Source organism: Zootoca vivipara, chromosome 1 (genome assembly GCF_965207765.1).
Source record: "Zootoca vivipara chromosome 1, rZooViv2.hap1.1, whole genome shotgun sequence".
In the NCBI taxonomy this organism is placed as follows: domain Eukaryota; kingdom Metazoa; phylum Chordata; class Lepidosauria; order Squamata; family Lacertidae; genus Zootoca; species Zootoca vivipara.
In genome coordinates this window covers 33234480-33378658 of record NC_142582.1, presented here as the reverse complement: position 1 = coordinate 33378658, position 144179 = coordinate 33234480, and the positions used below count along the sequence as shown (strand labels likewise).

General features: G+C 41.0%; 2 protein-coding genes across 3 annotated transcripts; both read left to right on the top strand.

Annotated features, from left to right (window-relative positions):
* Positions 1-6604: 6604 nt before the first annotated feature.
* On the top strand, positions 6605-57676 carry EPC2 (enhancer of polycomb 2). 2 transcript variants are annotated; one of them, XM_035131277.3, is made up of 14 exons: positions 6605-7091; positions 35323-35482; positions 37194-37339; positions 41914-42120; positions 43345-43493; positions 43789-43921; positions 45539-45730; positions 46213-46302; positions 47339-47484; positions 47590-47933; positions 53378-53514; positions 54671-54827; positions 55297-55630; positions 56421-57676. In XM_035131277.3, the coding sequence occupies exons 1-14, from the start codon at positions 6939-6941 to the stop codon at positions 56491-56493; spliced, it is 2421 nt and encodes an 806-aa protein (XP_034987168.1). In that variant the 5' UTR covers positions 6605-6938; the 3' UTR covers positions 56494-57676. The 2 variants fall into 2 exon arrangements, with proteins under 2 accessions (XP_034987168.1, XP_088517769.1); XM_088661643.1 differs by having other exon boundaries at positions 6610-7091; positions 53384-53514.
* Positions 57677-63885: 6209 nt separating this feature from the next.
* Positions 63886-138248, top strand: KIF5C (kinesin family member 5C). The gene is made up of 26 exons (XM_035131291.3): positions 63886-64661; positions 82456-82546; positions 88569-88642; positions 95964-96068; positions 97475-97523; positions 99518-99573; positions 101035-101122; positions 103002-103126; positions 103623-103727; positions 104103-104251; positions 105521-105669; positions 110453-110628; positions 111832-111900; positions 114564-114770; positions 116424-116570; positions 117927-118115; positions 118241-118358; positions 120192-120268; positions 121741-121850; positions 124613-124714; positions 125805-125865; positions 129246-129317; positions 131396-131500; positions 133125-133341; positions 133821-133922; positions 137106-138248. Exons 1-25 carry the CDS (start codon positions 64536-64538, stop codon positions 133913-133915), a joined length of 2862 nt encoding a protein of 953 aa, XP_034987182.3. The 5' UTR covers positions 63886-64535; the 3' UTR covers positions 133916-133922; positions 137106-138248.
* Positions 138249-144179: the final 5931 nt, after the last annotated feature.

Sequence of the window (144179 nt, the reverse complement as noted above, 5' to 3'; positions counted from 1 at the left end):
TCCATGTTATTTCCTGTGATGTTACTGCCACGATGTCTGACTGAATAAATTCAAAGAAATAATAATTACTGTCCATTTTTCTCTATCTTTCCAATCTAAAGCTATTGTTGCATTTCCCGCTAGTATCATTGCTTTGAAGGTGTTCTGGTCACCTTTCTCTATGGCCATGTTTCCTAGTATACCCATTGTCATGAGATTGAAGTCTATGGGTAACTTCACTTTAAAAACTTCATTAATAACCTTAAAGATTTTATTCCAAAATCCCCTTATCTCTGGGCATCCCCAATACATATGGGAGAACCATCCCTTGGCTTGTTCACAGTGCCAGCAGTTAGGGTTCAATCCTGGTATCATATTAGCTAGCTGGGGCGGAGTTCTATACCATTTTAGAAAGAATTTTAGTTCGAGCTCCCTAAATTTGCTTACTTTAATCTCGTCTATTCCTTTCAATATCTTTTTGACCTTTGATTCACTAACCTCAGTACCTTATCGTCTATACCCTTTTATTTAAACCTCTTGCTTGCTTTTTCCTTCCTTCTCTTTTCAAATGTTACTGTTCTTCAATCTATTGCCTACTTTGCACCTACTTTAGTCATTTCTGTGCATTACCTCTGAATCCTCGGAGTGTTAAGTGTTCACCACAAAAGTATTTCTGTTTTTAGGATCTATGAGGTTTCAATATTTGCTTACAAAACCTGAACTATGAATATTGTGTTGCTTTCAGCTTTGTTTCCTGAGCAGCCGAGATGTTCTTAAGCATTCCATGCCACCACTCCACCCAGCCTCCAAAGCTTCATCACCACAAACAGAATTCAATATAGTTTTGATGTGCATGCAAACAAATGCTTAGAATGGGACCCACCTCTACAAGCACTGGTGCTTTGAAGGCAAGAGGGGATGGTATTAAAAGAATTAAACTTATGGTGTAGATGGCATTTCATAGCACAGATTTACAACAAATAGCTGAGCAGAATTATTAGCCAGTGAATAAATGGCTTCTCCTTAGCTAAATATAGTGTGTTTAAATCTTACACAGTGAATTGAAGGGAGTCTGCACTTTACTCACCTAAATACTTTCCAACTCTCTAAATGCATGACAGAGAGATATGTATTTATATTTACATACTCAAAGACCTAATTTAAATTGGAAAATTCAAGCCACTATTAATTTGAAGCATGGCTGGTGCAGGAGCTCCATCTGCTTAAGGAAACAAATAATAATAATCTAAAGTTAATCTATGAGAAAAGATTTCCATCAATGCATAGCCTTTTTAATGGATGAAGCTAAGATCTAGGTGTGTGATACTTGTGGTGCATTCTTGCCATTAGCATGGATGGTAAAAAGGGTAAAAAGGTAAAGGTTAAAGGACCCCTGACCATTAGGTCCAGTCGCGGACGACTCTGGGGTTGCGGCACTAATACAAACTACATGTGATATTAAATGTCTAAAGCAGCACCAGTGGAGTTCTGCTGATGCAGCAGCACTTCTGTTTCCTCTCTTTCCCTCCTGAGCTGCCACAATCTTCTCTGGAGGGTCCCCCAAACCGCCAGAACTGAGACATCTGAAGGCAGCCCTGTTTAGGGAAGCTTTTAATGTTTGACGGACTACTGTATTTTAATATTTTGTTGGAAGCCGCCCAGAGTGGCTGGGGAAACCCAGCCAGGTGAGCGGAGTATAATAATAATAATAATAATAATAATAATAATAATAATAATAATAATAATAATTACTTTGAGGACATGGGGGAGGGGCCCCAGAGGAGAGGAGTGGGAAATTCCATCATAAGTCTCTTGTTCTAGTACAGGCATGTCCAACAGGTAGATCGTGATCTACCGGTAGATCACTGGACATCTGTGGTAGATCATTGGCTGCTCCCAAAGAAGCTGAACAACTGTGGCTCCCCTTAAAAAAGCTCAACATTTTACCTCCTCCCTGAAAAAACTCAACAACTTTGACCCAAACCCCAAAAAGGGGGTAGATCACTGCCACTTTTTAAACTCTGTGAGTTGATTGCAGTCTCTTGGGAGTTGGCCACCCCTGTTCTAGTAGAATGGAAGCACTGGATATTGCCCCCCCTAAACAGCTGACATGAGAGTGGGGGGGCTGTCCTTGATTAGCATTTCTGAGAGGACAGTCTGACAGCAGTGCCACAAAACAGCTGACTGCTGGAAATACCTGGCAGAGCCATTAGCTAAAGACAATTCTTCCATTTATCTAAAGCCTTCTGGCCCTGGTGTGGTAGTTCAGTGGCAATTATCTTGCCCTTTTGTCCACCCCCATCTGAATATGTTAATCACACACCCCATTCCATCAGTAATACCCAACACGTTTGAGATGTTTTTCATGTGCAGATGCCCACTATAAGCATATGAATGGGCAAATGTTCTAAAAGTAATGGTATATGAGGGCAGGTTTTAAGCACGTTTTAAAAATACTGTTGCTAAAAACAGATAATACATGTGTACAACCTGGAGAAAAGATTAGGGAATATATTGGATGAGGGGATAGCATAGCATGGAAAGTGTCTGTGCCCTAAATCCACTGCAATATGCTAAAGGCTCTCCTTGGAAAACCACCCAAAGGTTTCAGATGCCCTGCAGAATACAGCTGTCTTCTTTCTTCATATAATGTCCGCACTCAGATCTTTAGGCTTTATCCATTTATGCTTCTGGGGGCAACTGGAGATGCTACTGATTATCTCCCAAAGCATTTAATGGCATTTCTGCTCAGTGCCTTGTTGTTTTAATTTAGTTTTGTTGTGAGCAATCCTTCAGGGTGGGATTTATTAGTGCTGCTTTTAGTTGCTAATTCAGGTTGTTTTCAGTGGTGCTACTTGTGGCACTTAAGTCTTGGTGACAGCGGGCTGTGTGGCATTATGAGGGCTTAACGATTAGTAATGCATTGGCATGAAGTGGGGCAGGGGACTAGATCTTATTTTCATGACTCTTCCAGGGTGAGTTTAGTTCTATAAATTGCTTTTAGCAAAGCTCCATGTCCACATGGCACTGGCAACAGCACTAATACATCTGCTAGCTAGCAATGTCTAATGTTTGAATGTTGCTGTGAAACACAGAGTTAGAGAGAGCAAGCTGTAACTTGGTTAAGCATAAGAACATAATAAGAGCCCTGCTGGATCCAGTCAAAGGCCCATCATAGTCCAGCATCCTGTTCTCACAGTGGCCAACCAGATGCCTATGGGAAGACCTGAATGCAGCAGGCAGTACATGCCAATCAACATTTTATCCATGAGATCATACATTCCGTTTAGGACTGTAGTCTTATTGTGTTGCCCAAGATAAAAAAAACATCAACCACATGTTAAGCATCTAGATTAGCATTTTGTCCACTGACTGGACTTTTGGGCTTCACAAGCAGCAACCATAACAAAAGTTAGGCAAGTGGTATGAACTGACTGTAAAGTTTTGTGCTAAACGTTGTCCAGGTATTGCGAGTGTGTCTATGCAGTTATAGACACACTTTTGTAGACAAGCAACTTTTCTTCCTGGTGCAATGTGGATGCCACCACTGCTGCTCAAGTAATAAATGGATAATGTTTGCATAAGTATAGGCTATTAATATTTAATATCTTTATTCATACATGTGCATATACATATAATAATGCAGTAGGTATAATGTAGGGATCTGTGTGAAGGGAAGATGATTTTGTGTGACACAGACAAGTGCTTCTAACTGGTAGTGGTTGGAGTAAAAATAAAGTCAGTTTGTATATGCACATTAATATTACCGTATGTAATTTAACAAAATCGCTATGGGCAGCAATACCAGGCCCCTAGATTAATAGCCCAGGATGACCATGAGAAGATAATTCAAGTCACACATTATTTCAATACTTCCTTCTCTGGATGCTGGACAACAATTTCACGTTCTCTTCCTAGGCTGTTGGTTTTTTAGACTGCTTGAGGTCTAGGTAGTCTGCTCCTTTACTGTGATCTGTAATGTAATGTAATGTAATGTAATGTAATGTAATGTAATGTAATGTAATGTAATGTATGTCAACAGCCAATTCTATTCACAGTATGATCACACTGGACAATGTTTAATACAGTTCTGCTTTTAGACATACCAGTATGTTCACATTCACTAGAGCAGAGGAAACTGTTTCTATCGTTCAGCTCCATTCATAACTGTGGCAAAGAAAGTAGAATGCAGACACAATATTGGGTACAAAGAATGTCTTTTGGTGCAAAAAAGAACATCCCACAAAAAATATTCAGTGCCATTCTCGCTTCTATTTCGAATGACATTAAACTGAACCGATCTTCACTTTGAAGCCCATGTGCAAAATAATGATAAAAACAGACAGGTTATCAGGTTTGCACAGGCACAGCAGTAAATATGAATTTTTTCTGTTCATGTCTATTTTACATAGGGAAATGCATGAGCTGAGTTTCATCTGGGGATCACTCTCAGTGTGAGTGTAAAATGTGTGAGGTAAAATGTGTATTTGCCTGTACATATGCACATCAACATACCAGTACTAGTATTAAATTACTGCCAGAATTTGTATACATCATAGCTTTGTGTGGTGTCTTTAAATTAAATACCAATTATGTTTGAAAGTCTTATTGCACATGTGCAGGGATAGTGTTCCTCAACTACGCATGCACAATAAATTCACTTTAACATTCATGGTGTTTGTGCAAATGTCTGCTTGTTAATAAAGAACAAAAGCTGGTGTGTGTGTGTGTGTGTGGTTGCATTCTTTGATCAATGTAGGCTTTTATTTTGCATTACATATGGACTTACAGTGATTCTCATTTCAGTCTTGTGTACACAGCTTTCTTTTCTTAATACCAAGTACTGTAAGTTTAATGGATGCAGTGAGGACCTCTTGAGAGTAGGTAAGTTTTTGAGCTATGAGCTGCACGTCCCAAATCCAAGCTCTCTTCAAACTCTTAGTCATACCGTGGGTTGAGTGCGCTGTGGGTTGCGTACTTTCGGGATAAGAACCGCGGAAGTGTTTACTTTTGGGTTCCGCAGCACATGCATGCGCAGAAACATTCTGTGTGCTTTGTGCGCGTGCAGAAATGCTCTATCGGCGCTTCGCGCATGCGCGGAAGCGCCACTCGGGCTGTGTACTTTATGGGGTGCGAACGGCACCCTGAAACAGATTGAGTACGCAACCCGAGGTACCACTGTACTACTGTTTTGCCAGCAAAGAGCTATTGAAAATGGAGAAATCAAGCTAGTTTACAGAGCTTTAACTGAAAAGGAAACTCTTGAAATGCGTTATACAATGCAGTATATATAAATCTTTTTACCGTCATATCTCTTCAGTAAGCACTTCTCGAACATGAGCTGTTGCTGTTATTTTATTATGTACACTATATATTTCATTATAATTTTTTTTAAAGAACATTCCATGACCATCTTTCAATGCTCAAAGTACCGTATTTTTCCATGTATAAGACTAGGCTTTTTAAACCAAAAAATTAGTTTAGAAATTGGGGCTCGTCTTATACACAGGTAGTGCTGAGGGGTGGTTTCTTAATTTGGAGTCTTATCCAAACCTTAACATGGGGGCGTCTTATACATTGAAAAATATGGCACTTCATATGCATGATCTTCTGAGTCCCCACAACCCAGTGAGGTAGGCAAATAACCTGCATTAAGATTGGTGTGGGTGGGTGCTGACAGACAGCACCCTACTTAAGATTACTTCGTGAATAAAAGACCATAGAGACCATAGATAATTCTCATTATCTAGTCCAGGCACCCCCAAACTGCGGCCCTCCAGATGTTTTGGCCTACAACTCCCATGATCCCTAGCTAACAGGACTAGTGTTCGGGGAAGATGGGAATTGTAGTCCAAAACATCTGGAGGGCCGAAGTTTGGGGATGCCTGATCTAGTCTCTCATCCGTGATGCTACACTAAGTCTCGGGTTCTTTGGAAGGTGACTAGAATCGAAAGCGGGGTACTCCTACCTTTCTCTGAGATCTTGGCAGAGGGGCAAAAAGTCACCTCAGCTGAAATGCCGTTTTTTGCTACTACCATTGATACAGAAAACAAAAGGGGGGGAAAGCATGGGAGCTCTGTTCTTCACCTCTTCTTCCAGTCACCCGGCCAGCTTCACACATTACGCAGAAGAAATCCAGACCCAGGTTTGCCCCGGGTTCAGCGTTCAACAGGGACCTTGCGAGCGCCCATTGCTCCCCGCCGCCCTCCCCCTCGTACAGGTGCCGGTCCCCGTTCGTATTCTGCTCTCGAATCCGTGTGAAAGAGGAATGTGTGAAGCCGCCAATTCCTTTATAAATAGAGGGTTTAACTGGAGAAGGCATATGTGTTTTATACATTGGGGGGGGTGAAAGTTTGCTGGTGGAAAGGAAAGCTCCCGACGGCGCTCTTGGCGCTCTCCCCTCAGCAGCGCCTCGCTGCTTTATAGCCTTCGGCAACGGCATGCGCTGAGGCGAAGGAACGGCGAGCGGGTGGGGGCGGGAAGCAGAGCGAAGCGGCCGCAGCAGCAGCAGGGTCTCCTCTATCTCTCAGCACGCTCTGCGGGTTACCCGGCTGGGGCTGCGCGCGCAGCCTCCCCCCTCTCGCTCCCCCCGCTTCTCTTTCTCTTCCCCCCTCCCACCCCTCCTCACTCCGCTCGCGCGCTCGCACTTCTCCTCTCTCCCCACCCCTCCCTCTCCCCGCGCTCTCGCGTTGACTGCCGGGATCGCTGGCCGCTTTGGTTAATGTCCGCCATGTTTGCCATGGCGCAGGGAGCGGATCGAGCGAGCCCGGCGCGGACCTAGGGCTGCGGGCGGCTCTTCGGCGGAGCTGTTCCGGGGCGGCGGGGCTCTCCATGGTGTGTCGGGCCGGGTCCGGGAGCGGCTGGGAGGCGGCGGCGGCGAGGCCGTAGTGAGGGGGTCCCCCCTCACACACACTCCCCCCCCAGCCCGGCCCCGGGGTGTTATTGTGAGGGGGAGACAATGAGCAAACTCTCCTTCCGAGCCCGGGCGCTAGACGCCGCCAAACCGCTGCCCATCTACCGCGGCAAGGATATGCCCGACCTCAATGACTGCGTCTCCATCAACCGCGCCGTGCCGCAGATGCCGACTGGCATGGAGAAGGAGGAGGAATCGGTAAGGGAGTCGCGCAAGTGGGGGGGCACCATTGTTTATCAGACATCTCCACCCCCCCTCCCCTCACGGGAAATAGGCCATTGGCATTCACCAAGCGCCGCTACGCACGCTCGCCGCCGCAGCGGCGCACGCTCCTTATGGGGTCTTGCGTAAACAGCGCAGCGTAAACTCTCCTCCGGCGCCGTAAGCGGGGCCTTGCTCCGCCATCTTCTTTGCGTCCCCAGGACTCGCGAAGTGTTTTGATTAAGGAGGGGCGGGGAGAGTGAGAGGGGAAGGCTCTTACGCTGGCGGAAGAGAAGGGAAGCGCAAAAAGCGTCCTTGAATGGGAGAGTGTGCGCGGCGGCCGTTTTTGTCGGAGCTTGTCTTCTGCTGCTGTTTGGTTTTCAGTTCTGTGCATTAGGCGGGCTTGGGCTTAAAACGGCAGCCGCTCCTAGAGTTTTCCATATGCCTCTTTGCTTTTGACGGAGTGTCTTTATTCCAGGGCATCAGACCTTCCTTATGGCAGATATTGTTTCGTACACATTCGCAGCTGGCTGCTCTCGTAGCAGCACAGCGAGTGATGGCAGCGCTGTATCTGGCTGGATAAATAGCAAAGATGTACGTTGGGGGAAAGGAAGCAGGGTCCTGCTTCCGTTTGAGTTTAATGAAATAGTGATGTGCTTAGCTCGCAGGGATTGGACTATATCCCAAGACTCGGAAGCTGTTATATTATTTTGACAGCCCGCACTTCTGCATCCAAGTGGGGCTTAACGCTGCCAGTTTGCTTTGGCTAACCTGTGAGCCATGCAGAACAAAAATACGGGATTTTTATGGTTTACGTTAATCTGTGTGATCCAGCACTATTCCGTTATATTTTGATTTGTTTCTGTTGCCAAAACAACACTGACAGCACAATCCCATACATGCATGTACTCAGAAGCAGGTACCACTGAGTTCACTGGGGCTTACTGCTAAATAAATGTGTATAGAATTGTAACTGAGACTTAATGATTCACAACAGAAGTGTCTGCAGGTGACCACTAATGTTGTTGGAAATGATGACACTTGTTTGTGGTGGTTGAATGTATGTAATGGGCTGTAGGTGTGAAATACCAGCTTTCTCTTAGTTCACATCTCTATTAGGCTGTGATAGTTGGAATTTAATTCATTGCTTTTGTAGTATATGTATAATTCTTTGCTGTATGTTATAGATAAGACACCTGCTGTCTGTATTATTTGTGCTTCTTGAGCAAACCTGCTGAATTAGTTTTCTTAAAAGCTGGAGTTGCATATTGTTCTGTGTACAAGCTGCCCCTCTAAAGTGCCTGTACTTGCATGCAGAGCTGATAGTAAATGTATCCTCAGAAATTTCTTCAATGAAACGATTTCTCCGCCTCATTGCCAGCCCACTGTGTGTTGGATTGGTTGTGACTGTCAGAAGAAGGTCGCACACTTTGTGATTGGCTTCCTTGTTTGAGTGTTAAAACAGAGAGGCATCTTTGTAATCATTCATTGGTAACTCATGATTATGACCTCATTGTATTTTTTTGCATTATAATTTATAATATATTGAGTATTGTTAATACTTCAACTGTATTTTAACCCTTTTAGGAAGTGAATTAATGCAAATGTGTATTTTTAAAGCAAACTATAATGTAGTTTATATTTACTAATTTAACTGCTTTTTTCCAGTAGCTGTCTAGTTTAAAAGATTTTTATCGTTTCAGGCAACTACTTTGTAGAAAGTGGAATTAATATTCTTTTAAAAATCTGGATATTAAATTTTGCAAATTTTGTGTATAATTTTAATATAAACATTTTAAATTATGCCAACATATACAACTTTTATTATTGGTTGTTTTGAAAAGCAGTCATAATTTACAGTCAGTTATGAAATATGTCTCTTGAAAACAAAATTCGCTAGTCTCTTTGAGACATTCTCACAGATAGGTTAGGTTGAAGCCTTGCTGTACAGTCATGTGCATGTTTAGCCAGAATTACTGTACGTCCCACCATGTCCAGTGAGTCTTACTTCCTAGTACGGCTCTATGACCCAGAGTGTCTTTTGTGCAGACATCTGGCCCACTTAGACTGCCATATATATATATATATATATATATATATATATATATATATAATCTCCTTTCAGCCACATTTGTGCGGAAGGCAACTAATAAATATGAATAATAATAATGTTCTAAAGCAATCCTATGCACACTTACTTGGATTTAACATTAAAAGCAATGGGCCTTATTTGAGTAGACATAGGATTACACAGTTAGTAAGCTTCAAGCCCAATGCTAGCCATGCTTACTAAGAAATCACATTGATATCAGTGGAATTAACTTTGAAACAAATATTTTATTTTATATATACATTTGTATATTATTCTGATGAACTCCACAAAGAGGTTTACATACATCAGGAATTCCCAAACTGTCCTGCGGACCACTCAGTCACTTGTGAGCTTCATTCATGTGGTCCACAGCTTGTCTGGATTTGTAGCTAAAGACAAGAGATGACATATTCATTGCATTAAATAGTCATGCTATGACATATTCATTGCATTAAATAGTCATTGCATTAAATAGTCATGAGTTTGACCAAACTGCGGGGGGCAGTGCAAGACAGGAGTGCCTGGCGTGCTATGGTCCATGGGGTCACGAAGAGTCGGACACGACTAAACGACTAAACAACAACAACAAATAGTCATGCTAATTTTTAATTGTCTTTTGTTTAGCATTGTAGTTACTATTATAAAATATATAAGAAGGAATAAATATACAAATAAAAATCAAAAAGCATATTGGACAGTGCATCATATAAAATCATTAAATAGTCCACTAAGACCCAGTTTTCAAATGATCCATGAGGAAAAAAGTTTGGAAACCACTGACATAATTAAACCCCCAGTCTATCTTGATACCTACTCTTTCGTAAGGGTTCCTCTATACATGGCTGCCATTTCTGATCTGGTATCCTATGCCGTTCTCAATATTTCCCCATGAAATTGTTGTCAGGAAAACCTGGCACTGGTTGACTGTTTTTCAGTGGGGCCTCTCACATTGAGCTGTGCTCGGCTGCAGATGCAAGTCTGGTGCTGGGTTCTGTCTCCATAGAGGGGAAGTGGCTCAGACAAAAGAAAGGGCTGCTAGGACAAGATGGGAACCAACCATTCTTAGCCTAGACCAGGCATAGGCAAACTCGGTCCTCCAGATGTTTTAGGACTACAACTCCCATCATCCCTGACCACTGGTCCTGTTAGCTATGGATGATGGGAGTTGTATTCCCAAAACATCTGGAGGGCCAAGTTTGCCTATGCCTGGCCCAGACCAATCTTAGTTATTAAAGGTGCACCAGATCCAGTGTACATACTCCCTCCTATGGAGTGGCCACCCAAAAAGCCTGACACTGGACTTCTCTTTCTTTGGATCGCACATATTTTTGGCTCAAGGTTCTGTCTCTTCCTCTTTTTGCAGTAGTTCCAGTTGACAAAAGGGGTTTGAGGACACAGTACCCATCCTTAAGATGGTATCCTTGCATTTCTATAGCCCAGGCACGTCCAACAGGTAGATCGTGATCTACCGATAGATCACTGGACGTCTGTGGTAGATCACTGGTAGATCACTGGTTCCCCCCATAGAAGCTTAACAACTTTGGCTCAACTAAAAGAAGCTCAACATTTTCTCCCTACACCCCCCAAAAATGGGGTTTCCCCTCCCTAAAAGACAGCTCAACAATTCTTTCATCTGAAACCCCAAAAACGGCCTTTGTTCCTAATAAAAGCTCAACAATTTTGACCTGAAACCACCCCCCACAAAAGGGGGAAGATCACTGCCAGTTTGTAACTCTGTGAGTAGATTGCAGTCACTTGGGAGTTGGCCACCCCTGCTATAGCCCTCTTGAACATGCAAGAGGTAAAAGTGGGGAGGGACTGGAGTGCACACGCAAGTCCTGCCGCAGGTCACACATTCAGCATAAACAGGATCTGGAGACTCAGGAATGCTGTTCTAACTTTAATATAATAATACTAATACTAATACTAATACTAATACCGGTACTAATAATAATAATATTTATAACCCCCGCCCACCTGGCTGGGTTTCCCCAGCCACTCTGGGCGGTTTCCAACAGAATATTAAAATACAATAATCTATTAAACATTAAAAGCTTCCCTAAACAGGACTGCCTTCAGATGCCTTCTAAAAGTCTGGTACAGTGGTACCTCTACTTACGAATTTAATGCGTTCTGAACGCACATTTGTAAGTAGAAAAAATCCTATCTAAACCGCATCCAAGATGGCGGACGGAGCTCCATTCGTAAGTAGAAACATTCGTAAGTAGAGTTCTTCGTAAGTAGAGGTACCACTGTAGTTGTTTTTCTCTTTGACATCTGGTGGGAGGGCGTTCCACAGGGTGGGTGCCACTATCGAGAAGGCCCTCTGCCTGGTTCCCTGTAACTTGGCTTCTCGCAGTGAGGGAACCGCCAGAAGGCCCTCAGCACTGGATCTCAGTGTCCGGGCTGAACGATGGGGGTGGAGACGCTCCTTTAAATAAATTGAATTTCACTGCATTCACATACTCTTGGTTGGTCTCTATTTCTGTTTCTATGGCAGATTACAAATGGGTCTCTCTGATGTAATAGGGTGGATATATACATGCGGTGAGGCATTATAAAGTAATCTCAGTTTTATTTCCTTTATGCAGTTGTACATGGAAAACATTTCAGTCATGTTTCAGTCAGTTTTGCTTGTAATTGCCATTGATGATGATGAGTATAGTGCTTCTATAAATGGGCCAGAGGTCTTAAAATAGTGTGGGAGTGGGTTGACAGAGTTTATGACTAGACTGGGTATACTCTTGTTGTTCTTTAAAGTGGGGGATGACTTCTGCAGCAAGGTAACCCAAATTACATGGTTTGAACCAATTCTACAACTGGCTTGGCAAGATCAGGGTACTGATTAATCTTATTAAATGGTGGACCCCTAATAAAGAGGTGCTGTATCTCTCTTCTCCGCCTGCCTGGTGTAAATAACTATTTTATTTTTTAATTAGTAATGCATAGTTTATTTAGGGATCAGTTCTGTTGGTACAAGAATCACAGAAACATGAAGTGGAATAATGTAACTTTGTAGTGTTGCTTGTGATTGTAAGGTATAAGTGGAACATGACAATAGTGCCACTTGAGTAGCTACAATAATTAGATGCAGTTCCACTCAAATAAAATTAGTACATCATCTTCTCTGCTCTAGGTGGTCACTGGTGGAGCGCTGGACTGTGAGGCCCTAGAATTTAGCCCTATGGTCCAGCCTTTAGCTGCACTAGTTTACCACTGTGGTTATAAAGGCAGCATTAATTTTGATGATGATAAATGCATACATGTTTTAACATCTAATTTATGCATAAAGCACAAGAGACTCTTGTGCATTAAAGAGTAGATTAAAAAAGATTTTACTAAGCTTTGTTTTTCTTTTTTTGGGGGAAACTACTAGCACACTTCACGTACACACATGATCATCACCATTCTTAACAGTTCTGCAGCTACCGTGTTTCTCATATTATAAGTCATGTCTTATATTAATTTTTTCTTCAAAAAAACACGACATGGCTTATTTTTGAGGGATGTCTTATTTTTTAATAAAGTGCACGCGGGCGCTGTTTGCCGGGCTTGTCAAGCCCAGCAAGGAGCGCCCGCCGATCTTCGGTGACAGGCGGGGATGGGGGGAGAGCGGAGAACGATCTCCGCTTCTCCCCCACCCCCGCCTGTCACACAGCACAGGGCCGAAGATCGGCGGGCGCTGTTTGCCGGGCTTGTCAAGCCCAGCAAACAGCGCCCGCCGATCTTTGGTGACAGGCGGGGGTGGGGGGAGAGCGGAGCACGATCTCCGCTTCCCCCCCACCCCCCCTGTCACACAGGACAGGTCCGAAGATCGGCGGGCGCTGTTTGCCGGGCTTGTCAAGCCCAGCAAGGAGCGCCCGCCGATCTTTGGTGACAGGTGGGGGTGGGGGGAGAGCGGAGAACGATCTCCGCTTCCCCCCCCACCCCCGCCTGTCACACAGGACAGGTCCGAAGATCGGCGGGCGCTGTTTGCCGGGCTTGTCAAGCCCAGCAAGGAGCGCCCGCCGATCTTTGGTGACAGGTGGGGGTGGGGGGAGAGCGGAGAACGATCTCCGCTTCCCCCCCCACCCCCGCCTGTCACACAGGACAGGTCCGAAGGTCGGCGGGCGCTGTTTGCCGGGCTTGTCAAGCCCAGCAAGGAGCGCCCGCCGATCTTTGGTGACAGGCGGGGGTGGGGGGAGAGCGGAGAACGATCTCCGCTTCCCCCCCACCCCCGCCTGTCACACAGGACAGGTCCGAAGATCGGCAGGCGCTGTTTGCCGGGCTTGTCAAGCCCAGCAAACAGCGCCCGCCGATCTTCGGTGACAGGCGGGGGTGGGCGGAGAGCGGAGAACGATCTCCGCTTCCCCCCCACCCCCGCCTGTCACACAGCACAGGTCGGCGGGCGCTGTTTGCCGGGCTTGTCAAGCCCAGCTAGGAGCGCCCGCCGATCTTTGGTGACAGGCGGGGGTGGGGGGAGAGCGGAGAACGATCTCCGCTTCCCCCCCACCCCCGCCTGTCACACAGGACAGGTCCGAAGATCGGCGGGCGCTGTTTGCCGGGCTTGTCAAGCCCAGCAAGGAGCGCCCGCCGATCTTTGGTGACAGGCGGGGGTGGGGGGAGAGCGGAGCACGATCTCCGCTTCCCCCCCACCCCCGCCTGTCACACAGGACAGGTCCGAAGATCGGCGGGCGCTGTTTGCCGGGCTTGTCAAGCCCAGCAAGGAGCGCCCGCCGATCTTTGGTGACAGGCGGGGGTGGGGGGAGAGCGGAGAACGATCTCCGCTTCTCGCCCACCCCCGCCTGTCACACAGCACAGGGCCGAAGATCGGCGGGCGCTGTTTGCCGGGCTTGTCAAGCCCAGCTAGGAGCGCCCGCCGATCTTCGGTGACAGGCGGGGGTGGGCGGAGAGCAGAGAACGATCTCCGCTTCCCCCCCACCCCCGCCTGTCACACAGGACAGGTCCGAAGATCGGCGGGCGCTGTTTGCCGGGCTTGTCAAGCCCAGCTAGGAGCGCCCGCCGATCTTCGGTGACAGGCGGGGGTGGGCGGAGAGCAGAGAACGATCTCCGCTTCCCCCCCCACCCCCACCTGTCACACAGGACAGGTCCGAAGATCGGCGGGCGCTGTTTGCCGGGCTTGTCAAGCCCAGCAAACAGTGCCCGCCGATCTTTGGTGACAGGCGGGGGTGGGGGGAGAGCGGAGAACGATCTCCGCTTCTCCCCCACCCCCGCCTGTCACACAGCACAGGTCGGCGGGTGCTGTTTGCCGGGCTTGTCAAGCCCAGCAAGGAGCGCCCGCCGATCTTTGGTGACAGGCGGGGGTGGGGGGAGAGCGGAGAACGATCTCCGCTTCTCGCCCACCCCCGCCTGTCACACAGCACAGGGCCGAAGATCGGCGGGCGCTGTTTGCCGGGCTTGTCAAGCCCAGCTAGGAGCGCCCGCCGATCTTCGGTGACAGGCGGGGGTGGGCGGAGAGCAGAGAACGATCTCCGCTTCCCCCCCACCCCCGCCTGTCACACAGGACAGGTCCGAAGATCGGCGGGCGCTGTTTGCCGGGCTTGTCAAGCCCAGCAAACAGCGCCCGCCGATCTTTGGTGACAGGCGGGGGTGGGGGGAGAGCGGAGAACGATCTCCGCTTCCCCCCCCCACCCCCGCCTGTCACACAGGACAGGTCCGAAGATCGGCGGGCGCTGTTTGCCGGGCTTGTCAAGCCCAGCAAGGAGCGCCCGCCGATCTTTGGTGACAGGCGGGGGTGGGGGGAGAGCGGAGAACGATCTCCGCTTCCCCCCACCCCTGCCTGTCACACAGCACAGGTCCGAAGATCGGCGGGCGCTGTTTGCCGGGCTTGTCAAGCCCAGCAAGGAGCGCCCTCCGATCTTCGGCTCTGTCCCCCGATGCGCGACGGCTCGGGGAAGCAGGCAGGGAGCTCCTGCTGGGTCCCGCGCCTTCGCCTCTCGCTCGGTCGGGGCTACACGACATGGCTTATTTTCGGGGTATGTCTTATTTTTCACCAACCCTTAGAAATCCTGTCATGGCTTATTTTTTGGGGATGCCTTAAAATATGAGAAACACGGTATCAGAATGAAAAACTTCTTTAAAAATATTAGGAAGTGGCATTCTGTACAGTCATACTTCATGTTATGTGCGCTGCGGGTTACGTCCTTTCGGGTTGCGCTCCGCTCCGAACCCGGAAGGACTGGGGGCCGGTCCACTGTCCCTCAGACATTGTGGGGGACCAGGCTATATTTTGAATTTTTTAAAATAAATGAACGAATTCCTCTGCCCCACAAATAACCCAGAGATGCATTTTAAATAAAACGACACATTCTACTCAGTAAAAACACACTGATTCCCAGATCGTCCGCGGGCTGGATTTAGAAGGCGATTGGGCCAGATCCGGCCCCCGGGCCTTAGTTTGCCTACCCATGGCATAAACCTATATTCTGTTGTCTTTGCTAATGCAAACTGAAGATAGCTATGTAAGTTTCTTAAGCTAATAATAACGGAGTTTACACACTTTTACATCAAGTTTTAGTTCAGTTTGAGCTATACAAAATGCTGTGTTCAGATATTCTGAAAAGGTTTTTGGAGTGTGAACACAGCCCAAAGACACCTGTCATAAATGCACTGCTTTCCAGTAGAGAGCCACATGAATGTTTCCATCCATTTGTTTGCCTCCCTTGTTGGGACAATTGTTGATGGGAAATAGTGCCTCTTAGTGTGGCCATATTCAGATGTTGTTTCCTCCCCAGGGTTTGCATTCCACATGGAGGGTTTTAGAGTGTGTGAAACAGCCCAAGTGACTTCAGCTTTCTATAACTTAGTCTTTTGGTTTAGCCTAATGGGAATGCAACAACAGTGACTGTTGTTCAGTTCAGTGGATTAGGTAAATCAGTTCAGTGGATTAGGTAAAATATTTTCATCTTTAGTTTGAGCAAAGGAAAGAGACAACACTTGACACATATGCACTTAAAGCAAAGGTAAGTGCATCTTGGAGTATCATAGAATTGTAGAGTTGAAACTTGGAGGGGATCCCCAAGGGTAATCTAGTACAACCCCCTGCAATGCAGGAATCTGAACACTCAGTCCCCACACAGTTGGCCTTGAAACTGTTGATAGTTTCAGCCCAGTCCTGTGCGTGTTTCCCCATAATTAAGTCCCAGTGTGTTTAATGGGATATATTGTCCAATAGATTTGCAGATGATTGCAGCAGTGACCATGGAGCTATCAAGAAGAAAGATGACTTTTGATTTACTAACAATGCAATTCTAGATATGTTTGCTCAGAAGTAATCCCCACTGAGTTCAGTGGAAGGTGAGTGAGCATAGGATTGCATTGTTAATGTTGATGAGGATCTGCTGTGAGGTCTAAGCATTGCCAAACCATTTGGATACTGTGGCCATAGTAGTATGAAATTTAACTTCAGTGCAAATTGAGAATTTTCCAGAAGACCTAATGCAGTCAGTCCTTTTAATCTTAAAGGGGAAATTTTCTTAAAATAAAGGTGGGGGTGGGAAGCACAAACTCGGGCATATGAAGGGTAATTGATGGTAAAGTGAACCATTATTGAGCAAGTTGATTCTGTAAAGAGAAATATATACATATAAGCTGGCTTGCACACATGTGGAAATGCACCTGGATGTACATTATCATCCAAGCTCTGTTTAACTGCCTAGATATGAAGTGTGTTGTGAATGAGGATGCAAAGTTATTACATGTTACTAGTTGCTTATGACTGCAGCCAAACTCTTTGAAGCTAGTATTCTTACTGTTCTCTTACGGTGTGAACCAAATATTGATATTAATATGAAATACAGTGGTGCATCGCAAGACGAAATTAATTCGTTCCGCGAGTCATTTTGTATTGCGAAAATTTCATCTTGCGGTTTTCCAATGTAAACAAAGCAAAGCAAAAAAAAAAAAAGCAAAAAAATTCGTCTTGAGAAGCACGGCCATAGAAAAATTCGTCTTGTGAGTCAACAAAAAGATTGTGAAACACTTTCGTCTTGCGAGTTTTTCGTTGCGCGAGGCATTCGTCTTGCGAGCTACCACTGTAAATAAAATTTTTTTTAATAGTCTGAAACAGGAAATCAGTCACACAGCCAATGGGACTATTAGATACTCCTTTTCCCCTATTTTAAGATGTAGTCATAAAATAAGCATAGCAGGATTTTTAAGCATTCAAGGAATATAAGCCATACCCCGAAATTAAGACATAGTGATAGGCGCAGCAGCAATGCCAGCTGCGGCAGGAAGAGGAGGAAAAAAATAAGACATCCCCTGAAAAAAATAAGACATCCCCTGAAAAAAGCCATATTGTGTTATTTTGAGGAAAAACACGGTAGCTATGGGGGGAAAGGAGTATTAAAAGATGACAGGGAGACTCTATAGAAGCTAAATGAATTATTTACACCAATTTTCATTGTAGAAGAGTTGATGGTTTTGAGGAATTGATTTTGAAGACTCAAGTGGAGCGACACAAGATTTTGAGACTAAAACAGTTGGGAACCTTTGGCCCTACATGAGCCACAATTCCTATCATGCTTGCCCGTGTAAACTGATAGTACTGCAAAGGACAGAAATGTTTTGTTCTGTTCTATTAGATGACACAGAATTATTCTTTTTTTCTGCAACAGAAAATATTGCTTCACTAGGTTTTGGATTATTTTTAGATAGTATTAGTAGACGTGAAATTAGAATGATCTGGTAGATAAAGTCCAATAAAAATTTGGACTTAAATATATTTTGAAAAATCACAGAGTTTCTAAGCAATTTTTATCAGTAACTGCTTAAAAAGGGAGTTGAATAAATCAACAGGTGGTTTGCATTAGAAGGAAGTTAACAGTGGAGTTCCCCAAGAATCTAAATTTGGAATAATTTTAGTTATTAATCAATGATCTGGAGTCAGGTGAAATAAATATAATTTATTGATTGCACAGAATTATTCAGGATGTGCAGGCTGTGGAGAACTCCCAAACGACCTTTTCAAATTGGTTGACTAGGAACCAACTAGTATATTAGATTCAATGTAACCTTGAGCACATTAAACAAATAAATACAGTGGTACCTCAGTTTATGAACACAATTGGTTCCGGAAGTCTGTTCATAAACTGAGGTGTTCATAAACTGAAGCGAACTTTCCCATTGAAAGTAATGGAAAGTGGATTAATCCGTTCCAGACGGTCCGCTGAGTAACCGTTCATAAACTGAAGCGAACTTTCCCATTGAAAGTAATGGAAAGTGGATTAATCCGTTCCAGACGGGTCCGCGGAGTACTTAAACTGAAGCGTTCATAAACTGAAGCATGGGTGTAATTGGTTCCGGAAGTCTGTTCATAAACTGAAGCGTTCATAAACTGAAGCGAACTTTCCCATTAAAAGTAATGGAAAGTGGATTAATCCGTTCCAGATGGGTCCGTGGCGTTCATAAACCGAAAATTCATAAACCGAGGTGTTCATAAACCGAGGTTCCACTGTAAACCAAAATAATGTCTCATATACTGAGGATGTCAAAAGTGGCTGTAATTGTTGAGGAAAGAGATCCTGGGGTCACAGTAGAAAGCTTACTGAAAATGCCGAATCTTTGCCAGTGGTAGTACAATGGACTGATGAGCATCCTTCTGTAGACTGCAATTTCCAGATTTCTCTTATTCCAGATGGGCCTCTTATATTGAATTATTTGCCCACAGTGTCATTTCTGCTTTGGGGCTGGTTGTACTGTTGGTAATAACTAGATCTTTGTTCCTAGAACAACTTTCTGAGCTAGGAAGTGTTTCCAAGTATATAGGCATTTCTGACCTATATCCTCCCTCCCTTTACACCCCCTCCCCTGTGTCCTGCCCTTTCCCTTCTCTACACCTTTGCTTTTTTTATTACATAAAAAGAAAAAGGAACAAAGGTGTTAATAAAGAAGTTTCCAAGCTTTGGCAGTGAAAAGGGGTGTGTGTGTGTGTGTGTGTGTGTGTGTGTGTGTGTGTGTGTGTGTGTGTGGAATCGGTACTAATAGGTTATGAGGGAAGGGACAGAAAATAAAACACCAATAGCATTGTGACATTCTGTAAATCTAATGGTGTTGGATCCAGGCTTGCACTCAGTAGAGTTCTGCCTGTGCTGAAAGAAGAGGGTGGAGTAACCATTTTTACTCATTCCCCCACTCCATGTTCCCTAAAAAGCTGCTCTGGAGGATTGGGGCGCACTCTAACAATATGGAAGGTGGTTTTGGTGTGAACAGTGCAGTCTGTTTCTGTTTCTCTTTCTCTACTGGGGTGCCTGCTGGAACTTTGTTCCTCCTCTAGAGAAAATCTAGATGTAGTCCACAGTGTGGTCACACTTTTAATATTTTGTACATTTATCCTTGATGTCTCCCCCACTTCCCCTCCCAGAAAAACAAACAAACTGCTGTATAACTGGAAAAGGCATAACAAGGGGAAGCTAAGATAAACAGGGGTTTGGTGCACCTCACCTGAAAGCTTTTGGTGTTTTTTATTTATAGTAAAATGACAGCCAATAAAAGGCATGACAAATATTTATAAGATTATTAACAGCCTGAAGAGAGTGCGTAGATTAATTGTATTTATTTCTCTCAATACAAGTTATTGTGATCTTCTAGTGATATTGGCAGTTGGTTCAAAAGAGTAAACAGCAGGTACTTCACACAAGACACACTAAACTTTGAGAATAAAATGTAGTATCTTAGGTTTTAATTGTATTGGACAAAAATCACAAAAATAGTTCTATCCGTGGTTAATAGTCATAAAAGCAGAAATGGAGCTTCAGTATTCAGGAACAGTATACTGTACATCTGAAAATCAACAATAAGGAGTAGTCTGCTTGTGAATATTTTGAGTAGAAACTGAATGCTGAATGAGATGGGCCATACTTTCAACCACCATGGCAGTTTTTGTTGGGGTCATTTTTGGTAGACTGTATATGGTAAAGAGCGTTTTAAGGCAGAAAAGATAAACCCTTGACTCTGAGAGAACATTTTGCATAATGCAGTGGAAGGGTGTAGAGATAGACAGGTTGTATGCAATGTAGCATTAAACAGCCTATGCAGCATTAAGAATCTTACGCCTTATCAGTGGGACTTTGCTCCCCTCTCTCCCTCCTGTACACCTCCTAAATTTGTAATTGCTTGCAAAGTGGGAGGGAGACCAAGAGTCCTCCATATGGGTAACATACTGTTTGTTCTTCTATGGAGTGTTTCTTTTTGTTGCTGGTGAGTGGGCAAATGGCAAATTAAAGGCTATATTCTATCCACTTTTTTCACACAGTATATCTGGTATAGAGGAAGATCTAGTTTGGAAAATATTGTTGGAAACTTTTCTCTCTCTTTAAATAAGTATGGAATAAGCAAATTGTAATTTTTGCAACAGGAGACAGTCAGTTTATGCCCAGTATATTATTTCTGAGTGAGGAAGTTGTATTGTTAAATAATTCAATCTGCCTTTCCCCTACTTTGCTGTTTCTAACCCCCCCCCTCCCCCAGAACACCAGTTGTATTGCTAAAGGTTTGCTTTGTTTTTAGTGTCACAATTCCAGGACTAGACTCTTGCTTGTATTGATCTGGCTAGCTCCTCTCATTTCTTAAGTTTTGACAGACCAAATGACAATGGTCATGATCCAAAGAACTAGTTTAGGTCAGGGTAGATTAATTAAATCACGATTTAAATCACTAGTCAGTAAGACTTGATTTAATTCACTAGTCAGTAAGACTTGATTTAAATCATATTTTTTTTACAGAAAGACTCATTCTTGCTGGTATAATCTTAATATTTACAACCAGATGAAGGTTTCATTTTTGGAATAATAAATTTTCAGAGTAGTTTTTACAGTTATACATAGCTGCCAAATCTCCCGCTGAAAAATGCGGGATCAGCCGTGGCGTGGCACCGGAAGTCGCTTCTACGCATGTCCGGACATAGTTTTCTATCTTAATTTAGGAAGGTTTGCTTTGACAGTTTAAGAGTCCCCATCCTAGTGAATTCCATCAGAAATTTTCTTTCATTATTTGAATACTACCTGCTACCTGGAAACTCAACATACATTGAAGGATGGTTGGGTGAAACATGGAGTTACCAAGCTGATAGTTCTTTTGTAACACATTTAAATTATGGGGGGATACCAACTACTCCTGTGGATTTAATTTGAGGAATGTTTGTGAGAAAAAACATTTTTATTGCAACCAACTTTACAATGGTGCTTGTAACAAGGCACTATTTTTTACCTTACTCAATCACCTACAAGAAGTTGCCATGTACATTGTTTGATTTTTTTTTGTTATTATTTTTACTATTATTTTGTCTTGGAAATTGAAAAAGCAGGTTGCAGTTTGCCACAGGGGAGGGATTCAGGGGTGGAGAGTGTCAAATGGAATGCAGCAGTTACAGCCTCTGTCATGTAGGAAGACACCATTCCCATGGAGAGAATGGTGCCTCCTGCCCCAGAGTTTCTGTATCCTATTCTACCGCCTCTGCCACTGCTTGCTTTCTGGAGTGAACCTCTAACTCCTATTGAAAAGGACCAGAAGCTCCTTGCTGCGCACAACTAGCAACTGTGTCCTTTATCCTATTTATTAAAACAAAATAAAAAAATTCCGTGTGCATGCACACGAAAGCTCATACCAATGACAAACTTAGTTGGTCTCTAAGGTACGGCTGGAAGGAATTTTTTTTTATTTTGTTTCGACTACGTCAGACCAACACGGCTTCCTACCTGTAACTAGACCTATTTATTAAAATATTTTATCCTACACATTCAGGCAGGATTAATAATATGAAATTAAAGTAGTTGTATGTACTGTACATTCTAATTCCCTGGCTATTCTTAACATTGACAAAGCTTTCCTATTAGGTTGTTCGTACCTGAGAGATGAGGACCCCCACTGCTTTGTGTGCAGACACAGTTTCCACTACTTAGCTAGGGCCTAAGAACCAATTCTGTACCTTCTACTTGAATTGTCTTTCTGGCCCTGGTTTGGTTGCAAACCCATCACTGTGGCTTGGAGGGCTCCATATAAAATTATTAGGTCTTGGATGTTTTGCTGCTGCTGTACTGAGAGTTAGAAGTGGCTTGCTTCCTTCAGCCTGTGCCTTCAGAATTTTCTGGGTAAGGTAACTGCTCACTGTTTGACCTGATTAGCGGGTGCTTAAGGTGGGGTTTGGCTACATGTTCTGTATGGTTTGCTAATAAGAAGTGCTGAAGAAGGAGGGAGTTGGTGGAAGAGCACTTTAATGCCCCCTGCAAATAGGGCTGGGCGACATCTAGTTTTTCAACATCATGATATATCACCAGGTAAATATCATGATATCTTGATATATCACAATATATATCTGTGGTGGCGGAGGGCCTTGCTGGGCCTCCCCAAAGGGCAGAGGGTCCTGGCATACCTCCCTGCAGTGACAGAGGGTGCGCCGCGCTTCCCTGCAGTAGCAGAGGGCCTTTCCATGCCTCGTTGCAGTGGCAGAGGGCCCCACCATACCACCCCACAGCGGTGGAGGGTGCGCTGTGCTTCTCCATAGCAGTAGAGGGCCTTGACAAGGCTCCCTGTGGCGGTGGAGGGCCTTAAAATGTAAGGAAGAGGAAGATTTAATAAAAATATTAAGGAAACTTCCATATATTATATTTAATATATTTTCAACTAATTTATGAGTAGTTTAAGTGATTTACTAGTCAAGTTGCATCTGCTAAGTGAAATCTGTGCATGCATAAGCCCCACTGAGTTCAACTAAGCTTACTTCTACTTTCCTGGGAATGAATCCCAAACCGGGCACAGTCAAGTTCTTCTTATATAAACCCCCTTCTGTGAGCACATATTGGGATCCAAGCATCTTAGGTTTTGTTGATGTTTTTCAGTTTAAAGGCTAAGCCTTGTTAGAGGTATCCTAAGGACCACAGAGGCTCAGGATCCCGTGCCTTGTACACAATTCTGCATGTGTTTTGCATGTGTGTGTGTGTGCTTCAGCACAGGTTTTGCAGTGGAAATGAACTAGGAATTAATGTTGTATGTACATACAGAATTTGACAATTTGTCTTTTTTCAGCAAGATAATAAACACCTGCCTTTTTGACAACAAGGTAAACTGCAAAAACCCTTACTGCAATTAGCTATACATTGGTACCTCGATTGTCAAACATTATCCATTCTGGAAGACTGTTTGACTTCTGAAATATTTGACGACCAAGGCGGAGATTGCAAAGTCAGTCGAGAAAATTGGGGGGAAAACAAAAACAAAAACCCAACACAGTGGAAAACTGAGATACCACTGTACTGTCGACTCAACTTACATAGGGGGCATGTTCTGGGGATAGCGCATAAAGCCAAAATCACGTATAGTCAAAACGTTCCTAATGCTCCCCCTTTTAATTTTTATTTTATTTTTTGGCCAAGTGCATAAAGCAGAATTCATATGCAAGTGAATATGCATAATATGCGAGTTGGCTGTACAGTATCTGATTTGTTTCTGGCTTTTGCTCACTAAAGGAGGTGCTAGATGTTTGTGGTCAGGGGTCCCTTTACCTTTACCTTTAGATGTTTGTGGAAAGAAATATACCATAGATTGCATGACTGTTGATGAAATGATGGGGAGTAGAAAGCAATTTTTTTAAAATTTAAAAATAGGATTTCAGTTCAGTATATTGTCATACGTATTACCTCACTCTCTGCTGCTTTGCTTCCCTTTTTGCTTCAATATTTATGTTATAAAATACAAACACATCATCAGCAAATAAAGCAGCGTGGTAAAAATGGAGTAATAAAACAGGTTGTTAATAAAATACATTGATGTTAAAAACCCAGGAGAATAAAATTGTTTTTGCATTGTGCTAAAAATATATTAAAGAAGGTAACAGGCAAGCCTCTTTGGGAAATGAATTCCATAAAAATGGGATGCCACAACCACAAGGGAGCTTTTCCCAGTCATCTCCCTGTCACCTCAGGCAGGAAGAAGAAGGTTCTCTTAACATCTTGTGCAGGCATGTTTCTTAGGAGAAGTTCTGTTCCCAGTCAAATTTTGTATCTGAACTGAACTGAACTCTTCATCAGTTTAATTCCAAGCCAAAAGTGGGGTGTCTTAGAGGAATTTGGAGCCTTTCAGAGGTGAAGCAAGTTAAGTACTGATGGCATGAGTTGAAGCAGGGACCCTGAATGTTAGAAGGGAGAGTAAGCACCATATCTGACTTATAGAAGACATCTGAAGGCAGCCCTGTTCAGTTTTTACTGTTTGATGTTGTATTGTGTTTTACGGTAATTTCTTGGAAGCTGCCCAGAGTGGCTGGGGCAACCTAATCAGTTGAGAGATAGACATATAGATAGATAATATCATAATAATTATCATTATTATATTCCTTTATTGAAATTAGGGGGCACACCTGCTTTAGGGTTATGTGCCTCTTTTTCTTATGAACTTGTTTTTCTAGTGGTCACTAGAACACCCCGAAGTGGGGTTTCTCCAGCCTGCCCTCTAGGTCATGCTCCTCACTAGCCCTGCTTCACACCCTTTTTGATTGCTTTTGCTTGGCTAGAATGTGTCCTTGAACATGGATAATACTTATTACCTGCCTGGATGGAGGATAGAGAGGGGTGTGTGAGTGTGTGGCCTACTATACAAAAGTAGAAAGTGCATTTGTTGCTCCACTCATTTTTGCCTTTGGCCCTGCTCACCACTGGTATGTGTCCCTTGGCAGATTGTCCAGAAGGCAATGTTGCCCCTGGGTTTTGGGTTTGCTACTGGTCATTCAAATTAATCTTTTTCTTCCTCTTTCTTAGGTCACACAGATAATTAGATTATGTCTTATTGTAGTATGTCTACTGCAAATTTTGAGCTCTGAATGCTTACTTGATACCTTACAGTCATACCTCAACATCCGAACGCTTCGACATCTGAAGGTTTCGACTTCTGAAGTCGACAACCCCGGAAGTCTTTTCGCCACGCGCGCCCGGCATGCGCATTCTGCACCTGCACAGAAGCGTGAAATTGCGCTTTGCGCATCCGCCAAAGCGGCACTTCGACATCTGAAAACCTCGACTTACGAAGACAGCCGCGGAACGGATCGTCTTCGTAAATCGAGGTTCCACTGTATAACAATTGAGTAGAGAGTGCTTCATTCATTTATTTCTTTGCCTCTCATTTATATATGCTTAGAAAATCTCTCTCTCTCTCTCTCTCTCTCTCTCTCTCTCTCTCTCTCTCTCTCACACACACACACACACACAGAGTTGTGGATTCCAAGGTTATGCACTTTAAAAATAAATAAGCTCTGCAGTTACTTTAACAAAAATGGGGGTGCTATGCATACTTTATTGAAGAACTGAATAGTGATTTAAATTGCTATCTTAAACCTGAGAGTATATCCAATGGGCTTTTTCCCCTGAGTAGACATATATTGAATGGAACTGTTAAGAATCTTTCAGTCTGTTTTGCGGCATATCTAAATATTTGAAATCTTTCGAGGATGAATACTTAATCGAGGGCTTTGAGAGAGCATGTGGTATAAGTATGTGTATGCATGTGGAGCTATTTTTGTTGAGAGAGACTGCAAAAATGTTCTTGCCTAGTTTCCTATAGTGTCATGCTGCACTAGCAATTGGGAGATCTAAGTTCAGATTCTAATTATATGCTCTCTCTCTCTTTTTTTAATAATAATTTTTATTAGTTTTTATAGAAACAAGACAGACAAAACATACAAAATAAACTCTGTCCCTTCATTTTCCCTCCACCCCCAAGACCACTTCTGCCACCAGTGGTACCCATGGGCATTGAGAAACAAAGGGGTCCATTTTAAGCTGGGTTTGACCTCCCCCCTCCCTCCTCCACCCCCATCCCCCCCCCTGCCACTGAGAGGACAGAGGCGGAGGTTCTCTGAGGTTTGGTTTTTTCTAATTATATGCTCTCTCTTTGCACAGTGGTTGAGTACACAATCCGTTCCAGAGTGCTGTTTGCACCCCGAAAAGTATTCAACCTGAGCAGCGCTTTAGCGCATGTGCGAAGCGCCGATAGAGCATTTCTGTGCACATGCGCAGAACGCTTCTGCGCATGTGCACATGCTGAAACCCAGAAGTAAACACTTCTGGGTTCGCCGAGTACTTAACTCGAAAGTACGCAACCCGCAGCGAACGCAACCCGAGGTATGACACTATTCTAATCTAGCCCTGATGGAGTTGCCTTTTTATTGTTTACATTTTAAAAGTAGTTGTTTTTAAACTAGCTAAGTAAGGGGTCAGCAAACTTTTTCAGCAGGGGGCCGGTGAACTGTTCCTCAGACCTTGTGGGGGGCCGGACTATATTTGGGGGGAGGGGAAATGAACGAATTCCTATGCCCCACAAATAACCTAGAGATGCATTTTAAATAAAAGGACACATTCTACTCATGTAAAAACACCAGGCAGGCCCCACAAATAACCCAGATATGCATTTTAAATAAAAGGACACATTCTACTCATGTAAAAACATGCTGATTCCCGGACCGTCCGTGGGCCGGATTTAGAAGGCGATTGGGCTGCATCCGGCCCCTTGGCCTTAGTTTGGGGACCCCTGAGCTAAGTACTTCCCTACTCATAGTTACATACTCCTCTTCATTCTACACTTGCTTTATTTCTTATTTGTTCCCTTTGTACATCCTGCTTCAGGCAGGCCTGTGTTACTTCTTGGAATTGATGCACATGCCTAGAACCCAAGGCTTGTACTCAGGGCTGACCCACCCATGAAGTAAGATGAGGCCACCACCTTAGATGGCAGGATCCACAGGAGCAGCAGATCCAGCCTCCAAGGAATGCATCACCCACTGCTGCTGCCATGGTGGTGGTGACAGCTTTGGCATGCTCCCTTGAGGCCGGATCTGCTGCTTCCTTAGCAGCCCCCAACCCCCATGTTCCCTCTACAGCAGCCTATTGATGAACAGTTGCTGCTTGTCTCCTCCCCAACCTTGTTCCCACTATAGATATTACTCCTTCCCTTGCGGTTTGCCTCAGGTAGTGGTGTGGGGTGAGAATATTATCCAGAGCAGGCACCCCCAAACTGCGACCCTCCAGATGTTTTAGCCTATAACTCCCATGATCCCTAGCTAACAGGACCCAGTGGTTGGGGAAGATGGGAATTGTAGTCCAAAACATCTGGAGGGCTGAAGTTTGGGGATGCCTGCTCCAGAGAATATTCTCTGCTAGAAAATTCTCTGGAGAATGTTGTTGTTTAGTCATGTCTGACTCTTCTTGACCCCATGGACCATAGCACGCCAGGCACTCCTGTCTTCCACTGCCCCCCGCAGTTTGGTCAAACTCATGTTCGTAGCTTCGAGAACACTGTCCAACCATCTCATCCTCTGTCGTCCCCTTCTCCTTGTGCCCTCCATCTTTCCCAACATCAGGGTCTTTTCCAGGGAGTCTTCTCTTCTCATGAGGTGGCCAAAGTATTGGAGCCTCAGCTTCACAATCTGTCCTTCCAGTGTGCACTCAGGGCTGATTTCCTTCAGAATGGATAGGTTTGATCTTCTTGCAGTCCATGGGACTCTCAAGAGTCTCCTCCAGCACCACAATTCAAAAGCATCAATTCTTCGGTGATCAGCCTTCTTTATGGTCCAGCTCTCACTTCCATATATCACTACTAGGAAAACCATAGCTTTAACTATACGGACCTTTGTCGGCAAGGTGATGTCTCTGCTTTTTAAGATGCTGTCTAGGTTTGTCATTGCTTTTCTCCCAAGAAGCAGGCGTCTTTTCATTTTGTGACTGCTGTCACCATCTGCAGTGATCAAGGAGCCCAAGAAAGTAAAATCTCTCACTGCCTCCATTTCTTCCCCTTCTATTTGCCAGGAGGTGATGGGACCAGTGGCCATGATCTTGGTTTTTTTGATGTTGAGCTTCAGACCATATTTTGTGCTCTCCTCTTTCACCCTCATTAAAAGGCTCTTTAATTCCTCGTCACTTTCTGCCATCAAGGTTGTGTCATCTGCATATCTGAGGTTGTTGATATTTCTTCCGGCAATCTTAATTCCGGTTTGGTATTCATCTAGTCCAGCCTTTCAGATTATGGCCCTTATGGTTTCTTGCATTAACAAGTTAATGGTTCACAATGAATGTGCTGATCTAGGCTGTCTGCCCTCCCCACCTGGTGTGTGAAGGAAACAAATCATACTCCCTTGCTTTTTGCATTAATATAGGGGTTGTGATTATTTTCACTTCTAGAAAAACACAATGGCAGCTAAAGTTTTGTATTGGCTTACTGAGTATGGTATGACTGAAAAAAAGCCTGTGATGTCCAATTCAGAAGTAGCACTAAGCCAGGGATCACTAGCAAGGAGGCTATATAATTGCATTCTGAAGTATGCTTTGCTGTCAGAAGAATGTTTTAGAGTGATGTGCAAACTGGGCCACCGTGGTGAGGTGACAGATTGAATTTGGGGGAATCTTCCAGACACCCCATTCCAGTGGTGGATGGAGCAAGGGATGTGGCTCTTACTTTTGTACAGTTGGTTAATGTAATGGTGTTGTTGCGGCTACTCTCGGGTAAAGACACCTAAGTCCGTGCCTGTCTTTAATGGTTTTATTGTGCATAGTATTTATAGTGCAGAGATAGCAGAATACATGACCTCCTAGTCACTTGCAGAATCCGGGAGTGGACGTTTCCTGTTGCGTTACCAGCATAAGAGCTTAGGCACCCCAAAACGCCTCCTCCCGACCTTACGTTTAGTGGCGCGCCTTAATTCAGGCGCCGGAAGGGGCTGCCTGTTGCCCTCCACCTGTTGGTCAAGGCAGTGCAAGGGCTCTCCAACATCGCTGAGCCTTGCCTCCTCCATCCCGCTAACTTCCTCATTCCCCCCCCACCTGACCCGCTGCTGCTGCTCTCACTGGGCGAAGTGCTGGTCAGCAGGATGGGGAGAGGTTCCCTGTAGGAAGGTCCCCGACAGTTACATTCCAAAATTTCTTCATACAAAAGTCAGGTATTTTTACACATTCACAGCTCTAAACACTCAAGAACTATTATCACATTTCATTCCAACTAGGCAAAAATACTACTCAAGAAGGGCATCACATCGGGCTCATTCATTCATTCATTAAAAATATACACACTTAAAGCTGTTTACAAAAGATACAATAGTGCACCCCCACTTTAAAATATGCAAAAGTTAAAATATTAAAACAGATTTAAATTATCTCAATTTTCTAAGCATGTGTAACGGGTGTTCTTCATGCTGCTGGAAGGTTTTTTTTTTGATCTACCAGAGGCTCTTGTCACCAGAACAGGGTGGAGAGCTACTTTCACCGATTTCCTGTTTCCATACTGTTCCAAAGGGTCTCTCTCCCATTCTTGACCATATTTAGAGGGCTGGGGAAGTAGAATCTCATCTGTCAGTGAAATGGGAAGGGACACCATTTGATTCAGCCACCTATCTCCATCCAAGTTACATGAACACTGCTGTTAAGAATGTTTGCTCTTAATTACTATGTTATATCTTAACCCAGGGGTCAGCAAACTTTTTCAGCAGGGGGCCGGTCCACTGTCACTCAGACCTTGTGGTGGGCTGGACTATATTTTGGGGAAAAAATTGAACCAATTCTACTAGAACATATTCTACTCATGTAAAAACACTTATTCCCGGACCGTCCGTGGGCCGGATTTAGAAAGCGATTGGGCCGAATCCGGCTCCTGGGCCTTAGCTTGTCTACCCATGTAACCAGTATGTTAACCAATATGTTGAAAATGTTTGCTCTTAACCTTCCTGAGCCAGGGGATATTGTCTGGACCCCACAGTTATAGCAAATCTGAATTCCTTTCTGATCCATGTATTCCACTGGATGGTGCCAGTTCTGCTGCATATGTTCTTGGATGAAATGATTTTATTGACCCATTGCAGTATGACTTAAACCCTTGCTTTGGTGGACAAAATTTGGTTTGGTCACTCTGATGACCTTCAAGAGAAGAACAGGAAGAAAGTGACTGTTGATTCTCCTGGAACTCTCAGCAGCTTTTGATAGCTTAACCACAATATCCTCCTGGACTGCTTCTGTAGGTGGGGGGGGGGGGGAGAGAGACTGTTTCACTCCTTATGGGTTTGGATGACTGCACCTCAGCCCCCTGGCAGTTGTGCTGTGGGGTGCCACAGCACACCATCTTGTCCCCAGTTGTATTTAATTTCTGTATGAGGTCATAGGGAGTGGTTGTTAGAAGAGATAAGGCAACATGCTGCTGGTATGCTGGTGATACTCTACTCTGTTTATCTGAATCTGGAGAAGGGGTGCATACCCTAAAGCAGTACCTGGCAGTGTTGGAAACTGTGATATGAAAGCTAGGAGCTAAATGACAGCTTAAATCTAGGTTATGGGTGCTGCAACGGAATGTCTAGGCATGCTTTTTTTATTACAAGAATACAATGCCGAAAATGAATTACAGTGGTACCTCTACTTATGAATTTAATGCGTTCTGAACACACATCTGTAAGTCGAAAAAATTCGAATCTCATAGGAATGCATTGGGAGAAAAATCCGTAAGTAGAAGCAACCCTATCTAAAAATTCGTAAGTAGAAAAAATCCTATCTAAACCGCATCCAAGATGGTGGACGGAGCTCCATTCGTAAGTAGAAATATTCGTAAGTAGAGTTATTCGTAAGTAGAGGTACCACTGTAACTGCAGCTAGAATCTTATATTCATTTTTTGTATAGTCTAGTCATTATCTGAAGACTGCAAAAAACAAAACAAAAAAAATGCCATTCTTCCCCTGTCTTCCCCTCAGAGAGTGGCTGGAAGTGGGGAGGCAGAAAAAGGTCCTCCTTTTGTTCCAGCAGTGGCAATTTTAATCTGAAATCTTAGCACAGTACTGCTCCCAGAGCTCAGAAACTGTTCTCATTAATGAAATTCCCTGTTGCAGAATGGGCCCAGAACAATGAGAGTTTTGAACGCTGGTACCTGGATGCACTCATGGACTGTGTGAGTGCTAATAACTTTTGACCATATCCTGACAAGATGGAGGCCCTATGGCTGGGTGGTTCAGACAATTGGGTTGTGTACTAACTTTCTATAGGGTTATATTTCCTCTGAAGAAGCAGGTGTATGTATTAAAGGTGCTGCTAGGTACACTGCTGTGTTTGGAGCACTTGGCACACCAACTGCAGTTGGTGCCAACTATGGCTGTCCCTAGACAGGACTAGTGTTGGTAACCTGATGAGGCTACCCTTACAGTTGGTTCAGAAATTGCAACTAGTGTAAAATACAGTTGCTGGGTTGCTTAGTGTGACACCCAGCTTTACACATATTACAGTAGTTTTGAAAAAGTTGTGCAGGCTGCCTATTAGGTACTGAGCCAGGTTTTGTTGTTGGCATTTAAAGTCCTAAACCAATTTGCTACCGATTTGGCTCAACTTGTATTAATTCTCGAAGCCCTAAACTGCCTTAAGGGCCATTTGACCCCATGTGTTCCACCTCAGTCACTGACATCCTGTAATGGGGCACTTCTTGTGATTCCCCACACACCTGACTTAGAATCTGGTTGGCCTTTACTAGGGATAGAGCCTTTAGTGCAGCAGGAGTGCCAGTAGAGGTTTAGCAGGAATCTAGTATTTGAAACATGCCTTTTCTTTTAACAAAGTGATAGTTATGGATGTTTTGTATGATATATATGACTTTCATTTTTTATTAAACTATAGCTTATAAATATTTTTTAAAAACCTACTTGGGACCAAGATACCTTGCAGACAGTCTCCTGCAATACACACCAAGTCAGTGTTGAAAATCTTTTGGGGAAACCTTGCTGGTCATTCCACGACCAGTGAGTTGTCACTTGAAAGCAGTGTAAAAGTGGGCCTTCCCAGCAAAAGCTTCACCCTTTGGAATGCCTCCCCTTGGGTAACTCAGTGGAGAGAAGTGGAGAGAATAATGATTTTAAAACAGATTTAAGTACACTCAAGCTCTCCTAGATTCTGACTCTTATATGTTTTTTTTGTCTTGTTTTGTACTCTGCTCAGTTTTATTTGTAACACTGTATACAGTTGTGCTTTTATCTTATTTTTAATAAATCTACTGAAAGATATTTGCATTTTTATTGTTACTGTATTTTATTGTAAATTACTTAGAGATATTTGTTATTTTAAGTGGTATAAATGTGTACACACAAACTCTTTTAATGGTCAAGGGTCAAGTCTTAACTTGAACGGGAAAGGCAAATTAGGCTCCTTTCCCCATGGCAGGGGAAATAATTTAGCATTTTGCTTATATATATAACAAAGTCCATGTTTGTGCTTTAACGCTTAAATAGAGTAGACCTTTTCTGTTTTCTGTTTTTTTAATTCCCTCCTCTACATTCCCAGTGGTCCCAGCTGGGAGATAGAGTTCTAGCCTGAAGGGGAGGCGTGTTCTAGGCATTTGTGGCAAGGTCCTGTACCACCACTTCCACATTAAGGTTCAGTAAGTAAAGTAAAGTAAAGAAGAGGACAGGTTTCATTAAGGAAAAGTGAGACATAGCAGAGGATAGGTCATGATTATTAGCAAAGTCAGGCAAGCTGCAGTCAGGGCCAAAAGGTGAAGAAACAAAATGGGTAGCACCCTGGATAGCTCCAAGGCTGGAAGGCAAACTTGAATGTTATTCAGACAACCGGCAAACCCTGGCTGAGCCTTAGTAATATTGTACATCTAGGCCAACCCCTGATTAGTAGAGCCTTTTGCCTTAAAGGTGTCAAACCTGCTTTAGGAGCCACTGACTGGTGGTTTGAGGGAGGCACAGGCTCAGGTTCTATGATTGCCCCTGAGGTGGAATCTAAGAAGGGCAGTATATGCTCCTCAATTTCTAACCTTATTACACTATAAATTAGTCTCTTAATAGGCATAAGGTAAGTTGCATGTAAATTTGTGCCGTTGTAAATGGTGTGTAATTTCTTATTCATGTGCATCTTTCTTCCTTTCTTATTTATTTATAGTATTTTATCCCACCCTTCAGCCAAAAAGCCCCCTAGAGTGGCTTATGTAAAATCAGTTAAAACAAGATAGTCCCTGCCTGCAAGCCTGCAGTTGCAAGACATGACACACAAGAAAAAAGATCCAGGGTAGGAAGAGGAAAGTAAACTTAGCCACCCTCTTTCCCATTGAATTGTCTATTGAGTTTCTCATGACAAATTACAAATTTGACTGATAAGAGAGTTAACAGTGTGCAGTATATAGAATGGAGTACCCGTAGGGGGGCACAGCTGACCACAGAAGTGAAGAGGAGCACTCCACTCTGAAACATTTTGTTGAAAGTTCTGCTTGTTCTATTATGCAGTTAGCCTCTGAGTATCCATGTTTTGCAAATGTTGCTTTTGTATGATGAGATATCATTCATAAGAGTTTTATTCAGAGCATAATACAACAAACAGATTTGAAATGGAATGTTATTTTCAGGACTAGATGGGGCATGTGATTAATGTGTGAGCTTCACATATCACCACCCTGGGGGTCTGGTGCTGAAGGGCAGCCTCTAAATCTACTATGTAGATACAATAAATAAATGCACATTAATTGGGGAGTAATGGTTTTCAGAACTGGAAAGCATTTCTTTCTTACACTTTTGTATAGTCGCTATATTTCATTCTGTAATTTTAAGCTCACAATGCAAACATTAAACTTTCAGTTTCAGAAATTTGCCCCTTGAAACTAAACATAGTACTGTATTAATAATTCCTTGTTTTAACAGTTTGAAAAGTGAAGGTTGACTAAAAGCAAAAGTTTTTGAATTCCTCCTTAGCTGAGTGGGAGGTGAGCATGTGTATTCAGACAGAGGTTATGATTCTTCACATCACACTTACCACAGTCTGAACATGGTCAGTAGATGGATGACACAAGCTTTTTCTTCCTTGAATTTATTTAATAATCTCATTTTATAGAATGGCTTTAATTATTGATCCCCTTCCTCTGAAAGCAATGTGAGTTACATTTTTCCTCCAACCAGTAGTCTGATTTGGTATAAGGTAAATTATGTTTCACACTAACCTAAGAGTCCACTTAAACATTTCTATAAGAAATCTTGGAAATTTATTATCTGAAGCACAAGCACAGTGTGTGATGCATGTGGTTAATGAAGATTTAAAAGAAATTATGGCAAATTCAGGATTATCTTTTTGCAAAGGTGTTTATTATTTGAAGTATAAGAGTTTAAGTGATGAAGCAGGGAACACTTATTCTGTTTGGGGATTCATAATTAATGTATTTAGTACATTTTTGCTTTAAAATATTCATGTACTGAAAAAAGAGAAAGATCTGATCCTCATTGTGGATTTTAAAAACTTAATCTATAATTATTAAAGGTTTCTTGAATTACAAAGGTGTGTTCAGTGCCTCTCATATTTTAACATGTATCATTTTTGCAATTCAGTTTCATTTATTAAGACACCAAGAAGAAAGAGGGAAAACGAGATAGATAGGGGGTGGGAGATGAGGGTGGGAGTAGGTGACGATATATGTAGGGCGTATTCATCTGGGGTAGTGGCTCTACCCCTCTTGTGGGGTAGAGCCACTACCCCAGGGCCCCTCTCTAACAAATGGGTAGGTTTAGGATCCAGCAGTTCCTTCACTGACCCTATTTCTGAGGCATTGCATGGTACAAGTTTTTTTAATTTAATCAACTTGCAATCTATGTCTGCCTTCATGGTTTTCAGTTGTGGAAAGTGAGCAGGGGCTTTTGCCCTTTACATCTTTCACACATTTGGAAAGTACTTCATAAAATCTCTTCCCTTTTCCTTTGCCAAATATCTTCTCATTACAGCTGCCTTGTTAAAAAAAACTCTCAAAAGTAATTAACCCACTAATATGCTTACTAGTCCTCATACTCACACATATTTATAGTATTTATGTGTGGTTTAACAGAAGAAGAAAAAATAGTTTCTATGAAGATTACCTGTCTACTTGCCTGCAGGGTATTCTTACTTGGCAACGCAAGGAGAGCAATCTTTCTCTAAAGTTTTGGTTTTGTTTTTAACTGTAACCTGTGGGTTCATTGAAGAAGGATGAATGAGACTTTCCCTTGAATATATATAATAGTTTAGTAAAAATATTTTTCTCAAAGAGAAGCGACCTATTGAAATATTCTGAAATTAAGCTTTTCCCGAATTTTATTATTTTCTGCATGATAAGGCAGGATAGTGTGCTAGTTGTTTTTCTATAGTGCAGTAGTGACATCTCAACTATTACCTTCTTTTTAGGAACACCATTTGCAACGAGCTATCTCAGCACAGCAAGTCTTCAGAGAAAAGAAAGAGAACATGGTTATTCCAGTTCCTGAAGCAGAAAGTAATGTCAACTATTACAATCGTCTATACAAAGGAGAGTTTAAACAGCCAAAACAGTTCATTCATATCCAACGTAAGTTCATTGTTACTTTTTTTTCTTTTGCATTAAATGTCAAATCCACTGAGTGGCTGCTGACAAAAAATGTGCAGTAGTACTTTTAGGTTAAAGAAGTAATGTAATTTCCTCATTCTATGAGAAGTAGGAAGGCCTTTTGGGAACTAACCATTCTTCTATATTTGTTTTGTGGATGAGATTCTAGATTATCTTGCATATAATTCACATTGACAGAAACAATTTTGCTTCTTACTACTGATGAAGACAGAAATAGTAAAATACACCGGAAGGTGTAAAACCATTTTCTGTGGTTCAGAATTATGGTTTTATCCAAACAAATACACAATAGCATATGTCCAAGTCATTCATAGAGATCCTGCTTTGGGGTCTTCAGTGATGTGAGGCAGGTGTGGACCAAGAATAGGGCATTTTTAACAGTGGCACCTTGGCTCTGACATTTGTCCAGATCTTTTCAGTTCAGCTTGCTGGCCACCCATTTTGGACCCTTGAATGCAGAATTTCACCCTTAGTGGGAACGAAGGGTTATATGGATCCAGTCATTTGCCAGGTATTGTGTTTGGTATTAGAACAATCCATTCAGTATAGGCTTTACCATGGCATCTCTTACTGACAGATGCATGAGTGAACAGAATGACAGTTTTCATTATGCCCTTTCTGTGAATTTCTCAGGGGAGTGGTGCTGTTTCTTGTTTTGTATACTTGCTACTTCCAAGATTGTGGATGAGCTTCTTGTTTGTTGCATGCTCTTGAACACTTATGGACAAGTTAAGTTTATGCCTAGTGTGGGAGGTTAGCATAATGTGAACTGTATTGGAGATAAAAACAGTTACTACTAGAGAAAGAAAAATAAATAAATATGAACCTTAACTTCATAGAATTGGAATAATCTTGATTATTACCTTAACCAGTCTTCTGCAAGTAGAAGGATTAAGTCATCTCTGATAGGTGATAATCTAACCTCCTTTAAAAAATAATCATGGAATAAGAAAGTGAGATTTATTTATATCATCCAGCTGTTGTTGAGATTATGAAAACCTTCCAAACAAGTAAATGTCAATGTTTGAATGATAAGAGTGGCTGATTGTGAAAGCCCCTTCATTACTGCTTTAGAAGGTTTGGGGGGGTCCTAATTTGATTAAAATTGAATGCATCCAAGGATACGGCTTGTAGATGTCATAAGGGCTCCCTCCTTTTTTTGTCATTGTAATTTGAGAACTGGTATTTGGAAAAAGTGTCCAGCTATCCTTTAAGGCATTAAAGGGTATTAATGCCATTAAGATAGGGTGTCTTAACATATATTCATATTATGTGGTAGGATAAGATAGCTATCATCTTACATTAGGGGAAAGTTTTTCCAAATTGTGCTCTGTTCTTTGTTATTCTTTAAGTCTTGTTAGTCTAGTAGCCCCCAAATTATTTTGCCTTTCTTTGTATTGTGCACAGTAGGTCACTTTTTTGAGTCAGCATGAGCCATTTTTTTGTGGGTATCTTTCAGAAGCACAGATGCTCTGTTCTTATGGTGTACTGATCCTGATCTTCTGTATCGTCTTTGGTGGAAGAGGAAGTTTTCCAATAAACAAGTCCTGCCTTTTGAGAGCAGCTGTTTGAACTAGTTGACATTTTATTCATTTCCAGCTGATTGTTGTTAGTATGCATGTCCATTTCACATGGTATTTTAAAGTATGTTTCTGTCCCCTTTTTATTTCAGCTTTTAATCTGGACAATGAGCAACCTGATTATGATATGGACTCAGAAGATGAGACATTATTAAATAGGCTCAATCGGAAGATGGAAATCAAACCACTGCAGTTTGAAATTATGATAGACAGGCTTGAGAAAGCTAGTTCTAATCAGGTATTACGGTTTCCAAAGCACTATTCATCTAAGATTTCACTAATAAAGTTGAATTTTGATAAGAGTTCCTTAATGTGAATGTCTTTATTTATTTTTACTATTTACTTTGTTGGGAGCTGCCCAGAGTGGCTGGGGCAACCCAGTCAGATGGGTTGCATGTAAATAAATAAAAAATATTTATTTATTTATATCTCATTAATAAAGCCTTAAGCTTTACTAGTCTATGGAGCTTTCCTTTATCTGTTACCAGTTCCTCTTGCTTGTTGGGAGGTTGTATTGAATGCCTATCTCAGCTGTGGGGGGATAAGGCCCTCTGTGCCTCTCATTTAATGTTGCATGTAGGGTCCTTATAGACAGTAGTTACATGGTTTGTGTGATGCTTGAGTCATGCCTAGGTGCAAAATCCAGGAGGTGAGCAGAAAATTACTTTAGCTAGGATTTACTAATGCTGCTGTAGAAAGGACCACAGCATGCCTTTTGTCAAGCTAAAAGCTTTTCTCCAATTTAAAGAAAAACATGACACGTCAATTTACACAATAGACTATAAATCCTTGGTTTCATTATATTGTCAAAAAAGTATTCATTTTAAGCTTTCCAATTTTTTCTTACTGATATTTCTTTATTTAGAAATTTCACTTCCACCTTGTGATTTACAAAAATCTAAATCACACTATCATAAACAATCATTCAGTTAAACTATTTTAAAAATACAATAGAGGCAGGTATTGTGCAAGGTTAAAATATAAACAAAACATCAAGTACAAAGCAAGGCAAAGGCCTGCTGAAATGAAAAGGTTTTTACCAACTGATGAAAGAAAAGAGAGGGGACTATTATTCTTCACAGGGCAATGTGTTCTACAGTGGATGCAAAATTTTGCTCAGTGCTCTGTTCCAACGAATTCAAGAAGCACAAGTTCTAATATAGGCGGCATGAGGGTCACCTGAATCTCACGAAACCATATTCAAAGTTGAATTAAAGTTTTATCTGTACCTTGAGGAATCATTCTATATTTGTGTATTCTTCTGTGGTTCCAACAATAGTTTTAGAAATGCCTAGTGAACGAGCGTAATAAAAAGATTTCACATCTTCTTGAAGCACTAACTGCTATTCTGTTATATGAGCCCTAACAATTTAGACAAATGGTGTGGTTAGAGCCATCAAAAACCAAAGATTTTTGGAGCCATTCTATTCATAACCTGGAGCTGGGAAAGTTTCTTTGTTGTGTCAAGTGATATGGAACCTTGGTTCTTGAACACCTTGGTACTCGAACATTTCGCCTCCCAAATGCTGAAAACCCGGAAGTACGTATTCTGGTTTTCAAACGTTTTTTGGAAGCCGAACGTCCGATGCAGCTGTTGGCTATTGTTTCCAGGGTGCCTGTGCCAAACGGAAGCCAAACCTTGGTTTGCGAACGTTTTGGAAGTCGAACAGACTTCTGGAACGGATTGTGTTCAAGAACCAAAGTACCACTGTACTTCAATTGGCTGGTTAAATAGTAGTTTATAGTGCCTCTCATTATAAAGCAGACTGTCATAATTGATGCTAGGATCACATTTCTTCTGCAAGGGGGGACTTGACCATATAAATCATACAGTGTCATCTTCTAAAGTGTAAATAAGATAGCAACTAGTGTAAATTTCAGATACTGTCCAAATAATGATAGTTAATTAATCATTGTTTTCTTGTGAAGAAAATGAGGCCGTGAAAGAGCATGGAACAACTTAGAGATTTGTGCTGAATATTGGTTCATTTTGACTGTGTGTATTCGTCCAAACTGCCAAAAGTTCAGTCTTCCATTCTCAGGCACTGGATGGCATTAAACCTAATTCAGCAGAGCATGTGCAGGATCCCAGAATAAGCATTTGAACATGTGGAACTGGAAAGTTGCCCATGAAATACGTTTCGTATAGGAAAAGTAGCTGATGGTAATAGTTTCTGTGTAGGTGCTATTAAATCATTATTGGCTGAAAAGCAAGGTCTTCCAAGGAAGTAGTTAACTTCATTAAGTGATCAGTTTTCATTTCAAAGAAATAATTGTTTGTGCAAACAAAGAACAATAGAGCTCAAGTGTCTTGAGCTCAGATATATAGAACAAATGTGTAACTTGTGTCAAAAGCAGCTTTACATTTTCAGGCATATAATCATAATGGAGAGGTTCTGTTTAGTTGATGTCTGGGTATCCAGTTACTATTCTCAAAATCTCAAAAAGTGAAATAAAAGATTTTTATAAAATCCTTGATATTGTTATAATTAGCATTGTTATCAGATGTGCCTGAAGCCAATGAACCTTGACAGAATTTAAGAACCAGTTCATCCTGCCACCCCATAAAAAGTTACTTGTTGCAGCTTTAAGAGTGCATTCTGTGCCTGTGTATGCAACAGCTTTACAAACAAACTTACAGTAAACTCAAGCAATTTTAATCTAAGGTAACTGCAAACTATTAGATTTAATTCCTGGTTCATATGACACAACAAGCCAACATTCATTGAAAACGAAACTAATCTCCACAGAAGTCCTCATCCCACTAAACAGGAGGAATAGAGGGAAGGGTGGAGTGGGCAAGCCATGGTTCAGCATTATTTGTGAACACAGCCAATATCTTAAAAAGCAGTGGTTCCCAATTAGCTAAGTACTATGGACCCCATAGGGACGCGGGTGGCGCTGTGGTCTAAACCACTGAGCCTAGAGCTTGCCGATCAAAAGGTCGACGGTCAGAATCCCCGCGAAGGGGTGAGCTCCCGTTGTTCGGTCCCAGCTCCTGCCCACCTAGCAGTTCAAAAGCACATCAAGCACATCGTGCGCTGCTGTGGTTTGCCAGAAGCGGCTTAGTCATGCTGGCCACATGACCCAGAAGCTGTACACCAGCTCCCTTGGCCAGTAAAGCAAGATGAGTGCCACAACCCCAGAGTCGACTGCGACTAGACCTAATGGTCAGGGGTCCCTTTACCTTTATGGACCCCATGTTTTTCAAAAGCCAAGCCATGGACCCTCTACTTTTTTTGGGGGGGATACTTGGTTATTTTTGTTATGTGAATGGTGCTAAGGACCCCCTGGGTGAATTACGCGAACCCCCAATGGTCCGTGGACCCCCAATTGGGAATCACTGTGTTAGAGTGTTTTCAGAGAAGGAAACTTAACAAGAGCAGTCCCAGAATGTCAAACTCTCTTACTTTACCAAACATACGGATTTCTGGAAACACCTGGGATTACAATATGCAGCTCTTAGGAGCACTTAGGAATGTCTATAGTACATCACAGTGCATCAGAAATCAGTATTTTGGGACCTATAGGGTAGCTTTTGTAAAGACTCAGAATTGCAGGGTAATGTGGTCTGAAGCATCATCATGTTTCTCTAAAGTACTTGTCTCAACCCAGCAAAAGTTAGTTGCACTCAAGTCCCATTAAAGTCTGTGAGGCACGTGTGCTCATCTACTTGCCATAAAGTCTGTGAGGCAAAGTAGTTACAGCTAACTTAAGCCCCATTAATTTTAATGGGATATAAGTGTGACTACTTTTAGTTAGAATAGGGCCGCTGGGTGTTGATATCCTCATTTTGACTACGAGAGAAGGCTTTCTGAAAACTCTTGTTTCCTGCGGCTGTGAGCTGTTCTCATTCTTTATTATAAAATATCCCTTTTACCCTAGTTCTTTAGTTTTATACCTCAATCCCACCAAAATCATTGTGTGGGAAGGAAAAAAGCTTAGCAGCCTAGATTCCACAGCACTAAAGTTCAATAATTTTATCTATGTAAAGATGAACTGACATTTTCCAGTTTGCTTTTCCTCCTTTAGTTGAATAAAACTTACTTTCATTGGGTGTGCTCCTAAGGACTGAGTGAAGAAAATATGTAAATCATTTTAAATACCTAATAGACTTACTAGCTTATTTGTTTTGCTGCTTGGAATGGAGAGACCATTCACTCAAGGAGTGTAGACAGAACTCAGGCAATTCCAGTGTAGCTCAGGGGTGGTCCGGATCTGTATTCCCTGGAACAACTCTGTTCTTCAGAGAAATTGGTAGGTTAGGCAGGGTCTAGATTATGGAACTGGTGAGAATAGAAATTATAGATTTATTTTGACACAAGTGTAGGCATCATTTTAGCCTTTAATCGCTTAGCAAGATAAGCTTGTTGAGGTATGAAATATTTTGACCAACCCAAATCACCTGAAGGTACCTCCTAGTTTCTATTGCTATATTGACAGTATGGAAATATGTGCACCTGCAGCCAAAATAACTGTCTGCTGCTACAGAGGAACTAAATGATACAGACACTGCATTTCAGACACCGATGAATAATTTGTAGTATTAAAGAAGTATTTCGTCATAAAATGTCTGATGTCTAATTTTTGTGCAAAAGGTCTTTTTTTTGAAGCTGTAAAGTCATGCCACATTGCTCTCTTCACACCTTGCAGTACTAATTGTATAAAGAAACCAAAGTTCTAATAGCTAATACATTGTAGAGGATTGTGTGTTACATGTCCTTATCAAAATTTTCATCCTGGATTATTGTTAAGAACAACTTTTAAAATAATACTTTGTGTTACACAACAATGTTTTTATATCTTTTCCAGCTTGTAACACTTCAGGAAGCTAAGTTGCTGCTAAATGAGGATGATTACCTTATTAAGGCTGTCTATGACTACTGGGTAAGAAAACGTAAGAACTGCAGAGGGCCTTCCCTCATCCCCCAAATCAAGCAAGAAAAAAGAGACGGCTCCACCAACAATGATCCATACGTGGCATTTCGGAGGAGAACAGAGAAAATGCAGACAAGAAAGGTAACTCAGTTCTGCAGTTTTCCAAACTGCTATTTTCCAAAGGTTAAATGTCACAAATTCTTTGTCTTATTAAGGACAAAAGGTGAAAATGTTGCATTGTCTGCTAAAATCTGTTTACCTAACTCCTAATCAAGATTACAGTAAGGAAGTTTTTAAGTAATATTAGCTAGAATATTAATAAAATAAAGATCATGGGTCTAATCACATTCTCATTCTAATTTTTGGAGTACTATAGTACATGAATGCAGTGTGCCTTCAAAGTGGATCCTAATTTACAGTTTTTGTTCAAGACTTTAGCTTCCCTTCTCTTGTCACTTTCTGCAGTCCATTCTTTGAAACAATTCAGTCACATTTCCTTGGATTTCGAATGCCCAGATCTCTGTATCAATATTCCGTGGCCCTGATGATTATGTTAAAAGATATAACTTTTGTTTATTTTGATTTCTGTTGTTTGTTTTTGCATTTTGGAAATAAATAAATATTCTATAGGCCAGTTGTAAATGTTTCCTTTTTAAGGAAGTAGCTTGAGCAAATAGTGGGTTTTCAGTTTTAGATGACACTATTTAAGAGTCATCTCAATTTGGCTTTAGGCCAGTTCCAGCTTGGAACTGAAACTGCCTTGATCACCCTATGGGATGACATTTGCTGGAAGAAGGATGGAGAAGTGTGACCATGCTAAATTTCTTGGACTTTCAGGGACATGGACTAGTGTCTTTTGAGATTCACTGGCCAAGCTTGATATTGAAAACCACTTGCTCTGGTGTTTCTGATCCTACTTGGCAGATTCCTTCCAGAAAGTGATGCTGGGGGACTGCTCTGTGCCATGGCAATTATATTATAGACTGTCACTCTCTGTATCATTCTCAATTTAACTTCTATATGACATTGCTGGGGAAAACCATTTGTAAATTTGGGCTGAGGGCATTGCTGACATTTGGCTTACCTCCTTTTCATCTAACTTGGATAAGGCAGTAGAAGTCTTGAACCAAGTGCCTATAGTCATGGACTCGATTCCGGCAAGGCATAGGCTCTGTGGATGTTTCTGACTGGGGAGGTGAAGTTTACCTTGTTCTGGATTACTGTTGTGGAAGCAGAATGCTACCCGAACATAGTTTGGACCCAACCTTAAATGTCAGTGGTTCAATATAAAGTGCAATTATTTAAACTCCGTACGACTACATCTTCCATATATGCTTTTTACTATTAATATTTTTTCTCCAACAGAACCGAAAAAATGATGAAGCCTCTTATGAGAAAATGCTGAAATTAAGAAGGGAGTTTAGTAGAGCCATAACAATTTTAGAGATGATTAAGAGACGAGAGAAAACAAAACGAGAGTTGTTACATTTGACATTGGAAGTTGTGGAGAAAAGGTAATTTTTTCTTCCATTCTTGTTAAAGAGGTTCCACTTGAATTCCATAAAATAATATGTTTTAGTTGAAGTGCAGTGATGAGCGAATATAGTATATTTGGTGGAATGTTGCACTTGGCACATGGGGTGTTCTATCCTATATCAAACATATCCATTCTCAGTTTGTAAATAGGAAGCAATGATGACATGCCTTGCTGGGTTCCTGTAACAATAAAGACAAAATATTTTAAAGCACTTCACATATTTAAAGTATTTCATTAATGATTAGCAATAATTACTTTTCTTTTTTGTTAAGATACCATTTGGGTGATTATGGAGGTGAAATACTTAACGAAGTCAAACTTAATACAACTGAAAAAGAGATGAACACCACTCCAGCAGCTCTTCATAATGGAAATCATCACAAGGTTCAAGAATGTAAAGCTAAGGTAAATGACTTCATGACCATTACCGTATTTTTCACTCCATAAAATGCACCTGACCCTAAGACGCACTTAGTTTTCTGAGGAGGAAAGGGGGAAAGCCCCGTTTGGGGGATCAGCTCACAGTTGTGCAGCTTCTTTTGCAAAGAGGAAAAGCCCCATTTTTAAAGGATCAGCTCAAAGTTGTTTGCAAAGGGAAAAAATCCTGTTCAACTCACAGTTCTGCAGCTTCTGATAATCTAATCAGCCAGATACTCCAATCAGCCAGTCACATGTTGCTGGGGAAACAAACAGCCTCCCTCTCCAGAACATTCAACAATGGAGGCCGGGGGGGGGGCGGAAGGGAGCTAGCATCCCTTATCTCCCTCCCCAATCTCTTGCAATCAGCTGCTGAGCGGCTTCCTCTTTCCCTCTTGTTAGCCTTTAGATATATATATATATTATATATAAAAGCACAATCTGCTTTTCACCCCCTGGGCAATTCGGCTTCAGGGACCACACATTCGCTCCATAAGACGCACAGACACTGCACCTTACTTTTTTAGGAGGAAAAAAAGTGTGTCTTATGGAGCGAAAATACGGTAATTACCCTGGCTACTTTGTCCTTTTTTGTAATGTGGAAAGTGTGATGTATATGCAGTAATAATTATTTTCTATAATGTCAGAAGAAAGCAGAAATAAAAATCTATTTTAAGTTGTATGTACATCAGATAGCAATACCTGATGTTTGTAGTCAGCTGTATATCTTTTTTCATTTTAGCAGTTCAAAAATCAATAGCACAGGAGCTGAGAAGGTGTGCTGTGCTTCTTGGTTTATGCAACTAATTAGAAAGGGCTATATTTCTAGTTGTATATGAAGCCATTTGCTGGAGGCATTGCTGCATTTTAGAATGCTTTCAGGTTATAGAGGTAAAGAACATAAAAATTGTTTCTTCCTTTAGACCTCTTACAAGAGATAACTGCAGATTAAAGCTTTTTTGGCAGTTAATTTTAGCTAATTTATCCAGACACTTTTAAAAATTTGCTTCATATTAGTAGAGAAATAATCTTCCAGCACGGTCTTCAAATCACTGTAATGGTAACAGTTGCAATTACTTCATAGAGACTCATGCTTGCCGAGCTTTTAGAATTGGCTTACTTTTAGATGGTTCTTTTTAGAAAAGAACTAAACATTTTCAAATATTTTAAATCAAAATCCTTAAAACGTTTCTCTCTTGTGTTTAACTTTGATGACATCTAGTGGTTATTACATTGTAGGCACCTATCACTGTTCCATTTGGTTCGTACTTGCCTTGTTCTCTGCTGCCACAAAGTATCAAACTTTGAGCGGGGGGAAAGTGTTCAAGACACCAGCTTTTTAGAAATTTGCTGAGTACTTTTAAAAGTTAGTGCAGAACACAGTAAAGGATACTGAATATTATATGTGCGAGTTGTTTAATATTAAATTTTGTAAAAGAAATACTTGTTCAGAGTTATATAAACTTTATTCTTTAGGCAACCTGTTCATGAACAAAGCTGAACCATAGTGAAATTGGAAGGGTGGTGGAGGATATAGACTGTTTAATGAAATAAGAATAATTATTAACAAACGGGGGGTTGTCCAAAATTTATTGTATACAACAGCATGCTCACCACTCATCTCTAAAAGAGGAAGTGTCTGATGTTGTCCGTCAAAAGAAGAAGTATCCAAAGAAGCCTAAAACTGAGAGTGTAATAAATCCTCAGCAACCCACTACTGAGCCTTTGCCTGTGATCAGTAAAAGTGATATCAAACAGTATGACTTCCACAGTTCAGATGAAGATGAATTTCCACAGGTAATACGTGTCAACTAAGTTATATTGACAGAGAGAAAAGGAAAAAGTTGTGTAAAATAGAAATATTTGTCACTTTAAAAAAGTTTTTAAAAATACGTTGCCTTTTCACCATAGGTTTCTGTTGGAATGTCATGCCACAGTCACTGGGATCCAAAGGGCTGAGGCTTCTACAAAGGGCTTAGATGAGCCTGGTGCCCTTTTTGTGTTTGGGCAGCTGGCACCTCCTAGGCTCTCAAGAACGGTTCTTAAACATAGTCTCTGCGGGATATGGGAGGGGGGCTAATGGAGAAAAACAATTCTACAGACCCCCAAGTTCACAAAACTTGCTTCACCGTTCCTTAGATGCTGGCTGGTGGGAATTTATTTTATTTTATTAAGCGTCCAATAAATGAACTGCTAAAACTGAGCAAATGGAGTACTCGTCAGTTATAATAAGGTGGCATAATAGCGTGTTTTTAAATCAAACTGCTTTGGCCCCCTAGGTACCCTCACCGGTGTCTGAGCCAGAAGAAGAAAATGATCCTGATGGAGCAAGTGCATTCAGAAGGAGGGCAGGATGCCAGTATTATGCTGTAAGGATTCTTGCTACTGTTAAGACCTATCTAATTGATTAATGCAGAAGACAGACGTTTGGTCAAAAGGAACATACTTCAGCCTTCCTCCTCATTTTCCTCTCTCGTCCACCTTGGGTGTTTAAAAACAGACTTGATCTTCCTAAAATACTATCAGATTATGCCAGCCACAGTGTATCCACTCAAGGCTGTCAAATGTACAGGAAGGGCTATACCTTGAGGAAATTGGGGCACACACGGAACTGCTAGCTTCACTTTAACTATTTCAGTATGCTTGAAAGGGTACGCCTGCCAAAAGAGGTGTGGCTGATGGCTACTAGAGGGCCATTTCAGTGGTGACACTCCAGTTGTGGAATGCCTTTCCCAACGAGGCTCACTCAATGCCTTTGTTACAATCTTTGGTGCTTGGTGGAGGCCTTTTTATTTCCCCAGGCTTTACGGACTAAATCGTAATACTTTTTTGATTTTTTGGAATACTGTTATTATGTTGTTGGTTTTACTTTTTTATGCTTTTCCTGTTTTGATTTTTCAATTTTGGAATTTCATGTCCTATTTCAATTTTTCTGTGTGTGTGTGTGTGTGTGTGTGTGTGTGTGTGTGTGTGTGTGTGTGTTTTGAAGGGATTAAAAAAACCCTACTAATAGTGTCAGTAAGGCACTAGTTTAGGTATATGGGACTACATTCCATCGAAATATTTTACACAATAGCTTGAACCCTGCAAATCTAATCCTGTTGATTGTACACCTAATGTTTGTGTCCTCTTAGCAGTTGTCTCCACATTTACTTACATTGTATGATATTTGTTTATTCTATTCATATTTGTAAAAGTGTTTATATATCCTCCCCTCATCAGGGTAGTCTATAGCATTAAAAGCAATAGAGAGCAATAATTAAAATGAGAAATTTGTTTTATGAAAGTGTTCTGCTTTTTGCAGCCAAAATAATGTCAGGACCTTTACGTAAATAGTTCTATTCAAGTTTCATTTTCCCTTTCCCAAGAATGAAAGCAAAATTATTCTTGTCTTGTCTTCTGCAGGCTCATTTGGACCAAACTAATTATTCTCATGAGAATTCAGAACTGGCAGAATTGGATAAGCTAAGGTATAGGCATTGCCTTACAACACTTACTGTTCCAAGAAGATGTATAGGATTTGCAAGAAGACGAGTTGGCAGGGGTGGAAGGTAAGAGAATTGCTAATTTAAATTAACATACTATTTACTTCCCTTTTCATGGAAGCAAAACTCAAATGTATATTAATATTTTCTTTTCTTCTTCTTTTAAAACAGGGTGTTGATGGACCGGATATCCACAGAACATGATCCTGTCCTGAAACAGATTGACCCAGATATGCTAAACAGTTGCTCAAGCTCTTCCCAAAATGTAGACTTTTCTTCTAATTTTTCACGGACCAATGCTTCCAATAAACATTGTGAAAATAGACTTTCTCTTTCTGAAATACTAAGCAATATCAGATCGTGTCGACTGCAGTGTTTCCAACCACGGCTACTAAACATACAGGACAGTGATAGCGAAGAATGTACCTCAAGGAAACCAGGGCAGGCTGTGAATAATAAAAGAGTCTCTGCGCCATCTGTAGCTTTATTGAACACCAGCAAGAATGGCATATCAGGTAGGCAGAGATTTGCAATGTTGAACTTTAAATGCATATTTATCACCTTGCACCTGGGACTTGGCTGAGGATTCTAGAAGAGAAAATAGTATGTGTATTGGGGGTGGGGGGTGGGAAGAGAGAGATGTCATTGCAATAAAATGGAATCACAGTGTGTGTGCTTTACATACCTTTGTACAGATATTTTATTCCTTCATACAGTGGATGTGTAAAGAGCGATGCAGGGCAATGAATGATGTTCTGGACATCTTTTCCCTAAGATTACACTCCCCACCCACATAGATAATTTACTAATATTTGGTGTAACGGATTTAAACAGGGAACTCACATATGACTTGATTATACTGCTAGCACTAAGGCTGCACACTTAGTGGTGGGTCAGCTTTGGTGACATACATAAATAAGGTCAGGCTACACAACAAGAAATTGCAAGAAAGTCCACTATTTTTATTTTTGCATTGTGAAAACTGATTCAGCAGTTACAGCACAGGTAGCACCTTGAGCCTTAATGCAACACGAAAGCCACCCTGTAACACACATTGCATTGACCATGGACCAGACTTCGCATTGCTGGATTTTAAAGAAGCGTTTGACATAATTCTTTATTCTTCGTGTGGGACTTAGGAGATGCCCTTGCTTATTAGTATTGATAACAGTATGTGCACAATGCTGTACAATTTATGCACACCTCCTTTGAGCAACATTAGCTTTTTAATGGTGGTCGGGGCCATTATTCAATCACTCTGTGTGGCCATAATTACTGACCATAGCTGCCAAGTTCTCCCTTTTTTAAAGGGAAATTGCCTTATGCTAAATAGGCTTCCTCGTGAGAAAAGGGGAAACTTGGCAGCTATGTTACTGACTAGAAAGCTGTTAGTGTGCAGTGGCTTACCACATGGATTGTGTGATTTTACCATGGCATTGCAAATGTTCATACAGAAAATCAAAATAGAAAAGAAAGAAAGAAAGAAAAGTATTTTAAGTTGTATTGGGCAGTCTCTTCAGAAACTGATATAATGAACTTCCTGATGGCCTGCTTCTCATAGGTCTTAAGTAGCTTCAGTTAAAGTGGAGAAGGGGGAAAGTCCTAATTTTTCCCCCAGAAACTCATGGTGTACATATTGCCCTGTCTTACCCTAAGGCAGCAGCAATAGGTACTTTATCCCAGTAATTGGGTAATATCTGAGGTCCAGTACCGAGGGCCTTCTGGCGGTTCCCTCGTTGCGAGAAGCCAAGTTGCAGGGAACCAGGCAGAGGGCCTTCTCGGTGGTGGCGCCCGCCCTGTGGAACATCCTCCCATCAGATGTCAGAGAGAAAAACGGCTGCCAGATTTTTAGAAGACATCTGAAGGCAGCCCTGTTTAGGGAGGCTTTTAATGTTTAATAGATTATTTTATTTCATTTTTCTGTTGGAAGCTGCCCAAAGTGGCTGGGGAAACCCAGCCAGATGGGCGGGGGGGAAAATTATTATTATTATATTATTATCTTAAGGATCTTTATTTTTAACAGTTACTTTCTATCTCTTCTCAATACCTTCTGTAAGAGGTGTAAGCAAAAATTGTGTGCTTGCTTAACATGCCAGCAGCAACTGATCTCAGAACTGATTCCTGTATATATAACAGAGTGATGAAGACACACACTTTAGTGTCTTAACTTTTTGGGGTTTTTTTTTTGTAGAACTCCGATCCCATATTCCTGTTAACCTCTCTACTAATATTTGCTGAAAATGGAACCAGCTACAGCACTCTGCGTAGTACTGTCATTAACAGGTCAATTGTCAAATTCAAGTGATTGTGCACAGTAGACAAATAATATCTGTGCCCTTTGAGAGCAAAACAGTCATTGCCAAGGATTTCACTACAAAATGATTCGCACTTTCAAAAACAAGTTTTGCATCAGCAAGGGAAATTACTCTTGGCAAAGGAATATTGATTTCTATAATTATTAGTTGTCTAACTCTTTTCATAAATTAAATGCTTCAAAGAGAAGGTTGCAATAATCCCTGCAGGCCTTAATGTAGTCCAGAATTGCTACCCCCATATTATAGGCTGAGTACTGAGACTAAAAGAGTGGTAGCTTACTTAAGTATACCCAGTGGGCTCCTGCCAGTGGAATTTGAAAGCCCGCAGAAGTGGGATTGGCAAAGCTCATGATCACAACTGCGCTGTACCAGTTCTTTGTATATCGGATTTGAGTTTGAGTCAAAGCATCCTTTCAAAGGTTGAGAGCAAATGCATGGAAGCCGAATGTGGTTCAGCTGCATTACTCTTCAGTAGCACAGTGTTCCCTCAATGTTTCTTCTTTTGTTTTTCCATATTTCTATGGAATATTAATGTATTAGATGAGCCCCACCCTTTTCTATGGTCTCGTGTATTTATGTCTATTTTTCCCAGCGTAAGTTATTTGGAGACCCTTTGGGTGACAAGCAGCTAATAAGTTTAATAAATAAATAAAAATAACGGTTGAATAGAGAAGCAGAAATATTTTTGATATTTTATTCTGCCCTCCTTTTTTAAATGTGACTAGATGTGCGGTCTGGCACAAGAAAATGGCACAGCTTTTGAACAACTAGAATAGAAAGTTTTGTAAAATGGTACACATGAGGGGCATTCAGATAGCTAGCCAAAAATAGTCGCAAATCGTGCTCAAGTCCTACTTATATCCCAGTTGACCATAGTGCTTCTAATATTCATACAACCACACCGTGTAGATACAGTAGCCTTAAATGCACCTTCTGGAAGAGAAGCATCTAGTTTTTATATACAGAAAATACATTATATTTTCTGTATATAAAAGTATAGTCTTGAGGGCATATGGCTTTATTGTTTCACCCTTCATATTGTGTAGAAAGGGTACAGCAATATTGTGTATCTGGTTGTCAGCTGCCATCTAGAAATGATCTGCCCTGCAAAGCATTAATGAAATGTGGTATCTTTGTGAAATCAGTAGCAATGATGGTGTCACCCTCAAGTTCAGTAACCAGCAAAGATCACCCCAGAGGTTGGATTAGTCCAAATTTTGGGGCAAATTATGATGTGTAATATGATATATGTGTGATGTGTTCTGCAGTCCTGGTTTATCTTGTTGGGATCCATCCGTCTTGTGAGAAAATGGTAGAATGCCCCTTTGGGGGTGAAGTCTTAACTGTTGTGGCTGTAGAGACTGATACAGGAGAGACATGTTTTGTTGTAGGAGGGGTTGATGTTGCCAGCCTTCATGTCACGTTTGCAGATGTCTTTGTAACACAGAGTTGGTCTGCCAACAGGCCTTGTGCCTGAAACCAGCTCCACATAGAACACGTCCTTTGGGATCCTGACATCTTCCATATTCTTGACATATTCCTGTTACTTGTATTTTGGAAAGAATAGCAATCACAGTATAAGGAACTAGTGGAACTTGTATTGTAAAAATGTTTTACTTTAACTTTTCAGAAATAATCTAGATCTCGTACTCTTGAGTTTCTGAAGGACTACATCGTGCAGAGTTGTGTAACACAAAACCAATGTTATGTTCTCCACTAAATCTTTATAATTTCCCTATAAATTAATAAAAAGCAACAGTAATCTGTTGTTCTCCTTAATAGAATGTTTCCAACATGAATATGGCCAGAAGAATCTATTTCAGTGAAGCTGGGGTGAAAAGCTATGTTAAGCATTTTGGTTCTGGTGCTTAGGCACATGACACCTTTTATTCAGCTGTATGCAGAGGCACATGAAATGCTTAGGCACATTAAATCTTTTATTCAACCATAAGGCTAAGGTTCTGATGCTAAAAGCCAAACGCTTGACGCTTACACTGAAGAGCTGAAGTAGCATTCCATTCCCAAGTACAAGTCAAAACCATAATTGGGCTGAAATACTTGAAAAATTCCCTACAACTTCTGCTTTTTGCGCGTCCTTTGTTGGCATCAATTTAACCTAGGCCATAACCACTTGAGTATATAGGAGGCATTTAATATTTGAAAGCCTGTTTTCCCCTCTCCTATACTCTTTGGGATTGATGTTAGTCTTGGCCTGCTGCAGTAGAAAGGGGCTGCAAAGGCAAAAGCTGAGTTGCCCAACAAGTTTGTTAATAAGTTGTGAAATTTGGAAATTTTGTTTTTGCTTCATTGACCTTGCCTTTTCTTCATTCATTTGTGAGTTGTACTAGCTTCCAAGAAAACTATGGTGACTTCTAGCATAACTGTTGTCTAAAATAATACACAGGGTGGGATCCAGTGGGGTGTCTAATGCAAGACATCCATCAGCGGAATAGGGATGGAGGCAACTTTCAGCAATTAATCTGCAGCCTCCCAAATTGCTGCCTTTCCTATACCACCTATGGATGCTTTCCCCATTTGATTGCACCCATAGCACAAAATATGCTTTATAAATCTTGTTACTTTAAAACTCACACATGAACTTGAGCTTCAGCTTTGCCACTAATTGAACCATGAATTACTCACACTAGGTTGCAATGAATTTGAATGATGAGATGACCACAAGCCACCATAAAACATTGCAAGGCATGCTTTTCACGTTATCGTCATAAATTGAAACTAGGAAAACATCTGCATTCATCCTTTGTAACACTAGTATATTTTAGTCACTTTTAGAAATATTAAATGATGATAAACAGTACGGCTATTTTCATCTACAAAGAAGTAATACCTGTGTAGTAACTGCCTTTTAATGTATGAGATGGGATGCACAAAGTTTTCTGTTTTGTCATGGGAATCTGTCAACCTGAAACAGCCCATCCCATCATTTTGCTAGCATTGAGCAACTATTGCAGGCATCCCCAACCTGCGGCCCTCCAAATGTTTTGGCCTACAGCTCCCATGATCCCTAGCTAACAGGACCAGTGGTCAGGGATGATGGGAATTGTAGTCCAAAACATCTGGAGGGCCGGTGGTTGGGGATGCGTGAACTATAGTGACTCGTTTCATTAGTATGTCACTTCTAGCAAGATATTTCGAGTTTTCCAAACACAGAGACAAGTCATTCTCAACATTCCAAAGAAAAGGCAACATTTGCTCAGGAGACTCATTGATCCTTTGAATATTACAGAACCTGTTAATTGATGACCACTTGAGAAATTATTTGCAGTACCTGTGAAAGGAGTTCCTTTCTGGTGGCATTTTAAATATTAAGTAACTTACCTCAAATCACAACACATTCTCAAAGGTTTTTCATTAGACAAGGAATTCTTCCATAGCATCTATATTTAGATACTATAAATCAACTGTTCAATGTTGTGATCCAGCAGGTAGTCATCATACGAAACAGAAACCAGTTAACAGCACAAGGTTAAAAGCATTTACTGAAGCTTCTGCACATTGCTTAACTGATTGTATAAATCTGTTGCTTTTTGTCCTGTTTTCATATTCTTTAAAGTTTGCTATGAGAATTGTATTCTGCCAGATTCTTTGAGGAAATTTAAGCATAATCTCCTCCTTTTCTGCAGTAACAGGGGGTATTACAGAAGAACAATTTCAAACACATCAACAGCAGTTAGTTCAAATGCAAAGACAGCAACTTGCTCAGCTTCAGCAGAAACAGCAGTCTCAGCATTCCTCCCAACAGACGCATCCAAAAGCACAGGTAATATTCTGTTCTGGAAAATGTTTTTCTTCTGTTATAAACATGATTTTAACAGCAGTTATCCCTGCTCCCGGGGAGAGCAAGAGAATGAAACTACCCCTCCCCCCACAAAAAAAGGAATTGAGATGTTTCCCTTAAAACTGGTTCACACTGCACTTTTTGTCCATGTGGTCATCCCTGGACTGGCCTTCATCTAGGTCAGGGATAGCCAAAGTGGTGCCCTTCAGATGCTGTTGGAATCTGTCATGGGGCTGGGGCTGATGGGAACTGGAGTCCCACAACTTCCTGAGGGCACCCAATTGGTTATCCCTGCTCTAGGTATACATGCACACATACACACAGACAAATGTATTGTTTGAACTGGACAGTCACATTCATAGACTACAAAAACAAAAAAGTTCCGCCAATGTCATGATGGCTCTCTATATCAAAAGTATGGGTCAACTTTGCTGCTGTTCTGCATGTAGATCTAGGTAGCAGAAATACCTACTTTGTTAACTGTAAAGGAAACAGATTATTTAAAAATGTGATTCAGCAAACAAAATCATTTGAAATCAGTAAAAATTGGACTAAGAAATGCTTAGTTGATTGCATCCCTCTTATTTTTTGGTTCCTGTGAATGAGTTTTTAAGAACATTTTTTTATATAAATAATAAGTGGCTCACATTATACACTCTGAAATAAGTAAGCCCACCCATATTTTTGTTTGGAAGTTATTACACTATTGCTAAAAATTATTTGGAATTGTGAATTCTTAAAAATAATCTCATGCAGAACACTGCACATTATCATTGAAGCTTTACCCCCACAACCACCACACCACCAAATGTCTACTGTAGCTCTTGGCAAGCAGTAAGTATCTGATGTAGCAGGAACTGCTACTGTTTGAGGTGTGGAGGTGTTGACATCCAAAGGAACTCTTTATAGTTTCAGAACGGATCAACAGAATTTTGCTCTAATAGAGATATAGGATGAAAGGCAAAGATACTCATTTATGGTCTCTCAGCTCTGGGATATGATATTGAAGGGTAATAACACTGAGTTGGAATCATATTTTGACTTTCTCTGCCTGTTACGAGACGTACACTGAGCTAATGCACCAGCATCTCCTTATTAGTCCATAATTAACAATAATTGTTTTGTGCAAATTCCCTAGGGCTCAAGCACCTCTGACTGTATGTCAAAAACGCTTGACTCGGCCAGCGCCCATTTTGCTGCATCTGCAGTAGTGAGTGCACCTGCTCCCAGTCGCAGTGAGGTGACAAAGGAACAGAGCACCAGCCACAATATAAATGGTGTTGTTCAGCCCACAGGTATGGATTTCTTTTTTTGTTCTCCAGACAAGTAAGATTTGCAACAAACTGCTTGATGCTGATTTTTAGTGAAATCAAATTATTGTTTGGAAACAAACCTAGGAAATAAATGAGACTATGTTCAGTTGAGAGTAAATTTGTTTTATCAAATGGACATGGTCATACTTTTACTGTGTTTTGTTTCAGCCACACTTGAGAGAAGTGAGTGGCTGCCTCTGTGTGCCCACTAGTGCTTTGATCCTATTACTATCTGCAGTCAACTGTGCAAGCCCTTTCAAAGCAGCTTGGCAGATCTTATCCTCAGCTTAAACCTCCTTTACCATTTTAAATTTTTACAGGCTTTGGAGGGTTAATCAAAAGAGTTCTGGTGTTTAGTTCTAGATTAGTTTCACAATGACCTTGATTTTCTTGAACGTGTTATTGTTTATTCCTGGAAATCTTACTGTATATGTGTGTTTGTTTTGAACAGCAACGTCAAAAACTCTGTATTCCACCAACATGGCTCTGTCATCTAGCCCAGGGATCTCAACAGTACAGCTTGTAAGGACAGTTGGCCACACCACCACAAACCACTTAATCCCAGCATTGTGCACAAGCAGCCCTCAAACGCTTCCCATGAACAATTCTTGTCTCACCAACGCAGTGCACCTCAACAATGTCAGTGTTGTTTCTCCAGTCAATGTACATATCAATACAAGGACTTCAGCACCATCGCCAACTGCCTTAAAACTTGCCACAGTTGCTGCCAGTATGGACAGAGTGCCAAAGGTGACTCCTAGTAGCGCCATCAGCAGCATAGCAAGGTGAGTATATATAAACAGAGAAAGAGACAAACAGACAGACAGACAGACAATGATTCAAATCAGGATTTTAATGTGACCACCTCTGCTTTTTATTTTTAACATAAAATTGAATTGATCCCAGATCACATCCTACAAAAGTATAATTTTAATTATATTCTGAGCTAACTTGTTTTGATGGTCACAGGGAGGTGCTCCACCCCCAGTGACTGTAAAGTTTATTCAGTCACCACCTTCTGAAGTTTCAGGAAAAATCTGAAAATCCACACATTACCATTCATGCCTTTTATTTTCCCCTTCAGTAGTTTTCTGTACACTGAATTCTGTTTTCAGTTTCACATTGTGTGCTCTTGGAACTGAATGTACCCACAATCCTGATTTTCAGTTAAATAATCGCCTATAATAAGAAGAAAACTTTTTTAAAAAATGTTACTGTGGAAGAAACTTAAACTGCTTGGTGAAAATATTGAGGCCGTGATCCTATATCCATTTATCTCTGATAAATCCTATTACTGTGACTTCTGAGTAAACCTGGCTGGAATTGTACTGTGAGTTTTCATGTGATAAGATTAATATCAACTAAATAGAACTTGGATGAACCTTTAAATAACATCCAATAGGTAAGTTTTTTTATTTTAAAAATCTGGAAAATAAACAGTAAGATTTTCAGTTAATTTGATTTGTGTTTATGTTTATTATTTATCCATACAATAAATGTGAATAAACACTGAAGAAAATTAATTTGCCAAATATTGAGAAATTAACCATTTTCCTTTTATAAACACATTTTCAGAGAGAACCATGAACCAGAACGATTGGGGTTGAATGGAATAGCAGAGACGACAGTAGCAATGGAGGTGACATAACCTCAAAGCAGTGGCTCAACCTGTGCTAATGGTGTAGTCATTTATATTCCAGCTGAATGCAAAACAACACCCTGTGGATCACAGGGAATTAAAATGGACCTAAATGGACTATCATATCGTATATTAAGTCGATATATAATGTACATTTTGTAAAATTGGGAAAATCACTACCTTGTAAAATAGTTTATTTGTATCATCAATATTATTTCTGTTACTTGAATAGTAGATATTCATCATCATGCTTTTGCACTTGAATTTGCAACTGAATGGATTTAAAAATAATTCTTTAATGGGATCATGAGCATGAAATGGGATCCTGCATCACTTGTTTTAACTATTTATTTTGCCATGTTTACATTTTGTATCTTGTAAAAATAAATCCAACTTTGTGTCTAAAAAAAAGTTAAAAGATTCATAGCTAGGAAAAATTCTTGTAATTTTTTTCTAAAGAAAATGTAAAGTTTTCACTTGGTTCATTTTGTTTCACAATTTTAGATGGACTTTTTGGTAAATACTTTAGTGGCATTTCACTGTCAAATATGAAGTTCAAGGCAAAATAGTATTTTCTATTACTGTGCAGGGGAAAGGGATGGATCGATACATGCAAATTTAATGTAGTAACCCACTTTTCCATATATTTTGAATGTATATTTCTATTTATAATACCAGTTTATAAAAAATAATTACACAGAAAACCTGACTAGTAAAAAATTATGCATCTAGCACATATTAAACTGTGCAGATATGAAGAAAATTTTCAACTGATTATATTTTATCTGAAGTCTGCATAATTTAACCGGCTTTTAACTGTAACACACCACATAAATGATATTTTACCAGGTATGTATTGCATTATATATCATTGCAATAATTATTGGATGTCTAGATATCGAGCCATCCCAGGTGACGGGGGAGGGGGGAGGGTTGTGGCAGATTGTCTTTCAATTTTGGAGAGTTTTCCTGTGGCTACAAGGCAAGTAACGGGTTGGAAAAAGTCTGACTGTAAGCGTTGGACACCTTCGTAGTGTAGTGTTTTAGTGACTTTTTTTATACAGTTCTTGTAAATTAGATACGTGTAGTGGTGTTTCAGAATGTTTGTTTATGCACTAGTTCAGACAACTTTCCCTGTTACTTGTTCTTGATAAGTGAAAACTGCAGGGAAATAAAAATACATATCAAAACATGGGCACCTTGCATACGTATTTATTTCACAATGCGGAAAACAGTTTGCATATCATATTCCGAGGTTGAGCATGTACACTTGCACCTCCATCCAGCAACACATAGAAGCTTCTCGAGGCGCATGACTGGCTGGATCATGGAGTGCATGTGCAGAAGGTTGCTGCATGGAGCTGGATCTCTCAACCAGCACTCGAGGCTGCACGTGTGAATCCCAACATTGGACTGGTGCCGTGTAGACATCATTGAACAAATAGTGCTGTAAAAGTCAACACGGTAGACTATGTGGTGAACACTGGGCATGTGCAGAACTGTGTGGGCAACACACGGTAGCATGTGCCAATCTCTTCATTGGGGCTTGAATCTGTTTAAAGGGGCAAGTTTTCCTTCATTTGTATTGATGTACATTAGTGCATATTGCACAAGTAACCCCTACCTCATAGCTGTAACTTATGCTGCACCTGCTTTTGCAGAATCATCTAAATAGAAATTTACTACTCGGATTATGTATGTGGCAAAGAAAACTACAAAATGCTTCTCCAATTTTAATTGTTTCGGAATTTATATTTTTGAAGTGAGACTGAACATATTTAAAGTAACAAGTGACATCTGAATTAGGCTGCCTTTAGGTTTTATTACGGTATATTATATTACACGGTTTTATGTTGTGCCTCTCTTTTTTTTTAAAAAAAAAGTATAAATCATGTGTGTATACCATGTTATTAATATACTTCCATCAGTTATTATATAAAGAATCGTTATCTGTTCTAAAGTAAAATGCATCGAGCCTCTTTGCTTCTTTGCTGCCAGAGTTTTCAGATTATCTGAGAGTACGGTAGGAGAGAGCCAGAGGACATTCCCCCTCTTGGCAACTAATGAACTCCTGGAGTTTTTAAAACATTGCAGAGAAGGAAAGGAAAGGATTAGAATGGCTTTTTCTCAAAAGAATTTTCAGCATATATGTTACCCTTCCTCATACTTTGTGAAGATTTGGTTGTGTAAAAAGGTAAGAAGTTAATGAATAGGTGACCCATGCTTGACAACTCCATACATACTATTGAGCCAGTCTAAATATTGGATATTGGGTATAGGATATTGTTTGGAAAATATAAGATGTCAGTTAAATTGTCCCGAAGCGCCTACAGAAGTACTGAATGTGGCTCCTTATATCTTCCAAATAAAACTGAACTTGTAATCGCAGTTCAAGCCATGAAAAACTGGTATATTGAGGTCTGCTTTTCCTTCGTTTTATCAGTCTGAAGAATCACTGCTAAAGAAAGAACCAATAATTCAAATATATCTGAAATTTTGGTGAATACTTACTCTTTGTGGGCAAAGGGAGAAATGATGGCACTTAAGTCCAGCTTCAAGGTGCTTTTCTGGTAACCATCCTATTTAGTAGCAGGATTTGCATCACTTTGAAACCATATGTTCTATTTTGCAACTTCAGGGGAGGATGCCAACTGTTATGTAGACAGTGTGGCAGCACCTGTACACAGGTACCTGCAGATTAGGGGAACATTGAGGTTTGCAGAAACAGATAAAACAGGCAAAAACTTAAGGGCAAGGGAGAACTCATCAAGTTAATGGCATGGAGTGCTGAGCAACTGAATGAAAAAAAAATGGCAACCAGGTAGAAGGGAAATTGAATGAAGTAGTTGAAAAGGAAGGATGGAGAAAAACATACATGGTGATAAAAGGGTACAAAGAAAACTTGCCTGGGTCGTTCATTTCCTAGTTCTCACTGACTAAGCTATTTTTAAATGCCCCCAGGGATGCACGAGCATAAATTAATGGAGAAATCCAATATTTTAATTAGACTGGGCACCAATATATTTGAACCACACACCCACACCCCAAAAAAAAAAACACCCAAAGGTGGTATGAAGGAAGTCCCCCCCCCCCTAAATTTTAATGTATTAAACTTTTCTTTAAAATAAATCTATATATATCCTACTAATGCCAATTCCAAAGCAGATGGATTTTGGAGTTGGGAAGGGTTCCCATTTATATGTTGGTCAGACTTGTATGTATTGTTTGCAACAATTGGGCAGTGTCGTGCAGAAGTATTACGGTAGATTGCATGGGCTTAAGTTGAGGTTGGAGTTAACTGGGTGAGTTCAGTAATCTGCAGTCTGTGCTGCAGATTGGATGGTACGCAACAACCCTGCAGTATAATTCAATCAATTCCTGTTACTGGTTGGAGGTCTGTGCTGAGAGAGAGTAGCGCAGCCCTGCAATATAGTCAGCTGTTAATACATCAGACAAAGAGTAAGGGTGGTTTGGATTCCCTGTGGAACAACCCCTATGGCTTTCATGTTGCAGCAAAGGAGATTCAAATTTGGCCCCTCAGTTCTCCCCAGCCAAGCCAAGCACTGAACAGTATGCAGAAGTTTCATGCTCTATTTACTTCCATGCAGGCAGGTTGTGCTTTTTAGAAAATTAAGACAGATTATACCAAATTATAGCAGAGAGACTCCTGTTAATATGCTTTTATTTTCTTCAACCACTTCTTCCACAGAGTCAGGTAACATGTGCACACCAAGGGTGGTACTCTGCAACATTTGAGGTGGGGCTCTGCTCATACATTTATTAGTACCAAAAAGACTGTTGCCACTGCAAGAGAAGAAATATCCCAAGCTGCTCAGAGTTTGAATAGGGAAATCCGCCAGTTAGAATTAGTACCTAAGATGTAGAACCAACAACTGAGTGACTTGGGTTCATGTACTAATACTAGTCTAGTGGATTACAAAATGTTGGTATGTGTTCCAAACCTCTAACTTTGTCCCACCATGCTACGTAGTGCTAAAGGGCTTTTAATTTGCAAATTTATATTCAGGAAGGACCCTGAATATGTACCGTAATAGCCACCTTTTGAGCAGCCTTTGTTTTACTTCCAAACTTTTAGGCACTCGATGACCCAAATTCACCATTAGGTGGAATGTTGCCGTTGCAGCATTGAATGCATTTTATGCAGCAGGTAAAAAGGCAAACAGTGAGCTCAAGTGGGAAGAATAAAAGCTAGAGGGGAGTGAAGTCAGGAATGCAATTCAATATTCTGGGGATTAATTAGCAAATGAACCAGAAAATAATGAGGTTATTTAAAGTAATCCCTCAGGATGCCATGTTTTGTTCTTTAATGTTTATAAATTATTAAGGAACACATGGTCCAGGTCAAAATGTAATGGATTGACTGTTTCCCTTTGAGCAGTAACAAAACATTGACTACTACTATGTTAAGAACTGTGGCAATGTGCCTGCCTCAGTGTATATGTACTTATTAAATGAATCAATCTACAAATCATATTTCATATTGATAGCCATCCTTTAGTGGCAATCAAACTACTGTACAGTATACTAATAACAACAATACATTCTGTAATTTAATGTTATAAACAATTCATTCTGATAAAAACAGCTCTGTGATGTGTGAAGTAACAACCACTTGTCATATGACAAACTTGTCTACATAGAAAACGTTTTATGCAAGACATGACAGTTTCATGTTGACACTGTTGCACTGCATTATCACCATGTGATGGTTTTGCAACACAATCTGGCAAGAAGCCACAGCTAACTTCTCCCCAGGGATTTGATACATAGTTTTTAGAAAACATTACAATAGTTGCTTGGATCGTCTGTGCACAGGTTGTTCGTTGTTTTCTCCATAAACTGCCTGCATTAATAATATGTAACTGATATCGGACAAAGATGCTAAACAAATGAAGAAATATTCCTAGTTTGAGCCAGAATGAAACCCTAGGACCTAGTTTCAAGTGTCTCAGATTTCTCTAGAAAACAATGTATGAATTTAGATAGTAAATGAATAGAGACAGCTAAGTTCTATTTGAGTATATTTTTCCAGGTATCAATAGTCCTTTAGAAGTAAGTTGGAATACTGTATAGCTTTTGAAATCTGTCTATCCCATTCTGGGGATCCTAAAACATCTACTCTGATGAATACTGGGAATTATTATGAAGTACAATGTTTATTAGTGAAAAGGTATGAAGTCTCTCTTGTCTTCATTCATGAAAACAAGGCTGCAGAAATGTACTGTATAAGGAGGTGACCTAAGAATAAAGGATCAGATATATAAATACGAATCCTCCATAGACAATGGAAATAACCATCTGAACAGCTCTCTCATATTCATATATATATATATATATATATATATATATATATATATATATATATAGAAGAAAGCAATGTAAGACATTTATAGTTTGAACTTATGCAGATATACTCAGAAATAAACCTTGCTAAGTTCAATGTTAGCATATATTCCTTTGGTACTTTTTCAAGAAGCTTAATATACCTTATATTATTAAGCTAGCATCCTGAGCACAAAGCAAGAAAGAGAAATTATTTTCTCATGCTAGGTTCCTGCTTTGTGCTCAGGATGCCAGCTTAATATAAGGGCTTACAAAACACCCCAATTCTAAACACATTTTTGGGTCTCATTGATCATAATAGAACAAATATTTATTGGAAGGTATTTGGATTAACAGCTAATTAGATCACTCTTGGTGTGCACTGTGCAATCCGAAAGGATTGGGTGCATGGGTTGTTGCACAGGAGCATGGCAATTTATGTACTGTAACTGCATTGATTCAATAATACAGTGTGTACAATAGGAGTTTGGTACATGCTTGTCTGAGCTTATTGGTGGGAAGGCTGAATAGCAATGAAATAAACTTGAGTACAGTGGGAACACAGCAGAGGAGAGGCAACACTAAGTAGCAGCCTTGTCTACACTAACAGAACCAGGTAATATACTTCACATATGTATTGCCTATCAATTACTACTAAAGCTCATATAGGCCTCACAAAGGAGGGGCAGATCTATAATAGGTGTGCACTGATCATTAAACACTAACATGAATGGGAAATACCAACATAAGGCGAAGGACGGTGAGCAAAAACTAATTTTTTAAAAGTACATGTGCAACGAAGCCTGGAACCACCATAAAATTATGATTCGTTTGAGCTGGTGCAAGCAACATTATATTGGAAACATGTTCCATTAACTTTTTTCTAAGTAGCAGTGAAGTAGTGCTTTGCTGACAAAGCAAGAATCCATGGAGCTGCGAGTAAAGCAAAAGGGAAGCAACCCTATTGGAAAGACATGTGAAGAGGCAAGTCAAATATTTAATTATTAATATAGGTACATACTTTAAATTTTGTAATATTCAGATGGTTCCTGAGAAGTCATGGATAGTTGGGTACCCATCTGATTGAAGGATTACCAGAGTAATGTACCCAACACCACCCAATGAGCCAGTGACAGAGCGCAGGATTTTAAAGTTAGGTAAATTAAAAGTAAATTAAAAAGAGAAGAGGCAACATCAGGAAGATCTCAGAAAGGGGTTATAATCATCATCAGTGCTTTTTTTCTGGGGGTACGTGGGGATATGCATACCCTGAAACTTTTTGTGAATCTAAGTTTGGCCTCATTGAGGGGCAGTACAGTACAGTACCGGTATTTCAATATGAGTAGGAAAATGAGAATACCCCTAAACATTTTTTAAGGAAAAAAAAGCAGCAGCACCACCACCACCACCACCAACAACAACATTATTCTTGGCAGATAACATTACTTTCACAAGTTGTTTCAAGCAAGGCACTCTAAAACTAGTATGCTTAAGATACTATATGCAGATATTGAGACTGTGGGATGGGATTGTCTACGAGATTTGAGGAAGAACTGCAACCTTCTCTTTTAGGCAGGACTCAGGAGGCGTCTGATTTTTAGTCTGACGGATGATTTCAGGCTTTATACATGCTAACATTGTGCCATTCAGCTTTGTTAATTTGAAATATATTTTCTATTTGTATTTTTTAGAAGTCCTTCAGGTGCCAAAATATAGCAAAAAGTTAGGAGCAAAGGAGGAGGAGGAGGAGGAGGAGGAGGAGGAGGAGGAGGAGGAAGAAGAAGAAGAAGAAGAAGAAGAAGAAGAAGAAGAAGAAGAAGAAGAAGAAGAAGAAGAAGAAGAAGAAGAAGAAGAAGAAGAAGAAGAAGAAGAAGAAGAAGAAGAAGAAGAAGAAGAAGAAGAAGAAGAAGAAGAAGAAGAAGAAGAAGAAGACCTCTCCTCACATTCCTTCTCGCCTCGTCTCTCCGGTTCCCAGCTCTCCCCACCTGTCCTTACAAGAACTACAACTCCCAGGATGCGCCAGGAACTTCTCTCCCTCCAGTCCAGCCCATGAGCTTTGGGAAGGGTTGATGTAATGCAGTGAAGTCACAAAGCCCTTGAGGGTGGGGGAAGAGAGAGAGAGGGAGAGGGAGAAGGTGGTTTGCTGGCGGGGATGCAGGATGGTGGCGACAGCAGCAGCAGCAGCAGGAGGAGCAGCAGCAGAGCTTGCAAAGCTAGCAAGCGGTTCCGGCGTTTGAGTGGGCAGGAAGTGGGGCGGCGTGGAGAGTAAAGGACCCGGCTTCATTTTTTATTTTTATTTTTTTATAAAAGACTTCGAATGATCATATGCATTCCTGTTGTTCGATGCTTTTCTTTCACGGCACCGGCGGCTGCCACCGTCTGAAGAAACCCGAGCTGCAGCCCTCGAGGGGCTGAGGCTGGCGCCCCCCACCCCACCCCTCAGGCCATTCCCGCCCTTCTGTTTATTTCCCTGCCTAAGTTGCTCGCGCCTCGCGCTCGCCAGTGGTCGTGTTGAGGCAACCGGGCATGCTGCCTCGTTGCCGCCGCCTCTCCTGACCGGGCTGGGCTCCTTCCCCTGCCGCTCGAACACCCCCCCGCCACCCCCCAAAAGAAACGAGAAGCCGGGGAGGGGGGGAAAGGAGCGGGGTCGCCCGCGCCGTCCTCGCCACGCGCCGTAGGTCAAGGCGCCACCTCCTCCCCGCGCCGAGATGGCGGACCCAGCCGAATGCAGCATCAAAGTGATGTGCCGGTTCCGGCCCCTCAACGAAGCCGAGATCCACCGCGGGGACAAATTCATCCCCAAATTCAAAGGCGAGGAGACGGTCGTGGTCGGGGTAAGCTTCCTCGTCGTCGCCTTGCTTGTTTTGTTTTGGGGTGGCTTTTTTGTTTTGGGGGTGGTGGCGTGCGTGGGAGAGGGAGTTGCCTTCATCTTGTCCCCCTCCCCCCTTCGCCTTAGGACCTTCCCTCGCCTCCTGCAGCAACGTGGAGAGAGAGAGAGAGAGAGAGAGAGAGAGAGAGAGAGAGAGAGAGAGAGAGAGAGAGAGAGAGAGAGAGAGAGAGAGAGAGAGAGAGAGAGAGAGAGAGAGAGAGAGAGAGAGAGAGAGAGAGAGAGAGAGAGAGAGAGAGAGAGAGAGAGAGAGAGAGAGAGAGAGAGAGAGACCCGCCAATTTCCTCCCTTTCGGCAACATTGTCGTGCTGCCTGGGCCCCCTGCGTGGCGTGCCTTCGCACTGCATTGTTGTGCTACTTCTTCCTCCGCCCATTGTTCCCAACCTTGGCTGCTGTTATGGAGCGACGGTGCGCGCGCGTTTCTGTGTGCTGGCTCTTTTCATTCACCTTGAGCTCCGAAACCCTGGTATGGGAGGAGGGTGCGGGGATGAGATTGGGAAACCCCTTCCACTCACTTGCCATGGGAGGAAAGGTCGCGCCCCGCCTGGGTGTCTTCCTCCCTTACTCCTCAGACTTGGAGATCAGCTTGGGGGTCCCAAAGGAGAATGCCTCTTCCTCTTCTCTTTAGCTGGAATAGACACACAAAAGATGTGGGAAAGGGGTGTGAGTAGGTGGTTTTTTTTTTGGGGGGGTGTCACTTAATATAGGTGTTTGGTGGTAGCATTTTTCCCCCTTTGGGGGATGCAACATTCCAAGCCTTCGCATGTGCGTGAGCATAAGGGGATGGCACAGCCAAGTGTCCTGCGGCAACCTTTTTCGAAAGCCTGACATTTATTGCTGCGTGAGCCTTTTGTGGGCTAAGAGCCCACATTGGCAGATGCATGGCACAGTTGCCTTCAGCTGAAAGAAGGCATAAATAGGTATAGAGAAAGTAACTGTGAATGGTGGTGCAGAAAAGGCATGAAATGCAAGCATTTTTTATTTATTTAATGTTTCACTCCCCTGTCTAGCTTTGTTGAAGTGCCCATTTCTTGTCTTATCATCCTTTGCTTCTGTAGGCCAGATACTACAGTTAATTCCTACATCTGTCAAACGTTAGTGCCCTGCAACAAAACATCCTCCTTCGACCCTTTTTGGATGCTTTCTGCAGGGGAAAACCTGCCATGTAAGGTACTGCTTGGCTGAGTTCCTTGTTTTTGTAGCCGCAGCAGAGGGCAATGGTGGGGAACTGAATAGAGTCAACCCCAATTGACTCTTCCAGCTGCCTCCTTTCCTTCCTTGCTGCTGCAGCCTTCCAATCCCCAGCATTGATCAAGCTGATGTCATCTGGATCACTGGGCATGCTCACATACTCCCTCCTGATGCCTTTGACTGATTGACAGGTGGCAAGAAATTGCTGAGAGAATTACAGAGGTGGAGGAATTCCCACCCCCTCTGCCAACCCAGCTTGTGTTTTCATGCATTTTTGCAGCCCTGAGTTAAAAGCATGCCAAGCTGCAGTCTCTGCAGACGAGAGCAAAATTTATGTATTCCATCCAGAGATGTTCAATCCTTGCCTGCTGTGTTCATTTCCTGCTCTTCTTGCTGCATTATGGGGAGGGAGGGAGGGAGGGAGGGAGGGAGGGAGAGAGAGAGAGAGAGAGAGAGAGAGAGAGAGAGAGAGAACCTTCGGTTAACAAGAGTTCCATTCCTTATCACTTACAGGATCATATTGGCCTTGGTTGAGATGTTTGCTCTTCCGTTTTCCTACTGTAGATGTGGTGGCGTGGGTGGGGGAGAGGATGCCTATATATCTGACCTCAACGCCAGCGGTATCTGGCTGGCCTTCAGGGCAATTTGTGGTAATTTTCTCCTTGCAATATGAATTACCTAATAGTCCTGTAATATGAATCTATGGCAACCTTCTGCCTGAATTCCTCTGAATAATGGCAACCTTCTGCCTCTATGCTAAGATTTTCAAAATGTGTTCCAAGGAAACTGGTTTAATTAGATTAGAAGATCAGTAATGGCAGACAAAGCTTTCAGCTTGTCTGCCCATTACTGGAGTTCCTGGTGGTGTGCAGCTGTTGGACCCCAGTGAATTGAGTGTGCGCCACAGAATATACCAGAGAGTCGTCAACGGATAGGTGGACTCTTCAGTGGACAAAGTCAGTGTGAAAAGCATTTTATTAAAGGAGTTGAAAGCTACATTTATAAAACATTGGTGGGCAGCTTCCTCAACAACCTTTGGTTTTGTTACCCCTGTTACTCCTTTACCTCTGGAGCTCAAAGCTCAATGCATTTTAGCCTCACAATAACTTTGAGAAGGTAGGGATGGCTGAGAGAAGATGACTATCAAAGACAGTTACAGGTAGGTAGCCGTGTTGGTCTGAGTCGAAGCAAAATAAAAAAATTCCTTCAGTAGCACCTTAAAGACCAACTAAGTTTATATTTTGGTATGAGCTTTCGTGTGCATGCACACTTCTTCAGATACACAGATTATGTTCAGAGGTGTGAGAAGTACTTGAACTCTGAGACTGTTTTAAGGGATTGGTGCTTCTATCATAACAGGTTTGTGAGTGTATGGGGAAAGGTCCCAGGAACAACCCCCTGGCATCCGTAATTGTTAGCTGAATTCTGATTTTAACATTTTTATGTTTTTTATTGTGTGGTTGTTGTCATTGGAACATTCTGTGGCAATATTAATTGCATGTTGTCTAACGAAGTGCTTTATTTTTCTTGTCTTTAAAAATACAAACATTCCTATAAGATTTGATAATGGACAAAATTTTTTTAAAGAAGAAGAGTTAAAAAACATCAGCTATCAGTTGATAAAGCAAAAGGAAATCTGTCTGGTTATTTTATCTTTACTGGTTATTTGATATCTACTTCTCTTTATTCTGCAATGAGAATTTGCCCTTGACTCTGAAATGGTTGTTTCAAATTGTCAGTACACCCATACCCAGTTTTCAGAGTTACATCAGAGCTGGACTAGGAAACTTTAGTAATGAATTAAGCACTAGCCAACTCTGTTCATTTCTACTTCTGGCCTATCAACCACAACAAAATGGCAATAGATATTTGTATGTGGGTGTAATATTTATGTTGTCGGGGAAATGGTTATAGGGCTTTGAGCTAACAAATGATTATTCTAATAGGCTTACTTCAGTACTCTGCTAGATAATTTTTACTTGAATTAGTGAGCAATTAGCCCAACAATAATTACAGTGTTTATAGGTGTCGCTATGTTTTGCTGTTTATGTTTGGTAGTTCTGGATGCAGCAGTGATACTACTAATTGCATTTGGTTTTGCCCATGGATACTTAAAAATTCTATCACTAAGTAGCTTTAGAATCACTAAATCTAAAATAAGAAGCCTTGCTAAATTAGTTTGTTTTTAAAAATGGTTTGTAACTAGAACTCGTTGGTAATGGATCTTCCTTCTGTGCGCCCCCAAACCTGTTCTGGTGGTTCCTCCAGCCCTCCAGGCTCGATTTAGGGAGTGCAGGAAGTAGAGGAGGGAAAAGTCCTATCACGTAAGCAGACTTTGTTCTTCACACAGAACAACTTAGTTGAACCCTGCCCATACAAATCAACATATCCCTTATTTTTAGCTTGTTGAAAGAAAATACATGGAAGCATCTCTTTTGAAGCTAGCTGTTGTTACTTGCTTAAAACCAAAGATAAATAAGCTAGGTGAAATCCACTGGAAATCTCTACCCTTTCAATCCTTTACTATTGTTGTAATTTCCATTTGTTTCAGTACAGCTTTCTCTGCATTCTTGCTCCCCTGGCTTCTATGGCTCTTTTGGGGAGCTTGTGTGGGTGCAGATCCCTGGCTATGTGTAGTCCGGGGAGACATTGCCAACCATGGCCTGCTTCACCTGTTTGCCGGTAAAGCTGTCTCGAGGCAACAGTGATTTGATTCTTCTTCCTCTGCAAACTTTTCAGGTGGTAATATTTTCTGTGTTCTTCATCACTGCAGACAGAACTCCTAATATTTGCACCAGAACCAAGCAAAGCTGATTCAGTATTAATTTAGCTTGCTTAATATCTTTCCTCCCTTCCTTCTTTCCAGGCTGTGTGTGTTATTGTGGAATTAGCTTCATAAGAGAAATGATCTGTAATAACTCAGTAAGTGATTACAAATTTTAGCACTTTTAGATTACTTAGTGGCAACTACATTTGCTACATGAATAACTCATGAACTTATCAACTTATGCCTTTGTTGATAAGCATTAGCTTGTCAACAAAAACCTTTTCATATTCCTGTGTTCAACATGCGAAGGGTTAGAGATGTTTTGGATTGTGTGTAGTCAGAGTTAGTTTTGGGGTGGTCTTGCTGACAAACCCCAAAATCATAGCCAGCAACTTCCCACGCTGGTTTTTCCCTCAGGAAAGACTGGGAGATGAGTGTGTACACATTTTTGTGCTCCCCTGTCCGAAGCTACTGTGGGCATCTTTAGACTGAGGCAACCAATGTTTTCCCCACCTACCTTGCTTGTTCTCCTCTCCGTGGGCAGGCAGTTCCCAGCCTTTCTCCCAGCTCTGAAGCTGGAGAGGATTGCCACACAACTACTTTCAAAGTGGAAAGGTTGGCCAGGCCACTTATCACACACTCTTATGGGCAGGCCACACTCACCATGCTAAGTGGATTTATTGCATCTCATGTAAATCTGCAAGATTTAATAGGTGCTGGTGTTTTTCAGGGGGAACTTGCTGCCTAACTCTCTGACTCTATGTCCTGCCTGCCTCGTTTTACAGCAAGGAAAACTGTTCCACCACTTCACCAAATTGCTGTCTTAAAAAAAATTGTAACAGTAATTGCAGCCAATTGTTAACTTGCAATCAAAGGCATGTTTCACTCTGGCTTGCAAATGAATATTCTGGACAAATGTAGGTTGTACGATGGCCCTCCTGTAATTGCTGAGGTCTCCTTTCTTTCTCTGCTGAATACTGCAGTGATTAGTTGGACTAATTACACTGTTGTTAGCGTAGCAGCTGATAGTTTCTACTTTTCCTAGTACTGTACTGTATTTCTTGTTATTCCATAGCGGTAAGCATACTTTTGTCCAGTGCTGTGCTGGTTCTGTGTCCTGACAATGAGTGGGATAGAACCCACCACACCCACTTGCACATGGACTTTAAAACTGAAAGGAAACAGCAACATTTCTGCATTATTTTTTAAAAAACCAACAAACAAAGCTCAGCAAACCATTTGTGCCTCTGCAGTTCTGGTAGTGTTGCGGTCTGGAAAGCTGTACAAACCTGAGCTGTTCAATAGGCTCCTCTGGTGGGCTATGAAGTGCATGCTTTTCAATCAGTTCTTTTCAATCCAGATCTGCTGTCTGTTGCATCCTGTTGGTTTAAAGTCAATAAAAAAAAGAATGCACCCCAGGGATCTTGGATCACCACGACAGGCCTTTTGTTTGCATGAGCAAACAGAAGCATGTTTTGGCCAAAGTAAAGCACTTTTCCAGTCCTATTTATCTCAATGGGAGAGATTTAAGTATCTATTGGATAGTCCTGCTGAAATCAATGTGATTTAGAAGTGCTTTTGTTTTACTTGTGCCTTAAATCTAGCATCATTATAAAAGAATCTAGATAAAGGCATTTTGCTCAGGGATTGGGAGGAATGTTCTCAAATAAAGAGGGATAACTTTGTGACAGCCATCCATTGTATGCTTCCTAGAACAACAGTTGTCACAACAATTAATGTCCCAGTGTCATGAATAAATTTCAGAAGTTTGTTTTGGTATTAAATCTATGCTTAGCAACTTAAACCCAACAATTTTATCATTCAAATAAAACTCAATTCTTAATACAGTAAGTTGTAAAGCTGTTCTGCTCATTAGCAAAACTTTATTGTATATTCTGCTTGATTTTTTGCACTGCTTAGCATGAAAATAGTTTGAACGGTGCTTTTAACAGGGTTTTTAAAATTATTATTAAAATGTCTTTGAATGAGTAAGCATATGTTTCATCATGGATGTTCAAAACAGATAACCATAGATTTAGGGTAAAATTGAAATGGACTTCCTTGTTCCCCCCCCCAAAAAAATCTGGCGACATGGGGGAGGGTGAGAGGAAGGGGAAGCCCTTTTGTATAATAAGTCAGTCCCACTCACATATGGATAATGTTGGTGTCACTCTTAAATCATACCTTTAAAATTATATAAAATCCTGTAGAACAGCTAAAATATAAACTCCCAAATCAAGTTAGTCAGTACCTTTATTGGGACCAACTGAAATGGCATTCAAAATGGAAGGTCTTACACTGCTTCCAAAAGATCTTAAATAATTATGATAGTTGTATAGTTTTGTCTTCTGTGCAGCCCAGGACCTACGCATGCACTGCCTGGGCTTGTGCCCCAGAGAGGTCACCTAGTCGGTGCTGCTATTGCAGCAGTTTGACTTCACCCCCAGTGACTTGGAGGCGCACTCCATTGTCTCTTGAGATAGACGGATGCCAACAGATTTATCCATTGCTGTGTAAAATAATAGTCTATGAAAAGACAAATGGTTGTGAAACCATCATGCAAACAACACTGGTAGCCCAATAAAACCCAAATTATTCCTCTGCTCCCACCCCTCTGTAATTGGATAGATATCCATTTTATTTCCATTGGTACAAGAATATGGAGCAGAAGCAAAAAAAGATGAAGAAGACCATATTGGAGCATGAGAACAATATTTCAGAAGAATGTGATGAGATGGTTGATTATTGAGAAGTGTGACATTTGTTTTGTGTGCTTTTATCAAAAATAAAAACAATTACTCAAATTACATTTGACCACTGTAACTGGCAACTACATCTAGTATAAATTATTGGTCTCTTAATTTCGGAAAATGAACAAAAATTCCCATCCTGGATATGATGTTTTAAAATGAAGCAAATTTCATTTACATAAAATAGTAGTTTTGCTGAGTGCTGCTTTGCCTGTGCAAAGACCCAAGCTAGGTAAGATATAACTTGGAAAGTACTCTGCAGCTTAATCATATCATGTTTCAGGTAGGGATTTATTTGTCTGCAAGACTGAAGTTCTTTCTTTCCCCTTTTCATTCTTTCTGGTTTGCTGCATCCTTCTGGCATCTCCAGAGGTCAGACCTTCATCAGACTGGCTTTTTGTCAGGATTATTTGTCAAGTCATTCTGATTATACGACGCTCATTAGAAGCAACTAGATCTCTTGTGGTCCCAAAACACTAGCCAACATCTTTACTTGAGGCAAAATCTGGATCTTGGCTGTAAGTGGGAATATAATTTGTCATTTTAGACAACCTATGTGAACAAAGTACAGTTAATGATATAAATTTCTGAGGTTTGCTGCATTTGAATCAGGTTCACATTCAGAAGAATTTGAGGCCCTTCCAAGAAGCATCAGCAAACACTTGGGGAAGCCTATGACCTTGACCACGTAGCTGTAAAACCTGCAAGTCCTGGTTCTTGCTCTTTGGCTGATGTCTTGCACGTCTGGGAAGGCAGGGCCCTGATTAACTCTACAAAAAAGGCTACTGTTACTGCTGAAGTTGCCTAGAATATATTTAATATGCTTTATGGCTGAAGTTCTTGAACTACAACTCCCACCAGCCCCAGCTAGCATGACAAATGATCAGGGATGATGGGATGTTGATTAAGAATGCTAGAATCTGGCTCATTAACGACCATGCTCATCAAATACAGTAAATAAATAAAGCAAGTTCCATTTAAGGTTTAAAAAGGTAAAGGACCCCTGACAGTTAAGTCCAGCCGCGAACAACTCTGGGGTTGCGGCACTCATCTTGCTTTACTGGTTGAGGGAGCCAGCGTTTGTCGGCAGACAGTTTTTCAGGGTCATGTGGCCAACATGACTAAGCCGCTTCTGGCGAAACCAGAGCAGCGCACGGAAACACTGTTTACCTTACCGCTGGAGTGGTACCTATTTATCTACTTGCACTTTGACGTGCTTTCAAACTGCTAGGTTGGCAGGAGATTTAATGTTTAGACCTTGATAAATTCACTTGAATCGGAACACAGGCAGATGAGATTTTCATTTGTTGGGTGCAACAGGCCAGAAGAAGACAGATGTTTTTGTGTGTGTCAGCATGCACAACTGCATGTGCCATTGTGAGTGTTTGAGGCAGCACATGCTTCTTGATCATATGGGATCAGCTGCAATACTAGAATCTTAATTCATTGCTGGCCTTTGTCGGACAGTCAAGTCAGGGTGACAAAGGAGGTCCCATTGTAAATGAATGATAGTGTAGGGTTTTTTTTATAGACCAACATTCTTGCCCCGGCCTTCAAAGAGGTCAGTGTCCCCATCTGTTATTCCACAATGCTTTTAAAGAAAGATGCGATACATGTTATGTTATGTTCACAGATTAAGGCTTTGTAGTGTGCAGTAAATTGTGGAATATCACTAGCTACCACTTCATCAATGGAAATGATATACCTCCCCACCCCGTTTGCTCTCTTTAGAAGCTGGTATCCTGCTGACTAGTATTCTTTGGGTTTAGAATTCAAGCTACCGGTGACCTGGCTCGGCTCGGTTATTTAGCTGGTGCTGACTGTGCTTTGTGCTTCTCAGCTGGATTGCTTCTGCTTTCTCTTGATTTAGAATATTGATTTCCACCTTCCCCCCCCCCTCTCTAAGTGAGAAAACTGGCTGCAGACTGAAAATGGCATGGCAGGAGGGGAAAGTGAAACACAGTGGGTGAGATTAGAACAAAATTGGAAGAAATGACAATAGGAATCAATGAGGGGTTGTCGAAACAATAATTGATTATGTGGTCTCGAAACAAGAACATCATGTCCAACAGCATGTCAAGCACAATAGTTGGGAAGTAGATGAGAAATACACATCTAAGCAAAATGTGCACCTGCATTATTTCTTGCTTGATCATAGTCCTGTACAGTGCAACAAAAGGCTTCATGTGTGAAATTGTGCAATTACACTATTGCAGCATGAAGAAACGTAAGAAATGAATTTTACCTTATTTCATGACAAATAGTGTAGCAATAGTATATTTCAGTTGATTACTTATTTTTATTTTATTGCTTACTGAATTTTTATACCGCCCTATACCTGGAGGTCTCAGGGCAGTTCACAGAATAAAATTAAAATATAAAACCACATAATACATAATCAAAATAAAAACAACAACTCAATAATACCCCCCCCAAAAGCCACATTTTAAAAGGGTTTACATCAGATGTCAATCAAATCAACCAGAGGCCTGGTTAAAAAGGAACATTTTTGCCTGGTGTCTAAAGGTGTAGAATAAATGAGCAAGGCCTTTTGTGAAGCAGCATGGAGAAGGGAAGAATTGGCAGAAGGTTTGCCCTCTGTTTTTAAGCTTATCCATGATACGTAACATGTGAGCACTTTGAGCCTTTTGCATGATATTCAAGGAAGGGGTGGAGTCTAGTCATACTACCTGTATTTGTGGGCACGGTATGATAAGACACAGGATGAAGGAGGAACTTGCACTGAGGTCTGGAGAAGTGAAGAAAGAAGCTTTGTGAGAACCTGTTGGAGGTGGCTAGGAGTTCTTGTCAGAAGTCTAGGAACATTTTCTCCTCATAAGCTAGCAGGTTGTTAAGTGTGATCTGGTCTTGGTTGTATGATGCCTTGGCTGAAGTTAGGATGTTTGTGTAAATTTGGTGCTCTGGGAGATCATTGAATAAATGAAACATAAGATTTTTAGGACTTCTTTGGCTTTAGTTAGTAGAAGGTTTTAAGATGCAAGTATGTATTTTTTAAAAATCAGAAAAGAGCAGTTTCATTATTCTTTTTCTGTAAAGTTCAATGAAGTATTTCTGTCAGACCCATTATATGTGTATGAAGACAGTTCTCTCTCTCATCGGGGAGGGAGAGAGAAGGTTCACCCACTTTCTTTCTGTCAGTATTACTCAGTCCATCTCTCTGATGTATGGAGGTTCAATGTGATGCAGTTTGAAAGACTGAAGAGCATTGTTCACTGAAGAGCATTGTTCACAAAAGGGGTGGTGAGGGAAAGATGATCACAGGAATTATTAGTGACTCACCATTGCTGTTGTCTATATTTTGGTTTAATATTAAAAATGGAACTCATGTACCTCCCCCCTTGATGTTGAGATAGCTTGTACTGTATTTCAAGGTTGTGTGCACCCAAAATATCTGAGAACAGGAAGCGGGAGTCACTTGTGTCTACTTAATGGGTGACCAGAAGAGCAATTTTGTTGCTTGGTTTGGTATTGATATTCATAGGGGAAGGCTACAGCATAGACTCCTTATTTTTTCCGCTTGTGAAATCAAGTGTTAGAAGCTATTTTAATTGCTTTCTTTTGTACTGTACAGCAATCTTGCCCTAAACTTCTTCATGGCCACCATTTCATCCCTTATTGAATACTGATACCTTAAGGAAAACAAGACCCTGCTGTGGTGAATTTATGGGGAATTTTGACCCGTTCACCTCACCATGGACACTGCTAATTTACTTGAGCAGAAGCTTATCCTAGGTTCTTCTTGCCAAACACATTTTGATGATCACATCTGGTAAGCTATGTTGACGTTATTGAACAAAGGGTTCACATGCAATATTTTAAAGCACCCTTTCCAAAACTGCTGTTGTAGGAGAATAAAGTGAGTATCAATGGGGAACATGAAAGATTGGTACTCAAGCAGTGAGAGACGAAGTGGAAATAATATGTATCAAATGCTGGCTTAGGGAAATGGTGGACATGGGTTTAGAGATGCTCACAGTGCTGTGAATGCACTTTGATGTGGTGTGCAGCTGTTGCTTATTTGCAAACTGTGAAAACTATAGCATTGGCTGGCCACTGTATGGCAGCTGTGGTGTTGGTTATAGTAATACTACTATTGAATTTATTACTCACCCTCCGCTGTGAAGCCCCTGGGTGAACTGCAACAATTTTAAAATGACCTATAGTCAATACCAGGCACCCCCAAACTTCGGCCCTCCAGATGTTTTGGACTACAATTCCCATCTTCCCCGACCACTGGTCCTGTTAGCTAGGGATCATGGGAGTTGTAGGCCAAAACATCTGGAGGGCCAAAGTTTGGGGGTGCCTGGTCAATACCATAGGTTTCCACCTAGAACAGAGTGCCCCACAGCCAGTTCCTGAGATAATAGGAGGCTGTACATCTTCAGTGCCAGGTGCTTCCCCCCCCCATTAAGAACATGGGGATCTGCCTTGTCCTGAGTCCATTCGTCTATCTAGCTCAGGCTGTCTGCACTGACGGTTGGTGGCTCTGCAGGATTTCAGGCAGAGTCCTTTCCTTTTACTACCTGGAGATGTCAGGGATTGGACTCAGGGCTGCTTGCATGCAAAGCAGATGCTCCACCACTGAGCTATGGCCTAGTAGACGACAGTGGTAGCAAGGGGGAGCCGTGTGAGCCAAGAAAGAGAGTGCTTGCTGCAATACACTTTCTTTTCACTGTGTGCTTGGATGGATGGCCCTTCTCCTACTTCTGGGAAAGAAAGCCCCCCACCTTTGGCTGGCCACAATATAGGAGATGAAGATGGTGGCAGAAATGGAGCAGCCAGACAGCAGTTGTAGCATATGCTAGTGTTCAGTTTGGAATGCTGTAAATCCCTTTTCATATTTATTAATTGTATTTCCTGCTTGCCTGATTATGTTTCCAATGGCCTCCCATCTAGATTGCTGACCAAGTCCACACTCCTTAGCTTTACTAGTGCTGCTGCATCTACTGTTCCAGACCAGATTTATATTTTTTTATATAGTAATGTTTAATGGTTTCTTTGTTTTTGTTTTTCTAGGTAAAGGTAAAGGGACCCCTGACCATTAGGTCCAGTCGTGACCGACTCTGGGGTTGCGCGCTCATCTCGCATTATTGGCCGAGGGAGCCGGCGTATAGTTTCCAGATCATGTGGCCAGCATGACAAAGCCACTTCTGGCGAACCAGAGCAGCACACGGAAACGCCGTTTACCTTCCCGCTATAGCGGTTCCTATTTATCTACTTGCATTTTGATGTGCTTTCGAACTGCTAGGTTGGCAGGAGCTGGGACCGAGCAACGGGAGCTCACCCCGCCACAGGGATTCGAACCGCTGACCTTCTGATCAGCAAGCCCTAGGCTCAGTGGTTTAACCCACATTGCCCCTATTTTATCTGTAAGCTGCCTTGAGTCCCTGTCTGGGGTGGGTGGGTGTATAAATACATATAATCAGTGCTTTTTTTCCCTAGGGGGTGCCAGGGTATCCATACCCCTAAACATTTTGTGAATCTTTGTGCTTTTGTCCATTTACTTCCCCCAGTTTTGTCCATTTATTTTTCCCAGTTTGAACTATAAAATGGTGATTTTCTTGAGTCAAAATGAGAGTACCCCTAAACATTTTTAAGAAAAAGTACTGCATATAATAATACTGTACATATAATAATGCGATATCCCCTCCCCCTCTCTCTTTAATGCATATCTTCTCCTATAGACATACTTCTAGAGTTCTTAGTAATGTATAAAATCATACTTCTGTGCTTTCTATCAAAAATGTGCTTGGTTCTTGGTATGCAGTTTTGCACACTAGGGAAGTTTGATAGAAGAAGGTTGCAGGAAGCTGGTTGTGCTGGTTTTTTTTATATACTTTTTGTTGCTGTTGTTGTTTAATGCTGGCCTTGAGCATAATGAGGAGTTAGTGGTAGATAGCAGTTTATTTTTTTTGCAATGATTCACGTTTGCAAAGCGGTGTGCAAGCATTCAGTAATTGAGTTCTTGCAGCTCATCACAGCCCCCAGGTAGGGAACTGTGTCTTAAGAGATGACACAGTTTTAATGGCAACCTAATATGTGTACGCCTGAAGGGAGTGTTGGCTGTAGCTTAATGGTGATTTCTCTTAACTTGGTGCAACTGCCTGAGGATTTTTGCTTACTGGTAGTTTTATATTTACAGCATGAATGATCTAGATTGTAATGAATGTTTAGGTGCAGTTTTCTTCACAGCAACTGCCCTGCTTGAGTCAGGAAGCAGTTCTTACTCTATTCCAGAGCTTATTCTCCCTCTCTCTTAAAATTCAGTACATTTGTTGCCTTACCTTTTCACCAAAAAGCTTGAAATTATATCACTTGGCTGATCCAAGACATGATACACATTGCACTAGGTGCACATACTTCCAACATAATTTCTCTCTCTCTCATTTATAGAAAACATACTCCGTATTTTCTATTTTATTTGCTAGATTTTTTTTATCCACCATTCACCTTAACATTCCAGGGTGGAATGCAACCTTTAAAAAAAGAAAAGAAAAATAAATCCAATATAACTTTCTATATCTGAACACTCAAACAAGATTGCAATACTTTTTCTTTCTTGCCTGTGTTTGCTTGAAGTGTTTCTGAGTGTGGCTCTCTATCATGGTTATATTTGTCACACTACAATTAGCAATATATGCAATATATGCAAAAACCATAATGCGCCTTTGTCTTCATAAAGTAAAAAATGAATGAGTGTGTGTGTGTGTGTGTGTGTGTGTGTGTGTATTTAATGTGGTGACTCTTGCAGAAATTCTGAAATAAGTGAACTGGTTCTTTGTCCTGAAGGAACTGGTAAAAAATTCTTTTTTAGCTGCTTACTCATTCATGTCTGATAGAGGAACTTGTACTTTCATCTTGGTACAATAAAAATATGATTGGCTGCTTAGCTGAATTCTAGTGAGTCCTACAAGTTACCTGGTTTTATAGGGCCTTACAGTACAGTAAGCGTTTCCCTGCTTGGGCAACCTTGGTCTTCTCTGGAAATTGAACAGTTCAGGCTTTGAGTATCCCTTCTGCCTTAAGCTATTACCTTAGGCATGTTAAAAGGGGTAAAATGTCAAATTATGGTGGCTACTGGACTAATCATGTGTCTTAAACACATTGGATTTTTTAATTATAATATGTTACTACACTGTAGATTTTTGACCATTATGAAAAAAGGATGGTTTTATAGTCAGTAGCACACACTGACATTGAAACACAAAATATTGCAGGTGAAATCTCATTTCATGGATAATATATTGCTTTTGAATGTGGCTTTTGCACATTTTTTGCTACCGGTCTTCAGAACTCTAACTTAAGCAGGTGACAGGTTTATAGCTGCCTTTATGGATAAAGAAAAGTGAAACTCGTGAATTATGTGTGTCAGAACATCTGGTTGCAGATTGCAGTCTTAAATGACAAGTTCGGGTTGGTAACAGTTGTGTTTTTTCTTCTTCTTTTTAAAAAAGAAGCTGTGTGGGGTTTTTTAATTGAGCAAGTACTGGTTGAAGGACCAGCAGTGTTAACTTTGCCCACAGACTCCCATCAAGCAGAGATTAAGGCAAAGGGCTTTTCATTCCACCCATGAACCAGTATTGAGAGGGTTTAAAGTGCCTGTGATTCATGGCCAGATAAGATGCTGTTTATAGTTGTCATGAGGACTCTGCCCCCTTCCCCTTACATAGCTTCTAGTGGAGGCCATTTTTGGCAGAATCCTTAAGCCAGGTTTTCCTTGTTCTGGCTGTAACATAATTGTATTTGCAATGTGGATTCCTTAGGGCCTCGGGTGGCGGATCTAGGCCTTGGCAAGGTATCCTTGCCTACTCTATTTTCAAGTTGCGGGGGGGCGGGAGGCATTTCATGCACCCCCATGTGGCGGTGTTTGCAGGGCCCGTTAAAGGGTTGAGTGCGGGAGTTCCTGGCCCTAGAGCGGCAGCATGTAAGTCAAACTCCTGGCTGTGTAAGTTTGTGCTTTACAGTCCACTCCCACTGCACCTCATTGCCCTGCACATCTTCAGACCTGGACGGGCTGAGAGGGTTACATGCCAAGGGCTATGCCAAGTTTCCCACATTCTGAAGTTAAATAAAGTTGTAGCCAATTTGAACCCATACTTAGGTCTCTTGTCTCTTTCTTTTTTGGGGGGGGGGGTAGACTCCACAGACAGGGTTCAGCGTGTGTGCTCGCAATTGTACAGTGGTACCTTGACTTACGAACAACTCAACAACCGAATTTTTCGACTTATGAGTGGGGCAAATGGCCGCACGCTTACGAATTTCTCGACATCCGAACGGAAACCGCGGCAGTTTTAGATAGGCTTTTTTCAACTTATGAATTTTTAGATGGGGTTGCTTCAACTGACGAATTTTTCCGTTTCCAATGCATGCCTATGGGAAATCACGTTTCCAATGGCGCCTTCCGACTTACGAATTTTTTGACCTACGAAGGTGCCTTCGGAATGGAATTAAATTTGTAAGTCGAGGCACCACTGTACTTGCAATGTGGATTGTGCTGTTAGGTGAGTATCTGTGTTCCTGGCATTTATAGGTATCAAAAGGAAAACTTGCAGTGTGATGACCTCATTGCACTGTGAGTTCTGTGCATCAGAATCTGAAGAGGAGGCTGTTTCAGCATGAGTGTAATGGATATAATATGTGCTCTGCTCCTCTGTGTGCGCTTCAGATTGACAACTGTACCAAGGATGGCTGGACAAGGAACCCTGCCAGTTACACCTCTTGGCTGAGCTGGATAATGTGTTCTCCCCCCTTTGGCTGATCTGGGAAATAATTACAGTGGTGCCTCGCTAGACGAATTTAATTCGTTCCACTGGTCTATTCTTATAATGAAAAATGCATCTAGCAAATCCCATAGGAATGCTTTTTTTTTTGCCCATAGGAACGCATTAATTGAATTTCAATGCATTCCTATGGGGAACCGCGATTCGCTAGACGAATTTTTTTGTAAAAAGAATTCGTCTAGCGAGGCAACCTCCGCTAGAAAAATCCTTTCTTTAAGCGAAAATTTCGTCTTACAGGGCGTTTGTTAAGCGAGGCACCTCTGTAATTGTGTATGTGTGCTTGGATATTCTAGAATGCATTCTCATCATCTTTTGCCCAGACCTCTTTTTTATGTATTTACTGGCATCCATGAAGCACTATAGCAAGATGCCATTCAATGTCCTGCTTGTGGACTTAGCATGGGCATCTGACTGGCCAAGGTGTGAAAAGGATGGACTAGATCGTCCCTTGGCCTGATCCAGCAGGGCTTTTCTTAGGTTCTTAATCCTCAAGTACCATCTACCCAATACTTAATTCTTTAGAAGGACGCTGGTGGTGCTGTGGCCTAAACCACTGAGCCTTTTGGGCTTGCTGATGGAAAGGTTGGCAGTTCGAATCCACATGACGGGGTGAGCTCCCATTGCTCTGTCCCAGCTTCTGCCAATCTAGCAGTTCGAAAGCATGCCAGTGCAAGTAGATAAATACAGTAAGTACTACTGCGGCTCTGGTTTCCATCGTGCCAGAAGCGGTTTAGTTATGCCACATAATAAATAATAATAATAATAATAATAATAATAATAATAATAATAATAATGTATACCCCGCCCTTCCCGGTTCAAAAACCCGGGCTCAGGGAGGCTAACAACAAATTTAAAACACTTAATTATAATACAACATAAAAGCAGCATAAAATACAGTATAACAGCATGAATAACAATAAAATTCAAGTTCAAGAATCAATTTGGGGGGAATCCATCCAATAAACATTAGATAGTCACCAGGGCTAGCTGGCTAAATTAGACCTACTTGGGCCAGCGAGGAGGCCAGGGGAGAATTAGCTGTGGGGTACCAGAGTGGGTAATCTTCATAAAAGGGGGGGGGGAAGAGAAGGGAAATAAAAGATCAGGCTGAGTTCAAATTAAAGGCCAGGTGGAATACCATAGTCTTACAGGCCCAGCGGAAGGAGGTTAAATCCTGTAGGGCCCTAGTCTCATGGGACAGAGCATTCCACCAGGTCGGAGCCATCACTGAAAAGGCCCTGGCCCTGGTGGAGGATAGTCTGACTTCCTTAGGGCCCAGGACCTCGAAACTATGGTTATTCATGGACCTTAAGGTCCTCTGCGGGGCATACCAAGAGAGGCGGTCCTGTAAATATGAGGGCCCTAAGCCACAAAGGGCTTGGAAAGCTGTTTGTGGACAAACACCGGCTCCCTCATACTGAAAGCGAGATGACCGCCATACCCCATAGTCGCTTTTGACTGGACTTAACTGTCCAGGAGTCCTTTACCTTTACCTTTTTTTACTTAATTCTTTGTATTGCATTTGAAATCACTTTTGGGTGACACTTGAATGACTGTGACCATGTCAAAATCTTCCTCCTGCTTCTTATTAAAAAAAGGGAGGCTTTTGTATGCGAATACAATATATTATATTATTTTCTATCCTAATAATATAACACTGATGTTTCTGCCACCCACTTCACACAATTGGAAGGAGGAAGGTGTTATGATGAGTTTCCCGTTCCTTGGTAATATAATCTCAACTATAGACCCATGTCCCTTTAAACATTTCCCTTTCCTTAATTGAAACAAGGTATATTTGCACCTTAATGTGCTGTTAATGTAGGATTCAGTGGGAAGAAGATATTATATGAGAGAGATTGTAATGTTTTGCTATTACAAATGCAAGTTTCTGTTCAGATTATTCATTTTATATTTTTAATTGCTAAAGAAGGAGGTTAAGCCTTTCCAACTGCAATGTTAATGTTTGAGCCTATTCTGTTTCCTTCATACAATGATGAATCTGATAAGCTTCTGGGAAATTAGGATTCTAGTTGATGTTTGTTAAGTGCTCTGAATAGGCTATCTCACAAATGCCAGATATGCCATTATATCCAAAGGAACATCTTTTGTAGTAATCAACAATCCAAATTGAGCAGGTGTGCTGTTTTATATGGTTCTCTGTAGGCTTTTATAATAACCCTTTTGTCATTTGTGGTCTTTTGTAAAAAATACCTTTTGTTTTTATTTCAGCAAGGGAAACCCTATGTCTTCGATAGAGTGTTCCCTTCGAATACATCCCAAGAACAAGTCTATAATGCTTGTGCCAAGCAGATTGTTAAAGGTAAGAGATTTTCAAATAATTTCTAGTCATGCCTGAAAGGGTTTGTGGCAAACTGAAATAGAGATTGGGTAGTAAACAAAGGCGGAGCGGGGTGGTTTTTCTTTGTTTCTGTTGATATGTATGGAGCTACAGTTGAGATGTGGAAACCTCTGAAATAAACTGGGAGCTCAAGGTTCTCAGCCTGTAGCTCAGGTCGAGAAATACATGCATCTTGCATTGCCCTACTTCTGAATAGCATAGCTCATTAGTAAAGTACCTGCTTTGTATGCAGAAGTCCTAGGTCCAATCCCTTGAATCTCTAGTTAAAAGGAGCAGGTAAAAGGTGAGTGGAAAAGCTCTCTACTTGGGACCCTCCTCATGCGGTGGAAGACAGGTTCTGAAATTCCTTTCAACCTTAACTTTTAAAGACATAACTGTACTTGATGAGCCTCTCTGAAACTAGAACTATAAACTTATCAAGTTTCTGGAACCATTCTTGAAAACGCTCTTTTTTTTGGCAGAGGCATGATCCTAAAATCTCCATAGCAGTAACACCTTAGAGGTCTCAGACCCGAAGAAAATCAGATTAGCCTCAACTAGAACCAGGGCCTTCTCAACACTGGCCCTGACCTGGTGGAATGCTCTGTCTCCTGAGACCAGGGCCCCGCGGGACCTGATTTCTTTCCGCAGGATATGTAAGACAGAGTTGTTCCGCCTGAGCCAACCTGAACCCCTCCCTCATCTTCCCTTTCCCCCTTTTGTTCAGTCTTGTTGTTGAATTGTATTTTAATTAGTTGTTATATATTTGGTGTTAGCCGCTCTGAGCCCGGCCTTGGCTGGGGAGGGCGGGGTATAAATAAAATTTTATTTATTTATCATCATCATCATCATCATCATCATCATCATCATCTATTTCTGTAACTGCTATGACTGTGATGTGTGACAAGTAATGATATTGTTGTCTAAGATGAGGCATTTGTAAACCTAAACCATTGATGGTGTGGCCTGCAGTTCTCTGGGCCTATAGTTTCTACTATTCATCCAGCATCCCCCCACCTTTGACCTTGTTAATCTGGCTCAGGTGTGGCTTTTGTTTTGGATGCAGATTGGTGTCTGCAGTGCCTTTATCCATCTCCTGGTTTTTCAGAACTGCTATTAACCTTATTAGACTAACTGATAGGGTTATACCTATCCCTGCCAATGAATAAATTAATAATGTCCTCATTTATTCTCAGTGGCAACCTGGTCCTTAGGGATTGTTCCCATTTAGTGACTTGGAGCTGGAAATGCTATTATAAAAAGAGATGTTAATTGTGGAGCTTGCCACTTCATTCCGTAATCATTTTGTCAGTTGGTATGGATACCAATAGTGTTATGTTGACATGCAGTTTTGAATCTGGGGATTCATAGTTGAAAGGCAAAGTGATGGCTTTTCTTTCTCCTGTCTTAAATATCACATATAATCTTTCTCTAACTCCTCCTAATACCCAGAGAGAGTTATTTCAAAGGGGGATGGGGGAGATCTTAGTATATCTTAAAGCTTGCAATATGTTAACACTGATATTTCCCGCCCCCCAAGCTTCAATCACAATTTCCTGTAAATTGTTCCCTTTGCTTTCTCTCATGCCCTGCTCTAGCTATTTGTTGTTAGGAGAATAGAAAGGCTTCAGTCCATTTTCTGTGCAGGAAAATGACTGTTCTATCAGCTGAATCCTGCTGACAGAGAGGAATTAAGCACCATGGTTACTAGAAGATGTTACTGGAGTGAGTAGGAATAAGAAATGGCCAATATGCACAAACTGCTGGGCATTTGTCTTTTTTACTGTGGCTGTTCACAAGGGACATCTGGAGCCTTGGATAAAGGCAAAATGATATTTTAATGCTTTTGTGAAAATAATTGCTTATTGAGACATCCTCAGTCCACAATGAATAAACTATTGACCGACTCATTTGGGTTATATTATTGCCTGACCATTGAATAATAAATTGCAGATATATCTATTTTGTAAAATGTAGAGGGGTGTGTGAACTGAACCTGTGTTACAGGAGCAATATGGTTGCTATTTTATCAGTGTAGAAATTCATAAACAGAAAAGAGCAGGAACATGTGGCGTCTGTCCTTGATTTTGTTTCTCCTGTGTGAATTCTGCATTCCTGTGTTATGATTAGCATGAAATGGAAACATGGCATAAGAATCTGCCCTAGTCTGTATTAGGGATTTCCAAACATTCTTTGCAGCAGACCATTTGAAAACTGCTGAGAGTCTGGGCTTTTTGGTTTTTCTGAATGTTGTAGTAATTGTCATACACTGTGCTAAATGTTGTATGATGTTTAATTGTATTTTTATTATCTTTTGTATTTATTATATGTGATAGTTTATGGTTTGACAATTAAAATTTCCAAATTGTAATACAATACTGTAAATACAATGTAAGAAATATAGGAAGCAATGAAAATGCAATTTCAAATCAATATGGATATTTATTATGATGGATGTGCTGTCTCCGGTCTTCAGCCACATATCCGCAGACATTTCATAGACCACCTGAATTAAGCTTATGGACCACAGTTTAGGTAGCCCTGGTCTACCGTTTGTATAAAGAAATGCTTCAGTTTGGAAGAAGACAACACTCCAGCCTCTTGATGCAGGTTTCGACAGTGCCTTCATAGTATACAGCCATCAGCACTATTCCTATGGACAGCTCCTTGGGTGTGATAGAACTCAGGAGGTTTTTGATGGTTTCTTGCTGAACTGCCAGCTTTGATTGTAAACTTAACAACCAGCCATTCCAAATTCTGCACAAACATCTTAAGTTTTATTTCAAAAAAGAGCAACAATTTTACTGGTTACCTCAAAGGATATTGACCTTGTAGATTAGCAAATCTGCATTAAAACATACAAGTCAGGACACTGTCTAATTTTTGGAAAAACTGATTCTTAATATCTTTGTAAATGTCTAGGAAGATATTGCAAGATCCAGACTTTTAGTTAGTGAGTAAAAATATTGACTATCTATTGGATCTAAGTGTTTTAAAATTAGAGTGATCTAAATATGTTTTTTTTAATTTCTAAAAAAGTGCCTTTCATCTACTTGTTTATTTGCCCTAAGCTTTTGTTGTTGTTGTTTTTTAAAAAAAACCAAACAGAGCTAAATTAAATGTTAATTTTCAGCCTAAGTGGTTTCTTTTGAGTGAAATACAGTGCATGGATGGTTAAAAATCTGGTTCATAATTATCTGTTTAAAACCACAACTGATTGCTCTACCAAGGAAAACTGCTGTCTCAATAATATGCAAGTCTTGTTTCATTGACCTGAAAATCAATATGATGTTGCTTTTAGGAAGGCATTCAGAACGAGACTTTGCAATTCCACAAGCTTGTAATTCCTCCAGCTGTTTAGGGACCCCTTTGCTAAAAGCAAGAGGCTGGCCAGAAACATAAATTATTGTGTTTAAAGGCTAAACCTTTAGTTCATGTTTTTTTCTTCTTCATTTTGTGAGTTCAGTGCTGTCAGTCTTGCAGTATGAAAGGAACAAGGTTTATTATTATCAGTAATGTGGTTCTGTTTTTATGTTTGTGATGCAGAAGGACAGGGAAAATTTTCTATGTCCTAGTATTTATTGTTTTTCCATGCCCGTATTTCTTTGTTGCTCTTCAGTGTTTTTGCATAGTAGCATGGTGATCCCCCCCCCCTGCTCCAAGCCAGGAAATAAGGTTCCTTTAGTAAGCTAAAGAGAAAACTGAAGCTTTGAAATGGGGTTAAGAAGGAAAGAGTCACTGGATTTGTATGATTTCTTCCCCTGGGATGGTAACTGCTTATAGAAAACCACAGAAGAATGAATAATTCTGCAGTCACTGTGATTAGACAGCAGTGTATCTCCCCACACTCCCAAGATAGCAGCACAGGTGTTCTGTTTTTCAGATATATATAAGGTTCTTCTCCAAACAATGATTAGTTATTCTAGTATTTTCTCTCTCTGACTTCAGCATTCTGTAGGACTTGAATCTCACATAAAAATACCTTTCCCCCTTCCCTTTCAAATTTATATACTTCTGCATACCCAGGAAATCCTCTGAGCATATAGAAATGTGTTTTGTGGTGACCCAGTTTCACTTCCAACCTGATAGGCACTCAACCACCCTTGTTTACTATTAAAAGCATGATGGTTGCTTTGAGGCTTTTATAGTCCACCCCAACCTCCATCAGTAAAAGTTGTTGTAACACCATCTTCTTTAAAAGAGGTATTTATTTATTCTCACTACCCTACTGTCACGGGACTATACCAGCAGCTTAGGTAGCCCAATTTAACAAACACCCTAGTAGTGAGCCAAAATCTATGTGATAGTAGCCTGATGAAAAAAGGAGGGCACGGTTCCTGCACTTTTAATAGTTGTGCAGAAGAGGGAATTTTATCAGACATAGCTTGCATGACAGTACACTGCTACTTTTAGCCAGTATGCCTCTTAACACCATCGAAAAGTTCATGAGCCCTTCTCTCTTTTCCACCTGGCCATTCCAAAATGCATGCAAGTCCAGTCATTCTCACTGTTTCTTGAATGGACAGCTCCCTTTGTGGAACTGAGAGTAGGTACCTGGAATTTCTGCAACAGTTGAGGGATTTTGGGGTGGGTGGAGGGGTGGGACGTGGTTTCTCTTAAGGTATCACAAATCCTTGAAGCTATTTGTTCTACTGGGCGGACTATTAACAACAGATGTTGTGCCAGGTGAAGAAGAGTGTGTTGTGTGGCACATGTTGTGTGGCAACAATGTAGTCTTACGGCTCTTAATTACATTTTTTTGCCCTGTATTCCTAACTTCCTTGTTTGGTGAATTTTTGGGTGGTATTCAGTGTTGTGCTGTGGTAGACATACTGGCAGTATGTCTGGCATTACAGCTTTCTGTATGGAATGATTCTGTCCCCTCCTTCCCCTGCATGCTGCTCTGGGTGTTCTCCTGACCCCGTGAGCCAATTTTGGGGAGCACTGCGGGAAGAGCGGGAGGGAAAGCCCTGATGTGCAAGCAGAAGCCCTTGTGCAGGGCTCACCGAGATAACTTGTTAGGTGAATCTAACGGCTTGTATTTTACAAGCCGAAGTAACTTTCATGAATTTGGCAGGGGGAAGGAAACATAATCTTTTGTGTTTCTTATTGTAAATTTTATTCCTTCTCATCTTGAGAGTCTCATTTCCTTCCTAAAATAAGTATGCGCTGAAAGTAACTTTCTGTTCCAGTCTAATTTCTTTTGCCATATGAGCTTCAGGACATAATATTCTGTCCTCAGTCTTCACTAGGTTACTTCCACTCATGTAACAGGACTTCTCCCTCCTCTTCTTTCCCCTACAGCTTCCCCATATGCTCCAGTGAATCCCTCAATCCTCCAGAGCAGATTTTATTGGGGTGCAGGTTGGAGAGAGAGGAAGGGAAAGTCTCTTTGCTTGAGTGGAAGACTATTCTGCTGGCAGATGGACACCACTGGATGTCCCCCATAATGTGGGAAGGAGGAACTCATTGTGCCAAATTTACACTGGGAAGTATTCTAGGCTCCATATCTTTCCAAGAGAGTAGACATTGGAATCAACTTTCTTACTCCTTTCCCATTAAATAACAAGAAAAGATGAATATAAAATAATCCTATATTGAGAAGAAGCAGTAGGCAAATCTTAAAACGGCCATTGTTCCTTTTACTTTGGAACCAGCATAGCTCATGATTCATATAATTATCTTCTTTCCTTATCTTCCTCAATTAGTAAACTGGACAGTAACCAGTACCTAAAGGGTATTTATTTGGGGAAGCAATAGGAAGTCATAACAGATGTTATTTTCTAAATTTGATCTAGCTGGCAAGAAATCTGGTTTCTTTATGTTACCCAACTGCATGGTACATCTGTACATTTTCCTGCCAGATACCTTCTTCTCATTTCCTAGTTCCTCCCCCCCCTTGCCTCCCCCCATCTTCTGACTAAATGTTGGCTAATGGCATATTCCTTGATGAATTATAATAGCCTATAAAAATATATAACAAATTCATTCTTTCTCCTTTTAGATGTTCTGGAGGGATACAATGGTACAATTTTTGCTTATGGTCAAACATCTTCAGGAAAAACACATACCATGGAGGTAAGAGTGATTTTTGAAATATAAATTTATTGACAATATGCTTATTAGACAGGAACAACAGCTTGAAATTGTTGAAGTGGATTTTGCTACTAATAGAGAAAGAGTGGGTTGTGTCAAATTATGTCCGTCTTTGATCCTGCAGAGGCTCCCACGAATGGAAGGGGAGAAGTGATATCTGGAGATTTTCTCACTGTTACTTCATAACACCCTCCTCTAATCTGCTTCAGAGAGTTGGTGAACTCCCAGGAACATGCAGGTGGTACTGCAGAGGACTGCAGGGGGAAAGGGCTGTTTTGCAAAAACCTCTTCCTCCCACCTTCTGTGCATGGAATGCTTTGCTAGAGTAAAAAGCTTTCCACAATTTGAAGAATACAATCGGTAGAACCCACTAAAATTAAACTGCATTTTTAGAGGAGTAAACTTTCATGATAAGGTTTTTTTTAAAAAAAAAAACACCAAGCAAACAACTGTATTGTATGTATAATATGATATACTGCAGGTGCATGTGTATGTATGCACACTTCCATTTTGAAATTTACCCAACTCAAATGTTCTAGTCTGGGCATAAATATGTGTGATTGTTTCTTAGCATATATTGTTATAACCCTCCCTGAGAAGGGTGGGAAACAAACAACTGGCAGAAGCTTAGGCAGCAATTACACACATATTTTTCTGACCTGTACCCAGAAAACTGCAGGCTTCCAATTGGATGCCTCCCCTCCTTCTCTACAGCCCACCTGCTGCCCCCCAAACCCAGTGCCTGAACTCCAGTCCACAACACTTCTGAGATATAGCATTGCAATCAGCCTGATGCCACACATTTTGTGTCTTTAGTTTGCCTATTGGCTTTAACAAAATGAATATTTTGTTGCACTTCTAGTAGAGGTACTGCAAGCTTTTATTCCATTCTAGTCACCATGGATGTGAGCCCCTGGCAGTGGCAGATAAGCTCCCCTGCTCTCTTTGTAAATGAATGTGCAGCTCAAACTAAAGAAGAGAATAACATGCTACAGGGAGGACATGCTAGCAGTAGACTGCAAAATAACTCTACCAGTATTTAATAATGCACAGTTCAGCTTTTAGTGTGCATTAAATGTGCATTATTTAACATACTTGAATGTGGTCGTGGTGGCACACTTGCCTGGTCTAGAAGCAGCCTTATCTTGCACATAGTTTTCTATTTTCCTTCCAAAGGCACATCTGTCAAAAACCACTGACTGGCTTCCTGCTGTGCTGATTTTCTAGGTGGTTTATAGCCCTCAGGAGTCCTATAGAAAGCTCCGAGCTGCTGCTGCTGATTCTTGTTAGCCAAGGGCATGATGGCCATTTCTTTATGCACTAAAGTAGTGTAGTGTTCCAAAATACATTTTCCTGCTTCTTCCCATTGGTCCATTGGTGTCACACACACACCCCCGGGAGCCTCCCTCTCCCCAGCTGCATTAAATAAGGCTAAGGGCCACATGTTCTCCATTCCTAGGTGGTTAAAGGACTGCTCCACACATTATGTGAAACATTCATGTGGTTTGAAAGATGCAGACACACAGCAGGAAGCTCTAACCAAATTGCCGGTTCCCTGCTCTATGTAAATCTCTTGTAGGTCAGTGTTAAATTAATACCTTCCAAAACCTGTGATTGGCATCCTTACATGTTGTAGCATGTAAGGTGGAGGCCACAGGCACACATGATATTTTTACAAGTTTGAACATTAATGTGTGTTTACTTACCTAAAATGCCACATAACTTGAGGCTATCACATAGCATTGTCTGATTCGCCAAGAACATCTTGATCCATGGGTGTGTAGAGAGGCCATCTTGGTTGCTGCTCTGCCAATATGGAATTCTTTCCCACAGGACTTCCATTTCAGCAGAAATGGAACGCTTTCTGCAAGTGCTTCAAGGCTCCTGTTTTTAGATGTGAAATGGCTGACTGTGTGTATTTGGTGTTTTTTAATTTTTAGATGAAATAGTAATAATTGTGTGGAATGCCTTGAGCTACTGGAGGTTGGATGTGGTGAGAATACAAATGACTGTGTAGTCTGTCATAAGAAGGGAAGTGAGAATTAGCTTTTTGCTTCCTATAAAATAACCAGTTCCCTTCGCAGCTCCCACCTCCTCCCCCTTTTAAGTTTAATGATGGAATAAAACGCCACCTCTGCTTTAGCTAAGTCTTCGCCGCCTTTTTAGAGAACAGGTTCGGGGTGGAGCAGGCAAGGGGAATCGCTCACTTGTTGTGTGCAGATGGCGGAATGACAGAGTAATCCACCAGCTTAGAATTTAATTAAATCAAAATGTCTGTGGTACTTGAGCTGGTGGATGGAAAAAATATATTTGAAAGCCAATTTGCATTCAGAGTTACAGGCTCAGATTATTGTAGGAAAAGGCGGGAATGTTTGCTACCCGTTGTTAAATCATGCTTTTTATGATGCTTTAAATGCAGCTCCAAGCCTTTACTAAGTTTTATTTTAATCCTCCTTTTAAACCCTCTTATAATACTATTAAGAATATGTCTTTATTGGGGGAGGGGAGTTGATGTAGAGAGGAGGGGTCATTAATTCCTGGAAGTAAACATCTTAAATGCTTCAGATTTTCCAGGTTTGAAAATACAGTGGTACCTTGACTTCCGAATGCCTCAACTTCCGAAGGTTTCGACTTCCGAAGTCCGCTAACCCGGAAGTATTTTCGCTGTGTGTGTGTTATGCGCAAAGCGCAAAATCGCCCTTTGCGCATGTGCAAAATGGACGCTTCGACTTCTGAAGAGCGCCTCGGAATGGATTGCCTTTGTAAGTCGAGGTACCACTGTACTTTGAATGCTAAAAGACAATAACCTTTTTACAGTTTGCCACTCTTTTCATAATCCACAGTAAACTTCTTCCTTTTGTCCCCACATCCCATTTCTCATGGACCTTGGGGATTGCAAGTTGTATATGTATAGACAACCCTTCCACAATTTAGTGGCCTCCAAATAGTTTTATTTTAATGTTTCTGTTGGAAGCCGCCCAGAGTGGCTGGGGAAACCCAGCCAGATGGGCGGGGTATAAATAATAAATTATTATTATTATTATTATTATTATTATTATTATTATTATTATTTTGACTACAACTCCTATTTTTTTTTTACCATTGGCCATACTCACTAGGGATGATGGGAAGTGCAGTCCAAAATACAGGATTGAGAAAGATGAGATAGACTTGTCCATTTAATCACAGTGTTCCTCTTGATGCATACAGGGCCTTTCTCATCTCCTGCTTGAATGTATGAAGTTGGGAAGTTTTAGTAGGCACAGTTCTTCACCCACTCAATATATTCTAAGTCAGGGGTCAGCAAACTTTTTCAGCTGAGGGCCGGTCCATTGTCCCTCAGACCTTGTGGGGGGCTGGACTATATATATATTTTAAAAAATATGAACGAATTCCTATGCCCCACAAATAACCCAGAGATGCATTTTAAATAAAAGGACACATTCTACTCATGTAAAAACATGCTGATTCCCGGACCGTCTGCAGGCCGGATTTAGAAGGCGATTGGGCCACATCTGGTCCCCGGTCCTTAGTTTGGGGACCCCTGTTCTAAGTATTCAGGTGCTGAAGTTGGGAGCAGGACTGTGGATAGAATGTGCTCTGCAGTGAAGTACATATACAGGATACGTCATCTTCTAAATCTTGGACCTTCAAAGTATTCCTGAATGTATATAGTCAGTAGCTAGTCATCTGTCAGATATTTGCAAAGATCAATTATTTTTTGCCATTATTGTGGCATAATATGCGATCCAAGTATAGCCAAGTGGTTCTTCGTTAGGGATGCCTTCTGAATATCATCCTTCTCACAGCTTTCTGTCTCCACTGGTAATTGGGGGATGGAAAACTTTGAAGAGAACCCTTGAGTCAGGCAGCTATATATAGTCTGCTAGCTTTTCATTTTTAATTTCCTTCTGACTGGCTTAAATGTTTAAGCTGGCTGCCATTCTACCAGTTCTGTTGTGGTGTAGTACAGCACATTATGCCCGAAGGGAGATGCAGCTGAGAATTGTGATGAAAACTGATTGGATTTGCCAGTTTCCTTGTTTGTGGAGTGGCACAGCGAGGCAAAAAATAGATGGGCTGTAAACATATTATATTATTTACATTGATTAAAATTATTTATAGACCACCCTTCATTTTTTAAAAAAGATTTGAGGCCCCTTCACTGTAATATAGGCCTGGGGGGCCTTTGGACTGCAACTTCCAACAGTTCCATCCATCATGGAATAATTATGAGGGGTGAGGGATGGGCCAAAGGTTCCCCAGCTTTGGAAAAAACCAGATGTAGCAGCAGGCCATTCTAGATTGAATGCTGGGCTCCCTCATTTTCCTCTTAATTCTACTTTCCCAGTACTTTTGATCCTCACCAGCATGGTGCTGTACGATCAGAAAATAATGGCACAAGGCCTAAGAATCCAGTCACGTTCTTCTCCTTTCTCCACCCAAGGCAGCGTCTTGGATTGACTCTCTGCTTGCCCTCTTGATATCCATGTTGTCAACAGCAGAAACAGGACTACTATGCTCTCCTGCTTCACATGTCCCATCCTCGACTGAAAGTATTCAATTTCATGCTTAGCCCTTACGAGCAGGATCAAAATTGTTTCAGCTGATAAGAGTCCTGATGCATGCATGAAACAAGAGAAGACTGGTTTGCTCCCCTCCTCTCGCATTCTGTTTATGCAAAGCACGCTTGTGCGGTATCTTTTGATCTGACTTGCATTGGTCCACACGTGTGTGCAGGAGTACACGCAGTAGACTGATATGTCCCTAGCAATGCGGAAGCAGGCTTCATGTATTCTGGCTTTTCAGTTCATATGTGCTGTGAAACTGTGAATTGGTCTCCCTCGGGAGGTTGTGGGCTCCTCTTCTGTGGAGCTTTTTAAGCAGAGGTTGGATGGTCATCTGTCATGGATTCCTGCATTGCAGGGGGTTGGACCACATAAACCGTGGGGTCCCTTCCAACTCTGTAATTCTATGGTTCTATGATCCTTTCAAGAGTGTCCTGAGGTTCATAAAACCTTGCCTTCCTTAAGAGCACATGCACTGCAAGACCTTTGTTATGAAACCCTTTGCTGTTCTTCAGAACCTTTGCCACCCTTCACATCAATATCCCTGGGTAATGTTTTCAGAGTGCTATAGCTTTACATTTCAGGCAGGGTGACCACAATGCGGCGCTCCTCAATAACAAAGTGTTGGTTGAAAGGGCAAGTTGACTGTTTCATATTCATAATTGAAACAGAAGGACCGCAAGTCCACTTGCATTATGTTGCACCTAACAAAAAGGAAAGTGAAGGGGGATGCTGGTTCATTACTGTGGCGCTGACTAATTTTTGTTTCCAGAGGAAAAGTGAAAAATGACATGCAGTCAGGAAAAATGTTCTTCTCTTTCATCTTCAGAGCTCTTGAATAAAAAGCAAAGGAAGCTGACTGTGCAAGCTACCAGCAGTGCTGGCAAAGCAGCATTTGTTGGCATTAGGCCCAGCAGAACAATCTGCAGACTTATTACAGGCTCATCATCCCCCTCTTCCATCTTGCAATAATTTCCATCTATGTGGTAGCTCAGTCGCTGGTGTGTAAGCCAGAAACTGCCTTCCAAGTATTAGAAACTGTGTTCTGGAGACATTTGCTCTGCATTCCCCAAAGGAGATTTGTTTTGATGTTAAATGGCCACAAAGAGCCATTTCTTTCTATAGAGAGTCCCAAGAAGGACAAGTAAGTTGAGGAATGAGCATACCTTAGTGGTAAAGTGTATGCTTTGAACGTGGAAGGAAGACCATCCCAGAGTCAAGTCTCGGGCATCTCCTGTTCAAAAAAATAGAAAAGTAAAAGTGATCTGGTAGGAGGTAATGTGGAAGTCCACTGCATGAGACCCTAGAGAGCCATTGCCAGTCAAGGAGATAATACTGAGCTAGATGGACAATACATACAGCCTGATTTGGCAAAAGGCAGCTTCTTACATACCTAATTTAGTACAGCATTACAGAGGATGTTGAGGTGTAGAGTTGGGGCTGTGCTGCATAGCCACATGATGATAAGTGCTTACAGCCCTGCTTGCTAAGCACTTTGCAAGGATATAAGTAGAAATAGTCTTTTCTGCAGGCCTGCACAGTAGAAGAGGTGAGGATGAGAAAAGGGGAGAGCAGGGAACTGGGTAAAGAGATGTACATGCAGCAACTTCTCTAAAAATGGTTGTGGTGTGGGCAAGTTCTAGGGATAGAAGGATAAAGGGGGGAAGCTAATAATTATTAACAGTATGATAAATAATAATAATAATAATAATAATAATAATAATAATTTATACCCCGCCCATCTGGCTGGGTTTCCCCAGCCACTCTGGGCGGCTTCCAACAGAAAAATGAAATAAAATAATCTATTAAACATTAAAAGCCTCCCTAAACAGGGCTGCCTTCAGATTTCTTCTAAAAATCTGGTAGCTGTTTTTCTCTTTGACATCTGATGGGAGGGCGTTCCACAGGGCGGGCGCCACTACCGAGAAGGCCCTCTGCCTGGTTCCCTGCAACTTGGCTTCTCGCAACGAGGGAACCGCCAGAAGGCCCTCGGTGCTGGACCTCAGTGTCCAGGTAGAACGATGGGGGCGGAGACGCTCCTTCAGGTATACTGGACCGAGGCCATACATAATACATACATAATACATAATAAATACAAGCATTTGTATATTGCTTTTTTCATGTTGAAAGCATTTCCCATGGACTATCCTGTTCTTGCCTACCTTCCCGGGGCCATTGTGTTATCTGTATATTCCAGGGGTGTGTGCCCGAGACAGAAAAGTTGTGGCTTGGCTAGGGCCACCTAATGAGTTCATGGCAAAGGTGATCTGCCCAATTAATATCTCAGTCTCTTAACTACCCTGCTGCACTATTGACAAATACTACATTGTGGGGGCAGTAGTCAGCGGAGAGTTGGAGTCAGATCTGAGTCCATGTCCCACCCTCTACCATCAACTATGGGGAATAAGACATATGGTGGGGCCATAGCCATAGTGTATCAAATAGGCAATTAAAAAATACTATTACTTATTTACAGCATTTGCCACATAGCAGGTACACACATTGGTATCCCATCTTGCAAGACTGTTGTGGAGAGAAAAACATAGTAAAGTTTGTGAACCTGACAAATTGAAAAGGAGCACTATATGAATTATTAATATTTGCAATTGTGTATGTATCTAGAAAATTACTGGAAAGCAGTCAGCTTATGTTTGTTACGTGAACATGCATTTTGTGAAGATTTGCCTCACGGTGAACAGTCTTCTGCAATCACTTCTTACCTTTTGTGTCTTCAGGGGAAGTTACATGACCCACAGCTAATGGGAATAATTCCAAGAATTGCACATGACATCTTCGATCACATCTATTCCATGGATGAAAACCTAGAATTTCACATAAAGGTAAATGCAAAATGACATGTTATGCAATGGTCAAATAAAAAGAAGCTGAGCAAGGTGCCAAACCTGAAAGGTTGCACTTTTCCTTTAAATGAAAACCTCAGAATAAATTTGGGTCAGCAATATTTCACTTTCACAAATGTTACTTGTCAAGATTTCAGTATCTCAGATAAAATTATCCTTTCTTTTTTAGTTGAAATAACATCTAATTCTAGATACAGGTCTTTATGAGCTCTTATGTGCCTGCATTTCTTTTTTAGTGAATTGAGAGTGGGAGCAAATAACTGAATCAAATGTGATTTGGAGAAATGTGAACCAAGTAGGGAGCTAAAAGTACATATAGGGTTGCATGGTTCAAAAAAAAAAAAAGGTTGTAAAATCCTATAAAACACATCCCTTTGAGGCACAGTGACCAGACACAATCCTATTTTGTGCTGGATTCAGTCTGCATTTTGCTGTGGAATGAAAGTTGTTATATGTCACTCTTAATGATATGATCAAGATTTAAGAGCTTAGCACATGTTAACACCAGCTGTATTTAAAAGCTTTAAGTGGCTCCTGGATAATCCTGGAGTGAGCTATTGAGCCAAATATTGCACTTATGGCAGGATTAGTTGTGTACCAGGCTGATAGCTTTTTCTTCGATTGGCAAAGTTTTGAGTTAATCAGTTGTGGCACCCAACTGAAATATTATATAGTTGTAAGCATTTAAAGGGATTAAAAATGCTACTTGTAGACTAGCATTTCCTAAGAAGCTCCCACTATTTTTGTTGCTTTGGTGGAAAATTAAGTGTTCTCGTTACTGACTGACAGATTAGAAATGATTCACAGATCCTTGCATGCCGTAGTGACTGTGTATGGTGCTGCATTTGAAAAGCCCTATAGGTGCGTCTTATTTTATGAGAAACACGGTATCTACAATTCCATTGAAATTACTGGGATTTCTTTATCTCATGAGTCTGTTGCTCTTTGATATATCCTCTCAGCATAGCTGCCAAGTTCTCCCTTTTTTAAAGGGAATTTCCATTATGCTGAATAGGCTTCCTCGCGAGAAAAGGGAAAACTTGGCAGCTATGCCTCTCAGTATCCTCAGGTTTTACTTCCTTAATTCCTTGTCCCACCCCAAATAATTAGAAGTGGTTTCAGTCGTTCTTCAAGTAATCCATTCAACCCCCATTTAGCTAGCCTGTGGATTGTGCAAATATTCTTTGACTGACACTTGTTTCAGCCTTTACTCAATACAAAAAAAAAAAATGTAATGAGTAAATCCAACCCTGGCAGAGAATACAAATGTAGTATGCATAGACAGCATTAAATGGTTGTTTGCAACAGATTTGACCTTTTTGCAAGAACCCAAATTGATAGAGGTTTTTGAAAACTTGTTAAATTAGTGTGTTTCATTTCTTTAGGTTTCCTACTTTGAGATTTACTTGGACAAAATAAGGGATTTGCTGGATGGTAAGTAAAACAGCATCTCATTTCTTTTTTTTACTGTAGCTGTAATTACCATAATGAGTATATTTTATCTTTAAAAATGAAATGGTTTTCAGGTCAAGGACATTTGGATGTGTGCATTTCCTGGAGTAATATTCATACACTGCAGACATTAAGGCCTGTTTTCTCATAAAATTTGGGTTAATAGACTATACCACCCATTTGAAGTGGAGGATGTGGGACTAAACTTTTGGTACTCCAAAGGTTGCAGGCTACAAGTTCAATTAGCCCGGGCCATTGGACATTCTGGCTGGAACGGATAAGAGTTGTAGTTCTTCAGATGCAATGTTGGACCATCTTAAGCCAACATGGTGCAATAGTCAGATATGATAGGACTTGCAGTTAGGCAACATCTGGAGGGCCACAGGCTAGCCATCTTTATGTAGTTCATTAAGGCATCCCTGATTAAAAGATAAACTGTAATATATAAATTCTTCCAGAAGTACCTCCAGAAGCAGAGGCTGGTTGGGTTGTCCACATCCCGTTTTTGAAATGCCCAGGGGCTGTAGTCAATTGCCCAATATTTAGACTTCTGTAAACAAAGCACTACTTACAGGAAGAGAACGGGGCAGATGACATATAACAGTTGGGAAGCTCTCTTACAATTTCAGACTGGAGAACAGAGTGTCATGTTTGCACCCATGTCCCCTTCCCACCAGACTTCATGGGCTTTCAAGGGTTGTTGGGTTCCCTTTTATTGGTCTTAATAGTGGTTGAACTAATAATCTCCCACTATTTTTCATACTTAAAAAAATTGCTGGGAGTGCTCTTAATATTTTGTTTTCGGTTTTAAAAAAGGTATCTTATGAATTGAGAATCATGTTATACCTGTGTATATTTAACAAGCCAGACAGCTTTGAAAAATAAAAGAACTGAAACAGTTGCAGCATCCTTAATATTTTGGTTTGAAGTAATTTTTACAGTAAGGCCTAGTGCATGTGGTCCAAAAAATTATAGTTTGTTGGACTGGGAGCAAACAACAAGCTCATGCTGTCTTTCTTTGCCATGACAATTTTATTTATTTCACATTCTCCAAGCAATTTACAAAACAACAAATACAGTATGTATATGTAACAAACAAAACCGAAAACCTACAGTACAATACAATGCAATACAAAATTGTTGTTGTTGTTGTTGTTGTTGTTGTTGTTGTTGTTATTATTATTATTAAACAATGGAAACACCTGAACTGGGAACATACAAGTTGACCATTTTCTACAAACCAGGATTGCAAACTATGGCTATATACTGTTGCCTGGTTTCAGAGTCGTGGTGAGCTTTGGTTTAAGAATTTATTTATTAATTAAAATTTGTATACCACCCTTCATCCAAAGATTACAGGGTGTGTGGTCCCCAACATAAAAATACAGAATGAAAACACAAAAATGCATAATAAAACAAAAACAAACCAGTAACCCCCCTTCCACAAACACATTTAAAATGCCGCAGAACAAACAAAAAGTCTACTACAAAGCATATGATGATGGGAACATAGTTTGGTGGAATGAAAATGTGACCTGTGAACTGGGCTGTAGTGGCACCATTATCACTTTGGTCCTGAATCTGATCACTTCTAATTTTTAAGATGATTTTGTGCATTGACCAAGTAGTTTTTATCTTGGTTAAACCATTTGGGAGAAATTGCACTGCAGACATACATCAAAGCTCCCAACTTTTTTGTGATGTATGTTTTTCATGAGCAAGTCAGAGTAAAGTATGTGTGTCAGCATTGCTTTTTTTGGAGTTTAGTTGAGTCTCATGTCTTGTCGTTTAATGTAGAACTAAGCAATGGCATTGTATACTCTGTGTACATCATGTGCGCATCTAGTCTTGTGTAGATTAAATTGCTGCTTTCCTCCATGGAAGGATCTGCTTGTGTTATTCAAATTATTCTTGTGGCTCATCAAATTTGTGCACTTTCTTCATCAGTGATTCTTGATGACTTTTTTCCCATTTAGTTTCAAAGACAAACCTTGCAGTTCACGAAGACAAGAACAGAGTTCCATATGTCAAGGTAAAAAGATTTAGATACAGAAAAACCTTTAAAAATTGTTCTGGTCTAATGATTGAAAATGACTTGTGTGATCACATGAATATGCTTTATTTTTAAAATTTGAATGCCACCTTTCTTCAGACACCATCAATATAGCTTGACAAAAACTGTGAATAGCACTAAATAAAAAAATTACAGAATACATAGATGATTCCAGTACAGTGGAAGCAGATTTATCTCATCTTCCTGCACCCCTCCCCTGTCAGATCTGCTCCAGAGAATTCCCCAACCCTTTGAAGCAGATTCTGAGGGTGTATGGGGTGAGCTTAGGAGGAAATGACTTCTGTAATGCAAGTGAAAGTCTGCTATGCGAGTGGAGCAGCAACTAGGGGTACAACCCCATGTATAGAATCGAGGCCATAAAAGCAATCACAGCATTATTTAACTACTGGAGCCAACAAAACATACATATTACCAAAAAGAAAATCAATGGATAAGAAATTCTAGGTGGTATCCAGCTAAGTCATGACTTACTTAATTAGTTTATTGGTCTATTCAGAATGTGACTCATTCAAATACTAGCCAACTAAATGAACCCCTCAAAATATGGTAAAATAAAAAAAAAGACTGCAATCGTTTATGTTCCCAATGGATTTTTTTTATTTCCTGAGAAAAGACCTTGTGTAGGTAAATTCTGACAACTTTTCTCATACACCGACAAACACATACATATCCCCCAAGCAATTGTCACAAAATAATTTGCTGTTTTTTGTGGTACAGTGGATATTCAGATTCAATTACTGTACTTAGAAACATTTTTTTTCCTTCTGCTGCTCTGAATGTTATCTTTAACAGTACTTCAGTAAGCCTCTCTTACACTAGAGAAAGGGAATAAAGGAAGGGAATAATTTCTTATCAATCGAGAATTCTAACCATAAATATTCAAGCAATGCTTTTCTTAAATATTAATAGACCTTTATATTTTTTGCTTAATTTTCCTCCTTTTTAAATGGTTTCATTTTGTTAGTCATCCTTTTGAAATGAAACATTTGCATTTAATATTAATATTTAATAAATATGGAAGACACTAGAAGGAAGTATTTTATTCTCAATATTCATAGAAGGGAATGGTGTTTTTTGGTTCATGTTTGAGGTGTCAGGGAAGTAAAGGCCTTTTTCAATCTTCATTATGCAGAACTCGGTCTGTTAGCCTTCTGGATCTGCGTATTAAATTGCACTGTAGAAACTGCTCTTCTGTTGTTATCTGGTATGTTTTCTGGATCTGCGTATTAAATTGCACTGTAGAAACTGCTCTTCTGTTGTTATCTGGTATGTTTTCTATGGTTGTGTCCAACATAAATTTGAGGGCAGAATTTTGGCCTTGATTTGGGCCAACTATATTGACTATTGGTACAAGTTTCTTAGCTCTCCCAAATTCTGTTTATCTGACAAGTGCTTTATCTGACAATCTTGAATTTCTAGGGCTGTACAGAAAGGTTTGTCTCTAGTCCTGAAGAAGTTATGGATGTGATTGATGAGGGGAAAACAAACCGCCATGTTGCTGTTACAAGTAAGCATTTATGTACTGCTAACCCTGTAATTAGGTTTTAACTAACTGTATCCAACACCATGCTAAAGTTCTGGTCAATGTTGTTGCATCACTGCTTGCTATAATGCCAAAAAGGTACAATTAGTATGTGATTAGTCTCTTTGATTTTACTCAGCTTTCTTATGCTGGAGTTCCTAATGCATAATGGTAAAATATATTACTAATTTTGCAACTCGAAAGGCATTTTCAAAATTATGATTAACATTTTCTCAAGCGATAATATTTTAGGTCTTTAAATTTACAATATACTGAATTAATTCCTACCTTGTTGTTGATAAATGATAGATTTTTTTAAAAAAATAATAATTAAAAAATCATGTAACTTTTTGTGTTATTTAGCAACCATGAGTATTCACATTTATAACTTGTGTAAAATGTAGCCAAACTCAAGTGTTTGCAAATATGTTGCAGTTGTTTTTGTGAACTATAAGGCAAACAATGTTGCTCAGAGCAAAGCGCAACAAATATGTTGCCTAGCATAGTCATAAAGCCTCTAGTAGACTGAGTGAAATTTGGCCACCATTAAACTTTGTGGGTTTTTTTTTTAATGTGCTCAGTGTAATGGCAGATAGCCCCATCATTCTGATGACTGCACAGCTTTGTGCCTTAATTAGCGTAGTGTAGTGTAGGGCAGGGCTGATAACCACAGTTTTTGATATATAAGTGTTTATAGAACCATATGTGGTTCACTACCAGTGGAACAGAGAAGACTTAATTTCACAAGGTTTCCACGTTATTATTTTTTTGTAAAGCTAGCTTTCAGGACTTTAAGCTTCCACTTGTTACTATCTTTGATCTGCGTTATATTTTTCTTTCTAGTTGCAATCTATTTTGACCTCTTGTCACCCATGGTCTATATTGTTTTTAGTTTGTCCTCCAAAAAGGGTGAATAAGCTGTGGTCTGCTTTAGATGTCTCATGGACATAGTCCCCACTGCAGAAAAGCCCTTATTTTACTCAAAATTGTCATACAAATATCTCACCCTTGGTTGTTGTGACTGGACCCAGGAATAAAGAGGCAAGACGCAAGTGATGACTTGAACTAGGGTCACATTTTCCTTATAATATTTGCAGGGGGAATTAGAAGAGTGGGAAGCTAGCTTAACTTCATCCTTGGGCAAACCCAACCCTGCCAATTCCAAGGCCTTGCTGCCCCATCCCCTGCTGGGCCCCACAACTCTGGGCAGGTGAACTTCCAGAATATTCCATATCCAGGCTACGGGTCCCACAACTCAGAGCGGTTGAACTCTGGAAATGCTCTTCACCTTCAAGGGTGCCTAAGGGTGCTCAGTTGTTACCTTATTTAACCTTAACCTTTCCGGCAGCTCCCTGTTGACAGTGCCAAGTTAACCACAAAACCAAGCCGTCCTATTTAACAGCACTGACCCCCTATACTCCCCGAAATCCAATACAGAGTAGGTGAAGGGACCTGCTCGACTAAGTTGCAGGCAGGCAAAAAATTACTACTCAGGTCTGAAGTGCCTGGTGAGCCTATACTGGAATAGAGGGGTGGGCCAGAAGATGGCCAAAGAGTCTTTCAAGGGCATGGCCAAGGCTTATAAAAGTCTGTCAGCATGCTCCTCAGATACTGGTGCTGTGTGTGGGTATCTCCAAGCAGTTAGGTTCCCCCGCCCACATCCTGGACTGGCCGCAACAACGCTCCCATATGTAGCACATATGTAGCACTTTCTTTTGTGGTCACAAATTGTTTTAACATGGAGGGCTTCTTGTTGGCTTGTTTTAGCCCATTAGTTATAAATAACAACCCTCACGACAAAACAGGTTTTAGAAGGGAGACATAATATTTTATATAACACCTAACCGAATCTTCTTTTTCGTAGACATGAATGAGCACAGTTCTAGAAGTCATAGCATCTTCCTAATTAATATCAAACAAGAGAATGTTGAAACCGAAAAAAAACTCAGTGGGAAGCTTTATTTGGTAGATTTGGCTGGGAGTGAAAAGGTAACAGAAGTATCTTATTACTCTACATAATGTTATTGATTTGTTAGTGGTCCATGATGGTGGTAGCTTTATTTCAACTCCTAACTAGTCCTTTTGAAGCCACTGCATGATTGTCTTGTATACAAGAGGGGCCAGAGAATGATCTGGAAGTAGAGGATACCATTCTGTTGCAGCTAAGCAAATCTGGCTATATAATGCACCAGAATGGATACTGAGATTTCATATGAAAGCTGATTTAAGCTCTGCAAGGGAAATTTGAATATAAGTGAAATAAAGGGTTTTATTTTTTTAAAAACCCCACTTGTCTGTTGTGTTTATATATAATTAGCAAAGAAAATAACTATTAAAAGTGTTATGAAACTTTTGTAGCTTTGCAAGCTGATAACTTCTCTGGCTCAAGCAGGACGGGGTAAAGCTACTTTGAAGTGTTCAACCTTTTTCTTATTTTGCAATGATCAGAATTTGAGCTCACTGAGCAATATCTGCTCTCTGGCAGGTCAGCAAAACGGGCGCAGAGGGCTCTGTTCTTGATGAAGCCAAAAATATTAACAAGTCTTTGTCTGCTTTGGGAAACGTGATCTCAGCACTAGCTGAAGGAACTGTAAGTAATTCATACTTTTTAAAAAAAAAATAGTGATCATTTGATGGCTTGGTTACGTCCCCCAGTTTTCAACCTCTTGGTGCAAATAGATCTTCACCTTAAATTCAGAGGAGATAAGGTATCTATCCCCCTCCCACCATCCCCACTTTGCCAGCTGGCAAGAAGTGTTTTTTGTTTTTTGTTTTTACTGCAGGAGCTTTTTGTTCCATATTTAACTAGTGTCGGATAAGATGGCAATCTGTTAGAAATTGTATGAACCTGCCTTAGCAATATGAAAACAGTTTTACATACTCTCTGTTGGCTTACTTTTTACCTATTGTCATCCCTTTTAAGCAGTTGTGTGTGTTCTGATCCTGTATCATCCTTCTTAATTAGAAAACACATGTCCCATATCGAGACAGCAAGATGACCAGGATTCTTCAGGACTCCTTAGGTGGAAACTGTAGAACTACCATTGTCATCTGTTGTTCCCCGTCCATCTTCAATGAAGCAGAAACCAAGTCTACTCTAATGTTTGGGCAGAGGTGAGCAGGTGCATCTGTCTCTTGAGAGAGATTATGGGTTGGATCCAGTTGTGATCCTCCTCTGACAAAGGATCTTTAATCTAGGAAATGCTTTCATCAGAAGAATGGGAGCTGAGTTATGGGCAGAAGTGAGGCCAGCTAATTACGGCTGGATAAGAAAGCATCGCTGGGGTTGGACTTGGCATCTTCTGTCAGCAGACAACAATGATATTGCAGTAGTTCCATGATAAGGCACTCAAGAATAAAATTGCATATGCAGCAAAAGAACTTGCTTTGTGCTTAATTTTCTGCATCAGTGCTTTGCTGGCTCATAGCCTGATGTGGCTCTGTTGATCTTCCAGTGACTGCGTTGATGTGGATAATGTGCATAGCTTTCCTCACAGTAAATGTGCAGATCAGATAAGTGAATTGTAACTGGACATATTAAAAAAGCCTTTCAGAAGGCTTCACTTCTGATCTTTAAACCCCGGTAGGGCTATTGGGAAGCTTAGTAGTATTTGTATCCAAAGGTTTTGGTATCAGAGGGGAAATATTATTGTAAAGAGCTCAGATGTGACAGATTATTGCTCAGATGCAATAATTAAGGCTGCCTAGTATCCATCACACTTGCCTTTTCTTGTTTGTTGACTGGGTCCTTCTTTTTGCATTAGCATTTTTTTAATAATAAAAAAGGATGGAATTTGCATTTGGAAGGCATATCCGTTATGCAGCAGACTGAACCGACATAGTGTGGTATAGCCTTGGCTAATGAGAGCTATAATAAATGCTACATGAATTCAGGGATGTGTGTGTCAGCCATAAAATCAAATGAGTACTACATTTAAGTCTTGCTATGCTGGGATTGTTTAAGGGGGGAAAGAAAAAAGAAAAACAGTGCAATTTGATATCAGCAGAACAGAGTATATCATTTCTCTTGTTAAAAACAGAAATGCTAGCTGAGACTGGTAGGAAAAGAGAGACTCTGAGGAAAACTTCAAGAAGGAAGTACAAACCAGTTATCCAGAAATAAAGATTTATGTGGCTCACCCTGCTGTAAAGGATGCAAAAGAAATATTAACATTTCGTTTTCCAGGAGAAAGATTCTACATTTGCTGCTGTTTGTATTTGTTCTTTTGCAGTGCACAAGCCTGTACATATCTATGCAGAAGTACATTCCATTGAGTTCAGTGGAATTTACTTCCAGCTTAAGTGTGTATAGTATTACAACTTTCAGATCACAGAGAAGTTAATGTCAGTGCTTGTTTGGTGTGTTTTTGAATTTCTGTACAGGGCAAAGACCATTAAGAATACAGTCTCTGTGAATCTTGAGCTGACTGCTGAAGAATGGAAGAAAAAATATGAGAAGGAGAAGGAAAAAAACAAGACATTGAAGAATGTTATCCAGCATCTGGAGATGGAACTGAACAGGTGGAGAAATGGTGAGAAATAACTCTGTTGTCAATTATTAGGCAGCTGTTAAGGTATTAAATTAAAGAAGCCAAAAAGTTGCAATAAAATAAATTATGATACACTTTACTGTCTGTTAAGGCTCTGTTACAATGATGAATCATGTTCTTCTGTTTGTCTGCACAGACCTATTCAACTTCAGTTCATCCCTAAACACAGGCCTGGTTCAGGATGTCACATTGCTGGCTTCATAAACCATGGTTTATAAAGCTGGGAACCAACAATAGGCCTACACAGTCCTCCCCTGTGGCCTGCCCTCTCCTCCTCCTCTTGTATAGCTTTGGTGTGGAGAATCCTGGCTTGCTTTACATCAGAGTTCTCTTGTTGTCTGAAAAAGGAAGGTCTGGTTTAACTGACTAGAATATTAATAGAATGTCTCTATTTTCATGCAGAATGTTGGAGGGTATGGGATCTAATCAGGAAATATTTACAATTTATGCCTTGTTTCCTTAGGCTACTAGCTGTCACACCCAACTATAAATGATAATGTGTACGTGTTGCAGGGATGGGATTATTCACAGAGATTGCTCATCAATAGACTTGCGATTGAGAGGAAGGAAAATTGCAAATGCCACATTGTGCTGTTGAATTCTTAACTTAAAATGCTGAAACTATTAATTGAGAAGCAAATCCTATTGAAAACAGTTGAATTTGAGTAACCTTGACATGCTTGTCTGCTCATAAATTCTATTGAAATGAGTGGGACTTACTCCCTGGTAAGTGGAGATAGGAAAGCAATCTAACCGAGAAATGGAATGAGAGTCTACAAAATGGTTAAATAATGCCACAATCCCATGCAGGTATAATGATAAATTGTGGTTCAGGTTTTAATGAATGAACTCCATATGTAGGAATAAAAATATCTGAGGTGGTATCCAACTGAATGGTCCCACTACCTCAAGAACTTTAAGCTTTGCATTGGAACTTCATCTCCTCAAACGACAACCCCAAATCTGAGGGCAGGCAAACTCTTTTGTGTAGCTCAGGGCCGGCTCTAGGTATAGTCCCGGTGGCGCAGGGTGCCAGGGTGCCAGGGCGCCGGGCTGGCAGGCGTGGCGCTGCGTGGCGAAGCCACGCTGCGAGGGCGGGGGCGCCGGAGTGATCTCAGCGCCTCAGTGCCAGGGCGCCCGACCTGCTCGAGACTGCCCTAGTGTAGCTCAAAGTCCTTGCACTTTTTTTTACTTGCCCTTGATGAGTTTTGTTTTATTCGCCATCATGCCATCATTCTGCTTATATGGTTTTCTCTGTCAGACAGAAAACTATTGGACCTACAGACTGATAATACAGAAGAAGCAAATGCTTCACTACTTAAAAGAGCAACACGAGTCTGAGCAACAATCAGTCTTAGATCACAACTTTTCCCCTAAAAGCATTGTTCGTATGTTGTAAATATTATAGATACATTATTATTATTTTATTTTGTCTGATGTTGTTAGCCTCCATAGTAGCATACAATGTGTTGTTGAGGGAGAAGGGCTTCAACTGCAAAAGAGTTCTCCCCCCCCCTATAACCTGGATATGTGAATATTGTTTGTGTGTTACTCAGTTGTGAAGGGGAGGAAAAGAATATTCTTTTTGTTTTATTATACCCGCCCATTGGGCTGGGTTTCCCCAGCTACTCTGCTACCATATGATAGGCAAGAGACACATATGGGGTGGGTTCCTTGTATATTGTTACAGTTTAAAAACTAAATATAACAAAAATGAAATTATATATACCAGGAGTTAAGGTTAATTTTGCCAGGACAATGTAGCAGTAAATTATTTTCAAGGAAGAACAGTGAGTTTTCCCCCTCACTGCTGAGTAGCCACCACCACCTGCACACATCTTGGATAGGCAGGGAAAGCTTAAAGGGCAAAAGATAATGACATTAGCACGTATATACCAGAGATGGGGAATGTAGGGTTCTATAGATTTTGTTCTGCTACTATTCCCAGCAGCCATGGTGGGAATGGGACTAATGGGAGCTACAGCCCCACACATAAATACTACTACTACTACTACTACTACTACTACTACTACTACACCACAGGGGCACAGCTTTGCTTTACACTTCTACCATTTTAAATACTAACATTGCGAGCAGCCATTCTCTCACCCCCGGCAAGGCATTCTACCGATTGCCACTGTATAAACTTGTGAAAATGATAAGCTGCTTATTTTCTTTAGTATCAGAAAGCACACACTGGAACAAATTCTGAGATTGCTTGTGCTTAATTAAACCCCATTCTCCTCTTTCTTTTGAAAGCATTTGCATCCAAGACACTTGCAGTGATACAGACATGCCACTCTTTAACTTTTCTGGTGCTGTCAAAAATAGAAACGAAGCCTCCGGAACTGCTGCCTTCAACTGTAAAGAGACAGGCATTCTTCTCTAGTGTGTCACCAGAACTGCCTGTAAGTGAAATATTGCAGAAGAAACCTTGGAAATAGGTTCAGTTGGCCTAGCAGAAAGTGGTTCGCAAGATTGGGGTAGGGTTTTCCACACAAAAAAAGCATATAGGGGGGAAAAAGCATATGGGGGGGAAGCATATAGGAAAAGAGGCAGCAGGCAATAAAGGATCTTAAATAAATCAGGATTGGCTAAAAAACTTTTTTGTTTTTTTTGAGGCTGCCCTTATAATTATGCAGCGGATATTGGATAATGTGGAGTGCAAAGTTTAGGGAGGCTTTTAATGTTTAATTATTTTATTTCATTTTTCTGTTGTAAGCTGCCCAGAGTGGCTGGGGAAACCCAGCCAGATGGGCGGGGTATAAATAATAAATTATTATTATTATTATTATTATTATTATTATTATTATTATTATTATTAATTATATAAAGTACTATCATCTTTCTAATTGCATTGAAGGTTATAATTGGCAGAAGGGCCGTGCTTTTCCCCGCATCTTAGCCCTTTTCTGTTTGCAGCCTACACTTTTTATATCTGTGGGTTGGTTCAGGCAAGGCTTCAGCTGTGTTACTTGAGGTTTCCCACAGGCATCTGGCCTGCCATTGTGAGAACAGGAGGCTGGACTAGATGGACCATTGGCCTGATTCAGCAGTCTTCTGATGTTCTCATAGTAGTGAGGGCATGGCATTGTGCCTCCCTACCCAGTCTTCTCAAAATTGTTGGTATGTGCTAAATGGATTGGCCATGCACATTTTTCTTCCCCTTCCAACATTCCATTAAACGTGTGAACATCAGGCTGAACAGGCATGATCAGTGGGAATGTGTGAGTGTCTTTCTCACCGCACACTCATCTTCTCTGTGTGAATCAGCCCTTGATCTTGGGTAGTTGGAGCATCAGAGCGGGAGAACATTGCCAAGACTTCAGCATTTTCAAAATGAAAACAAGCATTCTGTTTTACATTTTCCTGGGATGTGGACCGTGAGTAGTGGCTAATTCTTAGGCAGGATTTTAGATTTAAATCCTTCACTACAGGCTGCAGCCCACAATATTTCCAACTCACAATTTCCCCCCAGATAGGACTTCAATACATAGGGAACAGCAATTTCCGTTGCTAATAGTAACATAAAGAGCAATTATTGCTGTGCACTCTGGATAAGAGGAAAATAAGGTAATTTTGGGGGTGATGATCATGTCAGACTTAAGTGAGCTAATGCTAACGGATTCAACCCCCCCCCTTTCTTCCAGACGGCTGTAAAGAGTTTCAGTTTTAATTATGAAATGCAGAGAAGGCTGTAGAGGATTTTTATTTAAATACCTATTAAAAGTATTGAAAATTATAGGCCCCTTAAAAACCACCTTCAGTTCTGTTCTAGATCTTTTCAGTGAGTCAGTAGTCTAAAGGTTAATTATATTCATTACTGACACAAACACAAAATTCTTAGTTGTACTATGCACTTATGATTTAGCACTTGACTTCAAATATAGGATTTTTTGAACACAAGTATGTTCTCTTTCCAAATGAGTTGCCATTCATCATAACTGGGCACTTGCTACTGCAGTTGTTGTTATTAATTATTATTATTATTATTATTATTATTATTATTATTATTATTATTATGCTGCCCCTGTTTGTATGAGGGTGGGGTAGAGACTTTAGTATGGAGAAAAGGTTTCACCATGACACTTTTTGAATATACTCAATGTTAATATTGCAGAGTTGTTGTTGTTGTTGTTTAGTCATTTAGTCGTGTCTGACTCTTCGTGACCCTATGGACCAGAGCACGCCAGGCACTCCTGTCTTGCACTGCCTCCCGCAGTTTGGTCAAACTCATGTTCGTAGCTTCGAGAACACTGTCCAACCACCTCGTCCTCTGTCGTCCCCTTCTCCTTGTGCCCTCCATCTTTCCCAACATCAGGGTCTTTTCCAGGGAGTCTTCTCTTTTCCTAAGGTGGCCAAAGTATTGGAGCCTCAGCTTCAGGATCTGTCCTTCCAGGGAGCACTCAGGGCTGATTTTTAAGAGCTTTTGCCTCTGATATAGCTCATAGTAACCAGATGTATAGGTTCTTTGGAGGAATAATAAAATGTGGTCTGAAACGTGGGGCTGGCAGAATGACTGCCTCATGTTGTTCTGCCATTTCTGTATGTCTACTCCACCATACAGTAGTTCTAATTGCTACTTCTGACAATGTAGTTATGATCCTTAAGGCAAACTGATTTGTTTTTTTATTTCAGCTGGTTCTGAGAGACCACTAGGCATGGAGGCCTGAAATTATAGATTTAAGTCTCCAAAGGACCTTGAAGATTAAATATTGATTCCTTGCTTATTGGACTTTTTGTATTATCACTGATGTGTCTGCAGGAGAGGCTGTTCCTGAGGATGAACAGATCAGTGCTAAGGACCAAAAGAATTTGGAGCCATGTGACAATACACCCATCATCGATAATATTGCACCTGTTGTTGCCAGTATCACAACTGAGGAGAAGAGGAAATACGATGAAGAGATTACTAGTCTCTACAGACAATTGGATGATAAGGTTTAGAAATTATTTCCTTTCAACCTATTATGTCTTGGAAACTACTGTAGATTTTGTTTAAAGAGTGTTTTTTTTAATTCATCGAAACCACCACATGCTTCAAAGTGTGCAAAATAGAAAACTGGTGCTGTAAAATCTCACAGGTTTTGTGGTCATTACAGTTGAAAAATGTTAACTGAACTCCATTTCTGTCAGCTTTGAGCAACTAATAATGTATTGTCCCTGGCATATGTACAGTTATGAGATTTGGAGGTGCCAGACCCCTCTTGAATCCCTGGGTCCATCAGTTGTTAAAAATGTAAGCCAGACTTAGCTTCCTATGTTGGGGTAATCGCCTAAGTGATGGGCCATTAAGAGAGCACAGGAGAGGGGGTGATTTTGTTGGCACGTGGGGCAGGTATAATTATATATTGCACTGAACACTCTGAAGTTCTTTCTTGATTTTGGATAAATGTTCAGGAATCTACAGGAAGCACATGCTTCTCTTTATCTCTGCAAAAGCAAGAGCTTCTGCTAAGGAGGGGAAAACAATTTGTTTTAAACAGCAAACAAAGGAAAATAATATATGTCGTATTCCTATATGAAACAACTTGTTTGCTTTACACTATCAGCAGTTTTATTGCATGAGTTTTTTGTTATAAATCTGTAGTGTATTTATATAAAATGGCACTGTTACTAGAAGCAGATTCCAATTTCGAGCAATGTTTACAACCACATTATGCAGGTTATTTAAAGAAAGCAGGATGAAGCCAGTTACAATTTTGTGTCTGCTTTGAAGGGTATTTCTTTCTTCTGTAGAATCAGCTAGTGTGGTGCAGTTGATCTTGCATTCATGCAAAAAGGAACCAGATAGGATTGATTTATGGCAGGCATCCCCAAACTTCGGCCCTCCAGATGTTTTGGACTACAATTCCCATCACCCCTGACCACTGGTCCTGTTAGCTAGGGATCATGGGAGTTGTAGGCCAGAACATCTGGAGGGCCGCAGTTTGGGATGCCTGATTTATGGCTTCTGGTGTCTTTTAAGACTGAAATATTTCCCCCATAATGATCAAACAAACTTGGTAGTCTGCAGATTATATCGCAAAGTATATTTAATTATTTATTTCACTCCAATACTGCATCTATTTTGTGTTGGTTTCAAACTTTAACAAATGTAGAAAAAGAGGGGAAGCTCCTGATAGTTTTTTTCACCGATTGCAGGATGATGAAATCAATCAACAGAGTCAATTAGCAGAGAAACTAAAGCAGCAGATGTTGGATCAAGATGAGGTAAATATTAGCCCAAAGCATGTTATTATGATATAATTATTATGACCTTTTAAAATGGGCATTTCCCTATACAGTGGTACCTTGGTTTAAGTACACAATTGGTTCCGAAAGTCTGTACTAAACCTGAAGCCTACTTAACCTGAAGCGAACTTTCCCATTGAAAGTAATGGAAAGGGGATTAATCCGTTCCAGATGGGTCCATGGAGTACTTAAACTGAAAGTACTCAAACCGAAGCATACTTAAACCGAGGTATGACTGTATCTTCACCTTGCCCCACCATCCTAACCCTCACTTTAAACCTAATTCAACCGTTGTTTCATTTGCTATTCATGTTCTGTTTGCTAAAAGGCAGAAGCTCAGCCTTTCCTCAGTTCATCTTGCTCTGCAACTTGGAAGATTTTTCTTGTTTTTTGTTTTAAACGAAAATGGTGCCCATACTAATGAAGTGCTACCAGCTTTAAAAATAGGAGGCAGTAACACTGAAGACCCCTTGGTCAAATCCAGACCCCACTGAGAAATTCCAAATGTAGCCTTCTGTTTGCTAACTTAGAGACACCAGTGCTTCAGTGGGTGGAAATTAATGCACTAGACCAGGGTTAGAGACCCTGTGTCCTTCGATATGTACTCCCACCAGCCCCAGCCAGCATGACCAGTGGTCAGGGATGATTGGACTTGTAGTCCAACCACATCAGGTGGGCCCAAGTTCTCTCATCATTGTACTAGGCTTCTCAAACAGTCTGCTAGGAAAACTAGCTGTTGACCAAAAACATAAAACTTTTGCCATTAATTTTTGTAAGGTGGCACTCTGTTCTCTGCTTAGGAATGGAACGTGCTTTTGCTTCATTTTGTTCTCTGTTTACAGTATTCTCTAGTGCTTTCTGCTGTTCTTTGTGATGAGCTCAGTGATAGATGGGCTTCAGGGTGTCTGCCTTAATGATGGCTTTCCTTAATTAGCCAGCACACTTATTTCTGGCTGATTAAGCTAGCAGATTCATTGCTAGCATAAGTGTTACAGAAAGGGGAACATGCTGTTCTAATATCTTTCACATTCTAGTCCCACTGATTAATTTTTTTTGTGCATCACAAAATCATTTGCTGGGACTAAATAGACCGAATGTTGAATATGAATGCCTTCATTTTTTTAAATTGTTAAACCGTGTGGGCTAAAGTTTTGTGTATATGTAGAAGGTAGATGTACAGTCATACCTCGGGTTACAAATGCTGTGGGTTGTGCGTTTTTGGGTTGTGGAATGGGTACCGGAATGGGTTAGTTCTGGGTCTCGGTGCTCACGCACGTACCGCTTCAGGCTGCGAACCCTGCGGGTTGCGAACGTGCCTCCTGCACGGATCACGTTTGCAACCCGAGGTATGACTGTAATGGATATGTGGTCTGCTTTTTAGTCTGTTATGTTCACTTGGCATGATCACAGTTCTAACCCTTATTTTGGACACATATTTAACATTGTGGTGGTTAATTCTTTTGATACCTTCCCGTTTTGCAAGGATAGCTTATTGAAACGTCTTTAAGCTTTGTAACTGGAATACATGGCCTACTATCCCAGAAATGCCACTTTCTATAAGTTCAGATAGGATTAATACAATCTCATAGGCTTATCTTTACCTCCATCTGGTATAGCCAGTGGTCTAAATGCTCGTAGACTCCATGGCTTTCTATAACAAGTGTCTCATATGTTGATGAGTAGGTGAAAATATAGGGGGTATTGTGTTCACAGGTTAGATGCACATTCACAAAAATACATGGTTCAACACATAATGAACTATTTATGTCCAAAAGACCTTTTACAAACTTCTCCTATCTTTTTATTGGACCATAACCTTTTGAATTATGGAGGAAGTATTGGCTTTCCACAGGTGTCGGCAGGCTAAAAGCTTCTCACTGGGTGCTTCTAAAGCGCTGAAGATTGTTAGTGTAGGGATAAATCAGAAGGGTGTGATCAGTTGGGAAGTGGGGAAAGTTGGATTTGGCTTAGTAGGGTTGGTGGGAGTGTTGATGAACAATGTCTGGAGGGCATCACATTGAGTTGGTGGACCAATTATCTATCTGAAGAAGTGTGCATGCACACGAAAGCTCATACCTGTGATGAACTTAGTTGGCCTCTAAGGTGCTGCTGGAAGGAATTTTTTTATTTTGTTTCGACTACGTCAGACCAACACGGCTACCTACCTGTAACTACAATTATCTATTCTTATTGGTTTTTATGTATGCTACCCAGATAACCTGAGTTATGGGGCTGCAGAGAAATATAATTCGTAAATAAAAAGAATTTTTCAACCCACTCTTGTACTGTTATGTGTGAGCAAGCAACACTCTTGCTTCTGTTGTTGTGGAGTATCATGCAGTATACTAGAATTCTTCTAAACCCTGAATTACGGTTTGTTACTCTTAAGCATATTACAATTTATTCTATTAATAATGGCCAAATGGAAATTCAGAAGAGTTGGGGCAGTTAATAAGCCCTGCTTCTCATCTGCTCTCACTGAGATGTTTCAGCAATTCCTTCCCACCCCCACAAACATCTCCTGTTTCCAATTCTATTTCCAATTTCTGGTTTATGCCGTTTTCACTCACATTGCCTATGTCATATTAGTCCTCCTTTTAACCTAAGAGTTACACAGTCTTAATGTTTCCATCTCTTTGTAGCTTTTGGCTTCCACTAGGAGAGATTATGAGAAGATCCAAGAGGAACTCACTCGTCTCCAGATTGAAAATGAAGCTGCAAAAGAGGAAGTGAAAGAAGTTCTTCAGGCTCTGGAGGAACTGGCTGTTAATTACGACCAGAAGTCACAGGAAGTGGAGGACAAGCTGAGAGCTAATGAACAGCTAGCTGATGAACTTGCACAGAAAACAGTAAGAACAACCACAACGTTCACTAAAATACCTTCAAGTCTTGATTTATGGGTTTGTTTGTTTTTTAAAAAATGTCTCTGCCTCTTTCCCTTGTATGCTCTTACATTGCTTCTTTAACTTCTGGCAATCTTTTCACACCCACATCAAGAGCCAGCGCAGTAGTCCTATAAATTGCTGGGCTCATATTCCAGCTTGGCCAGAGACTCAGTGAGCAATTAAGCCAGTGTGTGTCAAATCTTTGTTCCCCATTTAGGAAATGTGGGGAAAGGATTATAATAAGTACAAAGGAGATTATGAGGATTAGCTATACTCCAAAGTAGTGACCTGTTTCAGGTGCTAAGGGTAAAACCATATATTTTAATTACATCCTGTGCAAACTTGTACTATTGATGGTGTTCAAGGTAGTGAACAACATATCGGAGAATGCCACAGAAACACATATTGTATGCAGTTGCAGAATTAAGAGTAGATTAATAATAATAATAATAATAAACATTGGTGTATCCATTTTTACATATTGTTCATTTATGTATGTTCTGCCATGACAGATATATGAGAAGGCAGAGTACCATTCCTCTGCATATGGGCAGTTACTTTGTGCAGATTTTAATTGCAAGAACATTTGTTGAGACAGGGTGGATAGGGGAATGGAAGAGGGAAGTTTTCCTGTTACCATTGAATGGTTTTTGCTGAAAGAATACACTCTCAAGAGAAATTAAGAGTAGCTTACTTACACTGTTGTTAAAAAGAAAGAAAGCTCAATGCCTGGTTTTCATGATGTAGCTGTGAAAAGGAGACCAATGGCATGTTACTTGGCAGTGAAGATGTAGGGCGGAGTCTGAGATGGAAAGAGCAATCTTATTGCTATAATACACTTTGCAGTTCTTCCAGTTTATTTGTGTTCATGACATTCTAAAAAGCTATTTTGGTAGCTGCTGCTTGTTTTCTGTTAAGGATTTTACCACCATCCCTTAACTTAGATGAAAAACAACCTCACCCACCTCCAACTTGGTCCATTCTGATTTATCTCTAGTGATTTTACCTCTAGCTACTGCTTAGAAGCCTGCAGTGCTGTGTGTGAGGTGTGCATGCTCTGATTTGAGTAGTTTTCATAGTGAGTGGGTTTAAGGGAAACCTGGGATATTTGGGAAATGCTGAGGCTGCATGTAAAGAGACATAGAATCATAGAATCATAGAGTTGGAAGAGACCACAAGGGCCATCCAGTCCAACCCCCTGCCAAGCAGGAAACACCATCAAAGCATTCTTGACATATGCCTGTCAAGCCTCTGCTTAAAGACCTCCAAAGAAGGAGACTCCATCACACTCCTTGGTAGCAAATTCCACTGCTGAACAGCTCTTACTGTCAGGAAGTTCTTCCTAATGTTTAGGTGGAATCTTCTTTCTTGAAGTTTGAATCCATTGCTCCGTGTCCGCTTCTCTGGAGCAGCAGAAAACAATCTTTCTCCCTCCTCCATATGACATCCTTTCATATATTTGAACATGGCTATCATATCACCCCTTAACATTTTGTGTACCAAGACATATTCTTGTGTAGAGTCCACATGTTCAAATTCTAGTGTACAATTCCCTATCTAAATCTCTGTATTGGTACTTAATGGTACTTAATATATGCCTCGTATATTATTTTGCAGTCTGCCCTGACAACTACACAGAGAGAGTTGGGACAGTTGCAAGAACTCAGTAAGCATCAGAAGAAGAGAGCTACTGAGATCTTGAATTTACTTCTTAAGGACCTTGGCGAGATTGGAGGAATCATTGGTACTAATGATGTCAAAACGGTAAGTTGAATTATTATTATTATTATCTTAAATGGGATTGTCTAACTTCATTGGCAGGCTGGACTGCAAAGCTTGTTAGTATGTTCTTGGATGTACATGAAACTCATGAACAAGTGAGGTTTTCCCCTATTCATTTTGCCAGCCAGTTTGTATATCCAAAGGGCTGGACTTGCTGATAGGTCCTTTCATTTAAAAGTTGAACCCATAAACATATAAAATACATTGAAGTTAATGGGAAAACTACTGTGAGCTGAGAAACTTCTGCATGGCACGCCCAAGCATTTCTGGATGGGATTTCTAGATTTCAAATATTGTCTACATTGATCTAAATAAAAAGCGGGGTATCCAGCAATCTATTATAATGCCTATTGTTAAGGGGAGCGGGTGGCGCTGTGGTCTAAACCACTGAGCCTCTTGGGCTTGCTGATCAGAAGGTCGGCAGTTCAAATCCGTGCAACGGGGTGAGCTCCCCTTGCTCTCTCCCAGCTTCTGCCAACCTAGCAATTCGAAAGCATGCCAGCGCAAGTAGATAAACAGGTACCACTGTAGCGGGAAGGTAAATGGCATTTTTGTGTGCTCTGGCACTCGTCACGGTGTCCCATTGTGCCAGAAGCGGTTTAGTCATGCTGGCCACATGACCCGGAAAGCTGTCTGTGGACAAACACCGATTTCCTTGGCCTGAAGTGAGATGAGCGCTGCACCCCATAGTCACCTTTGACTTGACCTAACCATCCAGGGGTCTTTTACCATTACCTTTACCATAATTCCTATTGCGTCTTCTGGTAAATGAAGTATTTATTTATCAACACTATCTATACTGTATACCACTTTTCTGGCAAACATCACAAAGCAGTTTACATAATATTAAACAATAAGTATTTTTTTTTGGGGGGGGAACTACAATATAATGGAAAAGGCAACTTGTGTCTTTAGGACAAGCTGTTACTGCTTCTCAGTCCCCTGAGGGCAAAATGGCCCTTCAGATGTCCCTGTGATGGCAGTTGGGAGATAAAGGGGCCTCTATGGGAGCTGGATGGTGACAATTCCCCAAGTGTCGTTCTTTCCAACTTTAGAACTTTAGAATATATATAATGCTTCAAAACAACAACAACAACTCTGCTGGTTGCCATTTAAAAGACGTAACAGATTTTAATACCTTAAATTTGGCATCTAGAACTGAGCAAGGTGAGCTTATTGGGAAAGAGTTTCATAACTTCAGCATCATTGGCAGTAAGGGAAGACCAGTACAAATCCGGCTGATTTCCATTGCCTATTGCAAACAGAGTTGAACATCTCAGTAGTAACAAATTGAATTTACTGGTACATGTTCACCATGCAACTGTTTTGGATGTTCAGTTAGCAGATGTGAATGGAGTGATTGAGGAGGAGTTCACCATGGCAAGGCTCTACATCAGTAAGATGAAGTCCGAGGTGAAATCTCTGGTGAACCGTAGCAAGCAGCTGGAAAGCGCCCAGATAGACTCCAACAGGAAGATGAATGCCAGCGAGAGGGAACTTGCTGCTTGTCAACTCCTTATCTCTCAGGTTATTAGAGTGCTTTCTCTTTTTATCCCCCCTTCTTCCACCCGCTAACCAGTCCGATTAATTTGCCTCACGTTTTCTGTGTATATTAAATACATATTTTTTTCCCTTGCTTACATCTTTCAAAGCATGAAGCAAAGATCAGGTCTCTCACAGACTACATGCAGAACATGGAGCATAAACGAAGGCAGCTAGAAGAGTCACAGGATTCACTTAATGAGGAGTTGGCCAAATTGCATGCTCAAGGTACAATATTTTCAAGCATTCCCAGTTTTATGTTTTGCCTGTTCTGAGCTGAAAACAGCCCTCTTGGGTCACATCCGCACCATAATTTAAAGTTTCCTTCCACCACTTAAACTGTCATGGCTTCCCCCTCCCCCAAAAAACACCAATCCTAGGAGATGCAGCTTGTTAATGGAACTGGGAATTGTAGCTCTGTGAGGGGTCTCCTAGCAACTGTAAGCACCCTTAACAAACTGCAGTTCCTAGGATTGTTTGGAGGAAGCCGTAACAGTTAATGTGGTACAACAGTGCTTTAAATGTACGTGACCTTGGGCTTTCTTCTGCTTTTCTCAGGAGATGCTGAATTTTGGTGAGACTTTTTCTATTGCAGTTACCTTCTTTCCTACCACTGTAATGAGCCCTACAGCTCCATTGAGATCAGACACGGATGGGCAGGCTCAGTTGGATGAGGAGGAAGCAGGAGGAAGGGAATGCAGGATGTAGGTTCTCCCCTTTCCGCCTGTCCTGTGGAGTAGAGAACATCAACCGGCTGCTGAGGATGGCTGAGAGGGAGATGAATGAAGGAGTCAGAAGGGGAGATGCGGCGTTGCCTCTGAGGACCAGGCATTGCCTCCATAGATGGGAGTTGATTCACTCATCCAGATGGGATGTGCCACTATGAAGTAGACACATCTGTGAGGCAAGAGGGTCTCATGCATAAGATCATCATGCCTCTTCTTTAAAAGCCTGGCTGGAGTGAAGTGGAGGCATCTCTGTTGCTTCCATCGATTCCTGAACTTACTGCCTGGCTCCTGAATTCTTGAGTCCTACACTGCGCCTGCTTCAGAGCCTGTCCAGTTAACTTCCCTGAATAAAGATATCTATCTGACTCGCAAGGGAAGAGCCTCTATTATCATGTTTCGGGCAGGAGTCAAGACAACCACCCTCCTCGTTGTTGAGGACTCAAATAGCATTTCAGACTGGTTAAGGCTAATGACATGTCTGATCTGGCTGGAGCAGTGCTTCTTTGGAGGCATTTGCAATGTATTATTTGATCTGACTTTTTTTTGCAGTGCAGAATAAATGTGCTGCATAAGCATCCTTTATCATCTGATTCAACATGTGAGAATCTTTTGTGGTTGGTGCAGTGCAACGTGATTCAAAACTCAACTTTCTCCTGGCAGCTTTGCTGGGCTGCCAGAGGCTGAGTAGACTTTTAAGATTTATATTTGGAGTGTGGAATCTGTGGCTTTCCATATGTTGTTATAGACTTGAGCCTCAATCAGCCCCCACCCCTCACAAGCATGGCCAATGGTCGGGGTGATGAAAGTTGTAGGCTAGCAACATCTGGAAAGTCAGAGGCTTCCCATTCCTGATTTATATCCTGCCCTCCAATGCTGATTTTCATTCATGTGCTGAAATCTCCATAGATCTGCAACTAAATAATGTTCCTGGCATTCTGAATTAGTCTTGGAAATTGGCCCTAAGGAAGGACTGCAATGCTCTGAATTAGCAGTGGCTGGGATGAGCAGGCTGTAGCAAAAAAAAATATGGTCTTAGCACATACAATATGCTATTTTAGTAGACAGATGGGACTGGATATGGTGCCTATTCTCCCCCCCCCCAAAGCACCTCTTGGAAATGTAGCTTGTTCCAATGAAGCAGCTGTTAATGTGGGAAATGGATTCCCTTGGGTTTTGTTGCCATTGTAAACAAGTCCAAATGCCAGGAGATAGAAGTATGTGAAGTGATGTCTTCTGCTTGAAGAGGCAGATTGTTTAGGGCCCTGAATGCTATCTTGTTTAAAATGCATAAAATTAAACAGGAGTTGCTCAGCTTTAATTTTTGTTTTAACAGAAAAAATGCATGAAGTCAGTTTCAAAGATAAAGAGAAGGAGCATTTAACCTTGCTGCAGAATGCAGAGGAAATGAAGGTAACATTCTACAATACAATTGTGAGATCCGTTTCTCACCAATAATACTTCTCAAAGTCATGACAAGGTGCACTTGTAATGTTGCTTTGTACTTTTGAACAATATGTCAAAGGCACACATGTGCATTAAGTATTTCTGTTCTGTTTGCCATGCGGTGGAAGAGCTTCCCTACCAAATATGTGTTGTTGGGTTGTTGTTGTTTTTTTAACCGTTGTATTATTTTCTTGGTAGCTATTTATACTAACCTTACCAGTTGCAGATTATTCCATGCTCACATAATTAAAAAGGAAGGATAGGTTTGCTGCATAAGAGTGCAGAGGGTAGGTATGCCGAGGTTTACTTTATCTACTAGATGTTGTCCAGATATTGCTAACAGGGGAGCATACAGCCACCAAGCAAATGTGTGTGTGTTTAAATCCCATTGATGTTCTCAAAATGGTAGCAAAGAAGCTGAGAGAGTTGTTTGATGCTGATGGAGCACAGCCAACAACAGTTTAAGAAACCAAACTATATTGCAGTTTTGTATGTAGGGGTTGGGTGGAATGGGACTTGTAGAGCTGTGAAGTCACAGGAACTGTCCAATAAGTGCTCATTATATTTGTAACATGAAGCTTGAGTATTTGAATAGTTTGACACCCCTGTAATAAAATGAAAAGCATATGGATCCCATCCAACAAATTATACTAGCTGAACATTCATTGCGCTATAACCCACGACTTAAGTCAGGGATGGGGAACCTGTGGTCCTTCCAGGTGATGATCAACTAGAGTTCCTGTTGGCCCTAACCATGCTGACTGGGCTGATGGATTCCAACAACATCTGTAGGGCCACAGGTTAGCTATTCGTGACTTAAGTTGTTAATTATCCATTTTATAGCATGCTTCTATAAACTATTGTATTCCCTGGCACTTCTTGTTTACACTGCTGTTAATGCCCAGTGCTGGTGTAAGCAAACAGGTCATCTATTTACCTTAAGGGATGGGGAACAGATTGTTCTCTAGAAGTTGCTGGACTACAGCTCAAATCATCCTTCACTTTTGGTCATGCTGTCTGGAACTGATGGGAGTTGGAGTTCAACAACAAATGGAGGGCAACAGATTGGCCACCCAGGCAAACACAAAGGACAAAATGTTGGTACAGCATTAGTGTTGGAATCAGTTGCACCCCTGTGTATTCTAAGTGGAGTTTTGATCATAGGTGTGACCATTATAGGTGTGATCATAGGTGTGACCATATTGGCACAAATATGGGCCAGCCATAGATGGTGGTGTATGCATGTGGGAGTTTTTTTTACTGAAGAAGGCAGAATCAATTTGTATCAAGCAAGTTAATATTCACAGCTACTTTTAAAAAAGCAAAGAGGAATCCATGGGAATATATGCAGTTCTGAGCTGCTGCAGAAATATTGGACAAAGCCATGATCAAAAAGGCAAAGTTGTGTAATTTTATTCACCTCTCTCTTTTTTGAACAGACGACACTAGAGCAACAGATGGAGAGTCACAGGGAAGCTCACCAGAAGCAGCTGTCCAGGTTGCGAGATGAGATTGAGGAGAAGCAGAAAATCATTGACGAGATCAGAGAGTAAGATCATGCTTTGCTTTCCTGTTGGTTTTCCCTTCCATCTCTCTCTCTCTCTCTCTCTCTCTCTCTCTCTCTCTCTCTCTCTCTCTCTCTCTCTCTCTCTCTCCACACAACTACAAACTGCTGATGATTATTCTTATCTAGCTTTATTGGCAAACATCTCATTAGGACCCCAGAGGCCTATTGCTGTGGATGTATCTGTTCAGGGTTTTCTTTGTCTCCTCCTCCTGCTAATGATATTGTCACAGTGACCGGATAGGGCTACTTCAGAGTAACGACTCTGCACCACTCTGCATTTTATCTTTTTATTTGTGTTACGTATTTACAGTGCTAAAGGTGGAGCTATTTACAGAGACACATCTTCTCAGCTTGAATCAGTACCTCCGAATGGCGTTTGGCGCGTCTTGCGCCAGCATAACAACTTGGGGAGCCCCATCCTCTTCCCCCGACGCTTTCTGCGAAGTTCCGGAGTTGGGGGGATGGGTCTGCCCCCCTTTCTTCCTCCTTCCTGTCCCACCTGGGACGCTGGCTCTTCTATCCTGCCAGAGCCTTGGACCCCACTTCCTGTTTCCCCACTTGAGCTGGAGCTTTCCCTGCTCTCAGTCGTGCTCTGGGCTGGGCTGGAACTCAGGAGGGGAGGGGCTTCGCGATACCCCTTGCCCCTCACAGATATTGAGTAAAAAAAAGTGCAGAAATCTGCATTTAATGAATTTCAAAGACTTGAAAGCTAGAAATATTTTATTACATGGTGTAATAAATGTTTGCGCAGACTTAAGACTGCTTCAGAAGCTGCTACTGAGAAACTCTGTCAAAATGGGGATGATACAGCTTTGACTTTGGCAAAGCTAGATGATGGAAATGAAGAAGAGTGGGAGGAAAAGCTTGAAATGGATCTAGGCGGTAGATGCTTAATAGGAAAGGGGCCAGGCTGTTCTATACAACTCTGTAGGGAAGCGGAGACCAAGAAAGACACAAGGCTTATAACTGGGAAGTGAAAAAGTGGAAGAAACCCTTACTGAATTCAGTGCTGCAGGGAAAAAAGCAATGGTAAATTTGGAGGAGAGGACGATGAATATCTGATCATGACCAATCAGTTGTTTACATGCAAGCCATGCTAAATAAAAAAAATGAATATAATATAACTAAAACCAGCATCCAGTCATAGATTTGCTTACCCACCCCACCCCCATTACAATTTTTAGCAAGAAGATTATGTAAAACAATGAATAAGAAAGGAACCTTTTCAAGCTAAATGCACTTCCTGCCTCTATGTGCTGCCCTTGAGGTTAGTCTGGAAGCTGTAGCTAGGGCAGAATTCAGCAGCTAGGTTTCTTATGGAGACAAACTAGTGCCAGCATATATCACCTTACTGGCTGCCAAACTGCACCGGGCCAAGGTGTTGGTACTAGCCTATAAGCCCCTATACATCTCAGGACCAACTTACCTGCCTTATCCCTTAAATGCAAAGTAGGTCACTGGGGTCTGTGGGAGATTTTCTCCTGAAGGTTCCAAGGCAATCAGAAGCCCTCTCCAGAGTAACTTGGAGAAGGACTTTTAGTGTGGCTGTCCAAGTTCTGTGGAACAGCTTTCCTGTCGAAATGCAGCAGGTGCCCACTATTTCTGCTTTCCAGAAACAAACTGGAGACATTTTTGTCATGAGAAGCTTTCCCAGCTGGATGAACTAGACTTTGCCGTGGGTGCCTCCTTTGATTATTTTCCAGTTCATTTGCTTACATTTTCTGTGTCCTTTTAAACCGCATCTTAGCTGTTTTTTTCTTATATTGTGTACATCACCTTGCGAAATACATGTGGAAGGCGATTAGTAAGTGACAAAAATTATAGAAGTCATGGTGGTTTGAAATAAAAGCATTCTAACATCATGAAATCGCAGAATACCAAGACTGAATCACAATGGCCAAGACTGAATCAAATTAATTCTGCAAAGCTTGGTGAAACAAAAGTTTTTGGCAGGTGATGAAGCACCAAGTTTGTAGGTGCTTGCCTGACTTCAATAGGAGCAGCATTCTAAATTACTAGTGCCAGTATGCTAGAAGCCTTAGTTCACAAACAAAGATGAGACGGCCAGAAGTGATTGTTCAGGTGATCCTAGTAATCTGGCAGAAGTATAAAGCGGTCTTTCAGGTAACCTAAGCCCTAGGCAGTTTAGGACTTTATAACAGCAATATCTTGAATTTAGCTTAGTAATATATTGACTGCTAGTGCAGAGCTTTTCAGCTTCAGCATAATATGCTGGTACAGAGTGGCTCCAGCTAAAAGCTGGGCTGCAGCATTCTGTACTAGCTGCAATTTCAAAACCAGCCGCAAGGGTCTCTCCACAGCACCTCCCAGCATCCTTGACCTTTAGCCGTACTGGTTGCGGATGACAAAAGTTGGGAGTCCAAACAATATTTGGAGGGCTGCAGGCTTTTCATCCCCGATCTAGGCTTTTTGACTTTTAAAATAGTTAGCATTAAGTCCACACTTGTAGAGAAGAATTGCCATTTTATGTTTTGAATGCATGTCAATAAGCTGAGAGAGAATCAGTAACAAGGTAAGTATTGTGTTGTCTGTGTATAAAGGGAAATTCTCTAAAGAAGCAAGATGTCTTTATCAATAAAATTTCCCAGAGAGTTATTGTGTAGAGTCTTTCTGTGATGATGGGATTTTATTAAATGTATAGGCATTGACTAACTTTAAGGCTTCTTGAATGGAGGGTCTCTTTTCAACCCTTGCGGTGACCTTTTTCTTTTCTTTTGTCTCAGTATGAATCAGAAGCTGCAGCTGGAACAAGAAAAACTGAGTTTGGACTATGAAAGATTGAAAGCAGAAGATCAAGAACGGGAAAAGAAGCTGGAGAAGCTAATGTAAGTTTGCATTACAAATCTATTCTTATTATTCTTTAATACCTTGCATTCCAATAACGTTGCATCCAACCAATCCCGGCTCCCTGTGAAAACACAGTACCCCTGCTCTGCCCAGGACAAGGAAAATTGATCTTTATTTTATGTAACAAAATTTATGTACTGCTTGATGGTAATAGAACCTCCAATCAGTTTTACAAAAACAAAACCTTAAAATTACCAATAAAGAGCAGTTACAAACACACACAAGTACTTAAAACATTCATATCTTGATTGAACCCAACAGTAAGCTATAAAACCATAGCTGTCAAGTTCTCCCTTTTTTTAAGGGAAATTCCCTTATGCTGAATAGGCTTCCTCGCGAGAAGAGGAAAAACTTGACAGCTATGTATAAAACACATGTCTACTTCTACATGTCTGGATAGCCTTGCCTAAACAAAAATGTTTTAAGCCGGCCGTGAAAAGATTGCAGCCAGATGTCAATAGGCAGGGAGTTCCAAAGTGTACATAGGTGCTGCTAAACTAAAAGAAAGATTTCTAGCAAGTGCAGAATGAGTATTATCCAGCACCTGCAACAGTGCTAATTCTGCTGGGTGTTCTGTTTGTGCCAGACCTCCCACCATCACCCAATGTAAAAATGCATGGAAAATGCTTCTCTATTTATTCTTGAAACGGGCTGAGTTATGCTTCAGTAGCTGCTGTGGCTACAGTGCCACCAAGGACCCTTTTTTGTTGCAGTATCCACAGCTGCCTGCCCTGCCTCTCTCTGGGCAGGAAAGACACTGCGCTCCCTTGGTACTCCAGATGGATGGGTGCTGCTGTTTGTCCTTGCTGCTTGCAGTTATTTGTTTGCCCACCTTGCATATACACTGCAACATATAGAGCAGCAGCATCTTTTCGAGTTCCTTCTGTGACACAGCTTTTTAAAATGCAGGAGTTCTGGAGTGCTTGGTAGGAGACGGGCACAGGTGTTGGTTTCTAGGTTGAGGAATGCATGAGTAGGCTGAGGTGAGCATGTTTGTTTCGTCCGCTTGGAAACTTTACATTATTCCAATTAATTTCTTGAGTTGAGCAGTGTCTTTTCTCTGCCTAGACTGCTTAACGATAAAAGGGAACAAGCAAGAGAAGATCTTAAGGGACTGGAAGAAACTGTGGTATGTATTAAATCTACACTGTCTCTCTTTAAAAAAGAAAAAAAAGACAAGTGGTCACTAGGGATGGCACGACTTATTTCACACTTGAATTTTGTATGCTCCCTTTAATTTGTTTTGTGTCTTTTGAAAACATGTGGTTCAGTCTGAATACCTTGGTTTCTTAAAATGAAAAATAGGGGCTCATATACAGGTGAAACTCGGAAAATTAGAATATCGTCGAAAAGTGCATTTATTTCAGTAATGCAACTTATTATTTTTATTTTTATTTTTACAAATGCTTTCTTTTGGAAATTCCACAGCAATAGAACAAATAGTTATAATAATACAAAAAAAAAACATCGCTATTACATTTCATTAATTCCATTCCATTTGTAATTGACCTGCCTAACGACAAATAATTACAATTACAACAAATAAAGGATTGACATATCTTGCTTTGCATGTCATGCATCTATCTCATATATCGGTTTCACATTTTAAGTTGCATTAATGAAATAAATGCACTTTTCGACGATACGCTAATTTTCCGAGTTTCGCCTGTAGATGCCCTGTTCATGTGAGTCTTATGTCATAGTTGTGAACTTCCCTCCTGTTGATGGCTACTGCCTTGTGTATCATGGAGGAAGAAAGCAAGGGACTCATTTGGCTACTGCATCAAACCAGAGTCATATAACACCCATTCTCCCAGCTCCGTACTGGCTGCCTGTATGTTGCTGGGCTCAATTCAAGGTCTAGATGCTGAATTTGTAAAGCCCTGAACAACTTGGGGCCCAAATACTTGAAAGACTGCCTGCCCCTATATCTGCCAACCTGGACCTTGCAATCAGCCGAGGAGGCCCTTCTCATGGTCCCATTAGGGGATAGTGAGAGAAAGACACTAATGTTAATCTAATATTTCATGACTAATGATTTTATATTAACATTTTTAGTATTACTGCATCATTATTGTATGCAGGGCAATCTATAAATGAATAAAATAACTTAATATTTACAAGGGTAACTCTATTCTGTACAGCAGTGGCACCTAATAAAAATCCCTGCTTTAGTCATCTTCCACCAGATTATTGATTTGTGGCATACAGTTGGTTCGTAGAGATATAAGTGAAGTTAGAGGTTAGTCACAAATACGTTATATATTATTTTCTTGGTTGTATTCTCCCTGAAGTGAGTGAAATGTGTGAAATTTTCAAATTCTGCCCCCTTTAAACAAAACTTTTCACATAATGTAATTTGAATAAAACTTCAAACAGATGTACATTTATGGTTGTGAGCTATGCATTTAAGAGGGTGTGCATTTTTTGAAGGTTCTGGCCCTGGTCCATAGAGACTTGCACACAAACCTAACTAAACCTCATGTGAGGAACAGGGATATCTCTTCTAACATGTTGCCTGATTTAAGGTCTATGCAGGTCATCTTAAAAGGCGTGGGGTTTTTTTGGTTCCAAACTGTATTTTTATCTTTTGTGAACATATGAGAATTTAACTGATTAAAGAAATCATAGTTCACCAAACAAAATTTATTCACAGTTAAATTTGCATATGTTCACAAAAAGAAAAAAAATACAGTTCTGAAGCATAAACACATGACAGCCCTGGTTTTTATTGTGCTTATTTATTATTACATATAGCCTGCATTAACGTACAATTAGTGTATAAGGAACTAAGAGATTTAATTTAGCACATACTGAGGAATACCAATTACTAAATTGAGCATTAATGTCAATTTCTTTCTTCTTCTTCTTGGCCACCACAGGGTCCCAATAATTTATTTGAAATATTCCCATCTGTAAGACCTGGCATAAATGTTTGCTTTGTGTTTCTTATTTCAAATAGAATAAAAAAATTCCTTCAGTAGCACCTTAAAGACCAACTAAGTTTTTATTTTGGTATGAGCTTTCGTGTGCATGCACACTTCTTCAGATACAGTGAAATAGAAGTCCCCAGGCACTTATGTAGAGAAGGGGTGGGGAGGGGTGGGGATGGGGAGGGGAGATCACTCAGAAGGGTGGTGGAAGTGGGTAATTGACTGACTGATAGCTGTTGATGACCGAAAATGACTGCAAATGGTTTTGCATGAAAAAGCAAGGGTTGAGATGGCTGAAGATCGCTTATCATGTATAATGAGATAAGAATCCGATATCTCTGTTCAAACCAGGTCCCTCCATTGTTTTGAGCTTGGTGATAAGTTGTAATTCAGCAACTTCTCTTTCCAGTCTATTTCTGAAATTCTTTTGTAGTAAGACAGCTACTTTGAGATCTTGTATAGAATGTCCTGGGAGATTGAAGTGTTCTCCTACTGGTTTTTCTGTCTTCTGGTTCCTGATGTCAGATTTATGTCCATTTATCCTTTGGTGTAGGGTTTGGCCTGTTTGTCCAATATAGAGAGCTGAAGGGCACTGTTGGCATTTGATGGCATACACAATGTTAGAAGATGAGCAATTAAATAGTCCTGAGATGGTATGTTGGATGTTGTTGGGGCCAGTAATGATGTTGTCCGGGTGTATGTGGCAGCAAAGTTGGCATCTGGGTTTATTGCAGGCTCTGGTACCAGTGTCCATGTTAAGTCTGGTGGTTGTATTATTGTGGGTGAGGAGTTGTTTAAGATTGGGTGGCTGTCTGTAGGCAATGAAAGGTCTTCCTCCCAGAGCTTGAGAAAGGGAGCTGTCATTGTCCAGGAGAGGCTGTAGATCTCTGATGATGCGTTGTACTGTTTTAACTTGGGAGCTGTATGTGATGACTAGTGGTGTTCTGTTATTTTCTTTTTTGGGTCTGTCTTGCAGCAGGTTCTCTCTAGGTATCAGTCTGGCTCTGTTGATCTGTTGTTTAACTTCATCAGGTGGATATTTTAGTTCTAAAAAGGTTTGCTGTAGATCTCTTAGGTGAGATTCTCTGTCTGTAGAGTTGGAACAGATGCGGTTGTAACGTAGGGCCTGGCTGTATACGATGGATTGTTTGGTATGTTTGGGATGGTAGCTAGAAGCATGTAGATATGTTTGTCGGTCAGTTGGTTTTCTGTATAAGGTGGTGTCTATACGTCCATCCTGTATTTTTATAGTAGTGTCCAAAAAATGTATTTCTTGCATAGATTGGTTCATTGTTAGGTTGATGGTGGGGTGAAAGTCATTGAATGTCTGGTGGAAGGTTTCCAGGGTCTGTTGTCCATGTGTCCAGATAATAAAAATATCGTCAATGTATCGCAGGTACAAGAGAGGTTTGAGTGGGTAGGAGTTTAGGAAACGTTGTTCTAAATCTGCCATGAAGATGTTGGCATACTGTGGGGCCATACACAGTATGTTGGCATACTGTGGGGCCATACTGTGGGACCTATTATTTCAAATAGGTCATTGTTAAGCTAACACTTTCTTAAACTTGTTTTACAGGCTAGAGAGCTTCAGACCCTCCATAACTTGCGCAGACTCTTTGTTCAAGACCTCACCACCAGAGTGAAAAAAGTAAGTTGAGATATTGTGAGAGGCAATAATTGTGCAAAAATCTTCTTTTCCTAGGCTTACATATATGTATGTGTGTATGTATGTACAGCGGGTGGCACTGTGGGTTAAACCACAGAGCCTAGGGCTTGCCGATCAGAAGGTTGACGGTTCGAATCCCCACGACGGAGTGAGCTCCTGTTGCTTGGTCCCAGCTCCTGCCAACCTAGAAGTTCGAAAGCACGTCAAAGTGCAAGTAGATAAATAGGTACCACTCCGGTGGGTAGGTAAATGGCATTTCTGTGTGCTGCTCAGAAGTGGCTTTGTCATGCTGGCCACATGACCTGGAAGCTGTACGCTGGCTCCCTCGGCCAATAACATGAGATGAGCGCCGCAACCCCAGAGTCAGTCATGACTGGAACTAATGGTCAGGGGTCCCTTTACCTTTACCTTTATGTACACGCTTAGCACTCTAGCAGTAATACAGGCACCTTGCAGTGCAGTGCCTGTGCACCTTGGCTGTGTTTAAATACTTGCAAACAGACATGCAGCTATATTAATGGGCTATGCCAGGGGTTCCCAAACTACAGTTCTAAGGACCACCAGTGGCCTTCATTTAAGGGGTCCATGGCATATGTGTAATCATACAATTACAAATTATACAGCATCTAGCACAGTGCATTACAATTGCCACAACAAGCAGAAGTGGTCTGCCAAGACCCTTGGCGATTTTCAAGTGCTCTCTGGGGGGGGGGGGGGGGAGTTAGGGAACTACTGGATATTGCCATTAACAATCCATTCGAAAGGAAGCCTCACTGGGAAGATCAGCAGTAGAAACCATGATATTCATAGCAGCGTTTGCCAGTTATGATGATATAAATCAGTTATGCCTAAGCTTCCTTCCAAAGACTATCAGAGGCCCATATCATGCTTTTGAGTAATTTTTGATGTTATGATGTGTCAGGGAGGTTGCTGGCTACCCTCGAGCAACGACACTCCAAACCATATTGTCTTTAATACTTTTATTGTGAAAGTTATTTACAGTGCAAGAGCTTCATGCAAACATGTCTACTCAGTACTATCAGATTCTCCCAATGGCGCTTTTCGGCTCCTCCCCCAGCAGAGTAGTTCGGGGACCCCAAATCTCCGCCCCCTGCGTTTGCGAGCCGCTGATTGCCTCAGTTCCGGGGTGAATTTGAAAGGACGCCCCTCTGCTGTTTCCCCGCTAGAACTCTCTGCTGGCCCCTCCTCCCTTGCTGGTATCACAGGCTGCAGGTTCTTGAATGCTGCCTGAGCCCTGGCCCGCTCCGCTCATTTCCTCCTTCCCGTCTCCTGTCCCTCCGCTGTTGTCAGAGCCGTTCGAAGAGCTGGATTTGATGAGGGGTGGCTGTTCCCTGTAAACCCACCCCCTTACATGTTGAAAATAAGAAAATGCATTTCTAGGGTAAACTGTGATGAACATTGAAGTTTCTCTCCTTTTGAGAGGGGTAAAGGTAAAGGGTTGTCGCATAAAGGAGGGGGTGCCCTTGTTTGTTGCTGGAGAGGCCTCCTGCAAGGGCTCACAGAGGCATGACCTAAGCACAATTATCTCCTCACTTTCATTTTAATATTTGGGGACTGTGGTTTGTTGTGGTGTCGCCTTAAACCATGGTTGTTTATAACTTAACAATGTTTAAACAAAATAAAATAAAAATTCCTTCCAGCAGCACCTTAAAGACCAACTAAGTTTTTATTTTGGTATGAGGTATCTGTAGAAGTGTGAATGCACACGAAAGCTCATACTAAAATAAAAAATTAGTTGGTCTTTAAGGTGCTGCTGGAAGGATTTTTTTTATTTTGTTTCGACTACGTCAGACCAACACGGCTACCTACCTGTAACTTAACAATGTTTAGTTTTTTTGTTTCGAAATCTCTATTAATAAGCCAGTCAGACTGAAATGCATTGTTTCAGCTTTAGCTTCAATACCAGGCACACTGTTGAAGTTCACATTGGTCTCTAATGCTTCTAAGGAAGGACTTGTGCACAGTTTCAGAGCTTTTCAGTCACTATTTATTCATTTTATTCAGAGGCTTGGTTTGAATTTGGCTTTTTGTCTTCACAGAGTGTTGAACTAGACAGTGACGATGGAGGTGGAAGTGCTGCTCAGAAGCAGAAAATCTCCTTTCTGGAAAACAACCTGGAACAACTTACAAAGGTTCACAAGCAGGTGAGATAATTGTGGTGTTGTTCATTACCATTCTTACCCCTACCTCCAAGCCCAGGGGTTGGGGGGGGGAGAGAGGAAATCATAACCCAGTCAACTTTGTGGGCTTTCTGTGGTCTTTTTTGGTCACAGAATACAGCTCCTCTGACTGATAAAACAAAAAAACCATATGATGATTATATATATATTGAAACTTAATTTATGAAAAACCACATAGTGACTGACAATATCCATGCATCATGATAAACCACAGTTAATCGTTTACTGAAAATGCACCAGCTGTGCCCACTTCCTCCCTCCCTCCTAGCATGATGGTGGTGGGGAGAAACCACAATCCATGGCTTTGTGTTACATCTAAACTCCAAATTGTGATCATTAAGCCAAGAACAGACTTTAGCTGCAGGTCGTGGTTTGTTTGGAGCCACAATCTCCACTTCAGACATAATGCCAAGCCAGGTTTCTTTGTTTCTTCCTCACACTCATTGGGAAGAATGAAGTAGGCAGAATCAATGTGCTCATGGTAAGCCATTAACCATAGTTTACCATGGTTTGTGAAGTAGGTCAAAGATTTTAAATGGCTAGCTAAGATTTACTTCATGTTGGTTTAATCTCCACTTTGTATCATTAAATTAATTGAAGTTGCTGTTAGAAATTTAATTTAGAAGCACCCCTCATCCTGCTGAGAAATCACAAAATAAAAATTCAACATGGCAAAAAGTTAATTAATAGTAGTTGTATCAGACCATTGGGCTGCATGTGGCTTCAGCACTCAGCATTTCAATAACATATCAGGAATATGTTATTACAAAATCCAATGGCAGTTATGACTACCATGGACTGCCATCTGTCCAGATTTTAATTTGCTCTGAACTAATTTTAAGATGTATTTTAATTAATTGATTGCCCATTTTTATGTTCTTATGTTCTTTGTATACTGTGTTAGTTTTATGATGTTAGCCGCCCTGAGCCCGGCTCTGGCCGGGGAGGGTGGGGTACAAATAAAAAATGTATTATTATTATTATTATTATTATTATTACTGTTTATGAATATGAAATCTCCCTGACCTTGTTCATGGGAAAAAAAATCTCAACTTCGCTTTTGTAGTACCATGTATACTTACTAGGAGTAAGCCCTACTGAATAATAACTAACTAACTAACTAACTAACTAACTAACTAACTAACTAACTTAATATTCATTCTCCACCCATCTGGCTGGGTTTCCCCAGCACAAGGACTTGCTTTCATGTAAATAAATATGGGGGTTGGACTAATGCACTCTTTTGCATGAAGAAAAAAACAACAACCACTAAACTGTTGTACTGAGTTTACTTGGACGTGGGATTTTCCTGACCCTCAACATCTCAGTTCAAAGAAGGGCTTCAATAGGGGGCCAGGGAGATTTTGCCTTTAGTTAAACATGGTATGTACGTGGCAGTTCACACCCTTACCTTTCTCATGTGGATGACAAGCTGTGGCAGAAGGTGGTCTATGCCAAAGGTTTCTCTCCAGAAATACCATCTGTAAAGGCTCTGTGACTTTCTCTATTTCTTTTACTTTAAAAATATCAGTGACTATTTTGTACTGCACACTATCCATAATCAGATCTCTGTGTTAATCTTTCACAGCTGGTACGTGATAATGCAGATCTTCGTTGCGAGCTTCCTAAGCTGGAAAAACGACTCCGAGCTACGGCAGAGAGAGTTAAGGCCTTGGAGAGTGCTCTGAAGGAAGCCAAGGAGAATGCCATGCGAGACCGGAAACGATACCAGCAGGAAGTAGACCGCATTAAAGAGGCTGTAAGAGCCAAGAACATGGCGAGGAGAGCACACTCTGCTCAGATTGGTATGTATTCTGGCTCAAGAGGATTAGAGATAAAGGGTTATTAGAATATTGCAGTGCCTCCAGTGGACATTGTGGATTTCTTGTCTTCTCCACCATTTTTAGAATCGTGTGTGCAGTGGTACCTCGGTTTACAAACTTAATCTGTTCTGGAAGTCCGTTCTTAAACCGAAACCATTTTTAAACTGAGGTGCACTTTCCCTAATGAGTTCTCCCTCCGCCGGTGCCCTTCCACTTTTCGGATTCCGTTCTTAGACCAAGGTGAAGTTCACAAACCAGGACACTACTTCTGGTTTTGCGGAGTTTGGAAACCGAATCATTTGTAAACAGGACTGTTCTTAAACTGAGGTCCCACTGTATTGCTGTTTTAGGTATTGCTCTCTCTGTGTTAGCTATTTGGGCTTTCCACAGAACACAAAAAAATATGAAGCTTGTATAAAGCCTGTTTTTCACCCCCCTGACTTTGATTTGCCTCTTTGCAGCCAAGCCTATACGCCCTGGTCATTATCCAGCATCTTCTCCAACAGCCATCCATGCCATTCGAGGAGGAGGAGGGTATTACCAGAACATGAAATAAACACCAGGTGAGCTCATGGTGATCGGCTATTAAGTTTTCAAGATGTGATTATTTGTGAGGCGCTCACTCTGCCAGTTTCCAAATTCTCACCTGCAGAAAAATTGAGGTGGGCCAGGTTAGGTCCTTTGTATAGGTTGGTAGCTGATGTCACTATATTGAAAATTGCTTGGATTATAAAAGCATGGCGGTTTTTGTTGTATGAAGAAAGATCAGTAAAGCAACAGTAGAAGTCCTGAGATGCAGGGAGGGGAAACCTTTAACCTTCCAGATGTTGCACTACAAATCTCATGATTTGTGGTCCGCCCTGAGATCTTATGATAAAGGACAATATATGTCTAATAATAAATAATATTATTATGATAATGATGATCAATGGTCAGGGCTGATTCTTCTCTTGGCTCAGAAGCTTTCCTTTGCTTTAATTGCATGTAGTGTTTCTGTGATAATGCCTATAGGAAAACATGCATGGGTGCTGTTTCAAGCCAGCTTATATTATAACTGTTAACGCATGTAGTACATCATGCCTGACCATTTTTGATAGATTTTTCTTTTTGGCTGCTGTTCTCTAATAATTTTACTATTAGATTCAGCCCCCTACCCACAGTAACAGGAATCTAGCAATTCAAGTAAACATACTTGAGGCAACAGGAATTTCTTTCTAAAATCTATATATTCTCCTTGATAGCATGGTCATCTTTTTTCTAAACAGTTTAACCCCTCTCCCTGCATGGTATGATTTTTTTTTGTTTAAAAAACCAGTATGAAGTTCCTAAATATCAGTTATATCACATTTCATTCCTCAATGTTTTTAACATTTCCTTAGGCAAGCAGCTAAATATAAAAGGATTCTGGAAAGTAATGGCAACTTGCCAGCTTTTTCCAACCATTTCCCCCCATGTGTTTATTTTCTGAAGCTTCCTTGTGAACAACTGCATGGTTCTATCACATACCGTAGTCTGAAAGGGACTCTGGCTGAAGACTAGCTGTATGTGGGTATTTTTAATAGCTTTGTTTCTTTAGGCATCAAATATTCATGGATAAAGTGCCACTTTTGTTGCACACATTGCATGTCATACCTGTTTGCAAACCATCTGCTATATCAAATTTTGGCTTTATTCCCCATGGCCATTTTTTTGCTGCTGGTGTTTCCTTAGAAGTGGAGCTCTTTTCCCTTCCATGGACAAATAATTCAGCGGTTTTTTTTCATGTGGTCTAAAGGATAGGATTGTGGGGTTGTTTATTTGCCTCACCAATAATTTAACCTGAACTTGTTCTGCACTCTGAGAAACAAAACAAAACAAAGCATATACAATAGTATCTGCAATAAAAGCTTTGCAAGCAGTCCAACAAGAATCACTGCAAGAGCCTTTCAGGATGAAAGAAAATGAACGCATGTGTGTTTTGTACACCTTTAAAGAGACATCGTGTATGGAAGTAAGAACTCTGTCAAAGGCATATCTTCAGAGAAAGAACAGGAACCTCAAAGCAAAAAATAATGATGATAGTCCTGACTGTATTGAATTAAAGCTGAAAGACATGGAAGAAAACCACACAGTAGCCAACAATAGTAGTAAAAGGCACAAAAGAAATGCAGATGTTTTACATGTGACAAGCTACAAAGATACTTGGACAGTAGCCTTTAGCACTCTGAATAATAATAATAATAATAATAGGCTTGCTTCTAAATCCTCTTTGAAATCTATGCACATGAAGTATGCATGCTGAAGGAGATTCCATAATATGGAAGAGAAAAATGATGCAAACAAACAAGCTGATGCTAACAATTGGTGCTCTGCTTCTTAACACCCAAAATGCTACAAAAGAGTCTTGTTCAAATAGCACTGGTAGGTGGAGGGACTGGTAGTGATCTTTTACATCTGTAATTCTCACCTTCCAGGTAGCAAGGCAGAGACACAATTCTTTTTCCAAGGCTACCAATGAGCATCATTACTGAGGAGTGGGTTTGCAACCAAACTTGTACCAGTTCCAAGAGTCTAATATACTCTTCGCCACACTAGTGTGCCTGTCGGTTTCTGAGCACAATCCAAAATACCTTCACAGTGTGAAATAGTTTAGGATCCAGTAGATGCTTAAGCTGTTGCTTTCTCCCATAAAGCCTTAAGTAAATCTTGCTCCATGCGTCGTCATCTCCATGGTGCCATAACTTTTGTGAAATCCTCTCTGCAAAAAGTTCAGCCAGATGTAGACTATGGAATTTCTCCTAAAAGTAATAAAAGTGCACTTGTTCTGCCCAGCCTTTGCCCAAACTCAGCACTTCATGGTGGACTTTCGCTGTTGCTGGGGTCTTTTGTTTGATTCTTTTCCAGTTGCCTAGCTTGTGGCTGAACTTTTATTGAAATGTTAGATTGTCTGATAGTGTGGCACCCGCCCTGTGGAACGCCCTCTCATCAGATCTCAAAACGGGTAAACAACTAAATAAATTTCCGAAGGCATCTGAAGGCAGTCTTGTATTGGGAAGTTTTTTGAGTGGGACGTTTTGCTGTGTTTTTATTATGTTGGAAGCCGCCCAGAGTGGCTGGGGCAACCCACTCAGATGGGTGGGGTATAAGAGGAGGAGGAGGAGGAGGAGGAGGAGGAGGAGGAGGAGGAGGAGGAGGAGGAGGAGGAGGAGGAGGAGGAGGCATCCCTTTGATGTTCATGGAAGTATGATGCCTCTGCAAACAGCAGAACTGGATATATGATTTTTTTGCTGATTTCCCTCTCTTCCATTAGTGGAAGTTTCCATTGGATCAAAAGCCCTTCCGTGACTACAAAGTTGGGTTCTATCCATAGGGCAGGGTTCAGCTAAGGAGTCCCATCAGTGGAGTCCTGTGCAAACAAGTTTTCCCCGTTCTCCTCCCCTTGCATGCCCCTCAACAACTCTGAATTTGACAGAGGGGGATTGGGAGAACTCCTGGAACAGTGATGGAAGGAGAGGAGGTTTTGGGGTTTTTTAAATAATAAAAAACAGAGAACTATGAAAAGGCAATTCATTCACTACCTCACTTTTGACTCTTATCTGGTGCTTCTGATTTCAGATTAACCTAAGCACTGTTTATGTTATGCAGCATTGCACCATTGAGATGTGTATCCTGTATATTATTTTAAGTGTTCCTAATGAAAGTTCATCATGCAATGTTGCTTTTCTTAGGGTATAGGACTAACAAATGTCGGCATGTTTCTCTTGCAGATAAAATTGCAGGCTCCACTTCGCACGTGAAAAATCATCAGCAGTTCACTAGTTCCTTTCCCTTTTGGACTGGATCTGTACTTCTGTTCATTGTACTCATTCTATAGCCTTCTGCAGTGCACCGGTTTCAAATATTTTTTCGGCTTTGTAGAATCTCCATGTGCACAGAAGTGTGACCAACCTGGCTTTTCTTCTGAAACCATGTACAGTGTATCTAACACACGCACTTAAGCTAACGGTAGGAGTTTGCTGCTCGATCTCTTTCACTGACTGACTGCATTTTTGACCCTGTTGTGCCAGTTACTTTGGGGCTTTCATGCTGGCACTGATGCTTTTTTTGTTCTGTTTCAAGTACTTTGGTGCATCACTAAAATGCTGGTACCTGGCATCAAAGAATTAACAATTCAACAACCAAGTGCCATCAAAAGCAGGTGATTGTGCTCCATCTTTCTGATTTCCTGTAAAATATGCATATTATTTTATATTTTTAGAAGATGACAGTGTGCAGTTATATTTTTTTTGTTTTTAACCTAACATGCTTTCAAAAAGTACAGCTCTGCAATTTAGCATTTTTAATATCCTGGTGAAATCTTTAAACTTGTATTTAAAATGGGAGAGAACACAGAATCATTAGTACACTTATTCAGTAGAGATCAAACTCTAAGGATGTAGAGCAGGCATAGGCAAACTCCAGCCCTCCAGATGTTTGGGACTACAATTCCCATCATCCCTGACCACTGGTCCTGTTAGCTAGGGATCATGGGAACTGTAGTCCCAAACATCTGGAGGGCCGGAGTTTGCCTATGCCTGATGTAGAGATATGTGTTAGTGTAGCTCTAGAATCTCTTGAAATTCAATGATCACATGGGCACATCATACTCTCAAAATGTCGCATTAGATCTGCCTTGTAATAACACATTGGTCAGGTTTTCTGACAGCCATGTGAAAGCATGGTTTTGGTTCAAACGAAATTGAAAGATACATTTACAAAAGCAGCTGAAACCATTGCCATCCTCTTCCTAACTCAATTTCTTCATGATTTTGAGAAGCCAGAAATAAGAGATAAATTATCTGCTGTACTGAAAGGAAGATTCTCTTCAGGGTTTTGAGGGAGAATAGGTTTGCATGCTTAGTTTGCAGTGCAACAAAAAAAGAAAAATGATGGAAGATAATCTTTTTGTTTAAAATGAAATAAGATGAAATAAGATAACAGTATATGCTGGAAATGAACAATATGCAAGTCTGCCCTAGGGATAGTATAGATTTATAGCTTACTCACCATTAGTGAGATAGACTTCTTTTTTCCAGTCTTTCTTAATGACCTATGTAGGGTGTCAGATTTTATTTCTAGTGGAAATCAAACATAGCCATAGGAAATGTTAGATAGGCAGACAGGTGTTAAATCTGTAGCTTAATATGTCTGTTGTGTTTCTTTCATGTAGTATATATATAGACACATAATGCATCTACAACCATGCACATTAAAATGTATTGTCCTGAAAGACTATTTCAAAATGACTGAATTAGGAGTTTACACTCATTCAGTCCTGTCTGCTGCTGTGGCATTTTTTATTTTATTTTTTTAATTAAGGGTAAGTTTGGGGGCTTCTGAATGTTTTTGGCTTATAGACATATTTTAAAAAGCTAACTCATATAAACTCTAAAGCCTTTGGAAAGATTGTGAATTGACCTCAGACATTTTGTCCTGATGTTGCTTTAGAAGCTCTCAAACTTCGCAAAGATATCCAGGTTTTGCTTAATTTATTAAGGGTTGCACTATTTGTGTGGGAGAGACTTTTTTGTAACATATTTAATGAAATATTGAATCTTTTGCATTTAATTTATTTTGTTACATTTTTTTAAATATTAAAAAACCCTTTTTGTTTCCAAATACACATGTATTAAACACTGCCAACACACTGAAGGGTAAAGTTGCCATATCTGAACCCTATTTCTGGGAGTAATGTGGCCAAGATGTTTATATATAGGTGAACTCTGTATTCCAAATAAAGGTACCAAGAGGTCTCCTGCTATTTCTGTTGTTTAAACTTACTGCCAGCCCATATGCCATAACTCCAACAAGGATGCTTGAAGCAGTTTCTGAGTGGCAACTACTCCAAAAGGTGGTCATAATATTTACAAAGGTTTTACCTGGTGAATCAGGTTTATTTGTGGCCCTCTGGATGGTAGTCTAGCCATAGGGTCCCCATCCCTGCTATGTGCAGTGGGAATGATCCACGTGGGAAATGCCTCAAAATAACACGAGTAGCATCTGCCATTCAGATATTTTCTCAAGCCGTGTGTGGGCTATCATATCCTATAGATCAGTTCTACATGTACATCGTTTACAAAGTATTTTTTTTTAATGTGTAGCTTTTGTGTAGCTGAACTGTCCCCTCCCCCCCCGATTGATAACATATAGTTTTGTGTAAGTAAAAGTTTATGCTTATCATGAATGTAATCCATTAAGCATTATACCTGTGCAATTACCATTAGAATTAATGAAAATTGTGTGCCGTGCGTACCCAAGCACTTTCGTAACAGAGAGCTTTAGCTGTTCTGCACAAGTGTGTGTCTATCTTGAGCATCATGGAAAAGTAACTTTTGATGCCTTTATAAGGACAGTGTTCCTGGTACCTTTTAGGAACAGCTAGTTGCTGATCAGCCAGTCAGTTCATCTAGCACAAACCCCTTAACGGAGGCGTCAGAACTAACTAGTCCATTCTGATTCAGAGATGGCAGATTCTCCTCTGAAATGCTAAAAAGGCACATCTTAGAGTTGACTTTTTAAAGTGTCCACAAATTTTCATCTTGTTTCTGTGGCACTGCAATTTTCTTTTGCTGCTAAAGTTACTTTTTTGTTGAAGAGTTAATAGATCTAGTTTCGGTACCTATTAGTAGGTCTTTTAGAATACAATTTTTTACCATATTTTTTGGGCAGCAACATTGACATTTCATCACTGATAGTCATTTGTGTTTGCTTTTTCGTTTTCAGATTCAAAATCGTTTCTTTCAGCCTATTTAAATTAAGTATTGCATCTAATATTTGACACGTTATAAACCATACGATATGGAATTTCCTTGTTAGTGATTTCAATTGTACCTTTTTCTACTGTCAAATTTCTCATTTTTCTAAGCAGTTGTTATCAGATGCACTTTGTATTTTATTTAGTCCTAACCCTTTTAACCTCGCTGAGACAAATAAGAAAGCTTGTGATGATATTTGCTAAGTGTGTATTTTGCCAAGCAAAGGTGAGAGGGGATTATCCTGAATCTAGTAGAAACCAGAAGCATTTAAGCTATACAGTACTAGTATCTTAAATGCAGCTGAATTTTTGGAAACATTTCTGTATACATACCTCAGTGAGTGGAAAAACTACTTGAAAATGTAAAACAACAACTTCAAAATTGATCTCTAGAAACACGTACTTTTTAAAAAAGAAAGAAAAAGAAACACACACATGTGAAAACTCAACCTTTGAGTGTTGTATATGAAATGGGCAGTAATAATAATAATAATAATAATAATAATAATAATAATAATAATAATAATAAATTTATTTATACCCTGGCCATCTGGCTAGGTTTCCCCCAGGCCTTGGTCTTGGGAATGTATCACCCATGACTTTTCCCATTTCTGAAGGTTCTATCTGTGTGTGTCGCCCATGCAAGACATGTTGAATAAGAGATTATACAGCAACTGTACAATCTGTTGCCGATGGAATTGAACACTATGCCTTTGTACGCTTTGGAGGCAAGCAGAATACAAAAATGTTTTTTATTCAGTAACCATTCTCATCAGAATTGTGCAACTACACCTACAAGGATGATTTGCTCCGTTCTGTTCACAATTAGAGCTTTATTTAATGCCTTTATGAAGTTCAAAACACATTGGACAAATGTCTGTTTTAAACACCCGGACAAAAGGATTGCCACTTCCAAGTTTGCATCTTACTCCTAAATACTTCTGTCTCTCTCATTTCTGAAACACTTTAAATCAGGGGTCCCAAAACTAAGGCCTGGGGGCCGGATGCGGCCCAATCACCTTCTAAATCCGGCCCACGGACGGTCCGGGAATCAGCATGTTTTTACATGAGTAGAATGTGTCCTTTTATTTAAAATGCACCTCTGGGTTATTTGTGAGGCCTGCCTGGTGTTTTTACATGAGTAGAATGTGTGCTTTTATTTAAAATGCATCTCTGGATTATTTGTGGGGTATAGGAATTCGTTCATATATTTTTTTCAAAATATAGTCCGGCCCCCCACAAGGTCTGAGGGACAGTGGACCGGCCCCCTGCTGAAAAAGTTTGCTGACCCCTGCTTTAAATAGTGGAAGATGTGAAAGAACAATAGGGATCTAGGCATTCTGTAGAAGTATACATGTCTAGTTTGTAAAGTGTGTAATGTGTACTCCAGATGTGTATTCTCTGGGATCTATGTATCTGTACAGTAGCTTGTTTTAGGGGAAAAAAAGTAAAATGTGGATACTTTTCTGATTACAATCTGGGGGGAAATTGCCACTATTATAAAATACGCTGTAATGACTCAAGCTCTGTAACAGCAGACCTGAATCTCCTCAACCATTCCCATAGATAAGTCTTTTGATCTTGGTTCTAAAAATACTATCTATTAAAATGTATGGATACACTGGCAGACTGCATGATGTATCATCCAAAAACTGTTAAAAAGTGGAAATAAAATCGAAGTAAACTTTATCTTGCAAGTAGCATTTGTGGCCTATATTTATCTGTGGTTGCAATTTCACCCTGTTCTGTGTTTACAGACAGCTTTTCCGAGGTCAGATCTTTTTGCTACAGTTAAAAATAATAAACACTTCAAATAAAGGGTTCTTGTTGCATGCTGTGGGAGCAAACCTGTTCACCAGTCCAAGCTGGAAGCCTACTGATTGATAAGCCCAGCCCAGCATGTAACTTGAAGGTTTTGGGTTTGCATTGCAGATTTCATGCCTGGTAGGACCAACCGGACTTCAACTCTGAAGACAGGCCACTGGAGAGAGAGAGTTTGGAACCTGCACAGAGCCCCTATTTTCAGCAAAAGCCCTTCGTGTTGCGCACGCGGGGGGGGGGGGAACAGCTAACCAGATGAGATCTGTCTCCCCGAGAGGAGATAATTGAATGCAGCCCATTTGGTATTTATTGTTATTATTTGTTGTCGCTCGTAGCATGACGACTTCTCAGTCAGCAAGGCACACACAGTTCCCTTCCAGTCCTTCTCTTTTGATCAGAACAGAGTAGTAAACTGTGTTTGCACAAAGGGTTGGGGGTTTATAAAGATGTCAGAAATGGGGAGAACCGTGTTTGGCAAGTTGCAGACTCAACCACAATCCCCTTCCCCTGTATGAAGCTCCCCTTTATAAAGAGTCAGACCATTGGCCCATCCAGCCCAGTTCTTTCTACAGTGACTGGAAGCAAGCCTCCAAGCTTTCAAGTGGAGGGAGGCCTTTTCTATACAAACTCGGATAGGGATGGTTGAAGAGCCTGTGCTTCCTCTGGGAAACTTCCATGCTTCTCCCTTGAAGAAGAGCCCTCCTATTGATTTATGCATTGTTATTACTTACTATGGGGATGCAGGTGGCGCTGTGGGTTAAACCACAGAGCCTAGGGCTTGCTGATCTGAAGGTCGGCGGTTCAAATCCCTGCGACGGGATGAGCTCCTGTTGCTCAGTCCCAGCTCCTGCCAACCTAGCAGTTCGAAAGCACGTCAAAGTGCAAGTAGATAAATAGGAACCGCTACAGTGGGAAGGTAAACGGCGTTTCCGTGTGCTGCTTTGGTTCGCCAGAAGCAGCTTTGTCATGCTGGCCACATGACCTGGAAGCTGTACGCCGGCTCCCTCGGCCAATAATGCGAGATGAGCGCGCAACCCCAGAGTCGGTCACGACTGGACCTAATGGTCAGGGGTCCCTTTACCTTATTACTAAAAAGGGTAAAGGTACCCCTGACCATTAGGTCCAGTCGTGATCGACTCTGGGGTTGCACGTTCATGACAAAGCTGCTTCTGGTGAACCAGAGCAGCACACGGAAACACCGTTTACCTTCCCGCTGTAGCGGTTCCTATTTATCTACTTGCATTTTGACGTGCTTTCGAAGTGCTTGGTTGGCAGCAGCTGGGACCAAGCAACGGGAGCTCACCCCGTCACAGAGATTTGAACCGCTGACCTTCTGATCAGCAAGCCCTAGGCTCAGTGGTTTAACCCACAGCGCCACCTGGGTCCCTACCTTATTACTACAGTGGTACCTCGGTTTATGAGCACAATTGGTTCTGGAAGTCTGTTCATAAACTGCAGCGTTCATAAACTGAAGCGAACTTTCCCATTGAAAGTAATGGAAAGTGAATTAATCCATTCCAGATGGGTCCGCGGCGTTCATAAACCGAGGTGTTCATAAACCGAGGTTCCACTGTACTTAGTGTTTTGTTACTTATGCAATGCCACTTAATTGCCACTAGGTGGCAGTATTTGCAGACAATCTTGTACTTTTCTGATAAGGGAAAAGATCAACTTGGGTAAAAAGAGAGCGAGAGAATGAAGTCAGTATAAATCACTGTGGCTCTAATGAGGTTGCCGATTATAAATTGGTGTCTTGTCACTGTCATTTTTAAAGAGGTATTTGCAGTGATGACCTGAAAATTATTGTTAAGAGCTTGGGGTGGGCTGGGGGAAGAGTGAAATGCGAGATCATTTTCCAACATGCATACATCAGGCTTCCATTTGTATATACAACCAACTTCCTAGCTATCTTAAATAGGAACTAAAATGAAATTGGCCCATTTTGTATTGCTTTCCTGCATTCATTTTCCTTTTATGCAATTGCATATAAATATGTAACATTGCAGGATATAGGTTATTGTGTGTAACTATACAAATACAAAGGTGTCCCCCCCCCCATATCGGCACTCAGTTTGAAGGAGCAGGGGCTGTGCCCGAATTCATTGCTGCCTCGGGTGACAAGGGGTTAATGACGGGGGGGTCAGGCTGCTCCCCGTGCGCACGCGCGCAGGTGGGAGGCGTGCGAGAGTTTCCAGGATTGGAAGGGACCCCCAAAGGGCATCTAGTC

Coding starts and splice junctions, on each gene's coding strand:
- EPC2 (XM_035131277.3), top strand. CDS start 6,939: ATGAGCAAACTCTCCTTCCGAGCCCGGGCGCTAGACGCCGCCAAACCG. Junction 7,092..35,322: donor TGGAGAAGGAGGAGGAATCG/GTAAGGGAGTCG, acceptor CCTTCTTTTTAG/GAACACCATTTGCAACGAGC. Junction 35,483..37,193: donor ACAGTTCATTCATATCCAAC/GTAAGTTCATTG, acceptor TTTTTATTTCAG/CTTTTAATCTGGACAATGAG.
- KIF5C (XM_035131291.3), top strand. CDS start 64,536: ATGGCGGACCCAGCCGAATGCAGCATCAAAGTGATGTGCCGGTTCCGG. Junction 96,069..97,474: donor ACCTAGAATTTCACATAAAG/GTAAATGCAAAA, acceptor TCATTTCTTTAG/GTTTCCTACTTTGAGATTTA. Junction 104,252..105,520: donor ACTCTAATGTTTGGGCAGAG/GTGAGCAGGTGC, acceptor ATTTCTGTACAG/GGCAAAGACCATTAAGAATA.